The sequence below is a fragment of the Opisthocomus hoazin genome, chromosome 32 (assembly GCF_030867145.1).
Source record: "Opisthocomus hoazin isolate bOpiHoa1 chromosome 32, bOpiHoa1.hap1, whole genome shotgun sequence".
NCBI lineage: Eukaryota > Metazoa > Chordata > Aves > Opisthocomiformes > Opisthocomidae > Opisthocomus > Opisthocomus hoazin.
In genome coordinates this window covers 2,860,228-2,993,877 of record NC_134445.1, presented here as the reverse complement: position 1 = coordinate 2,993,877, position 133,650 = coordinate 2,860,228, and the positions used below count along the sequence as shown (strand labels likewise).

General features: G+C 66.9%; 9 protein-coding genes across 10 annotated transcripts in view; 5 read left to right on the top strand and 4 right to left on the bottom strand.

Moving 5' to 3' along the window:
* Positions 1-14,000, top strand: part of RAPGEF3 (Rap guanine nucleotide exchange factor 3) — a 20,530-nt gene extending 6,530 nt beyond the window's left edge. Inside the window, 26 exon segments of the mRNA XM_075445581.1 lie at positions 1,652-1,705; positions 2,016-2,122; positions 2,283-2,404; positions 2,549-2,723; positions 2,976-3,060; positions 4,057-4,117; positions 4,368-4,444; positions 4,556-4,702; positions 5,572-5,681; positions 5,914-6,002; positions 6,498-6,576; positions 6,815-6,965; positions 7,060-7,142; positions 7,495-7,534; positions 7,638-7,719; positions 7,798-7,944; positions 8,041-8,138; positions 8,342-8,467; positions 8,557-8,738; positions 8,823-8,913; positions 9,441-9,491; positions 9,683-9,770; positions 9,908-9,972; positions 11,170-11,224; positions 11,316-11,387; positions 12,652-14,000. Of these exon segments, the coding sequence (XP_075301696.1) occupies positions 1,652-1,705; positions 2,016-2,122; positions 2,283-2,404; positions 2,549-2,723; positions 2,976-3,060; positions 4,057-4,117; positions 4,368-4,444; positions 4,556-4,702; positions 5,572-5,681; positions 5,914-6,002; positions 6,498-6,576; positions 6,815-6,965; positions 7,060-7,142; positions 7,495-7,534; positions 7,638-7,719; positions 7,798-7,944; positions 8,041-8,138; positions 8,342-8,467; positions 8,557-8,738; positions 8,823-8,913; positions 9,441-9,491; positions 9,683-9,770; positions 9,908-9,972; positions 11,170-11,224; positions 11,316-11,387; positions 12,652-12,770 (2,556 nt within the window). The 3' untranslated portion in view covers positions 12,771-14,000.
* Positions 14,001-17,867: 3,867 nt separating this feature from the next.
* Positions 17,868-26,339, top strand: ENDOU (endonuclease, poly(U) specific). Of its 2 annotated transcripts, XM_075445744.1 has the most exons (10): positions 17,868-17,925; positions 22,443-22,577; positions 22,762-22,797; positions 23,520-23,525; positions 23,618-23,789; positions 23,925-24,124; positions 24,405-24,518; positions 24,599-24,705; positions 25,112-25,254; positions 26,050-26,339. In XM_075445744.1, exons 1-10 carry the CDS (start codon positions 17,868-17,870, stop codon positions 26,162-26,164), a joined length of 1,086 nt encoding a protein of 361 aa, XP_075301859.1. In that variant the 3' UTR covers positions 26,165-26,339. The 2 variants fall into 2 exon arrangements, with proteins under 2 accessions (XP_075301859.1, XP_075301858.1); XM_075445743.1 differs by lacking the exon at positions 23,520-23,525.
* A 16,732-nt stretch (positions 26,340-43,071) lies between these two features.
* On the bottom strand, positions 43,072-44,067 carry NEUROD4 (neuronal differentiation 4). Its single transcript, XM_009941886.2, has one exon. The coding sequence runs from the start codon at positions 44,065-44,067 to the stop codon at positions 43,072-43,074; it is 996 nt and encodes a 331-aa protein (XP_009940188.2).
* Positions 44,068-60,956: 16,889 nt separating this feature from the next.
* Positions 60,957-68,054, bottom strand: TESPA1 (thymocyte expressed, positive selection associated 1). Its single transcript, XM_075445580.1, has 11 exons — positions 67,964-68,054; positions 65,366-65,561; positions 65,228-65,270; positions 64,622-64,671; positions 64,376-64,429; positions 64,056-64,092; positions 63,865-63,972; positions 63,562-63,770; positions 61,587-62,677; positions 61,192-61,261; positions 60,957-61,069 (listed from the first exon to the last, which is right to left on the bottom strand). Exons 2-11 carry the CDS (start codon positions 65,529-65,531, stop codon positions 60,957-60,959), a joined length of 1,941 nt encoding a protein of 646 aa, XP_075301695.1. The 5' UTR covers positions 65,532-65,561; positions 67,964-68,054.
* Positions 68,055-73,305: 5,251 nt separating this feature from the next.
* On the top strand, positions 73,306-81,240 carry PPP1R1A (protein phosphatase 1 regulatory inhibitor subunit 1A). The gene is made up of 7 exons (XM_075445687.1): positions 73,306-73,463; positions 77,376-77,436; positions 78,291-78,328; positions 78,410-78,473; positions 79,067-79,267; positions 79,393-79,484; positions 80,737-81,240. The coding sequence occupies exons 1-6, from the start codon at positions 73,383-73,385 to the stop codon at positions 79,482-79,484; spliced, it is 537 nt and encodes a 178-aa protein (XP_075301802.1). The 5' UTR covers positions 73,306-73,382; the 3' UTR covers positions 80,737-81,240.
* A 356-nt stretch (positions 81,241-81,596) lies between these two features.
* PDE1B (phosphodiesterase 1B) lies at positions 81,597-99,202 on the bottom strand. Its single transcript, XM_075445753.1, has 16 exons — positions 98,830-99,202; positions 98,046-98,184; positions 89,835-89,948; positions 89,560-89,745; positions 88,718-88,784; positions 88,314-88,430; positions 88,081-88,221; positions 87,553-87,653; positions 86,339-86,464; positions 86,143-86,244; positions 85,934-86,054; positions 85,760-85,841; positions 85,526-85,652; positions 85,254-85,390; positions 84,351-84,463; positions 81,597-84,262 (listed from the first exon to the last, which is right to left on the bottom strand). Exons 2-15 carry the CDS (start codon positions 98,174-98,176, stop codon positions 84,366-84,368), a joined length of 1,650 nt encoding a protein of 549 aa, XP_075301868.1. The 5' UTR covers positions 98,177-98,184; positions 98,830-99,202; the 3' UTR covers positions 81,597-84,262; positions 84,351-84,365.
* Positions 99,203-101,741: 2,539 nt separating this feature from the next.
* NCKAP1L (NCK associated protein 1 like) lies at positions 101,742-117,131 on the bottom strand. Its single transcript, XM_075445648.1, has 31 exons — positions 116,500-117,131; positions 116,164-116,274; positions 115,807-115,899; positions 115,639-115,695; positions 115,412-115,554; positions 115,237-115,327; positions 115,011-115,148; positions 114,881-114,929; positions 113,458-113,614; positions 112,567-112,623; positions 112,170-112,266; positions 111,302-111,411; positions 111,038-111,170; positions 110,845-110,926; positions 110,503-110,561; positions 110,153-110,298; positions 109,674-109,806; positions 109,347-109,466; positions 108,264-108,403; positions 107,977-108,108; positions 107,648-107,866; positions 107,413-107,543; positions 107,216-107,313; positions 105,554-105,647; positions 105,342-105,424; positions 105,146-105,226; positions 104,853-104,946; positions 103,741-103,857; positions 103,367-103,476; positions 103,189-103,278; positions 101,742-101,993 (listed from the first exon to the last, which is right to left on the bottom strand). Exons 1-31 carry the CDS (start codon positions 116,599-116,601, stop codon positions 101,868-101,870), a joined length of 3,393 nt encoding a protein of 1,130 aa, XP_075301763.1. The 5' UTR covers positions 116,602-117,131; the 3' UTR covers positions 101,742-101,867.
* An 838-nt stretch (positions 117,132-117,969) lies between these two features.
* On the top strand, positions 117,970-119,548 carry GTSF1 (gametocyte specific factor 1). The gene is made up of 5 exons (XM_075445650.1): positions 117,970-118,140; positions 118,687-118,813; positions 118,897-118,986; positions 119,079-119,154; positions 119,276-119,548. Exons 1-5 carry the CDS (start codon positions 118,048-118,050, stop codon positions 119,424-119,426), a joined length of 537 nt encoding a protein of 178 aa, XP_075301765.1. The 5' UTR covers positions 117,970-118,047; the 3' UTR covers positions 119,427-119,548.
* Positions 119,549-131,240: 11,692 nt separating this feature from the next.
* Positions 131,241-133,650, top strand: part of ITGA5 (integrin subunit alpha 5) — a 21,733-nt gene continuing 19,323 nt past the window's right edge. The window contains 4 exon segments of the mRNA XM_075445579.1: positions 131,241-131,452; positions 132,464-132,591; positions 133,345-133,457; positions 133,636-133,650. The exon segment at positions 133,636-133,650 is cut by the window's right edge and continues 112 nt beyond it. Coding sequence (XP_075301694.1) covers positions 131,241-131,452; positions 132,464-132,591; positions 133,345-133,457; positions 133,636-133,650 — 468 coding nt within the window.

Sequence of the window (133,650 nt, the reverse complement as noted above, 5' to 3'; positions counted from 1 at the left end):
CAGAGGTCCCTTCCAACCCCGACCATTCTGTGATTCTGTGATTCTGTGAAATTCGGGCTGGTTTTCTTCTAATCTGCCTTATTTTAGGCACGTCTCGGTGGAATTTTACCCACTGCTGTTTCCCCGTGCCCAGCACATGCTCGGTGGCTTTCTGCCTCACTGCTCCGTCGTTTCCAGGATCTCCCCTAAAATCTTTTGGAAAAAAAAAAGGCTTCGTATTCGCCGGCTCTTCGGTACCGAGGGAAGCGCGAGGTTACCCATCGCCATAGCCATTCGGCTCCTCCGCCGCCGTGCTCCTCGGGTGCCGGGGAGGTGACGTCCCCGTGTTTCGCTCCAGCTGATTCGGCAGGATTTATCGCATCCGTTTTTCTGGCCGTGCCGTGGTTTGAGACCCGTCCCCCGACTCGTTGCCGGCAGGGAAGGGTTCGAGCACGAGCTCCTCATGGCTCTCCGCCACCCTTGTCCTCCTTGTCCTCTTGCTCCCCATCATCTGCCGTGGCCGTGTGTCCAGTCCTTGGTGTCGTCTGCAAGTTGATCCTCCAGCTCTTCAAGGCTTTCTCAAGCCATTCCCGTAACCCAGTGCATTTGGGATCTTTCTCCGTCCTCTTTGTTCAGACACGGCTCGAAAGCTGGATCAAGAAGAGTGTGGCCAGCAGGTCGAGGGAGGTTCTCCTTCCCCTCTGCTCTGCCCTGGTGAGGCCTCATCTGGAGTACTGTGTCCAGTGCTGGGCTCCCCAGTTCAAGAAAGATGAGGAGCTACTGGAGAGAGTCCAGCGGAGGGCTACGAGGATGAGGAGGGGACTGGAGCATCTCCCCTACGAGGAGAAGCTGAGGGAGCTGGGCTTGTTCAGCCTGGAGAAGAGAAGGCTGAGAGGGGACCTTCGAAATGCCTCTAAATATCTGCAGGGTGGGTGTCAGGAGGACGGGGCCAGACTCTTTCCAGTGGTGCCCAGCGACAGGACAAGGGGCAACGGGCACAAACTGGAGCAGAGGAAGCTCCAGCTGAACCCGAGGAAGAACTTCTTCCCTCTGAGGGTGCCGGAGCCCTGGCCCAGGCTGCCCAGGGAGGCTGTGGAGTCTCCTTCTCTGGAGATATTCAAGACCCGCCTGGACAAGGTCCTGTGCAGCCTGCTCTGGGTGACCCTGCTTGGGCAGGGGGTTGGGCTGGGGGACCCCCAGAGGTCCCTCCAACCCCTACTATTCTGTGATTCTGTGAAAACCCCCGGGCTTCGGACACCTCCCCTCCCCTGGGGCTGCGCCTGCTTCCCGTGGGTCTTCCTGAAGTCGTTCTCCTCCGGTGGCAAGCTCCGTGTCTCAAACACGAGGTCTTCGATCCCTGTGGGCGAAGATTTTATTTTGAACTTCCTTCTTTTATCTCCCAGCGCCCTCATTTGCAGGCGCTTCCCTTTCTGAAGTTAAACGTAACGGCAGGGGGGGTCCTGGGGGGTCCGGTCCCCGGTACGCGTTTGTGTTCGGCACGGACGGGGCAGAGCGAGGGCTTGGCCGTGGTGTTAGGAGGTCGGTGCTGGTGAAGAGCCGAGGCTGAGCTGTGCCTCGGGGGGGACAGGACCCCCCCCCGGGGTGTGTGGGGTGAGGGGGCACATGGGAGACACCCCCCTGGACAACAACCCCCTTCCTTTTGGTTTTCCAGACCCCACTGTTGGACACTGAATCCTCCCTGGACTATGGACACAGCCTTCCCCAGGTGGGTGGGCTGGGAAGACCCACAAGGACGTGGGTTTGGGGAGGTGGGAGATGGAGAAACGCGCCTTGAAGGCTGTGAGGGGTGGGGGGCCGGAGCACCCCCTTGTCGTGGAGTCCTCGGCTCGGCTCTGGGCTGGTCGATCCTGTGGGCTCAGCTGTTCTTGGGGGTTGGTGATGGAGATCCCGGGGTGCTGGGTTGGATCACACCTTAGCAGAGTGTTGGGGGCACGGTTGACCATGCAAGGTCTGGATCTGCCCCCGATGCCCTCCCCGCTTCCCCTGCAAGCCGTATAATCCCCTTCCACCCCCAGGCATCCTCGGAGAAGATCTGGCGAGCCGGGAAGCTCCTCTTCATCCACCTCACCAGCACCCGCCCCGGCCTCATCCGGGACCACAAGCATCACCTACGGCATCACAGGTGGGACCGCCGGCCTCCCTGCCACGCCGCTGCCGGGGACCCCCGCAGCCCTCCGAGGATGGCAGGACTTCTCCTGCCCATCCCAAGCAGGGGTTCCCCTGGGGTGCTGGGCACCTCGGCCCTGATTTGGGGACGGTTCTCACGGCCTCTCCCCTTGCAGGCAGTGCTGCTCCGGGAAGGAGCTGGTGGACTGGCTGCTGAGCGCCGGGCTCGCCGTCCAGACACGCAGCCAGGCCGTCGGCATCTGCCAGGTGCTGGTGGATGGAGGTGTCCTGACACATGGTGAGAGCGGGCGGTGGGGGGGTCTCACAAGGCGAGACTGGGTGCACTGGGAGCTGCTGGGGTCTCCCATGGGTGTACGTGGTACCCCATGGGTCTCCCGTGGGCGCACAGCCGAGCTCCTGGCGTTCTCCCCCCACCCCGCAGTGAAGCAGGAGTGGCATTTCCAGGACAAGGACACCCAGTTTTATCGCTTTGCCGAGCTGGAGCTGAGCCCCGAGCCCGGCGCGGGGCTCCGAGATGCGGAGGAGCTGCTGGAGGCACTGGGCTTCCTGGCCCAGCTGGGTCCCGACGCGCTGCTCGCCATGGCCCTGCGCAAGCCGTGAGTGGCCAGGGGGGTCCCCAGGGGCTGGGGGGGGGGGGACAAGTGGGGCTCCTTTCGACCCCGCTCCGTGGGGGTCTGGAGTGGCAAAGGGGCTGCTGTGGATGGGGCGACCTGAGCATCTCTTCCATGGCCAGGGAGAGAAAGAGGCTGCCTGACCAGGGATTGTGCCGGGGCGGGGGGGGTCTGCACCCCGGGACGTGGTGGGGAGAGGGGGCGTGGACGGCTGCTCACCCCCAGCTCCCCTCCCAGGCCTGCCCAGCGCACAGAGGATGAGCTGGAGCTCATATTTGAGGAGCTGCTCCACATCAAAGCCGTGGCTCATCTCTCCAACTCGGTGAGCGCGGCTGTGCCCCACAGCGTGTGTGTCCCCCCCAACCCGCTCCCGCTCCCCAAATCCTCCTGCGTCCCATCCCTTCCCATCTGCAGTGCTGGGTCCAGTGCTGGGCTCCCCAGGTCAAGAAAGATGAGGAGCTACTGGAGAGAGTCCAGCGCAGGGCTACGAGGATGAGGAGGGGACTGGAACATCTCCCCTATGAGGAGAGGCTGAGGGAGCTGGGCTTGTTCAGCCTGGAGAAGAGAAGGCTGAGAGGGGACCTTCGAAATGCCTCTAAATATCTGCAGGGTGGGTGTCAGGAGGATGGGGCCAGACTCTTTCCAGTGGTGCCCAGCGACAGGACAAGGGGCAACGGGCACAAACTGGAGCAGAGGAAGCTCCAGCTGAACCCGAGGAAGAACTTCTTCCCTCTGAGGGTGACGGAGCCCTGGAACAGGCTGCCCAGGGAGGCTGTGGAGTCTCCTTCTCTGGAGATATTCCAGCCCCGCCTGGACAAGGTCCTGTGCCCCCTGCTCTGGGTGACCCTGCTTGGGCAGGGGGTTGGACTGGGTGACCCACAGAGGGCCCTGCCAACCCCGACCATTCTGTGATTCTGTGATTCTGTCTGGGCATCCTCTCCTGACCCTCTCGTAGAATCATAGAATCATTAAGGGTGGAAAAGACCTCTAAGATCGTCAAGTCCAACCGTCACCTCAGCACCACCAGGCCTGTTCAACCATGTCCCGAAGTGCCACATCTGCCCATTTTTTGAACCCCTCCAGGGATGGGGACCCCACCACTGCCCTGGGCAGCCTGGTCCAAGGCCTGACCGCTCTTTCAGTGAAGACATTTTTCCTAATATCCAATCTAAACCTCCCCTGACACAACTTAAGGCCATTGATGCTCTCTGAGCATCCCTGGGTCCCCTTCCCACCTTGTCCCCTGTGCCCACGCGTGTCCCCTCCTCGCTCAGCTCCAGGCTGGGGTGACCCTAACAGCGGGCACCTCTTGCCGCAGGTCAAGCAGGAGCTGGCATCCGTGCTGATGTTCGAGTCGCACCAGAGAGCAGGCACCGTGCGTGAGTATCGCGTGCCCCAGGAGCTGGGCAGGGCTGGCCGGTCCCTCAGGAAAGTGTCCCCAGCCCGGGGAGGACGCAGGGAGCTGCTGTCATCAGGGTGGATGCTCCTTCTGACTCTTCATGGACCAGGGATGGAGGGGACCGGAGCACTGGCGTTCACGTGGGCTGGGGGCTTAGGGTGGGGGAGCTGAAGAAGGATGCCTGGGGGCTCCCCCTCTTCGGCTGCTGGATGCGGCCGTTTCTCCTGCAGTGTTCAGCCAAGGAGATAAAGGCACATCGTGGTACATCATCTGGAAGGGCTCGGTCAACGTGGTCACCCACGGCAAGGTAGACGCGTCCCTGTGGCAGCGGGGTTCTCCAGACACCTCGTGTCACCAGCCCCCAGCGGGGACCAAGGCTCCCACCCCATCCCTCACCCTTCGTGTCCCCCCTGGCCAGGGCTTGGTGGCCACCCTGCATGAAGGGGATGACTTTGGGCAGCTGGCGCTGGTTAACGACGCGCCCCGCGCGGCCACCATCATTCTGCGGGAGGACAACTGCCACTTCCTCCGCGTGGACAAGCAGGACTTCAACCGCATCCTCAAGGTGGGCAGGGGGCGGGCAGGGTGCTGGGTCCAAGATGGGATGCGCCGTGCTCCGTCCACAGTGGTCCTAGGGCAGGACACTTCTCTGCAGGCCAGTGTAGGGTTTTGGGGTGCAACCAGCCAGCCAGGCATTGCCTGGTTAAGGGCTGACCAGCTGGAGAGGGACTGGGAGTGCTGGGGGACGACAGGGTGACTCTGAGCCAGCAGTGTGCCCTGGGTGCCAAGAAGGCCAAGGGGATCCTGGGGTGCATGAGGAGGAGTGTGGGCAGTAGGTCCAGGGAGGTTCTCCTCCCCCTCTGCTCTGCCCTGGTGAGGCCCCATCTGCAGTGCTGGGTCCAGTGCTGGGCTCCCCAGGTCAAGAAAGATGAAGAGCTACTGGAGAGAGCCCAGCGCAGGGCTACGAGGATGAGGAGGGGACTGGAGCATCTCTCCTACGAGGAGAGGCTGAGGGAGCTGGGCTTGTTCAGCCTGGAGAAGAGAAGGCTGAGAGGGGATGGTCTAAATGCTGCTAAATACCTTAAGGGTGGGTGTCAGGAGGACGGGGCCAGACTCTTTCCAGTGGTGCCCAGCGACAGGACAAGGGGCAACGGGCACAAACTGGAGCAGAGGAAGCTCCAGCTGAACCCGAGGAAGAACTTCTTCCCTCTGAGGGTGACGGAGCCCTGGCCCAGGCTGCCCAGGGAGGCTGTGGAGTCTCCTTCTCTGGAGATATTCCAGCCCCGCCTGGCCGCGGTGCTGTGCCCCCTGCTCTGGGTGACCCTGCTTCAGCAGGAGAGTTGGACTAGATGACCCACAGAGGTCCCTGCCAACCCCTGCCATGCTGGGGTTCTGTGATGGATCTGAGCTGGGCTGATGGTTTTTTCTCCCTAGGACGTGGAGGCCAACACCATGCGCCTGAAGGAGCACGGGAAGGTGGTGCTTGTCCTGCAGAAGAACCTGCAGGGTGGTAGCAACCAGCCAGCCACGGCGCGGAGCAGCAGGTGACAGCAGCCTGTCCCCATCCCTCCTCGCAGCCAGTGCTGCCTGTCCCTCTTCCTCCTCTGATGCTCTCTGGAGGACTCTCCTGGGAGGACCGTGTCTCTGGAGAGGGAATGGGGATGCCAGGCCATGCTGACCAGCTGTGTCAAGTGGCCCGGTGGCCTGGCGTGGTGGCCCTGCCCACAGTTGGGATGCCGCGTCCTTCCCTGATGTGCCCGGTGCTCTGCCCACCAGGTACTTGGTGATGGCCGGGACGCCGGAGAAGATCCTCGAGCATCTGCTGGAGTTCATGAGGCTCGACGCCACGCTCTACGACCCCGTGGGTAGGTGGGGGGGGGGGTCACCCCTTCAGTCTGGGGACCACGTCCCAGAGCCACCCTGAGATGGGCAGGGGGCTGGGGACAGGGCACCGGCCAGAGGACCAGCTGCCTTATTCCCGGTGTTCAACCCCAAAAGCTGCTCTTCTCACCCTAAAATCCCCCATGGGGCCGGGAGAGGGCCCGGAGCATCCTCTCCCTCCTCTCCCGCATCCCTCCACCTCGCTCTGCCTCCGGAGAGGAGCAAAGCCGGTGAGATGGGAACCAGGAGATGTCCCCAGCGGGTAAAGAATCGGAGCTGCCGAGCTGGTGGCATCAGCGGCTGCCTCGGCGCGAGCTCCCGGCCCAGCGCTGCGCTTTCCGTGCTGCCCTTGGATTTTCTTCCATTCCTCGAAGCCCGCGACCTTGCCAGGCGTTTGCGTGGCGTGGAGGAGCGAAAGGTGACCCGCAGGGAGCACGGTCACCGGCGGGGGTGAACGGTGGTGGCCTGGTCTCTTCCAGATACCCTGCTGGGGGATTTTCTGCTGACCTACACCGTGTTCATGCCGACTTCGCAGCTCTGCAGAGCTCTGCTGCACCAGTATCCTTTTTGGGGGGGACTGGGCTGTGTCCTACGCCGTGCACCCCCTGCCAGGGACCCCAGCTTGGTCCCTGTCACCCCGTGGGACCTCGGGGGTTGGCCAGGGGAGCCCCAAATCCCCCAGGCTCGTGGGCACAGGGCGTATTCCCCATCTCCCATCCTGTCCTCCTGGGTTGACGCGTGAGGGGGTCCCTGCCCGCTCCCCACCACCCATGCTGGTGCCCTTGACTGGTCCCAGTTTCCGCGCGGAGCCGTTGGAGGGCTCGGAGCAGGAGAAAGCCACCTACTCCTTGCACAAGCGCCGGAAGATTCTGCGGTTGGTGAGCCAGTGGGTGCTGCTCTACGGGCGGCTGCTGCAGGGCGACCGCAGCACCACGGCTCTGCTGCAGGTACCGGGAGCGGGGCGAGGGGCCTGGGGGTGTCCCCGGAGGGGTGCTGGCTGCCCCCACCCCGTGCTGATCGCTGGGCACCTTCCTCCCGCAGAATCTTGCTGACCTGGCGAGCCAGGACCCCCGGCTGGGTGGGCTGGTCCAGGAGCAAGGGCAGGACCGCCGGCGGCCCCGAGCGTGAGTCCCCCAGGGAGGAGGGATGTCCCCATCCGAAACAGAGCTTGGCTCTGTCCCCCAGTGCTGCTGATGACACCCACGTCCCTGGGTCCTCCACCCCTCGTGCCTGGGGTGCACTTTCCATGGGGCTGAGCTTTCAGCCAGCAAAGGGATGATTGCTACGGCTGGGGGGACGCTGGCAGCCCTCAGGCCACCTTGTCCCCAGCGTGGGGGGGGTGTCAAACACCGCTGGGACATCGTCCAGGATGCTGGGGGGGCTTGGTGGTGGCCTGGGTCCTGGGGGGCTGCAGGACCCGGTTCTGTCTGACCCAGGCTGCAGGGCTCCAGCATCGCCTTTACCCTCTCTCCGCAGCCTGGAGAACGGAGACGGCAGCGTTTCTCCCCAGCCCAAGGTAGGGGTGGCCCCAGGGGGTGGCGAGCTGGGTCACCCTGGGGTGGCAGGAGGGGTGGCCGGTGGGGTGGCACCCTCCCAACTCGCTCCCACCTTGACCGCAGGCTCGGAGCTCGGCGAACTGGCTCGCGAGCCAGGAGGAGGCGATTTTGACCGGCAGCTCTGCCTTGAGAGCCCAGGACAAAGGTACAGCCACGCACGGCGGGGACTGTCCCCTCGCCGGTGACCAAGGACGCTAAAGCCCCTCTCCCCCCCGCCCCGTAGTGCCCTACGAGATCTACAGACCCGACCACTCGTGCCTGGTCACAGTGCTGCCCGTCAACGCCTCGGTGCGGGACGTCCTGCGGTCCCTCGCCCCCCGGCTCGGCCGGGACGGGGAGCACGTCCTGGTGAAGGTGAATTCGGCCGGAGGTGAGCGGGATCGTCGGGGGTGCCACCTCCTGGGGGTTTCTCCCAGGGGACACCGCCATGCCCAGCCGGGATCTGACCCCGTCTCCATCCCCACAGATAAAGTGGGGCTGCAGCCGGACGCCGTGGGGGTGTTCACGGCGCTGGGGCTCAACGAGAGGCTCTTTGCCGTGAGTGTGGAGGAGCTGGGCAGCTTGGTGAGCACGCAGCAGGGGGGTCCTGGGGGTGGGCAGCACCAGGCTGGCCCCCCGAGCGGGGTTTGGGGCTGCAGTGGCTCGGTAGCAGCCCGGGGTTGGGGGTGTCTGTCCCTCCCGGCCCCTCTTCCCTGGGGAAGGGGCTGCTGGGGCCTTCCCTGCTGCTGATGGCAGGAGGGGTTGGGCATCCTCTCTCCTCTGTGCAGACCCCCCACCCTGAGCAGCTGGGCCCCCATGTCAGCTCCTCAGAGACCCTGGACCTCATCAGCTCCAAGGACCTGGCCAGCCACCTCACCGACTACGACTGGAACCTCTTCAAGAGCATCCACCAGGTAAGGCCAGCACCAAGACCGGGGCGGGAGCCACCTCCGGGGTGGCTTTGGGGACCGCCCCCCCTCAGCTACTGCCTCGGGCTTCGCAGGTGGAAATGATCCACTACATCGTCGGGCCGCAGAAGTTTCACGACGTGACCACGGCCAACCTGGAGCGGGTGATGCGACGCTTCAACGAGCTGCAGTACTGGGTGGCCACGGAGCTGTGCCTCTGCCCCGAGGTGGGCAGGCGAGCCCAGCTCCTCCGCAAGTTCATCAAGCTGGCCGCCCAGTGAGTGCCTCGCCACCCACGTCCCCGTCCTGCCAGGGCGGAGCTGGTGGTGGCCTCCTTGCCTGACCCTGTCCTCGCCTGCAGCCTCAAGGAGCAGAAGAACCTGAATTCCTTCTTCGCGGTGATGTTTGGTGTGAGCAACACGGCCGTCAGCCGCCTGGCCAAGACCTGGGAGGTAACTGCCTTCAGGCTGCGGCCGGCCCCGCGAGGTCCCCTGAGGTCTGCAGAGATGGAGCTGGGTCCACTGGGTTGGCCAAGGGTGGCCCGGGGCCTGGGGTCCAGGCAGACCCTGCACCTATCAGCTCTGAGTGAGGGAGCTGTGCATTTCCCCTGGGGCAGGGGAGCAGGATCAGCCCTGGGGTCTGGTTAGACCTGGGCAGGGAGCGCGTATCCCACCAGGCAGGGGAGCAGGATCAGCGCCGGGGTCTGGTGAGACCCAGGCAAGGAGCACGTATCCCACCGGGCAGGGGAGCAGGATCAGCCCCGGGGTCTGGTGAGACCCAGGCAGGGGCCAGAATCCCCCGTACCAGGGTGGCCGCGGGCTCCGAGCCTGTTGCTCCCGAGCACCCGGAGCAGACGGCGTTGCAGAGCCCGCAGAAGTGCGACGGGGCAGGTGGAAAGCGGGAGGTGCTGGGAGAACTGGAGGGTCTCTGGGGGTGGGAGAGCCGGGGTGCCGGCGCCGGTGACCCTCTCTCTGCGCAGCGGCTGCCCCACAAGATCCGGAAGCTGCACTCGGCGCTGGAGCGGATGCTGGTGAGCGCAGCCCTTTCCCGCCCCGCATCCCAATTCCCAGCGGGGTTTAATCCTGCTTCCCAAAAGGTGCAAGGTCACAGGGGGGTTGCAGAGGCGCTGCTCCCCCCTTTTTCCTCCCCTGCACCCAGGGCAGGCAGCAGCCGGGGCCGTGTCCCTGGTGGCCCTGCACTGAGGTCCCGCTCCGTCGCCAGGACCCGTCGTGGAACCACAGGGTCTATCGCCTGGCCGTCGCCAAGCTGAGCCCCCCCATCATCCCCTTCGTGCCCCTCCTCCTCAAAGGTGAGTACCTCGGCGCGGGGGCTTTGCCGGGGGGCGCGGGTGGCAATGGGCTGGGCTGGCGGGGACCCTTTTGGACACGTCCAGCCCTCCCCAGGGGCCAGGCAGCCAAATCTGATCCCTAAATCCACCCCCCCCAGACATGACGTTCATCCACGAGGGCAATCGCACGCTGGCCGAGAACCTCATCAACTTTGAGAAGATGGTGAGTGGGGCGGGTTGGCTCCTCCCGGACCCCCACCCTGGGGGACCTGCTGTCCCCCCGTCCCCTGGGATGCAGATGCAGAGTTTTGTTGAACTTCTTCATCAATGACCTGGATGAAGAGTTAGAGTGCACCCTCAGCCAGTTTGCTGATGACACCAAACTGGGAGGAGTGGTGGACACCCCGGCAGGCTGTGCTGGATCCAGCGAGACCTGGCCAGGCTGGAGAGTTGGGCAGAGAGGAACCTGATGAGGTTCAACCAGGGCAAGGGCAGGGTCCTGCACCTGGGGAGGAACAACCCCAGGCACCAGTACAGGCTGGGGCGGCCCTGCTGGGAGCAGCTCTGCGGAGAGGGACTGGGAGTGCTGGGGGACGACAGGGTGACCATGAGCCAGCAGCGTGCCCTGGGTGCCAAGAAGGCCAATGGGATCCTGGGGTGCATCAAGAGGAGTGTGGGCAGCAGGTCCAGGGAGGTTCTCCTCCCCCTCTGCTCTGCCCTGGGGAGGCCCCATCTGCAGTGCTGGGTCCAGTGCTGGGCTCCCCAGGTCAAGAAAGATGAGGAGCTACTGGAGAGAGCCCAGCGCAGGGCTACGAGGATGAGGAGGGGACTGGAGCATCTCTGCTACGAGGAGAGGCTGAGGGAGCTGGGCTTGTTCAGCCTGGAGAAGAGAAGGCTGCGAGGGGACCTTAGAAATGCCTCTAAATATCTTCAGGGTGGGGGTCAGGAGGACGGGGCCAGACTCTTTCCAGTGGTGCCCAGCGACAGGACAAGGGGCAACGGGCACAAACTGGAGCAGAGGAAGCTCCAGCTGAACCCGAGGAAGAACTTCTTCCCTCTGAGGGTGACGGAGCCCTGGCCCAGGCTGCCCAGGGAGGCTGTGGAGTCTCCTTCTCTGGAGATATTCCAGCCCCGCCTGGCCGCGGTGCTGTGCCCCCTGCTCTGGGTGACCCTGCTTGGGCAGGGGGTTGGGCTGGGTGACCCCCAGAGGTCCCTTCCAACCCCGACCATTCTGGGATTCTGTGATCTCCACGGCATTAGTGCAGCCCCCCCCTCCCAGCAGCCAGGACCCCTGGCCGTCCCCTCACAGGGGGCACGGGGCAGCCGCCCCTGAAGCCGGGGGGGGGGACTGTGTTTTACCAGCCCGGGAGGCAAAGTGGGGGCCAGGTGACAGCCGGTGACCTTTGTGCGTTGCCCACAGCACATGATGGCGAAGACCGTGCGTGTCCTGCAGCGCTGCCGGGGCCAGGCGCACGGTGAGTGCTCCCGGGTGGGGACACAGAGGGGGCCGGGGACCGAGGCTCCTTCGGGGATGGAGCTGAGCTCCTGCTCTCTCTCCGCACCCAGCTCCACTCTCCCCGCTGCGAAATCGCTCCCCGCACCGGCCAGAGGACCCGAAAGCCGTCAGGATCTCCACGTGTACGTCTGGGGCTCACCCATCCGCCCCCCACCCCCGTGCTGGGAGACCCCCCACCCCTCGGGGCCAGCCCAGGGGAGCGCGCACCCACCGTCCCTGGGGAAAGGTCCCGCGGGGATGTCCCGAGGGCATCAGCCTGGCCACAGTGGGTGAAAGCTGGTGCGGGTGCTGCTGGTGCCTCAGGGTACCAAGGGATGGAGGCTGAGCTCCCTCCCCCGAGTGGTGCAAGCCCATAGGTCGCATGCTGGAGGCACCACTCAGCAATTTCTCGTGCTGAAGGGAGTCACGGGGTGCTTCCAGCACATCTGAAGCACTCCAGCTGTTAAGCAACAGGCTGGGGCATCGCTTTGCCCCGTGGAGCGAGGCTGTCCCCACTTGCTCCTGCTCCTTCAGCTCCAGTGGGTTCCTGGAGGTGATGGAGGGGATCCGTGAGCCAAGGGAGAGGGGTGGAGGGGGTCTGTGAGCCAAGGGAGAGGGGATGGAGGGGATCCATGAGCTGAGAGGCGATGGAGGGGGATCCGTGAGCCAAGGGAGAGATGACAGAGGGGATTCGTGAGCCAAGGGAGAGGTGATGGAGGGGGTCTGTGAGCCAAAGGAGATGTGATGAAGGGGATCTGTGAGCCGAGGGAGAGGAGATGGAGGGGATCCATGAGCTGAGAGGCGATGGAGGGGATCTGTGAGCCGAGGGAGAGGGGATGGAGGGGATTCGTGAGCTGAGAGGTGACAGGGGGGGATCCGTGAGCCAAGGGAGAGGGGATGGAGGGGATCCATGAACTGAGAGGCGATGGAGGGGGATCTGTGAGCCAAGGGAGAGGCGATGGAGGGGATCCATGAGCCAAGGGAGAGGGGATGGAGGGGATCCATGAGCTGAGAGGCAATGGAGCGGGATCTGTGAGCCGAGGGAGAGGGCATGGAGGGGATCCATGAGCTGAGAGGCGATGGAGGGGATCCGTGAGCCAAGGGAGAGATGACAGAAGGGATCTGTGAGCAAAGGGAGAGGCGATGGAGGGGATTTCAATGAGCTGAGCAAGAGGCGGTAGAGAGGGATCCACGAGCCAAGCTGGAGGTGACGGAGGGGATCAGTGAGCCGAGCCAGCAGCAGGGGAAGCCGACCAGTGAGTGAGGCGAGAGGCAGCGAAGGAGGATCCGTGACGTGAGCCAGCAGGGATGGAGAGGGTCGGCGAGCTGAGCTGGAGGCGATGGAGGGGGCTCGGAGGGCCCAGCCAGAGGCAGGAGCCCAGCCCTGATCTGGGCTCTTCCCAACAGGCTCGGAGCAGTCCCTGAGCGTGCGGAGCCCCGTCTCCACCTGGGCATACCTACAGCACCTGAAAGCCATCGACAGCCAGAAAGAGCTGCTGCGGCTCTCCCACGACCTGGAGTCCTGACGGGGCCGGAGGGAGCCCGGAGCAGGGATGGGGCAGCCCCCCGGCTCTGCTCCCAGTAGCGCTGGGCACCAGGCTGCGCTGGAGCCAGCCGAGAGCAGCCTTGGCCATGCCACCAGCTGCGGGCACCGGGTCCGGCACCGCGAGGCAGCCGGGAGCCCAGGTGGGCTGCGGGCAGGCGAGGGCCACGGACAGCGGAGTGAGCAATAGAGGTATTTTTGTATGCAAGGCTGCGCTCCCCTTTCTTCCCCATGCAGCAGCCTGCGTTCGCTCCCTGCACCGGCCGGGGGGAGGAAGGAGCCGTGGCTGCCCCCCCCGATGCTGCCCACCCTGGAGGTGCCGGGCTGGAAGATGCCCCTTCCTCCCGGAGGGACTCAGGCCGGAGGAGCAGGGGACACCACGTCTGTCGCCATCGGGGTGCAGACACCCAGGGCTGAGCTCGGGGTCTGGGTCGCGCTGCTGTGCTGCCCCACGGATCCTGGGGGCAGCCCCAGAGGGGACCTGCCCTCCCCTCTGTCCTGTGTGTCCCACGGGAGGTGCTGGCTGCGTCCCCTGTCCCAGCTTCTGGGAGCAGCACGACTCCAGCAGCCACAGGGAAGAAGATCTTGACACCCCTCCCCTGGACTTTTGGGGCTTAAAGCAGCCCATGCTGCCAAACCTTGGGCCTATCGCAGCCTTCTCCGTGCCTCAGTTTCCCCACATGGATGAGGGCAGGAATAGCCACGTACAGCCGAGGTGTGGAGGCGGGACAGCATCCGTCATGGGAGGAAGCTGTGGTGGCCTCCTGATGGAGACGACGATCTGCTCTGGCCGTTCCCAACCCATGACCAGTTGCTGCTGGGCCACGAGCAGGGGTTTTTGGGGAGATGTCTTTGAAGGAGGCAGAGCTGACGGACCCCAGGGGTGGGGACCCCCATCCCTCCCTCCAGAGCATCTCGCTGCGCACAGAGCGGTTTTAGCAATGAACCTTCCCAACGCTCTGAGCAGGCCTGGATGAAGCTGCAAGGGTTCCGGGTGGATCGGGGACCCCTCAAAGCTCCCACGTTTGCAGGGCACCGGCGTGGGGGAGGTTCGCAGCCCCTGGCAGGTCTGTGCCCTGGCTGGAGCCGCCAGCCAAAGCCCCCCCCCAGCCTTGCCCCAAGTGCTGCTGGGCGAGAAGGGACCAGAGCGTTGCTGCATTAAATGCGATTTTTATTTTTGCCATGCAGGCGAACGGGTTGCTTAAAATAAAAGTCCCCATCACACCTAAATAACGTTTCAAGCCGTGTAGGCAGCTACGAGGTGGGATGCAGGTTCCTTGCAGCTCCCAGCACCACGTCCATCCCAGGACCCCCAGGTTGGGGGACGTGGATGGACATGGCTGTGGGGTTCTCTGCAAGGCAGTGGGTGGCTGTGCTCGACGGGGACCGGGTTTGGACACCTGGCATCTCCCGGTTTCCAGCCCCACGCGTGATCTCAGCAGCGTGCGTGTCCAGGCAAGCCAGGGCAAAGCAGGTGATGGTGATCCCCTGGCATCTGGACCCAAATCGGGCAGCCCGGACCTCCCACAGTCCTTTCCCAGGATGTTTGCCCTCAAGGACCAAAGGAGCCTTGAAATGAAAGCACTCGTGTGTGGGGAAGGAAGGGTTAAACCAGAGCTGCACATTTTCCAGATGTTTCTGGGCCTGCAGATTGCCTCCAGTCCCCAGGTTGGCTGGCCAAGTCGGTGGATGTGTCTCAGGGCTTTCCCTTCCCCGGCGGCAGGTGGGATGCTGGGCCAGTTGGCTGGCTTGGCTGGAGAAGTTGGCTCCAGTGGAAAAGTTGACCGTTGTCTGGTTTTCCCGGTGCAGGCTGTGAAGAGCATCCCACTGTGGGGCTCGCGGTGGTCCATGCACCTCCACAACCCACAAACCTGTATCCTCCACAAGCTGTGTTTTCCCCAGGAGCATGAGCACGAAGGTCCAGCCCCACCAGCAATTCCCATGGAGCTGCAGAAGCCCCGTGATGTCCCAAGGGTGAGGGAAAACCTGGAGGAATATTCTGGAAAAGGGAATCCAGGGGGCTGTGGAGAGGATGGCAGGAGGGGCTGGGGATGAAGCTCGGTGTCGGGCAGCCCTGCTCGTAGAAGACACTGGACTGTGTGAAAAGGAGAGGCTGGATTCTTGTGTCCTTGAGCAAGATCATGGGTAAAGCCAGGTTCTGGACGAGGATGTAGCTCAAGGGGTGAGAGCTGATGGCATTGCCGGGCACGGGAGCAAGGGTGGCTGCCCGGAGTCCTGGCTGGCTGCCGCGGGCTCAGCGTGTGGGCAGGTGCCATCTCCTGGGATCTAATGCGAGAGCGACGTGGAGCCAGCCCCGGGGCTCTTGACTCATCACCCTCCTGCAACACCCATCGTGGGTGAGCACCTGGAATGAGGTCACAGGGTTTGGTGACAGCCTGCAACGCTGTCCTTCTGTCACCGGTGACTGGCTCTGGACCATGGCCCAGCACACACCTACCTGCTCTTGCCCCTGGACCTGCAGACCGTGAGACCGGGCGAGGAGAAGCATGTTGTCCCCAGGAGTTCGGAGGGCTTTGGTGCCTGGTGGTCCAGCACTGCTGGAAGGTAGAGGTGGGAACAAGACGTGCTGAACCATGGGGGGTGTGGCTGAGAAACAGGGACAAACATGCTGTTCCCGTGTCTCGGCTGGTGGAGCTGATGCTCCCCGTTAAGCTCGAGGCAAAAGGCATCATCCTCCGTGGTGAGGCTGGGAAAGCAACCTTTGGCAGGAAGAGATGGGCTTCACCTCCATCCTTCTCCGTGGTGGGCAACCAGCTCCCTCACTGAGCACTGTGGGACTCGCTCTGTCTCCAGGCTCCTGCTCTTCCTGGGCATCTCCGAGGAGCAAGACAGATGCACGATGGCTGCAGCCATCCATCCGATGTCCAACCCCGCTGATGTGAGCTACTTGCCCCCAGCAGGCCTTGAGGCACAGCCTGGAGTTGGGGAAAGGTTGGCTTGCGCGTGAGCCGGTTGATGGACTCAAAGAGCCACCTCAGCACAGGGTGACACAAAGATGACAGAATAAACAAGGCTGCTCTCGGGGAGGGCAGGTCAGCAGGGTCACCAGCCCAGGGTGGAAGGTAGGAAATGACTGAGGGGTGACAAAGAAGCCAAACCTGGTCAGTGTTACACCAAATGCTGCTCTCCTGTGCCAGCTAATGCACCCCGGGGGATTAAGGCTGTTGCAATGTGTTGGCAGGACAAATTGCAGGCAGCTACTGCCTGCTCCGCTGATGGAGGGCAGAAATTGCCTCCCCTTGGCTTGGGTGGTGTTTGGAGGTCAGTTATCACCTGCCAAGTTGGAGATGCCCAGGGAGTGATCCCCTCCGTGGTGGGGAGACCCTGTCCTGGACCTGCTGCTTCTGGTGATGGAAGCATTGGGAGCGTGGCTGTCTGGCAGCCACCATGGCAGGCAGCCCAGGAGAGCCCAGGGCAGTTTACAGAAGCTCCAGGAGCCTCCGGCTGGGGACTCTTCCTGACAAACACCTGGCCGAACCAGAGGGACATGGACCACAAGGAACCAGCCAGTATTGGGCCATCCCTGAGTCTGTCGCCGTGCACTGTCCAGGAGGCGGAGAAATGGCTTGATATAAAACATTTGGGCTTTGGGCAAGGCTTGTGATGAGGCTTCCTGAGAAACCACATCACCATGTGAGGTGAAGCGAGAAACCGGCCGGTGGCTGTGATGGACCCTCAGGTGCAGCAACAAGACGTGCCGTTGGGCTCTTCGTTATTTTCCTGGAAAGACAAAGGAAGGGCAATGCTGGTGGACAATACAGCCGTGCTCCCTGATGGATGAGTTGAGGTCAGCCCACGCCAACCCTTGAGGGACGGTGGCTGGGAAGTGATGGGCAGAAGTGTGGAAGAGCTGAACTTCCCCAACACACTCCAGCAGCAAAACAGGTTGAGGAGGTTCCTTCCTGCTCACCCCGGTGCATTGCTCTCCAAACCAGAGTGGGAAAATAACAGTTTTTAAACCAGCCTCCAGAAGGGTGGTGAGTTAGATCTGGATTATTTTCCTGATGCGGCTTTGAGTGCAGCCCTGGGAGCGGCTGAGCTGGGCGGTGGAGGGATGTGGATGGACATCGGCTCCGGGACGATTGCGACGCCGCTTCGAAAACAGGGAGGCTGTGGCACGGTTCAGAGGCAGCGTGAAGATGTGCTTGGAGGCAGGATGGGTGCTGACCTGGGCCATTCTGGTCACCCCCATGCCTTTGGGTGTACCGGTCAGCATCTATGACATGCTCCAGGACTGGGAACCGGTGGGAGCCAGGTCTCCCTCAGGCTGTGGTAGCATGGAAAGCTGTCTCTCCTGCAAGATACACCAAAACACCCACCATCTGGGAACATCTTCCAGTGGGATGCCGTGGAGGCTCCCTGGAGAAGGGCAGCCCCGTGGAGATTGGGGATGGACCAGCCCTGGGCTTGCCCCGGGAGTGAGACCACACTGGGATAGCCCACCAGACCTACTCCCTGAGCAGCCACAATGCTGGAGGAGCTGGCTTGTGGCTGTGTGGTTTCCTTGTGCTGCTGGAGGACCTGGAGTCTTCAACTAGGCTGGTCTGTGTCGTGAGGGGGACAGAGCCTCCAGAGACAGCAGCTGAGGAAGGAGAGAGTGTTACCTCCAATTAACTGGGGAGCAGAATGTTGCCCCCAGTTAGCACCAGTTGCGCAGGAGCATGTGGCACGTCGAGGGACCAAGCTGTGGCACTGATCAACAGCTTGCATCTCTAATATACCTTTTGGGCTCTGGGTGGGCAAAGACCCCACTGAGAAGCTTTCCCCATGCTCCTCAATCGTGCCCAGGGGTCATGTACACCGAGTGGAGCAATACTGGGAGACTGGATTTACCAGCCCTCCTCCCTGGAGGACACAGCCTATAATTAAGCCATGTACATAATGAGTTTTGTCAAAGTTTGGGTGCAGCCTGCCCATGAGGTCCTTGGTGGCATCACGCTCCTCCCTCCCCCCGTACTCCCAGGGGACGCACATATAGCAGGGAGTGCCAGGCAGCACCATCATTCCCAACCTGCTCTCCGGAACGCTCCAAAACGCCCAGCCTGCTGTCTACGGGACCATGAAGACCTGGATCCTACTTGTCGGGGCAGGAATGGCCCTGGGCTGCGTGTCTGGCAGTGAGTAATGGAGCTTTGCTTTGGCAGAGGGGCTAAACCAGCCGGTGCGTCCGATGGGAAGGGGCCAACGATGGGTTGAAAGCAGATGGTGCTGGAGCAGCTGGTTCCTTGCGAGATAGGATCCGGCAGAGCTTCACAGGGGAAAGGGTGAGGGATGTTTTCGTGGTGGAGGGCTTCCTCGAGCTCTGGGGGACTCAGTTTGTGATGAGGTGGTTTGTGCTTCTCTTTGACGGGTTGAGACTTCCCCTGGTCTTTAGCCTCGTCCACCAGTTTCTTCTGGATGCATCTTGCAGTGCTTTCGTTGTGCAAGCCCGCCTTCCCCCGGCTCCTCCACCCTCCCACACTGGGGGAGGACAAAGGGAAATATTTTTCTAGTACCTTATTCTCAGTCCCCCCGTGCCCACTGGAGGTGAGCGGAGGAGCCAGTCGGGCGCAATGGAAAACGCGCCGTGAACTCGGGTGTTTTGCCCTTCGCGACTCCCCTGAGGTCGTTAGGAGAGGAGACAGACTCGGAGAGGTGACCAAGAAGAGCTCGGTCTTCAAGGCAGGTGCAGCAACAAGGAGTGGCTTGTGGGCATCAGGCTCTGGGCGGAGCAGGACCTGGCATGTGACTACGTGCCTCTGTTGCCATCTTCTTGCACAAAAGGTGAACTGTGGTCTATTTGGCAGAAGGGAGCTTCGTCACTCCTGACGCTGCCAGCGGGCTGCAGCTGGTGGTTCAGAAGCAGCTGACTCCCCTCGGGATTAACGGTGAGGAGTTTTGCAAGGCTGGTGCAGAAGAGGAGTTTCTTCTGCTACAAACCAGCCGCTGGGTTGCCTTGAAGGCGGGAGGATTTGCCACGGTCCCGTCTTGTTTCACGCAAGTGCTGAGTTCTTCTTGCTTGGAGGAAGAACTGGGCTTCCTGTTGGCTGGGAAGCTGGGCAGCTTCACTGGTTTGTGTGGTGGCCTGTCCTCGGCACACGCTTCGGAGCAGAGCTGTCAGAGCATCGCCCCAATGGACCCGTCTGAGCTGCGGCTCCTCCACCGTGTGATAACTCCGCTTGTCCTCAGCCAGGCAGGACGGTGGTGGGAGATTTTGCCTGATTATCTCAGAAACAACTTGCACTCAGGGTTTTACGTGGTTTCAGCGGCCAGGAGCATGTAACTAAATATTTGGGGAGCTCCAGCCACCAATAGCTCTTTTGTCACAAGTTGATTTGTCCTCCAAGTGAGCCCTTCTAGAGGCAGGGCTGTCCTTTGGTCTGTGTGTGCACGACACAGCGAGGTCTTGAGTCAGGCCAGGGACTCAGGGACGCTGCTCTGAGAAGAGCCATAGCTCATGTTCACGTGCTAAACCGAGCTGGGAGCCGCTGGGAGGGCTCCGTCATGCCTCGGACATCTCCCCACACCTCGGTGAACGGAGCTGCTCAGGAAACAGCCCCTGTTTGCTCGGTCAAAAGTTTTTTGGCGGAAACAAAAAGGAGTTTTTTCTTGTCCAAAAAGGGATAGACCTGGCTGAAGGGCTAAAAATGAGGAAGAAATATTTATCTGGCTTTGTGCAGCCAGAAAACATCTCCTGGCTGGCCCAGCCACGTGTCGGCTGAGTAGCGGAGCGCGGATGCACTGTGCTGAGCAGTGCTGGCCGTGTCCTCCTGCTCCAGCCACCGTCCCGTGGCTGCAGCGTTGCCAGCTCTCCCAGAAACCCTGCTCTCCCCAAAAGCTCCAGCAGCCCCTCTAAACTTGACCACCATGAGCGGCCGACCGCTCCGCAGCTGTTTGGGTCCATGCCTGGGCGAGGAGGAGCGAACGCCCTCCCGCAGCCGCGTCCCCTGCCCTGGGGAGAAGCCTCGGCACCCTGAGCCCCGCGGGGTTTGGGGTGACGCTGAGCTGACACCTCCGAGGACTCTGCAAGGCTCCTGGCCTCGGCGGAGTCACTGCACGCCCCGGGATCGGAGCTTTGCTGCGACACGCGCTGGCACGGCGTGCCCCGGGACTGGGAACGCCTCGGCAGTGACTGGTGCGTGGATGGTTCCTGCCTTGCACAATTCCTCCGGGACTGCTGCTGGCAAAGGAGCCTGGATGCGTGGCTCAGGCTGGCTCATCCCAACCGCCGCTTTGGGAGCGAGGGCAACGCCGTCCTGGGGACAAGGATCTCGGCTGCCAACCGCATCAGACCTGGCTGTTCTGCTGCGTGGACTGGTGAGACTGGAGTGTCTGGACACCTTCAACATCATAGAACCCAGCATGGCAGGGGTTGGAAGGGACCTCTGTGGGTCCCCCAGCCCAACCCCCTGCCCAAGCAGGGTCACCCAGAGCAGGCTGCACAGCACCGCGGCCAGGCGGGGCTGGAATATCTCCAGAGAAGGAGACTCCACAGCCTCCCTGGGCAGCCTGGGCCAGGGCTCCGTCACCCTCAGAGGGAAGAAGTTCTTCCTCGGGTTCAGCTGGAGCTTCCTCTGCTCCAGTTTGTGCCCATTGCCCCTTGTCCTGTCGCTGGGCACCACTGGGAAGAGTCTGGCCCCATCCTCCTGACCCCCACCCTGCAGATCTTTAGAGGCATTTCGAAGGTCCCCTCTCAGCCTTCTCTTCTCCAGGCTGAACAAGCCCAGCTCCTTCAGCCTCTCCTCGTAGCAGAGATGCTCCAGTCCCCTCCTCATCCTCGTAACCCTGTGCTGGGCTCTCTCCAATAGCTCCTCATCTTTCTTGACCTGGGGAGCCCAGCACTGGACACAGCACTGCAGATGGGGCCTCAGCAGGGCAGAGTAGAGGGGGAGGAGAACCCCCCTGGACCTGCTGGCCACACTCCTCCTAAGGCACCCCAGGAGACCATTGACCTTCTTGGCAGCCAGGGCACGCTGCTGGCTCATGGTCACCCTGTCGTCCCCCAGCACTCCCAGTCCCTCTCCGCAGAGCTGCTCTCCAGCAGGTGCGCCCCAGCCTGTCCTGGTGCCTGGGGTTGTTCCTTCCCAGGTGCAGGACCCTTTGCTCATTCATCGCCCAAACCATGGGTGCCCCTTCCCTCTGCAGCCCTTCCCAGTTCTCCATGCATCACTACTGTCATCGCTACTGTGTCAGGATTTGCCCTGAGGGCATGCTTCACCTTCTGGAGTTCAAGGCAGGCAAATCAGAGGTGTTTAAGATGTAGCATGATGACAGGCTTGCGAGGGAAAGCACCACCCTTTCCTCCAGGGATCGCTTTGCAGGCTGACATCTTGGTCGGGACATGGCTTCTCACCACGTCCTTGGAGATGGTCACCTTCCTGTCTGCAACAAAGGGATGACAAGAAAGCCATGGCCGGGCTGTCTGCTGTCCCATTCCTCCCGTCAGGAGCTGATGGGTGGCACAGAGGACAAGGCGCCTTCCCTAAGCACGCGATCTCTGGGCTGTCTCTTGGTACACACCCAACATCTGAGTCTCTTACATCCCCTCTTTTCTTGACGGCAAGTGTCCCTCGTCCATCTGCGACATGACGCTTGTCCTAGTCAAAGCACAGCTGGAGTTGCCGCGTTATTTTTAGCTGTGTAATAAAGCACATGCTTGACGACACATTTATCCTATAAATAGCTCAGGAAGGAGTTCCCAGTTTTCCCAGCATTGCAGAAAGAGCGATGGTCCGGTTGCAAATAAGGGTTTCTGGAATGTGGCACTTCTCCTTCGGCCCAGAGACGGTGCGACCTGGGGCACTCCTGCTAAGCCTGGCATTAAAAGGGTGAATCAGAAGGAGCAATTAATGGTGGGGAGTCAAGAACGTGTTTCCTGGTGTGAAGTGGCCCTGACGTGGTGGACGTTCGCAGCCGAAGAGGAGTGACCCATGGAGATGGGCATCCCAAGGATTCAGCCACCCCGAAACTCTGACAAAGGATCCCAGACAGCTCCAGGGTCCAGGAGCTTGGTCCTTCGGGCTCTCTGATGAGCTTTGTCCTTTGGGCTCTTCGAGGAGCTCGGTCCTTTGGGCTCTCCCAGGAGCTTGGTCCTTCGAGCTCTCCCAGGAGCTTGGTCCTTTGGGCTCTCCCAGGAGCTTGGTCCTTCGAGCTCTTCCAGGAGCTTGGTCCTTTGGGCTCTCCCAGGAGCTTGGTCTTTCGGGCTCTTCCAGGAGCTCGGTCCTTTGGGCTCTCCCAGGAGCTTGGTCCTTCAGGCTCTCCCAGGAGCTTGGTCCTTCGAGCTCTCCCAGGAGCTTGATCCTTCGAGCTCTTCCAGGAGCTTGGTCCTTCAGGCTCTCCCAGGAGCTTGGTCCTTCGAGCCCTCCCAGGAGCTCGGTCCTTCGAGCTCTCCCAGGAGCTTGGTCCTTTGGGTTCTCCCAGGAGCTTGGTCCTTCGAGCTCTCCCAGGAGCTTGGTCCTTTGGGCTCTCCCAGGAGCTTGGTCCTTCGGGCTCTTTGAGGAGCTTGGTCCTTCGGGCTCTTTGAGGAGCTCGGTCCTTCGGGCTCTCCCAGGAGGGGAGCATGGGCAGAAGGGTGGCTGGTCCTAGGTTGTGGGCTGGATGGAGCAGGGTGGTCAGTCCGTCCTGACGACCACGCTGTTGTTTCTCTCTCCCAAAGACCTGTCCACGGCCTCTGACTCCTGCAGCGGACGCTGCGAGGAGCCCTACAGCAAGGAGGACGAGTGCCACTGCGACGCCGAGTGCGAGAGGTACCACAACTGCTGCGAGGATTACTACCGGCACTGCCAACCCGGTGAGCATCCCCGGGTGACGGGGGGCTTGGGGGGGCTGCCCTCCCCCTGGGACTCCCAGAGCCCAGCCGTGGGGTGCAAAGGGGTTGGTTGCAAGCACGTGTCCACCTGTGTTGATGTGTGGTCCTGGGCAGCCCCCAGCCCGCGTCTCCACCACCCTGACCTCCTTCTTTTGGCTCCGTGCAGGTGGAGAATGGGCCGCGGAGGGACCTCGCACCCGCGGTGAGTAGCTCCGCTTCTGAGCAAGGGCGACTGATAACCCCCCGGCCCGGTTTCACCCCGGTTCCACCCCACGTGCCTCGGGGCAGCCCGGTCCTCTGCTGCCTGTGGTTTTTGGGGGTCGATGGCATCGGGGTGTCGTGTCCGCACCCACACCACCCCGTCACCAGCCGCTCCGAGCCCCGGCGTGTCGTTGCTGAGCAGATGGAGCAGCAAGAGCCCCAGCATCGCCTGCCTGTTTAACGCTTCGTTATCTCCCTTGGCCAGAGCCGGGTGAAGCAGGCAGGCCCAGGGCGACCAGAGCCAGGGGCGAGCTGGCGTTTGCATCCCCTGGTCACCGCACATGGGAGATCAAGAGGGGGCTGATGCCAGCAGATGGGTTGCAAGGAGCGGTGTCGTGCCTGGGAGACAGGGACTGGTGCTTCCCAGCCCACCCAGTGGTTAATGGAAGGCTCCCGTGTCTGCAGCCCTGTGGCCAGCTCTTAGAACCACAGAATGCTTTGGGTTGGAAGGGACCTTCAGAGGTCATCTAGCCCAACCTCCCTGCAGTGAGCAGGGACATCTTCAACTAGATCAGGTTGCTCAGAGCCCCATCCAACCTGGCCATGCCCTCTTGTCCCCGGGGCATGGGGTTGGTGTGGGTTGGGACCCCCTTGCCACCCCTGCACCCCTCCATGCTGAGCACCCAGCTCTTACGGCATCCCAGGATCGTGTCACCCGTGCAGCATCGGGTGCTGCATCACCCTCGCTGCTCCCTGGGCAGCTAATCTGCAACCCTGGGAGCTGCTGCCCGCTCTTGCCAGCCTCCCGCCTCTCCTTGCAGAGGGTTTCTCCAGCAGTCGAGACGCCATCACCGACGAGGAACTCCTGCATGTCTCAGAGGAGCTTTACAAGGCGGACCACAACAAAGCCCAGCCAACCGACATCACCATCAACCCCCAGTACCAGGCCTCCGACGACGAGACGGGCAACCAGGAGGATCGCTCCCCGCAGCCGTGAGTGTGCACCAGCATCTTCAGGAGGTGGCCAGGGGCCACCACGGCAGAGACCGTCCGGCAAGGCAGGGTACAGGGCTGGTTTTGGAGGGGACCTCTGCTTCCCAGCTGAGTGCAGGATCTGCTTTCTTCTAGGCTCTACAAATACGTCAATGAGAAGCTCTTCTCCAAACCCACCTACGCAAGCTTCATCAAACTGCTGGACAACTACCAGAGGGCGACGGGCAGGGAGGAGGAGGTGACGGCGGAGGAGCTGAGGGAGCAGGACAACTTCCTTACGGAGGTGATGAAAACCGAGCTCATGAAGAAACTCTTCGCCTTCCTCCACAAAAAAAGTGAGTGTGGAGCAGAGCAGGGCTGACCTGGGGGAATGGGGGTCCCTGCACCTTGGGGACCCAAAAGGAAAGCCCCAGCTGGGTGGGAGATGACCTGTAGGATGCAGACTGGAGGAGCACAGCAGCAGGCTCTCCAGAGCTGGCAGGACGTGGGAGAACTGAGCAGGGCAAAGCTAAATTGTTCCTGAGGGAGAGAGCTGGGTCAGGGCTGGGGAGAAGCCCCAGCTGTGCTCCCATCCCGGGACGCCGCTCCCACCTCTCCACGTCCCCTTGCTTGCAGACCGCTATGGCTCCGAGCAGGAGTTCGTCGCCGATTTGAAGGAGATGTGGTTCGGCCTCTACTCCAGAGGAGACGGCGAGCAGGACTCCAGTGGCTTCGAGCACGTCTTCTCCGGTAGAGCCCGCACCGGTGGGACGGGGGGTGCCGGGCAGTGCCGGGCTGGGGGCTCACCCCAGGGTCTCGCTTGTGTTTAGGGGAGGTGAAAAAAGGGAAAGTGTCTGGATTTCACAACTGGATTCGCTTCTACCTCCTGGAAAAGAAGGGCATCGTCAACTACTTCAGCCACAACTTCGACGGGCCGGTAAGTGATCCCGTGGGGTCTGCGGCCGGCGGCGCTGCACCAGCCGGCCACATCCCGAATCGGCCGCGTCCCACATGGGGCAAAGCAGAAGCATCAGAGATGCTCAGCCTACCACGTCCCCTCTGCCACCCTGCGTGGACCCTGGGATGGAGGCAGGGTGGGAAGGTCCAGAAAAGGCGATGCAACGGGCAAAAGGGGCTCCCAAATCACAAGCAAGAGATTTGAGATCGGGGGACTCTGTCTGGCCGCCCCTCAGACCAGCTGAAAGCTGCTCTGGATCTGTCCCTGGAGAGGACGTGAGGATGCCCGGCTTCGTATGCAGATGGGCTTTGCTTGAATTCCCTGCCCTGCTGCACCCGGAGCCGAGCGGAGCCGGGGGTCTGATCCCCGAACCCCCTCTCCCCAGTGGGACACCTACCCCGACGTGCTGGGGCTGCAGTTCAGCTGGGACGGCTTTTACAAGGAGGTGGGCTCTGCCTTCATCGGCTCCAGCCCCGAGTTCGAGTTTGGCCTGTACACGTTGTGCTTCATCGCGCGTCCTGGGAGGCTGTAAGTACTGTACCTGTCTGCATCTGTCCGTCCATCTGTCCACCTGTCCACCAGCCGTGGGGCCAGCGGTGCCCTCCTGAGCCCGGGCAGCAGCCGGGTCGGCCCCTGAGCCCAGCTCTGGGGCATCACGGGTGGGAGGGCATCAGGGATGGAGCAGTGCTGGTGTGGGGACACCAAGAGCACCCTGGAGATGGGATTGTGGGGTGAGGGGGTCAGGGATGGAGCAGTGCTGGTGTGGGGACACCGAGAGCACGCTGGGGATGGGATTGTGGGGTGAGGGGGTCAGGGATGGAGCAGAACTGGTGTGGGGATACTGAGAGGATCCTGGAGATGGGATTGTGGGGTTTAGGGATGGAGCAGTGCTGGTGTGGGGGCACCAAGAGCACCCTGGGGATGGGATTGTGGGGCGAGGGGCTCAGGGATGGAGCAGAACTGGTGTGGGGACACCGAGAGCATCCTGGAGATGGGATTGTGGGGTGAGGGCATCAGGGATGGAGCAGCGCTGGTGTGGGGACACCGAGGACATCCTGGAGATGGGATTGTGGGGTGAGGAGGTCAGGGATGGAGCAGAACTGGTGTGGGGATACTGAGAGGATCCTGGAGATGGGATTGTGGGGTTTAGGGATGGAGCAGTGCTGGTGTGGGGACACCGAGAGCACCCTAGGGATGGGATTGTGGGGTGAGGGGGTCAGGGATGGAGCAGAACTGGTGTGGGGACACTGAGAGCACCCCGGCGATGGGATTACAGGGCGTCAGGGATGGAGCAGGGCTATGACACAGGCTGTGTCCCCACAGATGTCACCTGAGCCTGGGTGGCTACAGCCTCAGCATCCAGACCTACACCTGGACCAAGTCCACCTATGGCAACGGCAAGAAATACATCGCCACCGCCTACGTGAGCTCGCCCTGAGGCTGGGAGGAAGGGGGGTGACCACAGCCCCGCTTTGCAGCCCTGGGCTGCCCCACGCCAGGGACCCGCGGCACTGGGCAGGACTGGTCTGGCTCTGGGAGGCGGCCGGCGATGCTGCAGGACCAGTGCAGGGTACTGGAGGGGGCTGGGCAGGGCGGTGGTGCCCGTGCCCTGCGTGGAGGCAGCGATGGGCTGGAGGCAGCAGCCTTGGCACCCCCCAGTCCCATCGAGCGTTGGGTTCCCCAGTCACAGGAGGAGAGCAGGGTGGAGGGGGGGGACTCACGGTGGAAAGCAGCACCCCCGAGCGAAATAAATACCGACCCTGGATGGAGAAGTGTTGAATTCCTCAGTGCAGGAGCTGCTGCTGGCCGTGCAGCCTGCCCTGCGCCCCGTCACAGCTCCCCACCGCTTCTGTGCCAGTGAGGGGGCAGATCCCGGCCCGGGGTGGGTGCTGGGACCCCCCCGGGTGCTGCCGGGGCTGCATCCAGCCCCTGGGGTGTAGCAGGAGGGGCTGCACGCCCTGCTCTTGCCTCAGCCTCCAGCCCCGGAGCTCCCCGTTACGGCTGATGGAAGCGAGGGACGTGGAGCCAAGTGGGTGATGATCCCCCCAACACCTCCAGGAGCCCAGGGTTGGGGGGCTGCAGGGCTGCTCCCCCCCCATTCCCTGCAGGCAGCTGGTCTCACAGCAAGCAGCAAGGTCATGCTTACAGCTCAACACAGCCTGGCTCGATGGGTGCTGGCTCTTTTGGGGGTCCCAGGGGACAGGGGGTGGCTGAGAGCCCCCGGGACTGAGGCACGTTAACAGACAGGACCCTCATCCTCATTTATCTCCACTGCTTCCAGTGAGCAGCCCCTGGTTGCCATGGGTCTGCTGGTGTGGGACGCTGGAGGGGTGAGGAGCCCGGGCAAAGCGAGGTCCTGCCAGCCGGGGCCAGTGCCACCATCTGTGCCACTTAACCCTCCAGGGTGGCACCCAGAACTTGTCCCCTGCCTCCCCTTATCCACCCCTGCGCCCAGCTTCTCCGGCTGCAGCGGGCTCAGCCGCACTCCCTGCTGAGCCCCAGGAGCGGCTCGGGGGTCCTGCCCCGAGGCATTGCCCCGCTTGGGGACCCAGGAGACGGCCGAGCTGCTGGGCCCCGGGGTCTCTGTCCCGGAGGGAGCCTCTCCCTTTGGACCCTCGTGAGGAAATGGGGGTCTGCGGTAGGTGCGTCCTCCGTCCTCACCCAGCTGTGCCCTCCCCGGGGGCCACAGGTCCCCGGAGACCCCCAACCCCGCGCCCAGAGCCGGGGCTGCTCAGGGCTCCAGGTGCTTTTCTCAACCCTGGGGGACAAATCCAGACCCCCACCCCGACTTGGGCAGCAAGCTTGGCGCTGAGACCCCCGGCATGACACCCACCCTAACTCCATTCCCGGACCCCCAGCCTGCTCCGGTGAAATGCCCCCACGCTCGGGGGGCGACGAGGAGCTGTGCCAGCCCCATCGCTGCCCGGTGACGCCAGCCCTACCCGAGAGCTCCCCCGAGGCACTGGGATCCCCCCGATACTCAGCCCCCTCTCCCTCTGACCCCCCAGATTCGGGCAGGAGAGCCACCAGCTCCGGACAGCTGCCTGCCCCCTTCATCCCTGTCCCCCTCCTCATCCCTGCGCCCCCTTCTCATCCCTGCGCCCCCTCCTCATCCCTGCGCCCCCTCCTCATCCCTGCGCCCCCTCCTCATCCCTGCACCCCCTCCTCATCCCTGCGCCCCCTTCTCATCCCTGTCCCCCTCCTCATCCCTGCGCCCCCTTCTCATCCCTGTCCCCCTCCTCATCCCTGCGCCCCCTCCTCATCACTGTGCCCCCTCCTCATCCCTGCACCCCCTCCTCATCCCTGCGCCCCCTTCTCATCCCTGCACCCCCTCCTCATCCCTGCGCCCCCTCCTCATCCCTGCGCCCCCTTCTCATCCCTGCGCCCCCTCCTCATCCCTGCACCCCCTCCTCATCCCTGTACCCCCTTCTCATCCCTGCACCCCCTCCTCATCCCTGCGCCCCCTTCTCATCCCTGCGCCCCCTCCTCATCCCTGCACCCCCTCCTCATCCCTGCGCCCCCTTCTCATCCCTGCATCCCCTCCTCATCCCTGCGCCCCCTCCTCATCCCTGCGCCCCCTCCTCATCCCTGCACCCCCTCCTCATCACTGCGCCCCCTCCTCATCCCTGCACCCCCTCCTCATCCCTGCGCCCCCTCCTCATCCCTGCGCCCCCTCCCCTGCCTGCACCCCCTCCCCTGCCTGCACCCCCTCCCCTGCCTGCACCCCCTGCGCTGGCAGGGCAGGCAGCAGCCCGGGTCCCAGGGTAGCGATGCTGAGCGGCAGCTCCCGGGCAGGGCCGGGGAGATTTGAGCTGCCTGACAGATGGCCGGCTGCAACAGTTCCTGGGGAAGGGGTGGGAGTCCCCGCACCATCTGCCAGGGGTCACAGGTGACCCCCCCCAAACCCCGCCGCGGGGGAGGGAGGCATGCCAGAGCTTGATTTATAGAAATGCACTGGGAAACTGGGGAAGAGGCGGTTCGGGGGGACCCGGGATGGGTGCAGGTCGGCTCCCCGCCATCATCTCTCTTCCCAGCAGCGTGAGCATCGCTCCTCTCCCATGCCCGGGACCCGGGGCACAGCAGGGGCTGATGCAGGAGCCTGGGGGGGGGTAAGCTGTGGGTTCAAGCGCTGTGGGGCAGCTCGGGGCCTTGGCCAAGGCAGCTCGTGGCAGCTGGTAGATGCTCTCACGGCAGGATGGATGTGCCTGGAGCATCTTCATCCCACCTGGCTGTGGGATGAGGATGCTCCAGGCACCTCCATCTTTGCTAGAGCCCGGTCCTGAAGGTTTGTGGTGGAGATACCAAGAGGCAGCGGGTGGTTGCTGCTCGCTGCAGGGCTGCGCTGGCACAGGACCCAGTTCCTCCTCCTGGTTCTGCATCCCTCAGCCCATTCCTATCCCTGCCCGCCTGCCTGCATCGCTGCCAGCCTCCTCGATGCCAAACTTCTCGGTCTAGAAGGACCTCAGTACCCCCAGGCATCGCAGACACAGCAGGACCCCTGCCCACAGGTCCCCTGTGCCCCGCAGTCGCTGCCAGCCCCGCGCCCAGGGCTGGAAGCTGCTTTTCCAGCACCCATTTCTGGGTGAACAGAGACAAAAACCCCGCAGGGAAAGGTCGCCCACCGTGGCGCCGGTTGCTGCCGTGGTGGTGGGCGCAGTGCTGGGGGAGACTGATCAGTGCTTGGAGATGCTCAGGTGATGCTGGTGCTGCTCAGCCCTGCGTCTGCGTCCAGAGGAACCCCTCTGGTTACTGCAAGGCGCAGGGGAGCAGGGAGGGCCAAGGTGGGCACTTTTCTGGGTATCTGCTGGTCTGATGGACCCCCTCCACCTGCATCAGTTGAGGCTGGAGGAGGCTGCCAAGGCCTGGAGACTTCAGGTTCATACCCAGCCGCTCAGGGCAGGCAGAGCAAAGGGAAGGCAGCCGTCAGCGGGGCTCCCCGTACCCCACATTCCCTGCCCGCTGCTGGCTGAGACACCTCAGCATCCCCCGCCGCGTCACCCTCCGCCCCAAGGAGCTCCCCGGGGCCAGCGCGTCCCCTCTGCATCTTTCTGCCCTCGGGTCCAGCTCCCCGGAGAGGTCCCCTTCGACCGAGGGGAGCAGCACGGTGGGACCCTCCGGCCTCCCCCAAAGTGCCGGGAAATCGAACAAAACGAGCAGAGAAGAAAGGGAAGGGCAGGAGAGGAGGGGCAGGCGTCAGCAAGCTGCCTCCAGCCATCTGTTGCCAGCTCGGGGGGGCTCCAGGGCCCCCCCAGCTCTGCGGCTGATGGGGAGAAGGCTCGCTCTCGGGGGGGGGGGGGGACACATGACACTGCACGGTCGCATCCCCCACCTGAGCGCAGCCGTGTCGGGGGGTTTCGGAGGGGGCTGCTGGCCCTCCCTCCGCGGGGCTCGTGGGCTGCCTGGGTGCCTTCGCCGCAGCTGAGCTCGCTGGGAGGCTCGGGGGACCATTGGGTGCATGGAGGGAATATTGGGGTGTCCCCTCTGCTACCCCCAAAACCACCTGGCCAGATGTGCCCCCTCCTTGCACGTGGGAGGGGTGGGTGCAGCGACTGCCTGCGAACCAGGGCCAGGGCTCGGGCTTCGAGCTGGGCCAGCTGGGAAGGAAAAGCTCCGGGCAGCGTCGCTTTGGCCCTGCACTGGAGATGCTCCTGACTTCGACCAGCATTAGGACAGCCGGGTGCTGGGCACAGCTCTGCGGGGGAGGTTTTGAGCCTCCACCAAAAGCAGGGTGGTTTTCCCTGGTTTTTTCCCAAGTTTTCCCTGTTTTTCCCCATGTTTTCCCTGTTTTTTCCCATGCCATGCTGGGCACAGGGAACTGGGAGGTGGAGGAAGGCTTCGCCTTGTGATGCCCGAGCTGCTGGGAGACATCCACAGTGCTGGCAGAGCCAGGCTCCTCCAGGGAGGCTGCTGGAAGCCAGGTGGGACACCCCGAGGAGCATCTCCACCGGCGTGTGCGTGCCCGAGCCATTCCCCCACCCCGGGGCAAGGCGAACCACCCCGGGGGGAGGCAGGCACGGCCCCCCGGGTGTTGAAGGAGGGATGCTGAAAATTCAGGGGCCCCGGCAGGGATGTTCTGTCACCCCGCTGGGTCTCACCTTGTTGTCCCCCTTGGAAGCAGCTGAGCTTGGCGGTGAGATCCCTCCGGGATTTATCCCACCACGGACCAGGCTTTACGACCGCAGCCCTGGGTACCCCCACCAGCTCCTGGCCATTAGAGCTTTTGCAAAGTGAGGATGAAGAGGGTTACAGCTCCATCTGAGCCCCTGTAAGGCAAAGCCCCGCTGCATTATATCCTAATCCGAGAGGCCTTGGGGACCGTGACTCTAAGTGGAGGCTCTCTAATCCGCTCCCGTAAACGATACGGCACTAACTACCCCGATGGGACTCTGGCCACATCTGGTAGGAGAGCCTGCCGGGAGTGCCCAGCTCTACCTTTTGCTAAGAGGATGAGGACGTGGAGGGGAATAAGCTAAACCATTTACGCCGCGGGCACTTCTTTACCCTCTGCCATCAGACGTCTGAGCTGGCAGGATGGGATCTCCAGCTGGATGCACTTCCCCGGCCGGGCTGCTCCTCGCTGGGCTGCTCCCGCAAAATGCCCAGTGTGGATGCGGCCACCTCCCTTCACCGGGGCTCAGCGCTTTCAGGGGGGCAGAAATGCCCCCCCACCAGTGAGCCCCACGCTCTGCCCCATCCCCGGCGCGGCTCAGCACGCCGCCGCGATGCTCAGCTGTACGGTCAGGGAGACGTTGTCCCGCGTATGGGAAACTCCAAGGTGGCTCAGAAACCTTCTGTCCCAGCTCTGAGCACAAGTTAATTGAGAAAATGCCCCAAAACAAGCCAGCCCTTGCATGCATGGGGGGGGTCTGTGAGCAACGGGCTGGAAGGGACCCCCGCGCAGCGTCCCCGTTCTCCCCCAGCCCAACCAGGGACGCAGCGGAGATGGGTCGAGTCCTGCCGCGGTCAGGGCAGGAGGCCAGCCAGGGTTTAGGTACGGTAAATCCTGTTTTTCCAGTGATTCATCCTAATGATGAAAGGGGTGGGGGGACCAGAGCCCGCTCCGAGCCCACCAAGCAGCCAGGGAGGGGGCACGGAGCATCGCTGGCAGCTGGGCTGGGGGTCCGGCCGCAGAGCAGAGGTTAATGAGCGAGCGGCGCTGGGAGCCGCGGCGGCAGCGGCCGTTAGCCCATATGGACACGCGAGCGGCGGCGGGGGGGGGGATCGGCACGTGCCGGCGTCCCGCCCTGCGTTTGGGGTGGCAGACCCCCCCCCCTCTCCCTTGTGCTACCACAAACCACCCGAGACGCGGGGTTAGGCTGTTGATGCCCCGACGCGGAGCTGGTCCCTCCATCCCCCCCGCATCCCTCCCATCCCAGGGATGCTCTCCCTAGGATCAAATAATTACCCCCCCACGGGGAAAACCAGGACCACAACGTGACACCCGGGGGGGCTCCGACACCCCACGGCGCAGAGGGTGGGAGCGCGGCGTGGACCACGTGCCCGTCACGGGCGCTGCTTCCACCCCGGCCGTGGCACGGCGAGCGGGCAGGGGTGCCAGCGCTGCCGGGGTCCGGCCGTTGGAGAGGGAAGCCGAGGTCGCATCCGTTGCCCCCCGAGCTTCGGGTAACGGCCGAGAGCCCGCTGGGCCCCCTCGGCACCTTTCTGCTGCTCCCCGCGGGGACGCCGAGCAGCCAACTGTTCCCCGCAGAGGCTGGCGGGCTGCAGCCCGGGCTAATCCAATCCATCAGAGGGGTAATGAGCTATGAAAGTGCGGATTCAATTAAGGGGGATTGCGACGGAAGGCAGAGCCCGGCGGCAGACGGAGAAAGGAGCCCGCTCCCCTCTGAAAGGGTCCATCTGTGCCGCCGGGTCCCGTCTTTGTGCTCCCTGAAAGAGCCGGAGAGGCACAAAAGCGGCCGATTCCCCGCCGGGCACCGGCGCTGCGCAAGGGTCTGGCGATCCTGGCAGTCCTGGGGGGGGAAACTGAGGCACGGTGCAGTTAAGGGAGCAGCTTACGGCACCTGGGACAGAGTTTGGGGGGGAAAAGTGTGTACCCAGCTCTCTCGATGCTGGTTGCAACCGCGTTTTCGGGTGATTTGATTTAGATTTGTGAGTTTGGTGGGGTTTGTGAGGGGCTGCTTGCCCGGGAGATCTCCTTCCAGCAGCTCCACGCGGCCGCTTGCTCAGGGCCCCATCCGGAGCACGGGGGGGCTGTGGGAGGCAGGGTGAGCCCCCCACTTTGGGTTAGCCCTCGGGGCTGAGCTGGTCCTGATGCCACCCACCTCTTGACGCCCATCCCATCGCCCGAGGGGTCTTCATGCTTTCCTGGCCAGGTGATATCCCAGTGTCCCCTGAGCTTCCCAGTACCTCCAGCGCTGACACCAGCTTGGGCATCTCATGGGCACGTGGCTGAACCCAGCAAGCTTCACCCTTTGCAGAAACCCACAGCGGAGTCACCGCGCGTGGGGAGAGCGAGAATGGGAGCCTCAGGGTTTGCTGGGGTCTGTGCCTCAGTTTCCCCCCCCCGGGAAGGGCTGGGGGAGGTGGCAGTGCCATGGGTGGGTGCTTGAGGGGTAGTCAGCACCTGCCTGCCCTTGGCTCGCATCGCTGGGACTCATCCTGCATCTCCGGGGCTGGAAACACCCCCCGAGGCCTCTTCAGCCAAGAGGCTCCTGCCTGATGACAACTTGGGAGGGGTTGGGCCAGGGACGAGTTTAAAGATGGGATTATTCCTGTACAAATTCTGATTAAACCGTCCCCAAACCCTCCTTCTACAAGATTAAGCCGAGCTCTAATCTCGCCTGAGCAGCAAGACTTCGTCAATAACTCCAAATCTCTCCGCTGTTAGTTTATCTGGTGGGGATTAAGCTGGGAGGTTCCTGAACTTGTATTATAATATTTAAAAAAAAAAAAACAACCCAACCGACCCTGCGTGTGTGTTGGCCAGCGCAGGAGGGCTGCCAGCTCCCGCGTCTCAGCCGGGGATGGGACGGGATGAAGCGCCCGGTGCCACCCAGACGCCGGCGCGGGCTCCGGGGGTCTCCAGGGGTCTGTCCCTGTCCCTGCCCGCGCTGACGGAGCCGGGCAGCCCCGCTCCCATCCCAGCGCCGGCGGCCGGGCTGCCCGTCCCCACAGGCTGATCTGGGGACGTTTCGGGCTGCCAGCCCTTGCCGGGAGCGCAGATCCTCGTGTGTGGGACAGGGACGTGCTCTGCTCTGGGGGCTGGCACAGCTCCGGGATGAGCAGCCGCATCCCCATGAGCTCTGTTGGTGGCCCAGATATTTTCCATCCACTGTGCTGGAGCACCGGGGCTCAGGTCCAGGTGACACCCCAGGAACATCCCTCAGATGTGATCTCACAGAATCCCAGCATGGCAGGGGCTGGAAGGGACCTCTGTGGGTCACCCAGCCCAACCCCCTGCCCAAGCAGGGTCACCCAGAGCAGGGGGCACAGCACCGCGGCCAGGGGGGCTGGAATATCTCCAGAGAAGGAGACTCCACAACCTCCCTGGGCAGCCTGGGCCAGGGCTCCGTCACCCTCAGAGGGAAGAAGTTCTTCCTCGGGTTCAGCTGGAGCTTCCTCTGCTCCAGTTTGTGCCCGTTGCCCCTTGTCCTGTCACTGGGCACCACTGGGAAGAGTCTGGCCCCGTCCTCCTGACCCCCACCCTGCAGATATTTAGAGGCATTTCTCAGGTCCCCTCTCAGCCTTCTCTTCTCCAGGCTGAACCAGCCCAGCTCCCTCAGCCTCTCCTCGTAGGAGAGATGCTCCCGTCCCCTCCTCATCCTCGTAGCCCTCCGCTGGACTCTCTCCAGCAGCTCCTCATTTTTCTTGACCTGGGGAGTCCAGCACTGGACCCAGCACTGCAGATGGGGCCTCCCCAGGGCAGAGCAGAGGGGGAGGAGAACCTCCCTGGCCCTGCTGCCCACACTCCTCCTCATGCTCCCCAGGACCCGATCGGCCTTCTTGGCACCCAGGGCACGCTGCTGGCTCATGGTCACCCTGTCGTCCACCAGGACACCCAGGTCCCTCTCCGCAGAGCTGCTCTCCAGCAGGTCCACCCCAGCCTGTACTGGTGCCTGGGGTTGTTCCTCCCCAGGTGCAGGACCCTGCCCTTGCCCTGGTTGAACCTCATCAGGTTCCTCTCTGCCCAACTCTCCAGCCTGACCAGGTCTCGCTGGATGGCAGCACAGCCTGCCAGTGTATCCACCACTCCTCCCCATCTCAGAGGCTTCCAGACCAGGGCAGACGGTGGGAGAGGGGAAGGAGGTTCAAGTGCTGCATGTGGCATCCTCTGAATGGTCCATGGCTCCATGGTCCTCCCTCACCCTGGCCACCGGTCCCTGCAAGCCCAGCCGAGGGAAGACTCAATTCATGGTGGCATCTGCGTCTCCTTCTCTCTGTGTGGTCTCCAGACTCTGGCTCTGCTCTGGGCACTGAAGAGGGTCTCAGGAAGGACGGGACCCTGTGAGAGGGGCTCTTCGTGCTGCTGGAAGCTGTCACGGGGTTAACGTTGCCCAGGGACCGATGGGTCCATCGGTCAGGGATGTCCTGAGACTCCCCAGGGTCCAGGGGAGGGGGGTGACACCACTCCCAGCTGCACAACAGTCCCCCTTGGTCACCTCAAGCTCCCCTGGGTTCAGCCCAGCCCACCAGCACCAGAGTAAGACCATGAGAGGTCCCAACTATGAGCGGGACCCTTTGCCAGCCGCAGAATCCCTTTGGGTGCCAGGAGGAGATGCAGCACCTTCGGAGCCAGCGCGGTCCCCGGATCCCATGGCAGGGTGGGGATGGGGAAGGCTGGGAGAGCCGGGATGGCCCCGGAGGCGAGGGAAGCTCCGGCGCTGGCCGTGGCTGGACCGAGCAGATGCCGGGGGAGTGTTTCCCCTAATCCCCCGGCCCGGTGCCCGCTGCGTAAACGCTCTGTGCAGCTTTGCAAACAGATTGACCCACGGCTGAGCTGCAAAGAGCTTAGGGGCTCGACGGGGCCGGCGCCGGGATTTGTGCGAATTACCCGTACTGGTGGGAGGCTCCGGAGGGGCCGGCGGGATGGGGAGCCCGGTCCCAGCTCCACCGGGCCGGGAGGGGTGTGGGAAGGGGAACTTGCCCTCCCCTGGGTCCCCTGGCCCAGGCAGGGTGCAGGAGATGCAGCAGGGTGGTGGGACAGCCACGGGTCCCCAGTCAGATGGACGAGGTGCAGCCTTTGGAAGCTCCCAGGGCTTCCCAGCCTGGGATGTGCTGGCTGGGGCACTGCAGCTCAGGCTGGCCAGGCTCTTCTCGCCAGCATCCATCCCCACAGCGCATCCAAGGGGATCCATCTCCTCTGCTGTGACGTTGCCTGGCCCCATGCTCCAAGGACCTGGGTGGCCGGAGCCACGCACACCCCGCTCCGGGGCGTGGTGGGACGCTGGGCGGATGGACTGGAGGATGCTGGATGCTGCAGGGATGTGGACATTCCGTGCACAGGGGTTCCCCAGCTGCACAGCCATGTCCAGGAGCAACAGCTCGGACACATGGAAAGAAGAGACGGGTCCTGAAGGACGAAAACGTGCAAAGGATGCGTTGGTTTGCAACACGCGGCGGGAGCCTGAGGGTCGCAGCTTTGCCCAAGCCCAGTTTAAGCCTCGATGCCTGGTGGGTGCAGACAAGCTGCGTCCTGGCACATCCCAGTTTCCCCAGGATCAAGCACGGTGTCACCACGTCGATCCTCTGGGGACCGTGCGTCACGCCGCTCCTCTCCCGCCATCCCACATTAATCGGCAAGAAAGTTGGTTGCCAAAATCTGATGGCCCCAAGAGGGAAAAGATGATTAACTCAAGAACCAACAGCCTGATATTTCGGCTTAGTGGGAAAATCCTTGTGGTTTCCCAAGCTGGGCACATTAGGAGCTCAGTGGCTCACGGCGTTATCAGATTACAAACAATATCAGAATTACAGCTTTTAAATCTGGGGTTTAAAAAGACTTAGCAATTATACAGCTCTGGGCACTCCCACCCCGCTGTGGAAACCAGGGCGATGTGGACCCAGGACCCTCGGAGTGAAGAGCTGCTCCCAGCTGTGGCTTTTCCATGGACACCACAACCGCTGACCGAGCCGTGAGCCCGGCTGGTGCTGCACAGCCCGACCGCTGCCGTGAGAATGCCCAGTATGGGGTGGGGGGCACAGCACCCCTGCCTTGGGCTCTGCCCCACCTGCCCAGGGAAGAACAGCCTAGGAGATTGTTCCTAGCTGGCTTTTTTAGCTCTGATGGCCATCCTTCACCTTGCATGCTCCACGGCTGGCTTTTTCCTTCCAGTATCCCTAAAAAAGTCCTGGTTTTCAGCCAGCTCCCCCGAGGATGGGGCTGGCTGCTGGGATGCCAGAGAGGGGCTGGAAGAGCTGCTCTGCCATCTGAGGCAACATCCACATGGGCCTGGATGAAGACCCTGGGAGAGTTAAAGCAAAGCTGTAGAGCAGGGTGAGGGAGGGGATTCTGCCCCTTACTCCACTCTCGTGAGACCCCACCTGGAGTCCTACATCCAGCTCTGGAGCCCTCAACATAAGAAGGACATGGATGGAGCAGGTCCAGAAGAGGGCCAGAAGATGTTCTGAGGGCTGGAGCACCTCTCCTCCGAGGACAGGCTGAGGGACCTGGGGCTGTTCAGCCTGGAGAAGAGAAGGCTCCGGGGTGACCTTAGAGCAGCTGCCAGTGCCTGGAGGGGCTACAGGAAGGGTGGAGAGGGGCTTTTCACAAGGGCGTGTAGTGACAGGACAAGGGGGAACGGCTCTAAACTAAAAGAGGGCAGATTGAGATTAGAGATTAGGAAGAAATTCTTCCCCATGGAGGTGGTGAGGCCCTGGCCCATGTTGCCCAGAGAAGCTGTGGTTGCCCCCTCCCTGGCAGGGTTCAAGGCCAGGTTGGATGGAGCTCTGAGCACCCTGGGCTGGTGGAAGATGTCCCTGCTCCTGGCAGGGGGGTTGGAACCTGATGAGCTTTAAGGTCCCTTCCAACCCAAACCATTCTATGAGTCTAGAAGCTCAAGAGGTGTCTGGAGCAGTCTCTGCACGGTGTCCCAAACCAATGCTTACCCAGCAACTGGAGGTGTTGGAGAGGATGGACCATAGGAGGTTCCCAATACCTGTGCCAGCCTCCCTGGTCCTGCTTCCAGGAGAAAGAGGATCCTCCAATCTCAGCTGTGTCTTCACAGGCGAAGGGGAGAGTTTTTAACAAGGACTCGTTTGTTCTAGGTGCTAATTAGTCACTAAGGCTACCTTGCTGCAGCTGATGGACTCGACTGGCAGGGCTCAGCACCCGCTCGTCCCCAGTGGTTCTGTGGGTCCTGCTTAGGGCTGGTGGGAAGCAGTGTTGCCTCCCCACGAGCCCTTCCCAGCACCCAGACCCTGCCTGCCCCGTGCCCCCGGGCTGTGGGACCCCTCCCAGGCACGGAGAGGTGGGTGGTGGGGGGTCATGGGGACCCACCAAGGCGTGGGATGGAGAGGGACCCCCACCTGGGTCACCCATGGGGGAAGAGCGAGCTGCCCCATCGGTGCCCACAGCCTGGGGAACGTGCCATGCAGCGAGCGCGTCAGTTCTCAGCTCCTCCACCCCGCGTCCTGCAGAGACCCGGGGGGGGATTTCAACAAACCCGAGTGCCGGCCAGCAGACCCGCGGACCCCCGAGCTCCTCGAGGACGCCTCACCCTGCACACACAGACCCCCAGAGGGGCATTTCCCTCGCCCCCCCGCGCGTGTGCCGGGGCCCAGCTGCGCACACACGCGGGAGCAGGGCAGCGTTTGCCCCGCGTTGGCACAGCTCCCTGCCCTCTTGGCACGGGCTGGGGCTGCTGGAAGGGGCGATTCCCCTGCTGTCGGGCACACACGCGCCCGGGGGACCTGGCACCGAGCGGGGCTTGGCCACCGGCCAGCGAGCCAAGGGGCTGGGGGGGGCCGGGGGCACAGCTGGACCCCGGGCACCAGCGGGGCAGCCGGCCGCTGTCCTGATCCCACGGCTCCCAGAGCATCGCTGCGGGGGTCACGCTGCCGGCAGGCGTGTGTTCCTGGGTGTGCACACGCGTGTGCGTGCTTGTCCGGCGTGTTACGGGAGGCGTGTGGGGGGGGGGTTGTGTGCACGCTTGCACACGCGTGTGCGGCCGTAGGCATCCGGCACCGAGCGGCGCAGGAGGGCTGCGAGTGTCTGTGTGCCCGCGCAGAGGCTGTGCCCCCGCGTCTGTGCACGCGCCTGGCCCTGCGCGCGTACGTGTGCAAGCGTCGCAGGGTTTCGAATGTGCTTGTGGATATTTGTGTTGTGCAGACGTGATGGGAAGGCTTTCCCCACTTCCACGGGCTGCAATAACCCCCAGCCCACGGCACAGACCGGGGCAGGGCGAGACCCATCCCCAGGTGGGTGCATCCCTGGGTGGGTACATCCCCGGGTCGGTGCATCCCCAGGTAGATGCATCCCTGCGTGGGTGCATCCCTGGGTGGGTGCATCTGTGGGTGGGTACATCCCCGGGTCGGTGCATCCCCAGGTATTTGCATCCCTGAGTAGGTGTATCCCTGGGTAGGTGCACCCCCAGATAGGTGCATCCCTGAGTAGATGCATCCCTGGGTGGGTGCATCCCTGGGTGGGTGCATCCCTGGGTGGGTACATCCCTGGGTGGGTGCATCCCCAGGTATTTGCATCCCTGGGTAGGCGCATCCCTGGTTGGGTGCATCTGTGGGCGGGTGCATCCCCAGGTAGGTGCATCCCTACGTGGGTGCATCCCTGGGTGGGTGCATCCCTGGGTGGGTACATCCCCAGGTAGTTGAATCCCTGGGTGGGTGCATCCCTAGCTGGGTGCATTCCTGGGTTGGTGCATCCCTGGGTGGGTGCATCCCCAGGTAGGTGCATCCCTACACAGGTGCATCCCTGGGTGGGTGCATCCCCGGCTGGGTACATCCCCGGGTCGGTGCATCCCCAGGTAGATACACCCCTGGGTGGGTGCATCCCTGGGTGGGTGCATCCCTGGGTGGGTACATCCCCGGGTGGGTATGTCCCCGGGTCGGTGCATCCCCAGGTAGGTGCATCCCTGGGTCGGTGCATCTGTGTGTGGTGCATCCCCAGGTAGGTGCATCCCTGGGTGGGTGCATCCCCGGGTGGGTACATACCTGGGTCGGTGCATCCCCAGGTAGGTGCATCCCTGAGTAGATGCATCCCCGGGTGGGTGCATCCCTGGGTGGGTGCATCGCCAAGCAGATGCATACCTGGGTGGGTACAGCCCAGGGTAGGTGCATCCCCAGGTGGGTGCATCCCTGGGTGGGTGCATCCCCAGGTAGTTGAATCCCTGGGTGGGTGCATCCCCGGGTGGGTACATACCTGGGTCGGTGCATCCCCAGGTAGGTGCATCCCTGAGTAGATGCATCCCCGGGTGGGTGCATCCCTGGGTGGGTGCATCGCCAAGCAGATGCATACCTGGGTGGGTACAGCCCAGGGTAGGTGCATCCCCAGGTGGGTGCATCCCTGGGTGGGTGCATCCCCAGGTAGTTGAATCCCTGGGTGGGTGCATCCCTGCGTGGGTGCATCCCTGCGTGGGTGCATCCCCAGGTAGCTGAATCCCCAGGTAGGTGCATCCCTAGTTGGGTGCATCCCTGGGTTGGTGCATCTGTGGGTGGGTGCATCCCCAGGTAGGTGCGTCCCCAGCCCATCTCTCTCCCCGAAGCAGCCGCTCCCCACTTGTTTGGGGGACACACGACGTCTCGTCTCCTCGCCAGCCCCCTGCCCACCTCACGCCTGCCCTGCGCCTCAGCCCTGGCCCCGCTCGGGGCCCTTTGCAGCACGGCTGCAGCTGCGGGTCCCCCCAGAGAGCCCCCCGCCCTCGCCCCGCGTGGGGCAGCGGCAGCCGTGTGCCGGGCACAGCTTGCGGGGACGAGGCGCTTCGGCAGCTCCCACCGGGCTCCCGGCAGCAGCCGGCGCGCGGGGCTGGGGGACCGGGAGGCACTGAGGTGTGCGAGGACACGTGGAGCTGGGGGTCCCCACGCGAGGGGCCACGGGGAGCAGGCGCAGAAGCCCTTTTGGGTTTTTAGCACAGATGAGGAATGAGGGCTGATGGGTGCCTTGAGGGCCGGGTCACGCACACCCTCGCCCTCGGCAGGGGCGACGGCTTGGACGGGGTGGAGTCGGGACGCCCGCGGTCCCTGCACGGAGCGGGCAGGATGCGTCCCCACGTCGATGCGTTCCTCGCAAGAGTACGTGCACGCAGGACGGTGCCTCAGCACGTATGTGCGTGGCGTGTCAGCGTGCACGCGTGCAAAGGGTGGCCCACACGTGTCCGTGGGGATCCAGGCGCATCCGTGTAGGTGCACATGTGTGGGGGGGGCAGCACGTGTGGCTGACCACGGGTGTGTTTGCACACGTGTCTATGTGTGTGCGAGCGTGTGCTCGAGGCGTGAACGCCGGGGCCAGGCGGGCTGAGCCCCGGGGCAGAGCCAGCAGCAGCTCTGTGTTGAACGCAGCCACCCAAGCCCCGCAGCCGAGCCCACCACCACCGCCCTGCCCATGGAGATGACCTTCCCAGGGAGGCCCGTGGCTGGTGCTGGTCCCATGGCCAGCACCAGCCACCAGCGGCAGCGCGTGGAGCCCAGCCCCAAGGTCAAGGATCCCAGCTGGACCCCAGCACGGGGGGGGTTCGGGTCCTCTGGTTGCCCCCAGGCAGCCCCTCACCACCACCACCGTGTTGAAGAGCACGGAAACGGAGATGAGAGCGCTGGGGCAATGCTGCTTGAAACAAGACCACAACTTTATTTGAGCTAAAAACCCAATTCTGCTTTCTTTACAAAAGGATAAACATTTGCTCTCAGTACAAAAGGGAAGAAGCCCCAGCACCCGGAGCTCAGGTCAACTCCAAATTCCCAACTCTGTACAAAACACCTCTGCAGAACAGGGAGGTTTGGCCAGCCAGGCTCGCGAGGCCAGTGGGACATCAAAAATAATTGCCTGGATTTTCTTGAGAAACAAAAATAGTTGCATAGCCTTCAAAAGTTATTGCTCATCTAGAAATACAAGGGACAAGCTGGGAGCTGCCGGGCACAATCAGCCTCCGAAAGCCAAGAAATGGCCATGTTAAATATGCAGTTCAACATTAAATATGTAACCCCGTGGTTAAATACTTGGTCTCATCACCAGAAAAGAGACCGTGAGGGCAGGAAATAAAATAAATTAAATAAATAATGGCTAATAAATAATCCTGGAGCAACAGCACTGCAAAAACTACACGTCTCCACAAAGCTATCTCCAACTAAGCGCTTGGAAGTCGACTGGAAAACGAGGAGGTTGTTCAGCATGTTCCACACTGCGCGTAAAATGGAAGGAAATAAATTAGACCCCACACACAGAGTAAGTAATAAATAAACCGGGAAATTAAGACACACTTCTTTTGGCAGGGCGTGTTCAGGGCACAGATCAAGATAAAGAACGCTACGAACCGTAAGAAGACGCGGCCCTGGTCAGGAGCAAAGGTTCAACTCTTCCAGCCAGGGTGTTTGTGCTCTGAAAGATCAACAGTCCCTGAAGGAGGTTTCAGGATCCACGTGCTGCTTCTCATGCTGGATGTAGGTTGCAGGCGAGGCCTGAGGCTCAGGAGAGGACGGGCAGCAAGGTTCAGTGCAGGAGGCACTGGAGGGACCACCACAGAGAAGCTCTGAGCCTTGCTGGAGCATGCCATCCCTGGATGATACAGTGGTAGCAAAGAGAAGGTTCTCCACTGAGTGGGAAGCTTCAGGGAGGAGAAACCTTGTTGGTCTTCTGCAAGTCGTCAAGATCATTCCCATCTCTGCCAGCCCACCTGGCTATGGCTGAACTGGGAAAACCTTGATCCCATTGGAGGGTGTGGAAGAGGAACCAGTCATCCCAAGAGGCAAGAGGGGCTTGTCTCCACCTGACGCGAGACAGAGGTGTGCCCGTGTCCCTCCACCCCAGGGACAGAGGAAAAGGAGCCGTAACATCTTGGCAATGGACGATCCCAAGTGCTGGAGTGCGTTCAGGCAGGAAGTCCTGCAAGGTGAAGCCACCTTCATGAGCATCTCTGGGGGAGAGGGAGCCGGAGGCAACAGCTCAGCTTCCAGCAGTGGCTGATCAGAGTTCGGCTGTCAGGAAGGGTTCACGTGGCTCCTGGCGACAGCTCAGAACTCAACAAGGTGGCACCAGTGCAGACCTGTTGGGAGGGGACGAGAAGGCCAGCTGAACCTTCCACAGTGCTGCCCTGCAGAGATGCTCAGAAGTCTCACACCCCGCAGCGGCGATATCCTCGCTCCAGTTGTGTCCTTTCTAGAAACAGCTCCACGACGCGGCTGAACTTCTCTCTGCGTCAAGAATTTGGGTCTAACTCTGCTTTGCTATTCATTGAAGATGGCGTTGAGCTGAGGCCCGGCCACGTGGTGGGGGTAGGACTCATAGCTCATGTCTATGGGGATCTCGTAGCGGGGCACTGTGTTTTGGAAGTGAGAGGCATGTCCATGTGCTCCAGCCAGGCTGACTGAAGGATAGTGGGCCATGAAGGTGTAGGATTTATCCAGGTCTGGAGATCCGTCTTGCTTCAAGGAGAAGTTCCCGCTGATGCTCAAGGGCGGCGTCAGGGGACCCTCGTAGGGGGGAGTGGTGCAGTCAGAGGGATGGTTTCCAAAAGAAGCATCCACCAAGCTCTTGAAGGTCGGAGGCTTTAAATGGAGCAGATGTGTTTCCATGGTCCCGTAGGGTGGGCTTGGGAGCCCCGGGGACTGGTAGCTGAAGGGGTGGCTGGATATGGCCGATTCACACACCGGGGACTTTTCTTCATGCTTCTCCAGGAACAAGGTCTGCGGTCCCAGCTGCAGACAGCCAGCCACCAGGTTGCTGGTGGGCTGGGACAAGCCCTTGCAGAGCATCTCCACAAAGCTCTTTCCTTCAGGAGTCTGCCCCGTCTCGAGCACCTCAGACAGAGCCCAGATGTAGTTCCTTGCAAGCCTCAGTGTCTCGATCTTGGACAGTTTCTGAGTCTTGGAGTAGCAGGGCATCACCCTCCTCAGGTTGTCAAGAGCATCATTCAGACCATGCATCCGCGTGCGCTCCCGGGCGTTGGCCTTCACCCGCCGGGCCCTGAACCGCTCCAGCCTCGCCTTGGTCATTTTCTTCTTCTTTGGCCCTCTTCTCTTCGGCTTTTCCCCATCATTCTCTTCCTCCTCTTCTTCCTCAATGCTGTCGTGCTCTTCATTCAAGCCAGGCATCAGCCCAAAAGGACCTTGCCTGCCCTCCTCTTCCTTCAGCTCGTCTTTGGAGCTCAGCGTTTCGTCCATCCAGGCATGGGTGCTCACGAGCTCCGCCATCTCTTTGGGCTTGGCAGACGTCTTGGTCATCTCTGATCTCTGCAACAAAGGGACAAGGAGGAGTTAACGAATTCCAGCAGGAGAGTCCCTCAACGTGTTGAGGGCATTAGGAACTGAGCTCAGAATCATCTTCCAGAGCCATCAGCTGCTTTCTGTCCACCAGTGGTACCTACAGAATCCATTTATCCAGCATCTGTCTACCTACAACGATCTCTGGTGAATTTTTGGGGGAGCCACTGAAGCCTCTCCCTGGGGCCCAGCAGCTCATTTCCAAGGCTCAGGGCTTCCAGCAATTCCATTTTTGGGTTATTCCCGCTCACAAGGCCTCCCCTCACGGCTTCAACCCTGATTGTCACGTTGCAGGTTGCAAAAGGGAGCTCGAAAGCAAAGGTCCTCTGCCCAGCTGCCTCTGGAGATGTTCCTGCCTGGGCTCTGCTAACCTGAGCACGTTGGCTTGAACCCTCGTTTCCTAACGAGCGCAGTCACGCCCCACAAACCAGCCTGGGTTTCACGTTAATCAGCCCCCCAGATCCTGTCATCATGCCTGACTCATTTAATAAAGCTTAGCATCTAAGCAGCTTTGCTGAAAGTGTGCTGCCCAAGCCCCGGCTCCGCGGCCCCTGTCCACCCCAGGTGGAAAATCCCACTTTTAATATGCGTGATGGGGCTTGCGGGCAGGATTAGGGTGTTAATTGCTGCGCGCAGCCATCGTATGCCCAGAGGACAATGTGGCCCCAATTAACTCTTCGGCAGAGCGATGGGGGTCTGTCAGATGCTGGGAAATCCAGCGGGTGAAGGACCGTCTTTGGGATGAACGGATGGGTCTGGCCGAGCCAGGGTGGAGCTGGTCCAGATACCTTCTGCCAGCATCCTGCTGGGGTCACAGGGCTGCACCCGCTTTGCGCGGTGAGAGAAGCCCAGAAACGGCTGCGGATCTGCTCCAAACCCCCTCCAGGCTGCAGTCTGGGGGTTACTTTCACTCCACCCTTGGGGACCTGTCCCAGACGCAGCGTCCCTGCCCGCCAGCTCCAGTCCCTTGCTGGTCCTGTGCACCCAGAATCCATCCCACAAGAAAATCGCCAGGTCCGGGGCTCGGTTCAAGAGGGGAGCCCAGCGTCTTCCCCCCTTCCCGGCACTTCGCGGTGCAGTATTCCCATGGAAATGTTTCGGAAGGCTGTCTCTTTGGAAATCCAGTTTGAATTTTGGGGGGTTTTGCTCTTTTTCTCCAGAGTATTGATTTTTTTAAAAAGGAGGGGAAAGTAGACAAAATTGCCTGATGAAGTCGCTTTAGCAGTTTCCCAGTTTCCCAAGTAAGGAGATGGTGGGAACCCCCTGTGAAATGGGAACCTTGTCCAGCCCCTTATTTTGGATACTTTTCATTTTCAAACGTCTCCATCCCACATCATCTGAAAGCACCACAAAGAAACCCATTGCGAGAAAAAAGCCTGCTGTAGCCGGAAAACTTCATTTTCAAGTAGGGATGGTAGGAGGGGGAGATGCTCTCGCTTTGTGTCAGCAGGCACCAAGCTCCCATCCCAAAACAAGTGGGGTCAGTTCCTTCTCCTTTCCTGGAGGACCAGGAGCTTGGTTTCCACCATCCACTTGTTTCCTTCCAATGAACTTGGTTCCCCGAGGAGGAGAGAGCAGGACAAAGACCCTGACCCCGGGACAGGGCCACCCAAAGCCACAGAAACGCAGAGGGCTGGCGAGGAGGACGCAGGAAAGGTGCTGGCACGAGAGCCGGGGTCAAAACGGGCAGCTGGGGCTGGGAATTCATCACGGGGAGGGGCGGGAGGGACAAGACACCCCCAAGCAGACCACAAAAATCAGGATTTACTTGAGATCTCTGCACCGTGCCCTGCCTGGGAACGCAGCAGGACGTGGCCCAGCTGGACGTGGACCCGGTGGGCTCTGGCTGCAGGGCGGATTAAAAGCCCTACAGCTGCTCCATCAGCCCCAGCGCAGCCAGCGGGGCAGCTACGGGGACACCGGTGTCGGCCGAATCCTGACCCCGCAGCTGCCCAGAGCTCCCAGTCCCGGTCATGGTCCCAGTCCCGGTCCCAGTCCCACCTTCAGCCAACTGGGGCAGGGGAGAGGGGATGTGCTGACATTTAAGGGGGGGAATCTGCTGGCGGGCAGCCCTGTGGCACCCACACAGACCTGGAAAATGTGGGGGGGGGGGGGCAGGGGGGATGCTGGTTTCCTCCCTGCTGGGGTCCTGGCCCCGGGCAGGGCTCGCTGGGGAAGGGGCTGCGCTTGCAGATCACCGGGCACCTCGAGCGGGCTCCCCTCCCCGGGCTGCGCCCTCCGGGAGCGGAGAAACAAAAGCCGGGGGCTGGGGCAGCTCCTTCATCTCCCCCATCATCTTCATCACCTCCATCCCCACGGAAAGGCCGGTCCCGACGTGGCCGGCCCCGCTGCCAGCCGGTGCCCGGCTCCGAGGTAGGGCAGACCCCCCCCCAGCGCGGGGGTCCCCGCCCGGCTCCATCCCCGACGGCTGCGGGAGGGGGGGGACACACGGCTGGAGCTCGGTGCTGCCGGCTCCATCCCACCCTTCGCCCTGCACCCCAGGGCGCAGAGTCCCCCTCGACCCCGGGACGGGGTCCCCCGCTGCTCCGCCGTCGGGGCAGAGCCCCCCCGGGGCAACCGGGGGCAGCGAGCGGGCTGGGAGCCCCGTCGGAGGGGTCGACACGTCCCTTGGGGTCCTCCGCACCCCCGGGGGTCCCGGTCCGCCCTTACCTGGGCACCGGAGCGAGTCCCCTGCTGTCACTTGGCCGGGTGCATGGTGGCTTCAGCCCCGGGGGCGCGGGCAGCTCCGGGGGGGGGCTCCAGGGGGGGCACCGGGAGCGGCACCGGGAGCGGGCAGCTCCGCTGTCGGGCGGTTTTGAGAGCTCGGCGCTGCCGGCGGCTCCTTCCCCGGGCGCGGATCCCGCGTGGCTCCTCCCACGGGGGGGGGTGGCCGGGTCCGGCTCCTCCCGCCACCCCACCGGGACCCCCGACGGCAACCCCGAGCATCCCTGGGTGGGTGATCCCGGGAGGGCACCCCCCGGTCGCTGAGCATCCCTGGATGGGTGCTGCTAGACGAGCACCCTCGAGTGGGGTACGCTTGCCAGGGTCCCCTGGGTGGGCACCCTTGGGTAAGCATCCCTAGACCAGCACCCTTGGATGAGCACCCTGGGACAAACACCTTAGGATGGGCATCCCTAGATGGGCACCCTTAGATGAGCACCTCTAGGTGGGCACCCCTGGGTGGGCACCCTTGGGTAAGCATCCCTCTATCAGCACCCTTGGATGAGCATCCTGGGACAAACACCTTAGGATGGGCATCCCTAGATGGGCACCCTTGAAGGAGGACCCTTAGATGGGCACCTCTAGATGGGCACCCCTGCATGGGCACCCCTGCATGGGCACCCTTGGGTGAGCATCCCTCAATCAGTACTCCTGGAGCAGCACCCTTGGAAGAGCACCCTGGGATGAGCACCTGAGGATGGGCATTCCTAGATGAGCACCCTTGAATGAGCACCTCCGGATGGGCACCCCTGGGTGGGCACCCCTGGATGAGCAACCTTGGATGGGCACCCTTGGTTGAGCATCCCTGGACCAGCACCCTTGGATGAGCACCCTGGGATGAACACCTTAGGATGGGCACCTCTGAGCACCCCTAGATGGGCACCTCTGGGTGGGCACCCTTGGGTAAGCATCTCTAGATCAGTATCACTGGACCAGCACCCTTGGATGAGCATCCTGGGATGGGCACCCCCAGATGGGCATCCCTAGATGAACGCCCCTCAATCAGCAACATTGGATGAACACCCTGGGATGGGCATCCCTAGATGGGCAGGTGGATGGGCACCCCTGGGTGAGCACCCCTGGGTGAGTATCCTTGGGTGAGCATCCCTGGACCAGCACCCTTGGATGAGCACCCTAGGGTGAACACCTTAGGATGGGCATCCCTGAGCACCCCTAGATGGGCATCTCTGGGTGGGCACCCTTGGGTAAGCATCTCTAGATCAGTATCACTGGACCAGCACCCTTGGATGAGCATCCCAGGATGGGCACCCCCAGATGGGCATCCCTAGATGAGCACCCCTGATTCAGCAACGTTGGATGACCACCCTGGGACTAACACCTGAGGATGGGCATCCCTAGATGGGCACCCCTGGATGGGCCCCCCTAGATGGGCACCTCTGGATTGGCACCCTGGGATGAACACTTTAAGATGGGCATCCCTAGATGAGCACCACTGGATGGACACTCCTCGATGGGCGCCCCTGAACTGGCACCTCTGGATGGGCACCCCTGGATGGACACCCCTGGATGGACACCCCTGGACGGGCACCCCAGCTCACCCAGCACCGGGACAGACCCTGCCACGCAGCTCCCTCCACGGGGGGAGTCCCCCAGGGGGGGTCCCCATGGGACAGGGCACGGCCATGCGCAATGTGACAGTGACACGGCCGCTGCCGGGGTCTCACACTTGGGCGTCATCCCCAACCACCCCCCTTGGCCGGCGCTGGGGAGGGCCGGGGGGGGCCCAGCCCTGGGGCGACGCTGGCTCCGACCCAGGTGCTGGGGGTGGGCGCGGGGGCCGCGGCTCCCTCCCGGCTGTAATGAGGGGGAGTAATTAATGGCTCTTAGGGCCAGAAGGGGCCCAGCCGAGCTCTCCGCCGCTCAGACAAGGGAAGGGGCCGCAGGCTCCGCAGCCCCCGACCGGCAAGAGGGGGTGATGGAACAAGACCCCCCCCTACAATTAATTAAGGGAGGGGAGTTACGGGTCGCGTCAGGGGAAGGGGCTGCACTGGGACCCTCCGCCGCGGCGAGGCTGGACACGGGGGATGGCGGTGGCACCCCAAAAATTCCCCCCTCTTCCCCCTACGACTCCGGACCCATCGCCGCTTGGGAGCCCCCCCCGCACGCGCCAGCCCGCGGGGACCCCTTTGGAGCGCTGGCGGCCTGGGATTAGAGGGAATCCTAATTAATTCATTAGCGGATTGATGGCTCGCTCGCCAGCGCCGGGCAGCGCAGGCGGGAACAGATTGCGCCCGATAAATCTGCCCGTGGCCACCCCGCCCGCCTCGGCGACGCCTTCGTCCCCTCCCCGACAGATGGTTCCAACAGGTCCCTGCGCCCGCACAAAGGGACCGGTGGGCTCCCGGGGGGGGGGGGGGGGGGGGACACACACCCCCCCAAACCTTCCCCCCCTCAACGGGGCCGGCGTTGACCCCCGGGAGCCTCGGCGCCCGGCCGCGTGCCGCTCGCTGATCCCACTCTGCGGGGGGCTTGGCAGCTTGGGGGGGGGGGGGGGGCCGCTCTGGGACCCCCCCCCCGGGACCCGAGATACTCAACCTTCCCGCTCCCGCCTGCGTCACCGGAGATGGGGGATGGGGGTCTCGGTGGGGGGCTGTGGCTGAGGTGGAGGTGCAGCCCCCCCCCACCCGTCCCATCCCGGCTGGGTGCTGGGGGTCTCGGAGGTGGCTGGGAGGGGAGCGCAGCCCGGCGTTGTCGTCTACCGGCAAACCAGTGCTGCGCTGGTGACCCCCGAACGCCGAGCTGTGCCCACCCCCGGAGCCTCCCGCCCTCCCCGAGACCCCCCCACCGCCACGTGTCCTTTCCTTGTGTCCCCCCTCCTCGCATGTCCCCTGCGTGGCCTTCTCATCCCCTTTCCATCCCTCCCTGGTGTCCTCCACCCCCCATTTAACCCTCCCCTCTCTCAGGGGTCACCCCCCCAGGTCTCCCATCTCCTGCAGGTCCCCCCCATCTCATCCCGTCCCCACCATCACCTTCCCACCACCCCACAGCCCTCCCCAGCTCTCCATTCCCCAGGCACTGGTGGCTCCGGCCACCATCTCATTACCCCGCAGCCATCTCAGCTCAGGGACACGTCCCCATCACCCTGCCACCATCCCCCTTGTGCCAGCTCATCCCGAGCCTCAGTTTCCCTCTCTGCTGCGGGGCCCACGAGGACCAGACTGCACTGTCCCCGTGACGTCTGGAGGAGAGGTGGCAGGTCCTGAGCTTGTCCACGTTACCCCCGTCTGCTGGTCACACACAAGATGTCCCTCACCCTGTGGCCCTTCCCTTGCGCTCTGCAAGGAAATCTCCCTTGAAAGCACCATCCTTCGCAGATGTTCTGCACCCCAGGGCTGCAACCACGGGGGCAAACCACGATCTCAGCAGGGCTGGGGCGATGTGGGGGACTTGAGAGGACCTGGAGAAGGTCCTCCTGATGGCTGCAAGTCTTGCCGAAAGGAGCTAGGTTTGGGGTGCTCCACCTTGATGTTGCTCCACCTCGATGATGCTCCACCCTGGGATGCTCCACCCTGGTGCTCCACACTGGGATGCTCCACCTTGGGATGCTCCACCTTGATGGTGCTCCGCCTCAATGATGGTCCACCCTGGGGTGTACCAACTCCATGATGCTCCACCTCAATGATGCTCCACACAGGGATGCTCCACACAGGGATGCTCCACCTCGATGATGCTCCACCTTGGGATGCTCCACCTTGATGGTGCTCCGCCTCAATGATGCTCCACCCTGGGGTGTACCAACTCCATGATGCTCCACCTCGATGATGCTCCACACAGGGATGCTCCACACAGGGATGCTCCACCTCGATGATGCTCCACCTTGGGATGCTCCACCTTGATGGTGCTCCGCCTCAATGATTCTCCACCCTGGGGTGTACCAACTCCATGATGCTCCACCTCGATGATGCTCCACCCTGGGATTCTCCACCTTGATGATGCTCCACCCTGGGATGCTCCACCCTGGGATGCTCCACCCTGGTGCTCCACCCTGGGATGCTCCACCTTGATGATGCTCCACCCTGGGATGCTCCACCCTGGGATGCTCCACCTTGCTGCTTCACCCTAGGATGCTCCACCTCGATGGTGCTCCACCTCAAAGACGTTCCACCTGGAGAAGGGATGAACCCACCGCCCAGATGCTCCAGGCAGGGCACAAACCTGTGCATACAGGAGCAAAATCTGGGGATGATGAGAAGGGGAGGAAGCTCATCCCACCCCTGTCCCCATGTCCCACGAGTACCCCTGTCCCCCGACCCCCTTGCCAGCCCCTGGCCTCGGAGGGGCCGCAGCCTGGAAGGGGGGGTAACGGCCACAGCAAATATTGTGAACGCCGATTGCCGGCCGCCCACCGCCCCGCGCCCGGGCTGGCATTCCTGGGGCTGCGCGGAAACGCAATTACCGCGTATTAACGGGGTCTCATTTAATCCCGGCAGCTGCGCCCGGGCCAGCTGATTTGCATGACACTGGGGAATGCAATTAAAGAGAAATCAGGGGCTGGGGGGCCCGGCGGGGCGGCGGGGGGCCGGGGGGGGTCGCGGCCAGCGCTCGCTGACCCGTGTTTGTCAATTTGAGCGATGGTGGCACCGGGGAGAGGTGGCGGGGGGGGTGGGGGGATGTCACGGGGGTGGGGGGGGATGTGACAAAGGGGCCCTGTCCCTGGGGTTCCCCAGCAGCTCGGTTTCGGGGGTCTCCCAAGCCCGGTGGCCCAGCCGTGGGGTCCAGTCGGCTGCAGAGGGGGTTTCACCCCCCCGATGGCTGCTGGGGCTGGAGAAGGGACGTGTCAGGGTCTGGGGACACTCAGCCCTGTCCCCAGCCCTCGCTGCAGAGTTCCTCCTGCCCACCGGCCACCTCCTGCCCCCCAAAAACCCCCAGGCGTGGGGCACGGAGGATGGGAGCACCCAGAGTGTCCCGATGCTTCAGGCTGCTCTGGAGATGCGCGGGGATGAGCCCCCCACCCAGCTCCCTGCCTCAGTTTCCCCTGCCCAGCCCAGGGCTGCTGCCCCATCCAGGAGGCTGGGGGGGTCGGGCAGGGGGTGACATGCCGAAGTCCCCAGAGGGACCAGGAGGCACAGATGGGCTCAAGCACCCCCGGCAAGCTGGGAGGGAAGGGCCACAACCCCAGGAGCAAACCCCCAGTTCAGCACGGGAGCCGTTCCCAGCACGGCTGCTGGGCTGGGGACACCCCGGGGCTGGGGACACCCTGGGGCTGGGGGACGCTGGGGACGGTCTCCGTTTAGGGGAGCCAGGACGTCCCCACGGCTCCGCGTGGGACCCCCATTGCCGGAGCCCCCTGGGAAGAACAAGGGTGCGATGCCCAGCACCTTGCCCAGAGAAGGGTTAATTGGGGGGCAAAGGCCCTTTTACCCAGCACTGCTGGGGCAGAAACCCCCCAAGGCTCAGCCCTGAGAGGGGCTTTTCCTCCTGGAGCGGGGCCACACCGAGGGGCTCCTAGTGGGGATGTCCCGGGTGGGCTCAGCACCACGAACCTGGCTGCTGAGGAGCAGGATCCAACCCGCCACGTCCCCTTCCCCCTGCCTCACGCGTGCGTGGGCCAGGCAGGGTCCTGGGGGTCCCCACGCTGAGGGCACCGTCACACCAGGGGTGCAGCCCTGAAGCCAGGGTGCGGGTGCGTGGGACGAGCAGTCGGCGTTGCAGCACCTCAACGAAGGCTCCGAGCTGGGCGTCATTCGGCGGGGGGGACGCTGGGCCACGTCTGCTGGCGGGTCGGGGGCTGCTCGTGGTCTGGGGGTCCTGGTCCAACCCCCCCCCCCATAGCTCCTGGACAGCCCTGCAGGAGGGTCTCCAGCCCAGGGCAGCCCTTGGCCCTCCCAGGCTGCCTGCGAGCAGGACCCTCATCTTCCCCTTGCTTCCTCTGCTTGCTCCAAACCCCCCCAGAACCCTCAGCCCACCCCCCGGCCCCTCCTCTGCGCGCTGTAATTCCAATTATGAGATATTTTCTTATATGACCATTGCAGAGCTTCCCCGAACGGGCCCGGGTGACGAGCCCAGGTCGCTGCAGCGGTGATGGCACCCACAGATCTTGGACCACCGTGTCACCCCGCTTCCCCTGAGGACCACCCCACTGCCTGGAAGGTTGCAGCCCAGTCACACGCGTGTGCAAGGGTGCAGAGCCAGAAGCGGAGCCGAGCGAGCAGCGGCCACGCATCCCCGGGCGGGAGCTGACATCTGCTGGCAAGAAACCTCAGCAGCCGGGAGCCCCGTGGGGTGCCCCGCGTCCCACTCGGGGTGCTCGCCAGGCCCACGTCCCCGCACATCTGGGGAGCAAGACCTCGTCCACGGAGAAGTCCTCGAGCGGGAGGGCTGGTGCAAACCTCTGCGTCCTCCATCGCGGAGGGTCGGAGGCAGCACGGCACTGGGGATGCTGGGCAGACTGGGGGGACCAGGAGATGGGGTACAGCACGGCACTGGGGATGCTGGGCAGATCGGGGGGACCAGGAGATGGGGTACAGCACAGCTCTGGGGATGCTGGGCAGATCGGGGGGACCAGGAGATGGGGTACAGCACGGCACTGGGGATGCTGGGCAGACTGGGGGGACGAGGAGATGGGGTACAGCATGGCACTGGGGATGCTGGGCAGATCGGGGGGACCAGGAGATGGGGTACAGCACGGCACTGGGGATGCTGGGCAGGTCAGGGGGACCAGGAGATGGGGTACAGCACGGCACTGGGGATGCTGGGCAGGTCAGGGGGACCAGGAGATGGGGTACAGCACGGCTCTGGGGATGCTGGGTAGATTTGGGGTGCCAGGACATGGAATATGGCCCATCCCCGGGGTCACAGGACAGATTTGGGGTGCCAACATGGGGTAGAGCACAACCTTGCAGTCGCAGGACAGATTTGGGATGCCAGGACACGGGATACAGTCCATCCCTGGGGTCCCAGGACAGATTTAGGGTCCCAGGACGTGGGGTAGGTCCCAGCCATGGGGTCCCAAGACAGATTTGGGGTGCCAGGACACGGGGTACAGCCCAGCCTCGGGGTCCCAGGACAGATTTGGGGTGCCAGGATATGGGGTAGATCCCATCCCTGAGGTCCCAGGACAGATTTGGGGTGCCAGGACGTGGGGTAGATCCCATCCCTGGGGTCCCAGGACAGATTTGGGGCCCCAGGACGTGGGGTAGGTCCCAGCCATGGGGTCCCAAGACAGATTTGGGGTGCCAGGACACGGGGTACAGCCCATCTCTGGGGTCCCAGGACAGATCTGGGGTGCCAGGATATGGGGCAGGCCACGTTTCACCCCTTCAGCCATCAGGGTGGGGACAAAAAGACCCCGTGCGGGCACCGGCAAGGTGGTCCTGGCCTCTCGGGACCGGGTTCATCCCAGCACAGAGCCCGTTGGGGTCTGCCCGGAGCCAGCTCCGACGCCCCCGGGGGCCGGAGATTTGTCTCGGGTCCCCCTGCCCCTGGCCAGACTCTGCAGGAGGAGGAGGAGGAGGAGGAGGAGGAAGATGCCTTGGCACAGGCGATGACGCTGCTGCCTGGACGGCGACCACGGGCCCCAGATGTTGAGCTGCGGGCACGGCTTTGCCGGGAGCTGCCGTCTCTGCCCGTTTGGCAACCACCTCGCCCAGCTGCCGCCCGCTCTCCTCCGGCTCCGCAGCCGGGGCTCCCGGACCCCCGAGCGTCCCTGGACCGTCCCCCGGGACCGGCGAGGGGCTGCCGCGGCACCTGGTCCAGCCTGGCCCCGACCCAGGCGTGGAGATTTGCCGGCATCCCCAGGGAAGGGCTGCACGGATCTGTGCCGGCTCCGGGAAAGAATCCCTTGGGAAAAGGAGCCCGGGCACCTCTGCGGGCGGCGGGAGCCAGCCCAGGGGTGGCTTCGGCGGAGGAGCAACGGACGGGGACGTTCGCCAGGGTCCGAGCAGCGCGTCCCCAAGGATGCCCGGCCTCCCCGGGGAGAAGGGCTTGCGCTTTGCAGGAACACGAATTTTCTGAGAATTTATGAGTAAATCCATTAATTAGTTTATGAGCTAAAATTAATTAGCAATGCGTCCTCCAAGGGTCGTTAGGTCCGGCTGACGGTAACAGCAGTAAATTGAGTTAACTGAAATAATCGCGGTGACGTCTTCCAGGCAGCTGGGTCGGCTCCGGGCTCAGCACCGCTCCAGGCTCCGGCTTCAAACAGCACGAGGTGGCTGCAGGTGCTCCCGAGGGGACCCGGGGCGAGGGGCGATGTCCTGGGACACCGCGGCCTCTCCGGATGCCACCCGCCTGCTCCTCGGAAGGATGCAGAGCCACGGAGCCCCTGCGAGCTGGGACCACGTCCGTGCCCTGCTCCTCCCTACGGATGCTTCCGATCCGGAAAAAAAAGCTGCCCTGAAGCCTCGGAGCTGTTGGATGGAGGTTGGCCCACAGCTCCAGTCCCTCCCAGTGGTCCCATTCCAGACCCCCTGCCATGCTGGGGTCTGTGATTCTGTGACTCAGGTTTGGTTGAGCTGGAAGCCCCTGAGAGAGAATGCCGAGCATTCTCTCTCAGGGGCTTCCTGCTCAACCAAAAACTGGTCACAGAATCACAGAACCCCAGCATGGCAGGGGGTGGCAGGGACCTCTGGGGATCCCCCACCCAGCCCCCTGCCCAAGCAGGGTCACCCAGAGCAGGGGGCACAGGACATTGTCCATCCAGGGCTGGAATATCTCCAGAGAAGGAGACTCCACAGCCTCCCTGGGCAGCCTGGGCCAGGGCTCCGTCACCCTCAGAGGGAAGAAGTTCTTCCTCGGGTTCAGCTGGAGCTTCCTCTGCTCCAGTTTGTGCCCGTTGCCCCTTGTCCTGTCGCTGGGCACCACTGGAAAGAGTCTGGCCCCGTCCTCCTGACCCCCACCCTGCAGAGATTTAGAGGCATTTCTCAGGTCCCCTCGCAGCCTTCTCTTCTCCAGGCTGAACAAGCCCAGCTCCCTCAGCCTCTCCTCGTAGGAGAGATGCTCCAGTCCCCTCCTCATCCTCGCAGCCCTGCGCTGGACTCTCTCCAGCAGCTCCTCATCTTTCTTGAACTGGGGAGCCCAGCACTGGACCCAGCACTGCAGATGGGGCCTCCCCAGGGCAGAGCAGAGGGGGAGGAGAACCCCCCTGGACCTGCTGCCCACATTCCTCGTGATGCACCCCAGGATCCCATTGGCCTTCTTGGCACCCAGGGCACGCTGCTGGCTCATGGTCACCCTGTCGTCCCCCAGCACTCCCAGTCCCTCTCCCCAGAGCTGCTCTCCAGCAGCTCAGCCCCAGCCTGTACTGGTGCCTGGGGTTGTTCCTCCCCAGGTGCAGGACCCTGCCCTTGCCCTGGTTGAACCTCATCAGGTTCCTCTCTGCCCAGCTCTCCAGCCTGGCCAGGTCTCGCTGGATCCAGCACAGCCTGCCGGGGTGTCCAGCCCTCCTCCCAGTTTGGTGTCATCAGCAAACTGGCTGAGGGTGCACTCTAACTCTTCATCCAGGTCATTGATGAAGAAGTTGAACAAGACTGGGCCCAGTACTGACCGCGGGGGACACCACTGGTTCCAGGCCTCAACTAGGGTCCCTGTTTAAGGTCAATTCTCGAGCTTTCAGGACCACGCTTCGTGCGACGGGCGGAGACGGGCGAGCCCTTCACGCCGGATTGCACCAGCCCAGGAGGGCTCTGTCAGCCGGAGGCTCATTTGAGCTCCACTCCATCCCCAGCAAATCCATCGCTGACACCGCACCAGCCCCCTCGGGGAGCGATGACGATGACGAGGAGCTGTTGGGAAGAACGGGTGCCATCTCCCCGGGGACATCCCGCTCTGCGGAGAAGCGGCAGCGCCGCCGCGTCCCGGCTCTTGGCGTCCCCACCAGGCTCCTTTTCCTGGGAAAAAATAAAAATCAAAAAAAAGGAGAAAAAAAAGCAATCTGGTTTGGGAGCTGAGGTTTCTCTCACCTGCGGTGGGAAGGCGGAGGTGGCCGCTGCAGTTCTCGCTGCATTGATTTCCCCACCCCCGCCGCGTCGCTCGGCCGGCTCGGAGGTGGACGTGGCCACCTGACAGCTCCCGTGCGCTTGCGCCAAGCACCTTTCCCCTGAGAAACAGCGCGGAAAGAGGGAAAAAAAAAAGCTTTATTTACTCAAAAAGCTGCCCAGAAATGCCGGGAGGGAGGCGGTGGTGAGATGTGTGTGGCAGCTGGAGGAAGAGTTGCCAGCCGAGGGGAGGAGGAGGAGGCAGCTCTTCGCGCCTTGACGAGGCATTTGCCTGCTCCAGGTGCTGGGTTTATTCCTAGAAGGAGTTTATTGGGAAAAGTCGTGAATTTAGCACCGGGGAAGAGCTGAGATGAGCTGGTCACGGGCGACCAGGTATTGTCCGTTCACCGGGCAGCAGCGAAGCCGCGAGACTCTTCTCGCTGGTCTCGCAAGCTGGAAACCAGTAAGCGCTGGTTCGGCAGCGTGCCCTGGTCGCACGAGGATTTGGGGGTACAACGGAAAGCTGCACCCCACGGATGGCATCTCCGGATGGCTCCAGGCTTGTCCCGGATGGAGCTGTGTCTCTCCGGAGCATCCCACGACTCCGCAAAGACACGGAGCGTCTCCCTCCCCCGTTCCCGGGAAGATCACCCGCTTCCCACGGAGCTGCCAGCATCATCCTCATCGCCATGGCAACCAGGCATCCCCCCCCCAGCCCCGCCACAGGCAGGTTTTTGGCAGAGCTGGGGGTGTCAGAGCTGCAAACCTGACACCCCGGCCCCCACGGGACCCCCCGTGTGTGGGGAGGGAGCAGGGAGAGCTGCACCCAGCCCCCTGAAAGAGGCACCTGGATGGTGTGACCCCCCCAGCTGCACGCCATGGGGACCACCCCAGTGCCACCAGTGCCCCCGGCTGCCAGCGAGCCCGGGGGGCCCAGAGCTTCATCATCCCGCAGGATTTCGGGTACGGGAGCCACCCAGGGATGAGCCAAGCGGCCGGGGCTGGGAGGGCTCGGGGATGCACGGGATTTTCCGGGTGTGGGAAGACACCCGTGCCCGGGTGCCCACCCAAGGCCAGGGTCAGCCCGGATCACCCCTGCAGCCCCTCCAGCCCCGCTGCCAGCCCCAGGACCACCCAAACCAGCCCCAGCCCCTTCCCATGGCTCCCGACCCTCCGCGTGCCGAACAATTCCCAAGTCCGAACAGCTCGTGTAGCTCCATGACCCCAACCCCACACCACCCCAGCGCGCTCCTGCTCACCCCACAAGCCCCCCACGCCCTCCCACGCCCCACAAGACCCCCCCCCCCCAGCTCACCCCATAGCTCCCTGCTTGCTCCCCAGCCCTATACGCTCCCGGCGTGCCCGTGCCCCCGCCGCAGCCCTTCCCTGCTCATCACGGAGCGGGTTCTCAGCTCCAGCGCTTCATTTCCCACCGCTCGAGGGATAACGGACAGCGGGGGGACGCGCGGGGGCTGGGCGCGATGGAGGGGAGCAGGAAGCCAGCCCGGTGCCGGCCCCCGGCACGGAGCGGGGATGCACAGGGGAGGTGACGGTGGGGATCGTCACGCCGAGCCACGCAGCCTCTGGAACACGGAGGGAGGAAGGCTCGGCTCGGGAAGCGGGGTTCAGAGCTGCGCTGGCCGGGTGGCAGCGGGACAGGGGAGCTGCGGGAGCGTCCTCGTGGTCCGGTCCAGCCCCAGCTCCGACTCGTCTCGGGGACGAGCGGGGCAGAGCATCTCTCGCCGCTTCTGGGGGTGCGGGTCGAGCTCGGAGCACCCACACCGGTCCAAGGGCTTCGCCGGGCTGACGGGAGCCGGTGCTCCGGGGCCACGGGCGCGGGTCGGAGCGCGGGGGGGACCCCGAGATGAGGACGAGCGGTGGCTCTGCAGGGAGAGCCGAGGCTGCCACGAACCACAAAAAAACCTGGATGAATCATCTCCGCGGCACCGCTCGGCAGAGCAGCCCCGTCCGGAGCGTACGGGAGCGTCCAGAAACGCGGTGCCGGCACAGCCCGGCTCGACAGCCCCGCGTCGGCATCGCGCCGCCGGCCGGGGCAGCCGAGCGTGGCGGATCTGACAGCGCGGCCGGGAGGGATTCGCTCGGGTGGTTTCAGATCTTCAGGTTGAAAAATGCAGGAAAAAGGCTTAGGGTGAAACTTTCGGGAAAGCTCTCCGGGCTGGACGCAGGGACGTGCGCCAGGAGATGCTCTGGCAGGCCGGGTCCTGGATTCACAGAATCACAGAATCCCAGCATGGGGGGGCTGGAGGGACCTCTGTGGGTCACCCAGCCCAACCCCCTGCCCAAGCAGGGTCACCCAGAGCAGGCTGCACAGGACATTGTCCATCCAGGGCTGGAATATCTCCAGAGAAGGAGACTCCACAGCCTCCCTGGGCAGCCTGGGCCAGGGCTCCGGCACCCTCACAGGGAAGAAGTTCTTCCTCGGGTTCAGCTGGAGCTTCCTCTGCTCCAGTTTGTGCCCATTGCCCCTTGTCCTGTCACTGGGCACCACTGGAAAGAGTCTGGCCCCGTCCTCCTGACCCCCAACCCTGCAGATACTTAGAGGCATTTCTCAGGTCCCCTCTCAACCTTCTCTTCTCAGGCTGAACAAGCCCAGCTCCCTCAGCCTCTCCTCGTAGGAGAGATGCTCCAGTCCCCTCCTCATCCTCGTAGTCCTCTGCTGGACTCTCTCCAGCAGCTCCTCATCTTTCTGGAACTGGGTCATGGAGCTCCGCTGCGGTGGGCAGCCGGGATGGGGACCACAAGAGCCCAGGAGGGAGAGGGACCATGGTGGCTCCTCCCTGAGGTGACAGAGCCCTGCCCTGGGGTGGCTTCTGACCTGTCCCCATCCCCTGGGTAGGTCTGGACAGGCAGGAGCAGAGCTGGACCCTGAATTTGTGGCCTGAGGCCACTTTGGGGTGAGCCCTGCAGGAAGCTGTTGGGGTGCCCAGCCAGCACCCACCACTCTCCACTTCGGGGCTGTGCCCACACTCGGTGCCCACACGGGGGAAGAACAGCGAGTCGGACAGATGAGGTGGCAGGGAGATGAGGAATGGGCCTGGAGCCGCCAAGCACCCCGATACGGAAACAGAAGGGGGGCTCGGCAGGGGCCGGAGGTGATGGAGAGACCAAAAAAGTCCGGAGCAGCACCCGCTGCTGCAGTCCTACCCCTGGGCTTGCCCCCCAGCTGGCGCACGCGTGTCCGGGGGGGGCACCAGGGGTCCCCAGCCCCACCACGAGCAGGGATGGGGTGGTCCATGGGGTCCGTAGGGCAGGAACCCCCCCCCAGCCTCGGTGGCAGCTCCTCTGTCCCCAAGGAAGACCCGGAGCTGAGCCCCCCAGCTCAGGGCCCTTTGGGGCACCGGGGGAGCTCGTGCTGGGGGTCTCCGGCTCCCACCCCCCGGCAGCTCCCAGGCGCAGACACAGCCACCGGCCGTCCCTTCGGGGAACTTTATTTCCAGCAAACCCCCGTCCTAGTGTCACAGGCGCCGCAGCACGGGCGTTCAGGGTTCAGCCTGGAGAAGAGAAGGCTGCGAGGGGACCTTAGAAATGCCTACAAATATCTGCAGGGTGGGGGTCAGGAGGCCGGGGCCAGACTCTTTCCAGCGGTGCCCAGCGACAGGACAAGGGGCAACGGGCACAAACTGAAGCAGAGGAAGCTCCAGCTGAACCCAAGGAAGAACTTCTTCCCTCTGAGGGTGACGGAGCCCCGGCCCAGGCTGCCCAGGGAGGCTGTGGAGTCTCCTTCTCTGGAGATATTCCAGCCCCGCCTGGCCGCGGTGCTGTGCCCCCTGCTCTGGGTGACCCTGCTTGGGCAGGGGGGTTGGACTGGGTGACCCACAGAGGTCCCTTCCAACCCCTACTATTCTGTGATTCTGTGATTCTGTGACCGGCCGCGGCCGAAGCGCGAGCGACGTCCCCGAGAGCCAGGCAGCGGGGAGGACGTCCCCGGTGCGGCCGCAGAGCCGGCGGGATGGCCGGAGGGGGGACGCACATGGCCCTGGGGGGCGAAAGTCCTGAGTCGAAAGGTGCCAAACACCCACACGTGCACCCACGTGCACCCAGGCGTGTACACGCGGTGCTCAGTCCTGGGCTGGGGATGGTGTCGGTGTCCGAAACGCGGCCGGACGCTCCGTCCAGCACCCAGCCGTGGTTTTTGCCGATGCCGGGGCAAGCCCAGGTCCCTCTGCGGTGGCCTCAGGCCGTCTGCTCGGTGCCACGGAGCCGGGCAGCGGGCGACTGGCCGGGCACCGGCTCCTCCACGAAGCCGCTGCTGTCGGACTGCCCGCTGCCGGCGTGCAGCATGAAGCCTGGAGCAGGGGGACAAGGTGGGGGGGGGGGGGGGGACACGGGGACACGCGGTGGCACCGAGGACCCGCTGGGCTGGTAGCCCCACACCCCCCCGGGAGGGTGCGAGACCCCCGAAACTCACTTCTCCGGATCCCGGCGGAGGGACGGAGCGACCGGACGGCTTCATCATCATCCTCGCTGGCGCTCAGCACCTGCGGGTGGGACGCGGTGGGGCTGGGTGAGGAGCTGCACGGGCTGAGCGTGTCAGCGCACGCGTGTGCAAAGGCACGCGTGTGTGCAAGGGTGCTCGTGCATACGTGTGACCCCCCCTCCCCCCAGCTCCGTTCCAAGCTCCAAATCGTTCAGACCTCAAAAGCCTGAGGATGCTCTGGGGACATTTCCCACTCCAGCTCCTTCCCACCCCACCCCAGCTCGCCCAGCGTCACCCAGCAGCAGAAGGGACCCCCTGGGCTGTGCCCCCCCCAAGCTCCAAGCCCCCCACCCCTCAGCGCCCATCACCGTGGCGTCGCCCCTCACCTCCTCCATCTCGAAGGAGTCCGCTGGGTCTTGCCAGCCAGGGTGGTGGGGCGAGGGGCCCTTCCCGGGGGGCTGCAGCCCCCCTGCATTGCCCTGCCGTGGGCCGGGGTCCCTCGGGGGGTCCCCCCGGTGCCGCCCCCTCCTCCACCGAGCCCGGTGCCCTCCAGCTCTTGGTGTCTCTGAGCCGGGGGAACGTGTCCCAGCGGGGTCCCAGGGGTCACCCGGACAGCACCCACGGGACCCTGCCTTCCTCCTGGGAGAGGTCCCCCAGGAGCCGGAGCCGAAGCCGGAGTCCCCCTCCAACCCCAGCCCCTCTGGGTGCTCAGGGGTGACCCACACATGGCTGCTGTGGGGACCCAGCGTTGGGGACAAGGTGACATTCACCCACGGGGCAGCAGTGGCTGGCTGGTGGTCCTCCGCGCCCACCCGTCCGGCTCCAGCGGGGCACGGAGCATCCCCAGCCCCCCGAGCCAACCCCGCGGGAATGTCACCGCTCCCCCGGCCGTGGGGACAGGACCCCTCCGGGTGTCCCCATGCAGCACCCACCGGTGTCCCCGCCAGCCTTGGGGACGGCTCCCGCTCCCCTCCGCAGCCCGCCGGGACGCCCGCACCACGGTGACAGGGACACGCAGGGACCCCATGCCCCAGCGGTGGGGACAGCGATGCTGAGGGACCCCCCTTCGCTGTCCCCGTGTCCCCATCCCTTCCGCAGCCCTCGAGGACATCGGCCGGGTCGAACCGAAACCTCTCCTCCCACGCCCGCTCCAGCACCTCCTGCACCACCTTCCCCAGGGTGCTGGGCTGGCTGGTGGGCACGGTGGGCGCCCGGCCGGACCCCCGCGGGCTGTCCTCGTCCCTCGGGGACGTGTAGAGGCACATGGTGGACACGGCCTTCTTCAGACGCTCAGCGGGCGAGAGGGTGCCGGGCTGGGCAGGGGCGAGGCGGGCGTCGGGGACGTTGGGGACATCGGGACGAGCCCAGGTGACGCGGGAGGGGGAGATGCGCTGCACGGGGGTCCGCGAGACGTAGGAGTAGAGGCAGAAGAAAGCGTCGGCCGTGGCGGCCAGAGCCTGGACCTGCTGGAAGCGACCTGGGGGGGCCGGGAGGAGATGGGGAAGGGGGGGGTCAGGGAGGCTGTGGGGTGAAGGATGCTCGGTGGGGCTGGGAGATGGGGCAGGGGGCTGCAGCAGAGGCAGGGTGGGCTGGAAGTGTTCCTGCAGAGCGAGTCACGCTCTCCCCAGCTCATGCATGGGGAAACTGAGGCACGGCAGCATCTTTCCCACCATCCCTGGTCAATTAAGAGTGGGGCCAGCAGGGCGAGGGAGGTTCTCCTCCCCCTCTGCTCTGCCCTGGGGAGGCCCCATCTGCAGTGCTGGGTCCAGTGCTGGGCTCCCCAGGTCAAGAAAGATGAGGAGCTACTGGAGAGAGCCCAGCGCAGGGCTGCGAGGATGAGGAGGGGACTGGAGCATCTCTGCTATGAGGAGAGGCTGAGGGAGCTGGGCTTGTTCAGCCTGGAGAAGAGAAGGCTGAGAGGGGACCTTCGAAATGCCTCTAAATATCTGCAGGGTGGGGGCCAGGAGGACGGGGCCAGACTCTTCCCAGTGGTGCCCAGCGACAGGACAAGGGGCAACGGGCACAAACTGGAGCAGAGGAAGCTCCAGCTGAACCCGAGGAAGAACTTCTTCCCTCTGAGGGTGCCGGAGCCCTGGCCCAGGCTGCCCAGGGAGGTTGTGGAGTCTCCTTCTCTGGAGATATTCCAGCCCCGCCTGGACGCGGTGCTGTGCCCCCTGCTCTGGGTGACCCTGCTTGGGCAGGGGGCTGGGCTGGGTGACCCCCAGAGGTCCCTCCAACCCCCCCATGCTGGGGTTCTGTGATCCTGAAGGAGCAAAGCCCAGCCGGCACGGTGGATCCCCCCACTCCCCACATATCAGCGTGTCCCTGGGCGGGGGGCTCGGGACCCCCCCTCTCACTCACTGGCCAGCATCAGGCAGGGGTCCTCCATCTCCACGCGCCGCACCTGGGCCTTGAGGAAGAGCTGGAAGTCGATGCCCTCGGCGCGGGAAGGAGCCGAGAAGAAGCGGGCGGGGATGCGGGCCACGGCCCCCGGCTCGCTCTGCACGAAGCCCAGGTTGTAGAGGGTCTCCTCGGCGTCCGCCTGCCACCACTCCAGGACCTCGGAGATGCTGCGGGGTGGGGGACAAGCTGCAGCTCAGCCCCACGGGGACCGGTGACCGGACACCCCCCCCCTCCCCCCAGAGACCCCTCGCCAGCTCCTACCTGGAGCTGGTCTTAGTGGTGAGGCTGGAGAAGGCACTGGAGAGGGCACTGGAGAGGGCACTGGAGGCCATGCTGTGCCCCAGGTTGAGGTGCTGGTCCCTCAGAGCTCTGTGGCGGGGAGGGGGACGGGGCTGAGCGAAGGGGACGCGCGGGGATGGTGCCCCCAGCCCCCCCGGGACCCCAAACCTCACCTGCCCGTGGCTTTGTCGCTCCCCGGGAGGAGAAGAGCTGGGAAAAGGGAGCAGAGAGGTGACAGGGAGTGGGACGGGGTGTTCTGGGGACAGGTCCCACACTCGCCACCCTGGGAGAAGTCCTTCCCGGTGGCCACAGCCCGGAGCTCAGGGGGCCCCAGACCCCCCCAAAACCCTCCTGGAGAAAAAGCTTCCGACGGTGGCTGTCCCCTCTGGTCTGCTCCTGCCTGTCCCCAGCCTCCGTGGGGCGGCTCTGCCCGGGGGGTGACAGTGACAGGGCAGAGGGGACACCCCACCACGCCCCGGGGGGGGGTGGGTACCTTCAGCTCCCAGGGTCAGGTCGTCCTCGAAGCTGGTCCCGCTGCTCCCACACGCTGCGAGAGAGCAAAGCCTTGCGAGGTGCGGGGACACCCAGAGCCGGGGACAGGTCTCGAGGTCCTCAAAGACCCCCCCTGCCCATCGCCCCGCACCTCGCGTGCAGCCCGTGGGCTGGGGGGGCTTCGGGGAGGCGCAGGGACCACCAGCCTCTGCATCCCGGGAGACCCACGGGGACAAAGCCGACGTACCGAGGGGGCCCGGCAAGCCCAGCTCCTCCGGCGGGACCTCCACCGACGCCCTGCGCCGGAGCAAAACCCCGGTTACAGCCCCCCACCCTGGGGGGCTGGAGGGGGGGTGGGAGACCTGAGCGCGGTGGGACGGGCGGTGGGGACAGGGACACGGATGATGGGGCTCAAGGTGAGAGCGAGGAGCTGGCAGCTGGGCTTGCAGGTGGGTGCCCCACAGTGGGATGCTTGGGGACCCCCAATCCCAGCGACCCGAGATCCCCGGGAGACCCTGGAGACCCCCCAGCTGGGGGGGGGGGGGGCGATGCCAGCACCCTGCTCTCCCAGCCCGGCTGGGGGTTTCCTGGAGGTACCCGGTGATGGCGGGCACGGGTCCAGCACCCCACCCCGGTGGTCCCGGCGTGGGGCAGAGCCACGGCCGGGTGCCACTTGCCCTTGGTGCGTGGGGACAAGCAGAGTGCAGGGAGAGGGGGGACACAGCGTGACCCGCGACGGGTGCCGGCGTTGTCCCACCGCCCTCACCACCCCATGGTGACACCGAAACCCCCGTGGGAATGGCGTGACGGCAGAGGGACCCCCAGGACCACCACCCCCACCCCCCCAGCTCACCCGCACTCCTGCAGCCACGTCTCGATCTTGCTGGAGGGGCTTCCTGGGGAGGGGATGGGGACAGCGACACCCGTGAGGTGACGCAGCGCACGGGGGCCCCCCCACCCTCTCCCTTGAGCACCTCGGGGTCTACCTGACCTTCGAGGAAGACGTCATCCAGGTGGGGTGGCTGCACCTCGGGGATGTCCTGCATGGCGGTGGCCACCTCCTCCTCCACCGCCGTGGTCCTCCAGCACCGGCTCTGCCTGGCCCACGCGCGTCGCCTCTCCCACGAGGATGGGCTGAGCGCCGACGAGCCCTCCATGGCCGCGGTGCCAGGTGGTCAGGGGTCTCCCTGCGGGGGCAGGAGAGCCATGAAGGTGTTTGTGGGGTCTCCTCCACCTCCTGCCCATGGGGAGGGAGCATTGGGTGCTCCATGGGTGGGTGCGGGGGGGGCTCTGGGCATCCCTCCTCGCCCCAGGACACGTTTCCTGAGGCATCTGCAAGTCCCAGCGAGCCGCCGCCACCTCTTGGGGTGACCACGCTGCACACAGTGTCACCTTCCCGGGGTCCCCTTTGGGGTCCTCCGGGCCTGGGGTCAGTGGGTTCCCCTTGGCCAGCGACAAGCGAAGACCCCCAGCTCCAAACCCAGCCCCTGGTCCTTGCTGGGAAGCGCCGCGGCTGCTGTGCCCTCACCCAGGCATTGCCCTGGGTGCCGATGGGCGCCCGCTGTGCCCAGGGGCTGGAGGGGACGGGGACGGAGCTGCCGGAGGGGACGGGGACAGAGCTGCCGGAGGGGACGGGGACGGAGCTGCCGGAGGGGACGGGGACGGAGCTGCCGGAGGGGACGGGGACGGAGCTGCCGGAGGGGACGGGGACGGAGCTGCCGGAGGGGACGGGGACGGAGCTGCCGGAGGGGACGGGGACGGAGCTGCCGGAGGGGATGGGGACGGAGCTGCCGGAGGGGACGGGGACGGAGCTGCCGGAGGGGACGGGGACGGAGCTGCCGGAGGGGATGGGGACGGAGCTGCCGGAGGGGACGGGGACGGAGCTGCCGGAGGGGACGGAAGAGCTGCCGGGGCCGAGATAAGGAGCTCAGAGCTGCACCACGGCCGGGCACGCGCTGGGCAGATGATCCACGTCCCATCTCCAGAGCTTGGACCTTCCTCACCGGGAGGTGATTCCCCACCCCAGCCCCTCCTCATCCTACAGCCCCTGAGCAGAGCAAGGCACCGTGTCCCCAGGGAGTCCCCTGTTCCTGGAGGACCTGAAGGATTCCAGGCTCCCAGCTCCTCCACGGCTCCACGGTACCCACTGGGGACACCTGGTCCCTCATCCTCTGCCCGCCCTGGCACAGGGCCTGGCTGGGGACAAGGACCCCCCAGCACAGGGGACGGGTTTCTAGAGCCTCCCACCTGCTCCAGCCACGCATCCCCACAGCCGAGCACTGCCAGAGCTGGAGCATCCCAGTCCAACCATCACCCGCAGCACCAGCATCCCAGTCCAACCACCACCTGCAGCACCAGCATCCCAGTCCAACCATCACCCACAGCTCCAGCATCCCAGTCCGGCCATCACCCACAGCTCCAGCATCCCAGTCTGGCCATCACCCACAGTTCCAGCATCCCAGTCCGGCCATCACCCACAGTTCCAGCATCCCAGTTCGGCCATCACCCACAGCTCCAGCATCCCAGTCTGGCCATCACCCACAGTTCCAGCATCCCAGTCCGGCCATCACCCACAGCTCCAGCATCCCAGTCTGGCCATCACCCACAGTTCCAGCATCCCAGTCCAGCCATCACCCACAGTTCCAGCATCCCAGTCCGGCCATCACCCACAGTTCCAGCATCCCAGTCCGGCCATCACCCACAGTTCCAGCATCCCAGTCCAACCACCACCCGCAGCACCAGCATCCCAGTCCGGCCATCGCCCACCGTGCTGGTGGGAAGGGAAAGGCTTTGCACCCCAGGCCGGCACGGTTCATCCCACACCCCGCGGCACCGAAAAGTCCCCGGGGGAGGGAGGCCACCTTGTCACCATTTCCCCGTTTCACCTCTTGCCGGGCAGGGTGCGGGACGGGGTGAAGCCCCTCGCAGCACCCGGCAGCACCCGCCTGGGCCACCCCGGACCCCCGTGATGCTCGGAGCTGGGACGTCACCTCCGGGCACCGGGCTGGAGGTCACGGGGGGGGGCAGGGAGCAGCGGCCTCGTAGCTGAGCTCCTCGTTGAGGCCACATCCAGCCCACCCAGGGCACGTGGCCGGGGGCTGTCCCCGTCCCAGCCCCTCGGGAGTGGCTGGGACCACCCTGTGTGGGCCTGATCGGCCCCCGGCCCCCCCGGGCTGCCCCGGCTTGGGGGGCAAAGGGGCTTTGCAGAGCCCAGCGAGGGGCTGCGGCACACGGGGCCGTGGCTGAGGGGACCAACCCAGGGCTCCTTTGTCCTGCCACATCCCGGAGCATCCCACCCGCGTCCCCTGCCGCCCCCAGCTCCGGCCCCCCCGGTCCCCACTCCAATCCCCGTCCCCTCGCTGCCACGAAGGAGTTTTCCACCTGCTCTGGGTCCGGGAATCGTCTCTCCCGGGTGCCCGGAGCCCCCATCGCCCCCATGGCCCCATCTCCTCCCGCCCCCAAACCCGGGTCCATCTACCTCCCACCCTTCCGCCCTCCATCCCTGCAGCCCCCAGGCCCCCTTGCAACCCCTCAAGGGGGCAACACCCCCCACCCACCCAACTCTGCTCCGCGGGGCTCCGGGACTCACCGGCGCGGGGGGCAAGCCGGGCAGCCCCGCCGAGCGCTGCCTATCGCGGGCGAGGGGCCATCACCCGCCGCCCCACCGCCGCGCCCGGCGCCTGGCGTCAGCGAGGAGGGAGGAAACTCATCTGTTTTGAAAAGGAAATTAAAAAAATCAACAGCGAAACCTCAAACGTTGACCCACATCCGCTACCGCGGCGGGAAAAACTTCACGAGCTGCCGACGTGGGCGAGGGGGGCTAATAATAGCCCGGGTGCCAGTCACAGAGTCACCGAACCCCAGCATGGCCGGGTTGGAGGGACCTCTGGGGGTCACCCAGCCCAGCCCCTGTCCAAGCAGGGTCACCCAGAGCAGGCTGCACAGCACCGCGGCCAGGCGGGGCTGGAATATCTCCAGAGAAGGAGACTCCACAGCCTCCCTGGGCAGCCTGGGCCAGGGCTCCGGCACCCTCAGGGGGAAGAAGTTCTTCCTCGGGTTCAGCTGGAGCTTCCTCTGCTCCAGTTTGTGCCCGTTGCCCCTTGTCCTGTCACTGGGCACCACTGGAAAGAGTCTGGCCCCGTCCTCCTGACCCCCACCCTGCAGATATTTAGAGGCATTTATAAGGTCCCCTTGCAGCCTTCTCTTCTCCAGGCTGAACAAGTCCAGCTCCCTCAGCCTCTCCTCGTAGCAGAGATGCTCCAGTCCCCTCCTCATCCTCGTAGCCCTCCGCTGGACTCTCTCCAGTAGCTCCTCATCTTTCTTGAACTGGGGAGCCCAGCACTGGACCCAGCACTGCAGATGGGGCCTCCCCAGGGCAGAGCAGAGGGGGAGGAGAACCTCCCTCGCCCTGCTGCCCACACTCCTCCTCATGCACCCCAGGATCCCGTTGGCCTTCTGGGCACCCAGGGCACGCTGCTGGCTCATGGTCACCCTGTCGTCCCCCAGCACTCCCAGTCCCTCTCCGCAGAGCTGCTCTCCAGCAGGGCCGCCCCAGCCTGTCCTGGTGCCTGGGGTTGTTCCTCCCCAGGTGCAGGACCCTGCCCTTGCCCTGGTTGAACCTCACCAGGTTCCTCTCTGCCCAGTTCTCCAGCCTGGCCAGGTCTCGCTGGATCCAGCACAGCCTGCCGGGGTGTCCACCACTCCTCCCAGTTTGGTGTCATCAGCAAACTGGCTGAGGGTGCACTCTAACTCTTCATCCAGGTCATTGATGAAGAAGTTCAAGTCGAGCTGCCCAGGTGGCCCTTGCCACGGCCGAGAGGGCACCCATCTTCTGGAGGGGTGCCCTGCACCTGCCCTGCTCCGAGGGCAGCCGTGACACCCCAACGGGGGGTCCCGAGGTGTCCTCGGTGGGCACCGCTGAGTCCCCGAACAGCGCGAGGTGCTGGGTGGGCTCTGCACGGGGGGATGAGGAGGAGGAGGGTGCTTTGCTTCGCACCTCGCAGCGCCCAGCACCCTCCCGGATGAGGACCCCGGAGCCTGGCACATGGTCCCCAGCTGCTCATGCCACCGCGCTGGCCAGGCGAGCCCCGCGTGGCCCCGATAAGGGGACCCAACGCGGCTCCGCCGGGCTGGGGGGCTCTCGGGGCGACGGGCGAAGCCGACCCGGCTCAGAGGGCGGCGGAGGGGTGGTGAGGTGGTTGTCCCCATGGGTCACTGGCCAAGCACGGATGGCATCTCCAGTTCCACCCTCCAACATGTCCAGTTCCACCCTCCACCATCTCCAGCATCTCCAGTCCCACCCTCCAGCATCTCCAGTCCCACTCTCCAGTATCTCCAGTCCCACCCTCCAACATCTCCAGTCCCACTCTCCATTTCCAGTCCCACTCTCCAGCATCTCCAGTCCCACTCTCCAGCATCTCCACCATCTCCAGTCCCACTCTCCACCATCTCCACCATCTCCAGTCCCACTCTCCAGCATCTCCAGTCCCACCCTCCAGCATCTCCAGCCCCACCCTCCAGAACCTCCAGTCCCACCCTCCACCATCTCCAGTCCCACTCTCCAGCATCTCCAGTCCCACCCTCCAACATCTCCAGCATCTCCAGTCCCACCCTCCAGCATCTCCAGTCCCACTCTCCAGTATCTCCAGTCCCACCCTCCAGCATCTCCAGTCCCACTCTCCAGTATCTCCAGTCCCACCCTCCAGCATCTCCAGTCCCACTCTCCATCTCCAGTCCCACTCTCCAGCATCTCCAGTCCCACTCTCCACCATCTCCACCATCTCCAGTCCCACTCTCCACCATCTCCAGTCCCACTCTCCACCATCTCCACCATCTCCAGTCCCACCCTCCCACAAAACATCTCCCCCCCCCCCCATCTCCCAAGCGTTGCCGGGGCAGCAGCGGGCCCGTGGTCCATCTGCCATCTCCCCCCATTATTCCCCCCCCCAACGCCTTCGCTGGGGGGGGCTGCGGGGCTCTGAAGATGCTTTTCCCACCCCCCCGGCCCCCCCAAGATGTGTTCCCCCCCACAGAAGCAGCCCCCCCCCTCCCCGGGGTGCTGAGCCTGCATCGAAGCCGGGAAGGGTTTGCCTGTAAAATCCCGGCCAGGAGCAGAACGGCGCGGGAGGTGGGGGGGACACAGGGATGGGGACCCCCCCGTCACTCACCGGCACTGGGGGGGCCCTGAGGAGGGGCGAGGGGAACCCCATCCAGGGAGCAGGGACCCCAAAAGCCAGAGCAGCCGAAGCTGCTGTGCCCCTCGGCGCGGAGGAGGGGGTCGGCAGCCGCACGGAGCATCGCTGCGGGGGGGGGGGGGGGGGTCCAGGATTAAACCCCGGGGGGGGCCGGGGCGGGGGGGGGTGGGCCGGGCCGGGGGGGGGGGCCGTGGCAGCACGAAGCAGCTCTTCAGCGAGGGCTTTTTCCATCAATAATTCACGGCGGCTGCGTCGCGTCGGAGCGGGACGCGGGGAGCCCTCGGGATGGGGGGGGCCGGTGGGGGGGGGGCATGCGGGGCTTTGGGGGGGTCCCGCTGCCTTTTCACCCCCTGGGCCATGCTGGGGAGCCCCCCCACACACACTCTGCCAGCATCCTAGGGCAGCATCCCCTTCCATGCTGCCCCGGGACCCCCACGGGAACCCCCAGGACCCTCTCCGTGCCCGGGGGGGGGGCACAGCCGGGGCACCCAGGGGATCGGGAAGCCCCCCACCCCCACCCCTGCCCCCCCCCACCTGACCTAGTTAGCGAATCCCGGCAGCAGCCGCCCGGGCCTCCCGCCCGCATGAATAAGTGATGGGACACGCACTTATGGCTGCCCCCCCCCGCCCCCCCCCCCCCGCTCCCCCGGGGCTCTCCCCTCCCTGCCCCAAGGCCTGCGGAGGGGGGGGGGGGCATGGGGTGCGGGGGTGCATCGCGCCTGGGGGGTGCGGGAGGTGGAGGGGGGGTGGGCACGCTGCAGACCCCCACCCCGTGCCCCCTCCCCCCCCGGGGGATGCTTGTCCCCCCCACCCTGCCCTGAAATCTGTCACCCTCTTTTTTTTTTCGGGTGTCCCCGGCAGCTCGCTGCTTGCGGGGTGACCCCTGGGGTGGGGGGCCCAGGCGCCAGCGGCCACCCCGTCCCTCTGTCTGTCCGTCCGTCCTGGCCACCCGCACGTGTGTGTGTGTCCCCCCCCCGGGGGCCAGCAGACCCAAACCACCGCCACCCCGCCGGGACCCCCCCGTGGTCTGGGACCCCCCCCTCCTGGGACGCAGCCACCACCGCACCGAGACCCGCCCCCCCCACCCTATCCTGCAGTGAACGGCCTCGCTAGGACAGACGGACAGACGGACGAGGGGCGCAGGGCTGGGGGGGGGCAGGGGGGGACACAGTCCCCAAGAGCCACTGGCCGTGTCCCCAAGCCCGCGCGCTGCCTGCACCCACCGGTGACCCCCCCCACCCCCCCCCACCCCGTGGGTGCCGTCCCCATCCTCGTCACCCCCCCGGGGGGGTCTCTGCCCCGTCACGCGTCCGTCTGTCCCGGCGTCCGTCGACCCGCGGCTGTCTGTCTGTCACCGCGGCCCGCTGCCCTGCGTCCCGGTGTCTGTCAGTCCGGGCGGGTGGCCGTCTGTCTGGCCCTGCGTCGGCGTGGCGTCCGTCTGTCTGTCCCGGCGTCCCTTTGTCCGTGGGTCTCTGCGCCCCGATGTGTGTCCCGGGGTCTGTCCCGCTGGGCTCTGTCTGTCCCGGGGACTGTCCGTGTGTCCGTCCCTGCGTCCTGGAGTCTGTCTGTGTGTCCGTCCTTGTGTCCATGTGTCTGTCCCTGTGTCCCTGGGCCTGTCCGTGTGTCCGTCCTTGCATTGATCTGTCTGTCCTTGTGTCCGTGTGTCCAGCCTTGTGTCCGTGTGTCCGTCCCTGTGTCCCGAGGCCTGGCTGTGTGTCCATCCATGTGTCCAGCCTTGTGTCGGTGTGTCCGTCCCTGCGTCCTGGAGTCTGTCTGTGTGTCCGGCCTTGTGTCCGTGTGTCCGTCTGTGCGTCCTGGAGTCTGTCTGTGTGTCTGTCCTTGTGTCCGTGTGGCTGTCCCTGTGTCCCAGGGCCTGTCCGTGTGTCCGTCCTTGCATTGATCTGTCTGTCCTTGTGTCCATGTGTCCATCCTTGTGTCCTGGGGTCTGTCTGTGTGTCTGTCCTTGTGTCTGTGTGTCTGTCCTTGTGTCCCAGGGCCTGTCCGTGTGTCCGTCCCTGCGTCCTGGAGTCTGTCTCTGTGTCCATCCATGTGTCCATATGTCTGTGCCTGTGTCCCGGGGCCTGTCTGTGTGTCCGGCCTTGGGTCTGTGTGTCCGTCCCTGCGTCCTGGAGTCTGTCCTTGCATGCCTGTGTCTGTCCCTGTGTCCCAGGGCCCATCCGTGTGTCCGTCCTTGCATTGATCTGTCTGTCCCTGTGTCCTGAGGTCTGTCCGTGTGTCTGTCCTTGTGTCCGTGTGTCTGTCCCCGTGTCCATGTGTCCATCCGTGTGTCCGTCCCTGTGTCCGTGTGTCCGTCCCTGTGTACTCAGATCTGTCCGTGTGTCCGTGCGTCTGTCCTTGTGTCCTGGGATCTGTCCCTGTGTCCCAGGGCCCATCCGTGTGTCCGTCTGTGTGCTCGCATGTCTGTCCCTGTGTCCCTGTGTCCGTCCTTGTGTCCGCATGCCTGTCCCAGTGTCCGTGTGCTGTCTGTGTGTCTGGCCTTGCGTCCCTATGTCTGTCCCTGTGTCTGTGTGTCTGTCCCTCTGTCCCTGTGTCCATCCCGGTGTCCGTCCGTGTGTCCGTCCTTGCGTCTGCCTGTCCGTCCCCGTGTCCCTGCCTCCGTCCCTCTGTCCCGGCGCACGGTCCCAGAGCCCACCCCTCTGTCCCGGCGGGGTCCGTCCTTGCCTCCCCGCGGGCGGGGATCGGGCCCGGGGCGGGGCCAGCGATGGGCGTGGCAGGGGCGTGGCAGGGGCGTGGCAGGGGCGGGGCGGCCCGGGCAGGGCCGGAGCCGCCGGAGCCGCCGGAGCCGCGCCCGCCATGGAGCCCAACAGCCCCCGCAAGATCCAGTTCACGGTGCCGCTGCTGGAGCCGCACCTCGACCCGGAGGCGGCCGAGCAGGTGGGGGGGCTCCGGGCACAGGGGGGGGCACCGGGCACCGGGGGGGGGGGGGGAACACCCGGCACCGGGGGGGGCACTGGGTACGGGGGGAGGGGGATACCAGGCACCGGGGGGGGACACCGGGCACGGGAGGGGACACCGGGCACGGGAGGGGACACACCAGGCACCGGGGAGGGGACACCTGGCAACTGGGGGGGGACAGCCGGCACCGGGGGGGGACACCAGGCACGGGGGGGACACACTGGGCACAGGGGGGGACACACACCGGGCACGGGGGGGGACACCTGGCATCGAGGGGGGGACACCCGGCACCGGGGGGGGCACTGAGTACGCGGGGGGGATACCAGGCACCGGGGGGGGACACCGGGCATGGAGGGGGGGGGACACAGGGCACGGGAGGGGACACACCAGGCACCGGGGAGGGGACACCTGGCAACTGGGGGGGGACACCGGGCACGGGGGGGGGACACCGGGTACCGGGGGGGGGGGGATACTGGGCACCGCGGAGGGAGACATCGGGCACAGGGGGGGCAAACCGGGCACCGGGGGTGGTGACGGACACCGAGAGGGGGGGGGGGACACACCTAGGCTGCACGGCTGGGGGGGGAGCAGGGGGGTCCTGCCCGGACACGGGGCGGCTGCGGGCACGGGAAGGGCACGGGGAGTGGGGGGGGGGGCGGCGACACCGAGCAGCCCCGGTGCGACCACCCTGAGGGGGGAGGGGACGGGAGGGTGACACGGGGACAGCTGCAGCGTGGGAGGACGCACCCGTGCGCTGCCCCACCCCCACCCCCCGGTATTGGGGACCCCCCCCCAGTGCCCCCCCCCCCCCGCAGAGCAGCCCCCGCCGCACCCCAAGCCCCTCCGCAGGGACCGGGGTGGCCGTGCCAGGGCCATGTGCTGGCTCAGCACCACGACGCCGGGGCATCCCGGGGGCGGGGGGGGTGTAGGGTTACGGGCCACCCCCCCCACACCCCGACGCCCCCTCTGGGGCCCCCCAGCTCCCTCCAGCCCTTGCTCAACCCCTGCTCCCGCTGGAGGGGATCCCAGAATAGCAGCGGGGACGGGGTGGCCTGGCCGGGGGACGCGGCAGAGCTGCCCCAGGGCAGCCGGGGACCCCCTCTCCCTGCCCCCTTCGCCCCCCCCCGCCCCCCCCCCCAGAGGCTGTAGGGGACAAGAAGGGTCTTGGGTGGCCCACCCGGCCACGCCGCGGTCCCCACCGTCCCCAGGCGTGGGAAGATCTTGCGAGGGTTTGGGGCCACCGACGAGGAGTCGGGGAGGGGGCTCCAGCCGGGGGTCGCAGCCGCCCCCGCCCCAAGCTGGGGGTCCCCGGGGTGGCTCCCGGCCGAGGAGCCCCCGAGTGCCAGCGGCGCGGGGGCGAGCGGGGGGGGGCCACGCAGCATCTGGGGCCTGCGCACGGCTCACGCGCAGCGCGGCCGCCCCAGAGCGAGGGGAGAGCTGGGGGGGGGGGGGGTGCCAGGCGGGACCCCCGGCACCCACCTCGGCTGCGGAGGGGAGCAGGAGGGGCGCCCGCATCCCACCTCCCGTCACAGCCGGGCTCGGGGGGGCTCGGGGGTAACCCAGCCCCGGGGAGCCCCCTGCCCGTCCCTGCCTCAGTTTCCCCTCCCGGAGGGGCTGGGACCCCCAGCTGGGCGGCGGTTGGCGGCGCGGCGGGGGTCCGAAGGCCAGCCCCGTGCGGTGGCAGCAGGTGACGGTGCTGATGTCCCCCTCCCTGGCTTCAGCAGCTCCTCGGTTTTGGGGGGGTCCCTGCGGGGAGAGACCCGCTGTGGGTGCCCCCCGCCGGGGGTCCGCGCTGGTGTCCCCGCGTCCCGCAGGGTTGTCCCCCGCGCCTGTCCAGCCCCACCCTCCGAAAGGACCTTGTCCCCACGGACCTTCTCATGTCCCCTGTGTCACCACGGGTCCCCCAGCTCCTTGACCCCCGTCTGCCCCGGCTCTCCTGGGTGCCACCCATGGGTGCCAGGCCCTTGTCCTGCGTCTCCGCCCGGGTCCCCGAGCCCACCCGGAGCACAGCGTTGTCCCCAGGGCTGGCGGGGACAGTCAGAGGGTGTCGGCTGCGTCACCCATCCCGGTCCCGTCGGCCATCCCGTGGGCACCCCGGCTCGGCCCGGGCGCGGAGGGGGCAGCTCCCATGGGTGCTGGGGCCGGGGCCGGGTGGCCGCGGAGCTGCTCCATCGGCGGCGGAGACGGAGCTAAAAATAGCGGCGGCCGGAGAGCGAGCGCCGGGCCGAGGGAGGGAGGGAGGGAGGAGGATGGAGAGAGGGATGGAGAGGAGGATGGAGGGTGATGGAGGGAGGGAGGGAGGGAGGGAGGGAGGGATGGAGGGAGGGATGGAGAAACAGATGGAGAGGGATGGAGAGAGGGATGGAGGGGGTTGGAGAGAGGGATGGAGGGGGATGGATAGAGGGAGGGATGGAGAGGGGGATGGAGAGGGATGGAGAAAGGGATGGAGAGAGGGATGGAGGGAGGGATGGAGGGAGGAATGGAGGGGGATGGAGAGAGGGATGGAGAAAGGGATGGAGAAAGGGATGGAGGGGGATGGAGAAAGGGATGGAGGGGGATGGAGAAAGGGATGGAGAGAGGGATGGAGGGAGGGATGGAGAAAGGGATGGAGAGGGATGGAGGGAGGGATGGAGAGGGGGATAGAGGGGGATGGAGAGAGGCGTGGAGAGAGGGATAGAGGGGGTTGGAGAGAGAGATGGAGGGGGATGGAGAGAGGGTTGGAGAGAGGGATGGAGGGGGTTGGAGAGAGGGATGGAGGGAGGGATGGAGAGAGGGACGGAGAGGGATGGAGGGACGGAGGGAGGACCAGAGCATCCCTCCCCAGGGCGTCGAGGCGGGAGCCACGCGGACACCGGGGTCCCGTGCCGGGTCCGGAGCGGGGAGCGGAGCACAGCTGGGGGTGCTCGGCTCCACGCGGGTGACCTTGAGCGGGTGCCAGCAGTGTCACCGGTGTCACCGGCGCAGCCGGCCCCGCGTCCGGGAGGGGAGCAGCCCGGGGGTGGCTCTGGCTTCCCCGCGCTCCAGCACCAGGGGCTGAGAGGCCGGATCCGACCCTGGGGGGACCCCGGCCCACCCCAGCCCCATCGCCGGGTGCCGGGGGGAGGCGGTGGGACCCCGACCCCGGAGCGCGGGGGGGGGTGGGGGCGGCGGGGAGGGGGCGATTCCCGGCTCCCCCTAAATCGCCGTTTAAAATCCAGCCGGCGGGTTGCTATGGCAACGGGGCTGACACGGGGAAGATGCGCTGGGGGGGGGTCGAGGGGGGGCTGGGGCCGGGGGAGGTGCGGAGGGGGCTTCCTCCGCCCGCCCAGCCGCTCGCCCGCCTCATTAGCATCTCATCAGCATCTCATTAGGCATCCCGCCTCATTAGGGAATCCTCGCTGGGAAATTCGTTGCGGGAAGAGCTCCGTTAGTGGGTCAGCGGGGAAAGGGGGCGCGGGAGCGGCCGCGGGGCGCGGCGTCACCGCTGCCACCGCTGCCACCAGCCACGGCCACCCAACCCCCCGACGGGGCCACCAAACCCCCCCTGAAGGCACCCAGAGGGGGGACGTGGGGCGGGAGCAGCCCCGGGATGCTCCGGGTGACCTTGGGCAAGGACACTGTGCCCGCGGAGGAAGGGCAGGGCCCTGGCGGTGTCCCCAGGCCGATGTCCCCAGGCCGGGGTCCCCTCACCGATGTCCCCAACCGCTTCCCGGAGCTGGGGTGTAATTAGCTCCCGGCTGTCGTTAGGGCTGGCCGGGAGATGTTAATTGAGAAGACAGCACCCTCCGTCCCCATGAGGCCACCACCGCCCCGGGGACGGGGACATCGGGGGGTGCTCCGGGTGGGCGCGGTGGGGTTCGGGGTGCAGCCGCGGGTCCTGACTCTCTCCTGTGTCCCCCTCCCCTCTCCCAGATCCGGAGGCGCCGGCCGACTCCTGCCAACCTGGTGCTGAGCAGCGATCAGTCGTCCCCAGGTGGGTCCTCGCACGTGTCACCCTGTCACCCGGGCTCCAGCCTTCGCAGGGACCCCCACACCGGGGTGCTCAGGGACCCCCACACCAGGGTGCTCAGGGACCCCCGTCCGTGATGCTCGGGGCCACAAGCACCCTGGCTGCAGCGGGACCCATCCTGTGCCCCGAGGCAGCAGCACGCCGTGTCCCCAACCCTGGCACTGTCCCCATGTCCCACCCAGCCCGGCTCAGCGCCAGCGCTCCCCGCTCCAGGATCCGGCCCCGCGTCCCGCTCAGCCCCATCCATCTCCGGGAGCAGCAGCTGCCCGTGACACCGTACTGGGGACACTGGGGACACCGGCACAGGGCCACCTCCTCTGGCACGGGGAGCGGGGGACACCAGCTGTGACATTTAAGAGCTCCTCGGCCACTGGCCCAGCCCGGCATGTGGCCTTTGGGGACAGGGTTTGACCCGGCTGGTGGCTGCGTCACGGCCTCCCTGCCCCCCCCTCCAGCTGGGTGGCTTCGTCGGTCCCCCGCTTGGGGGACAGCCCGGTGGCTGGGGGACCCTGTCCCCAAGTGCCACCTCCAGACTCAGCACCCACTCGGGGCAGCAGCTCCGGATAAACCAGCTCCATGAGGCTGAGCATCGTCCCTGGGGGGGTCAGGATGCGACCCTAGTGTGGGGACGGGATGCTGGTTCCCATGGCAACGCGGGGGGGGGGTGATGGCAATGCTGGGGGGAGCGGGACCCACGGCCACGCACCCATGGGTGACGGAGGGAGTTGGTGGGGCCGGGTTGACGTTTGGGGGTGCAGGATGGAGCCCCACGCCCTGCGCCCACCGCTGACCTCTGGTCCTTCCCCCCCCCCCCCCAGAGATCGACGAGGACCGGCTGCCCAACCCCCTGCTGAAGGTAGGTCCTGCTGCCGTGGGGGGGTCCCCAGCCCCCGGGGGTGCCCCCCCCAGCCCCCCACTCACACCCCGTCCCTCGCAGTCGGGCCTGGCCATGTCACCCAGGCAGAGGAAGAAGGTTTCCCGCACCACCCCGACCATGAAAGGTATTTGGGGGGGACAAGTTTGGGGGGTACTGGGACACTGTATGGGGGTGCTGGGGGGCACTGGAACACTGTACTGGGGCACTGGGAGGGTGTACTGGGGCACTGGGGGTTACTGGGACACTGTACTGGGCCACTGGGAGTTACTGGGAAACTGTATGGGGGCACGGGGGTCATACTGGGACACGGGAGAACTGTACTGGGTCACTGGGAGGGTGCTGGGACACTGTACTGGGGCACTGGGGGTTACTGGGACACTGTACTGGGGCACTGGGAGTTAGTGGGAAACTGTATGGGAGCACGGGGTCATACTGGGACATGGGAGAACTGTACTGGGTCACTGGGAGGGTATGGGGGGGGGGGACAAGGAGGGGGGACAGCCCCCCAGTGCCGCAGGGGACCCACGGGTGGGGGTGCCACCACCTTTGGAGCCGCTTGGCCGTGTCCAGCCCCAGGGACACCAAAAGCCACCCGAGGGGCTGGGAGGCCACCCAAGCTCGCCGGACCTCCCCGGTGTCACCGGGAGCGTGGGGACGGTCACCGCTGCCCCCCACGTGTCCCCCCCCACCCCCCCAGCACCGCTCCCTGCCCGGCAGAGCTGCAGATGATGGTGGAGCATCACCTGTGCAAGCAGGCGCAGGGCGAGGAGGAGGAGGAGGAGGAGGAAGAAGCAGCCGCCATCGCCGGGCAGGAGCGTGGCCCCGGCCACTGCCACCACGGTGACACCGAGCACAGCCACAGCCCCGGTGGCACCTGCCCGCTGGCCACGCACGAGGGTGGCCCTGGACCTGGCGAGCGTGAGTGCCACCCCCCCACCCCCACCCCCATCCCCTTCACCCTGACCCCCTCCCTGAGCCGGGGGGAGTTGGGGGGCTGGGACGGCTTGGGGGTGCGCTCACCCCCCACCCCACGGCACCCGCAGGGACCCACGGGGACGGGCGGCAGAGCCTGGCCCAGGGCACCCATATAGCACCGAAGGACGGCGCCGGCCAGGGCGCTGCCAGCACCCAGTAGGTACGGACTGGGACGCTGCGGGGGCGGACTGGGGCGCTGGGGGGTACTGGGACACTGTACTGGGACGCTGCAGGGGCGGACTGGGGCGCTGGGGGGTACTGGGACACTGTACTGGGACGCTGCAGGGGAGGACTGGGGCGCTGGGGGGTACTGGGACACTGTACTGGGACACTGCGGGGGTGGACTGGGGCACTGGGGGGTACTGGGACACTGTACTGGGACGCTGCGGGGGCGGACTGGGGCGCTGGGGGGTACTGGGACACTGTACTGGGACGCTGCGGGGGCAGACTGGGGTGCTGGGGGGTACTGGGACACTGTACTGGGGCACTGGGAGGGTGTACTGGGGCGCTGGGGGTTACTGGGACGCTGTGCTGGGGCACTGGGGGGTACTGGGACACTGTATGGGGGTGCTGGGCATTACTGGGACACTGTACTGGGGCACTGGGAGGGTGTACTGGGGCACTGGGAGTTACTGGGGTACTGTACTGGGCCACTGGGGAGTACTGGGAAACTGTACGGGGGCCCAGGGGATGTACTGGGACACAGGAGAACTGTACTGGGTCACTGGGAGGGTACTGGGACACTGGGGGTTACTGGGATGCTGTGCTAGGGCACTGGGGGGTTTTGGGGGGTACTGGAACACTGTAAGGGTGCACTGGGGGGTGCTGGGCCACTGGAGGGTTGTACTGGGGCGCTGGGGGTTACTGGGCACTGTACTGGGGCAGTAGGGAGGTACTGGGGGGGTACTGGGGCACTGGGGGGGTACTGGGACACTGAGGGGGTACTGGGGCACTGGGGGGGGTAGTGAGACACTGTACTGGGGAACTGTACTAGGGGACTGGGAGGGTACTGGGACACTAGTGGGAGTACTGAGAAACTGGAGGGTTACTGGGACACGGCAGGGTACAGGGACACTGTACTGGGGCTGTACTGAGGAGCTGTACTGGGACACTCGGGGGGTACTGGGGCACTCGGGGGGGCGGTACTGGGATACTCTGCTGGGGCACTGGGATGGTGTTGAGGCACTGGGAGATACTGGGACACCACACTGGGGCACTGGGAGGGGTACTGGGACACCAGGGCTTGGTGACCCCGGGGCCGTGGCTGTGGCATTGCTGGGGCAGGGGATGGAGCCGTGTCCCCACCCGGGGGGGGACTGGGGCAGTGGGGGGGCACTGGGGCGGTACTGGGGGGGTACTGGGGGGGCACTGGGGTCCCCGTGCCCCCCCCAGCGCGGCTCCCCCCACCCCAGGTGCCAGCGAGGCTGGAGCAGGCGGACGTCGCTTCATTGATGATTTTTTTTTTTTTAAATCTGCTCATTTTCTAAGATTCTGACGGTGTCCCCCCCCGGGGGGGGGGGGGCTCTGGGGACGATGGCCAGCCGGGCTGCCCCCCCCATCCCCTCACCCCCCCCCCTCCCCGCTCCCCAGGGCAGGTGACACTGGGGACACGGAGCAGCACCCCTCGAGCACGGCTCGTGGGCCCCCCCCTCCTCACTGCCAGCCCCGGGGTGTCCCCAGGGCCACCCCGCTGTCACCACCCACCCCCCCCCTCAGGGCTGGGGGGGCACACACGGAGCTGCACCCCCCCCCCCCCCCTTCCTTGGGGTTTGTGTGCACGCTTGCACACGCATGGGGGGAGCGTGTGGGCACGCGTGGGGGGGGGAGCCGGGCGTTTGCCCCCCCAGCTGCACGCACACGCGTGTGCGCGCACGGACACGGGGGGGGGGGGGCCGCACTTTGCACATGTGATTCGCATGCACACCCATGTGCACGCACAGAGCACGCGTGCACACGCCTGGGTGGGCGCGGGACCCCCCCCCCCCCCGCCTCAGCCGGTATTAAAGGGATCCCTGCTCCCACCGCCGCCTCCTCGCCTTCGCACTGGGGGGGGCCGGGACCCCCCTGGGGTGCTGGGAGGGGGCAGCACCCACCTCCAGGCTTCAACCCCCTCCTCGGGGCCCGATCCAGCCGTGTCACCCCCTCCCCGCCACCCCCAGGCCCAGCCGCTGCCCCCCCCCGGGGCGGGGGGGACACCCAGGCACCCTGGACCCCCACCCCACGCCGGAGTCACCCAGCTCGGGGCGAGGGTGCTCGAGCCAGGCTGGTGGTGGTGTACGGTTTATTAATTGCTCGTTAGCGGCAGCGCTTCGTCTCACATGCGTGGGTGGGCGCGGGGGGGGCTGCCAGCAGTGACCGGGGCGGGGGGGACACGGACACGGGGAGGGGGGGACGTGGCGTGTGACCGCAGGGTAGGAAAGTACAAACACAGACGGGTGCTGGGCGCTGGGCGATGGACACGGCGGGGAGGGCGGCCGGAGCCGGGGCGCCGGAGCGGGGGGAGGCCGGAGCGGGGCGGGGGGGCTCGAGGCACGATGGAGCCGGGATGCTGGAGCTGGGATGCCGGAGCGGGAGGAGGCTCGAGGCACACCGGAGCCGGGACGCCGGAGGATGGTCGAGGCTCGCTGGGATGCCGGAGGATGCTCAAAGCACGCCAGATCCGGGATGCCAGAGGATCCCGGAGGCTCACCGGGATGCCAGAGGATGCTTGAGGCTTGCTGGATCCGGGATGCTGGAGGATGCTCAAAGCATGCCGGAGCCGGGATGCCAGAGGATGCTGGAAGCTCGCTGGGATGCCGGAGGATGCTCAAGGCTCACCGGAGCTGGGATGCTGGAGGATGCTTGAGGCTCACCGGGATGCCAGAGGATGCTCAAGGCTGGCCAGATCCGGGATGCCGGAGGATGCTCGGGGCATGCCAGGATGCCAGAGGATGCCAGAGGATGCCTGAGGGCCACCGGGATGCTGGAGGATGCTCGAGGCTCGCCAGGATACTGGAGGATGCTCAAAGCATGCCGGAGCCGGGATGCCGGAGGATGCTGGAAGCTTGCTGGGATGCCAGAGGATGCTCAAGGCTCACCGGAGCTGGGATGCCGGAGGATGCTCAAAGCATGCCGGAGCCGAGATGCCAGAGGATGCTGGAGGCTCACCGGGATCCCAGAGGATGCTCAAGGCTTGCTGGAGCCGGGATGCTGGAGGATGCTCAGGGCATGCCGCAGCCGGGATGCCAGAGGATGCTGGAGGCTCACCGGAGCCAGGATGCTCAGGGCTCACCGGAGCCAGGGTGCCAGAGGATGCTGGAGGCCCACTGGGATGCCGGAGGATGCTCGAGGTTGGCCAGATCCGGGATGCCGGAGGATGCTTGAGGCTTGCTGGATCCGGGATGCTGGAGGATGCTCAAAGCATGCCGGAGCCGGGATGCCAGAGGATGCGGAAAGCTCGCTGGGATGCCAGAGGATGCTCAAGGCTCACCGGAGCTGGGATGCCAGAGGATGCTTGAGGCTCACCAGGATGCCGGAGGATGCTCAAAGCTGGCCAGATCCGGGATGCCGGAGGATGCTCGGGGCATGCCAGGATGCCAGAGGATGCCAGAGGATGCCTGAGGGCCACCGGGATGCTGGAGGATGCTCGAGGCTCGCCAGGATACTGGAGGATGCTCAAAGCATGACGAAGCCAGGATGCCAGAGGATGCCGGAGGCTCACTGGGATCCCAGAGGATGCTCGAGGCTTGCCGGAGCCGGGATGCTGGAGGATGCTCGGGGCATGACGGAGCCAGGGTGCCAGAGGATGCTGGAGGCTCACCGGAGCCAGGGTGCTCCGGGCTCACCGGAGCCAGGCTGCCAGAGGATGCTCGAGGGCCACCGGGATGCCGGAGGCTGCCAGAGGATGCTCGAGGTTGGCCAGATTCGGGATGCCAGAGGATGCTCGGGGCATGCTGGAGCCGGGATGCCAGAAGCTCGCTGGGATGCCGGAGGATGCTCAAGGCACACCGGAACCAGGATGCCGGAGGATGCTTGAGGGCCATCGGGATCCCAGAGGATGCTCAGGGCGTGCCGGAGCCGGGGTGCCGGAGGATCCCGGAGGCTCACCGGGATCCCAGAGGATGCTCGGGGCGTGCCGGAGCCGGGGTGCCGGAGGATGCTGGAGGCTGGCCGGAGCCGCAGGAACAGCAGGGCTGGAGGAAGCGGGGGGGCCCTGTGGGCGTGCCGGAGCCAGGAGGTGCTGGAGGGACCCTTGGAGCTGGCGGACGCCGGCACCGGGGAGACGCTGGAGCCAGGGGCTGGCACTGCCACTTCAGGGCCCAATCCTGCCGGCCCCCCCACCTCCCACCGCGCCGCGTGGGGCAGGACCCCAGAGGAGGGCCCTGGGGACGTGTCCCCAGCGCCGGGTGACACAGACACGTATCCCGGGCCAGGGATGCTCGAGGCAGGTGGGGCGGGATGGGGATGGCGCAGGGGGGGACATTGGGGGCCACCCATCGCGGCGTCACCGGGCAGACCCGGCCCAGAGGGGACCGCAGCGGCCCTTGGCGTGACAGCGGACGCGACACAGCTCCTCCATCCCTCGGTCCCCTGCTGTCCCCAGTGCCACCGTCACCGTCCCCAGCGCCCGGCTCGGCGGCGGGGCGTGAAGAAGCGTTCTTTTTAAAAAAAGCCACGAGGACAAAAACCGGGTGGGGAGCGGGGAGCCGGGCAGCCGCTGGCGGGGTGGCAGGGAGAGGGTCGGCGTCACCGACTCGGTGGCCGGCTCGGTGGCCGGCTTGGCACAGGCCGCCGGAGCTGGCCGGGCTGGGGGGGGGCTGCCGGGGGTCCCGGCCCCGGGGCTGCTCCCGGAGCGGAGGTCGGCACCGATCCTTCCACGGCTCCTGCCCTGCAAATGGTGCTGGACTCGATGGCGTCGAAGACTTTGGGCGAGACGGTGTCACTCGGCCGGATGAGGACCTGCCATCGCATGGGGGGAGGGGGAGATGGTCACAGCAATGCCACCAACACCCCCCCCCAAGGTTGATCCCCCCCTCCCCGCGCCCACCTCGCTCCCCCGGTGCTACTCCACGTCCCCGTTCTGCTTGTGCCGGCCGGGGGCCGCGGGCGGCTGCTCCTCGCCGGGTGACAGCTCCTCGATGGACGCCTGGTTGGTGACACCTGTGGCGGGACACGGGGCTGGGGGGCCGCTCCAGCCCCCCACGGCAGCCGAGACCCCCCAGCTCATGTCCCTCCCCGCTCCTGGGGTCACACGGCACCCAAGACCCCCTAAGCTCGTGTCCCTCCCCGCTCCTGGGGTCACACAGCGCCCGAGACCCCCCAGCTCGTGTCCCTCCCCGCTCCTGGGGTCACACAGCACCCAAGACCCCCCAAGCTTGTGTCCCTCCCCGCTCCTGGGGTCACACAGCACCCAAGACCCCCCAGCTCGTGTCCCTCCCTGCTCCTGGGGTCACACGGCGCCCAAGACCCCCCAAGCTCGTGTCCCTCCCCGCTCCTGGGGTCACACAGCACCCAAGACCCCCCAAGCTCGTGTCCCTCCCTGCTCCTGGGGTCACACGGCGCCCGAGACCCCCCAAGCTCGTGTCCCTCCTGGCTCCTGGGGTCACACAGCGCCTGAGACCCCCCAGCTCGTGTCGCTCCCCGCTCCTGGGGTCACACAGCACCCAAGACCCCCCAAGCTCATGTCCCTCCCTGCTCCTGGGGTCACACGGCGCCCGAGACCCCCCCAGCTCGTGTCCCTCCCTGCTCCTGGGGTCACACAGCACCCAAGACCCCCCAAGCTCGTGTCGCTCCCGGCTCCTGGGGTCACCTGCCCCACAAGTCTGAGGGCCACTCACCCCGGGCTTGGGCCACCTCCCCACCCAGAGATGCTCGGCAGAGAGCAGCGTGTCCCCGGCTGGTCCCTGTCCCCTCCCCGGTGGCCGTGGTGGCTTCGGTGGCCGTCACCTACCGCTGGCCGCCCGCTCCTTCCACTTCTGCTTGTTCTCCTGGATGTACTTGGCCCAGGTGGAGCGGAAGCCGGCCAGGTCGGCTTTGATGTCCCCCAGCTCCAGGTGCTCATCCAGGGACGGCTGCCGCCACTGCGAGCTGCGGGGACAGGGACAGCTGGGAGCGGGGCAGAGCCACCACCGCCACCTCCTCCCCGGTCCCCCCCCACCCTCAGGCTGAGCCCCACCACCTCCTCCCAGGAAGGGGAAACTGAGGCAGGACGGCGCGGCCGACCTGGCCTGGGGGCTGGCCGCCGGGTTGCCCTTGGCTTTGGTGCCGTCCTCGGCCAGGGGCAGCACCATCTTCTCGGCCACGTCGGTCAGCACCGAGAAGGTGGGCTCCACGATGAAGTCGATGAAGCCTGCGGTGAGGAAGGGACGGGGAGTCGATGGGGACACCCCCGTCCCACCCACGGAGGGGACGAGGTGGGGATGGGGACCACCAGCCCCCCCCCCCCCACCCACTCACCGATCTGGGACTGGGCCACCAGCGTGGACGTGCGGTCGCAGAGGGGCGAGAAGGGCAGCCCCAGCTCAGCCTCCTTGTCCCCCTGGCAAGGTGAAGGGAGATGGGTCCCCAAGGCGTGGGGACATGTCCCCAGTGTCCCCCCCCTGCCCGTCCCCGGCGCCGTGGGGGTCCTACCTGCCTGAAGAACTCCTCCATCAGGGCTTTGGTCCAGCGGCTGTGCACCAGCCACTGCTTGGTGGGGTGGCTGATGTCGGCCGCGTGCAGCAGCAGCGACAGCACCTTGGACTTATCAATCCTGGGGGGGGGAAGGGACCCCAACGCTGAGGTTTGTCCCCAAAACCGCGTGTGTGTCCCCCCAGACCCAGGTAGGCACCCGCCCTCACCTCTCCAGCTGCTGCAGGGACGTCTTCATGGACTTGACCTGCTGGAAGTGGCAGGACATGTCGGTGGCCAGGACCATCTCGATCACCAGCGCCCGCAGCTCCCTGCGCCCCGGGGAGGGGGGGGGGAGGGGGAAATGGCGTCAGGCCCCCGCGTCCCGGCCGGGGACAGCCCCGGGGACAGGGACAGGGACCTTACACGAACTCGTCCTTGGTGAGGTTGACGAAGATGTTCATCTCGTCGTCCTGCATCATGCGGAAGACGGCGCTGATGTGGTGGTTCTCCAGCACCGAGCGGTCGTTGTAGAGGATGGCGCAGTCCGACCTGGGGACAGAGGGGACAGTGGGGACCCGGCGTGGCGGCGGGCAGGCTGAGCCCCCCCGCCCTGGGCAGAGGGATGTCCCCAAGGTGCCAGCGCAGGTGGATCCCAGCCGTATCGGTGGCCCTGGGTGTCCCCAAGGTGCCAGCACATCTGTACCATGGCTGTATCAGTGGCACTGAGTGTCCCCAAGGTGCCAGCATGGCTGTATCCTGGCCATATCAATGGCACCGAGTGTCCCCAAGGTGCCAGCACATCTGTACTATGGCTGTATCAGTGGCACTGAGTGTTCCCAAGGTGCCAGCACACCTGTATCCTGGCCATATCAATGGCACCGAGTGTCCCCAAGGTGCCAGCACATCTGCACCACGGCCATATCGGTGGCCCTGGGTGTCCCCAAGGTGCCAGCACATCTGCATCATGGCCGTATCAATGGCACCAAGTGTCCCCAAGGTGCCAGCACATCTGTACCATGGCCGTGTCAATGGTACCAAGTGCCCCCAAGGTGCCAGCATGGCTGTATCCCAGCCATATCGGTGACCCTGGGTGTCCCCAGGGTGCCAGCACATCTGTATTCCAGCTGTATAGGTGACCCCATGTGTCCTGGGTGTCCACACCGTGCCACTCCGCCCTTTCCATGCCCCACAGCGTCCCCCGTGTCCCCACAACTGGTCCCCAGCCCCGTCTGCTCTGCCTGTGCCATGCCAGCCCACCTGCACAGTGCCACGTCACCCGTGAAGCCATGCCATCTGCACCACACCATGCCACCCATGCCACGCCATGCCATGTCACCCATGCCATGCCATGCCACCTGCACCATGCCATGTCACCCGTGCCATGCCACCTGCACCATGCCATGTCACCTGTGCCATGCCAAGCCATGCCATCTGCACCACACCATGCCACCCATGCCATGCCATGCCACCCATACCATGCCAAGCCATGCCATGTCACCTGCACCGTGCCGTGCCACCCGTGCCGTGCCATGCCACCCGTGCCGTGCCGTGCCATGTCACCCATACCATGCCAAGCCATGCCACGTCACCTGCACCATGCCGTGCCACCCACGTCGTGCCATGCCACCAGCCCTCACTTGGTCTGGATGTGGAAGCTGTTGGTGGTGCCCGTGTGCTCGTAGTCGTGGATGGCGGCGGCGAAGATGATGGCCAGGACCTCGATCTCCGTCAGGTAGTGCTGGGGGGACGCGGGCGTCAGGGGGACGGGGACGGGCACCGGGTGCTCCGGTGCCACCCCGCGAGGGGCCCGGGGCCGAACGGGTGCGGGGTGCTCTGGGGGGGGGGGGGGGGGGGTTTGCACGGCCACGTGTGACTACACCCACACACGGCCACGTGTGTGACACCCGTGACAGCCCCGCGGGGACGACGGGGCGCACACGTGTCACCCCGCACGCGCCCACCTGTCCCCCCAAGCCGGGGGGTCACCCGGTCCCCCCCCCCCATCATCTGGCAACGTCTCCACGGCAACAGCGCAGCCGCTGAGTGGCACCATCTCCATGGCAACAAGCATCCCCTGGACCAGCTGGACCGGATGCGGCCCGGGACCCCCGTGGGTGCCCCGTGGCCCCCCGGTGGGCCCCCCCGTGGGCCCCCCCGCCCCGTACCAGCATGCCGGTGCGGAGCAGGAAGCAGTGGACGGTCTGGGTGACGTCGGCCGCGTGGACCTGGTTGTGGTAGGGGTTCCGGTACTTTCCGTAGCCGGCCTCCAGCGCGTCCAGCAGCGTGGTCAGGAAGACGGCGGGGATCTGTGGCGAGGGGCACGCGCGCTCACGGGTGAAGCCACGCGGGCAAAGCCCCCGGCACCCGGCCCCGGGGGCACCCGCGGGCACGGCCGCACCTTGAAGCGGCTGTTGAGGTTGTGTCGGGTGAAGAGCTCGAAGACGATGGTCCTCAGCGAGTGGTCCTCCGTCACCCGGTTCAGCGCGAAGACGTCGAAGCACCACAGGTCGAGGCTCTGCGAGGGGGGGGGACGCGGGGGCATCACCCCAAGCCCGATGCCCGCCGACCCCCAGCCGTGCCAGGCAGCCCCCAGCAGCACCCAGTGACGCCCAGTGAAGCCAGATGATGCCCACCCACGCCCAGCAGCACTGGGTGCCACCCCCTCCCCCCCCCATGGCACCCCGGTTGTATCCCCCGGAGCCAGCGGTGCGGATGGGGCAGCCGTGCCCGGGCGCTGCCAGGCTGGGGCAGCACCCCTTGGGGGGTGGGGGGTTTCGGGGTGCCCCCCACGCCCCACGGTACCTTCAGGCAGTTGAGGACGGAGGTGGAGTAGCTGGGCCCCACGGCCGTGTACGTCCGGCGAAACATCCTGCGGGGGGGGGGGGGGGGAGTCAGGGCTGATGTGGGTGCTGGGGGACAGAGCTGGGTGCTGGGGGACCCCCCCCCCCGGGTGCTTGGAGACCCCCCTGGGTGCTCAAGGACAAACCTTGGGTGCTGGGGAACAAACCCCGGGGCAGGAGACAGAGCTGGGTGCTCAGGGATTCAGCCGGGTGCTGGGGACAAACCTGGCTGCCAGGGGACAGGCTTGGGTGCTGGGGGACAGACCCTGGTACGTGGGGACCCAGGTGAGTCACAGGGGCAGTCCAGGTGCTTGAGAACCCGCCTGGGTGCTGGGGACAACCCTTGGGTGCTTGAGGACCCAACTGGGTGTTGGAGACAGCTCCTGGGTGCTGAGGACAACCCCAGGTGCTTGGGGACCTGCCTGGGTGCTTGAGGACAGCCCCTGGGTGCTTGAGGACCCACCTGGGTGCTGGGGACAACTCCGGGTGTTTGGGGACCCTCTGGGTGTTGGGGACAGCCTCTGGGTGCTGGGGACCTGCCTGGGTGCTTGAGAACAGCCCCTGGGTGCTTGAGGACCCACCTGGGTGCTGGGGACAACCCCAGGTCTTTGGGGACCCCCTGGGTGCTGGGGACACCCCCTGGGTGCTAGGGACAGACCCTTGAGTGCTTGAGGACCCACCTGGGTGTCAACCTGGGCGCAGGGGACAACCGGGGACCGCACTCCCACCGCCCATTCCCACCCCGGCTGAGCCCCCCCGACCCCCCAACCCCCCCTGGGGAGGGGGGTCCCACCCAGCACCCACCTCTCCACGAAGATGCCAGCCTGGACGGCGTGAACGATGCTCCGGAACTTGGGCTTCTCCTCCGCCCGGCGCCCCTTGGCCCGCGCCTGTTGGGTGAAGGTGGCCGCCAGCCAGTCCCGCACCTCGGAGGGCACCGCCGCGTCCGAGCCCATCTCCCGCAGCTCGTCCTCCGTGTCCAGCATCTGCCTGCGCGACGGCGACCGGGGAGACGGGTGGCACCCAGGGGAGGTGGGCGCGGGTCCCCGCCACCCCCGGGGGGCACCCACCCCCCGCACCTCGTCTCGTCGATGTAGACGGCCTCCAGCAGCGAGGCCGCGTACTCCAGGTTCCTCTTCAGCTCCTCCACGTTCAGCTCGCCCGTCTCCAGCTGCTTCACCATGTACCGCAGCCTGCGGGCAGCGGCACCCTGAGCCCCCACCCCGGCGCTGGGTGCCCCCACCCCGACACGCGTGGCCCGTGGGTACCCGCGTGCCCCGTGTCGCTGCGGGGCGGTGGGCACGCGGCAAGGGGAGACGCGGGGCGATGGCGGCAGCCAGGGGAGGGTCGGGGTGGGAGGGCGGCTGCGGCGTGGATGGGGGGGGGGGGTGCGGGGGGCACCCAGCACCCCGGGGCCGGAGCGCATCCTGCATCTGGTACCCAGCACCCAGAGCGCATCCCACAGCCTGCGCCCGGACAGCAGCCTGCACCCAAAAGCCTGCACCCTGCACCTAGAGAGCATCCTGCACCCAAAATCCATCAGCCTGCACCCAAAACCCAGCACCCTGCACCCAAAACCCAGCACCCTGCACCCAGAGAGCATCCTGCACCCAAAATCCGTCAGCCTGCACCCAAAACCCAGCACCCTGCACCCAAAACCCAGCACCCTGCACCTAGAGAGCAGCCTGCACCCAAAACCCAGCACCCTGTACCCAAAACCCAGCACCCTGCACCCAAAACCCAGCACCCTGCACCCAAAACCCAGCAGCCTGCACCCAAAACCCTGCACCCTGCACCCAGAGAGCATCCTGCACCCAAAACCCAGCAGCCTGCACCCAAAACCCAGCACCCTGCACCCAGAGAGCAGCCTGCACCCAAAACCCAGCACCCTGCACCCAAAACCCAGCAGCCTGCACCCAAAACCCAGCAGCCTGCACCCAAAACCCTGCACCCTGCACCCAGAGAGCATCCTGCACCCAAAACCCAGCAGCCTGCACCCAAAACCCAGCACCCTGCACCCAGAGAGCATCCTGCACCCAAAATCCGTCAGCCTGCACCCAAAACCCTTCAGCCCGCACCCAGAGAGCACCTTGCACCCAGTACCCAGCACCCAGAGCGCATCCCACACCCAGCACCTGGACCCCAGCCTGCACCCAGAGCTCATCCTGCACCCAAAATCCGTCAGCCTGCACCCAAAACCCAGCACCCTGCACCCAGAGAGCATCCTGCACCCAAAACCCAGCACCCTGCACCCAAAACCCAGCACCCTGCACCCAGAGAGCACCCTGCACCCGGTCCCCAGCACCCAGAGCGCATCCCACACCCTGCACCCGGACCCCAGCCTGCACCCAGAGCTCATCCTGCACCCAAAACCCATCAGCCTGCACCCAAAACCCTTCAGCCTGCACCCACACAGCACCCAGAGCACATCCCACACCCAGCACCCTGCACCTAGAGCACATCCTGCACCCAAAACCCGTCAGCCTGCACCCAAAAAACCATCAGCCTGCACCCAGAGAGCACCCTGCACCCAGCACCCTCCACCAAACACCCTGCACCCAGAGCTCATCCCACACCCAGCACCCTGTGTCCCGAGCGCGTCCTGCACCTGGTACCCAGCACCCTGCACCGAGAGCTCATCCTGCACCCAAAACCCTTCAGTCTGCGCCCACACAGCACCCAGAGTTCATCCTGCACCCAGCACCCTGCACCCAACACACTGCAGCCAGGGCTCAGCACCCAGAGATCAGCACCCAGCACCCAGAGCTTATCCTGCACCCAGAGCTCAGCACCCAGAGATCAGCACCCAGCACCTAGAGCTTATTCTGCACCAGAGATCAGCACCCAGAGCTCAGCACCCAGCACTGGGGACGCCAGGGGACTGGGCAGGGGTGCAGGCGGGGGGGGCAATGGGTGTCCCTCCCCACGCCGGAGAAGCCCAAAAGGCCGCAGGGCTCCCTGCGTCCCCCCGAGCCCGGGGGTCTCCCCGTCCCCAGCCCGGAGGGTGGCTGTCCCCCCCCCCCCCCCCCGTGTCACCCTCCCACGAGCGCCCGTGCTCCCCGTCTGGCGCAGGGGACCGGGTGACCCCGGGGACAAAGTCCCTGCCAGCCCACGGGGTCAGGGGACAGGGACAAACCGGGCAGGGCAGAGGGGAGCCGGGGGTGGGGGACCCCGTGGCGGGGTGGCTTTGCACCCTGGGGACCCACACACCCACCCCCCCGTCGTGCCTCAGTTTCCCCCTCCCGAAGCGTCGCCCGCTCTGGGTGCTGAGGGGGGGTGCTGAGGGGGTCACCAGCTCTGCCATGGGGGGGGGGGGGGATGACAGCGGCGGCACCCACGGGTGCCCCAGCAGCGTGGGGACGCGGGGACGCAGCGAGGGGAGCCCAGGGGGTGAGTGGCTTGCGACACCCACTCGGGACACGGGGACACCCCGGCGGGGGGGGGGGGGGTGACAAGCCCTGGCAGGGAGAGTGGCCAGACCCGCACACGCGTGTGCAGGCACACATACGTGCCTGAAAGCACGCAGGCAGTGCGTGAACACACACGTGAGGCGTGTGCAGAGGCACGCACGCACACCCCCCTCACCCCACCAGCGCACACACGTGTGCAAACGTGCACGCCGTGCACACGTATGGCACCACGTGTGTCCAGGTGTGACAACACGCACACACACACGTGCCCACACACACATGTGCCCACACACACACGTGCCCACACACACATGCTTGCACACACGTGTCCACACACATGTGCCCACACACATGTGCCCTCACACAGACATGTGCTCACACACATGTCCACACACGTGCCCACACACACATGTGCCCACACACATGTGCCCACACACACATGCTCACACACACACGTGCTCACACACACACATGTGCCCACATACACACGTGCCCACACACAACGCGTGCTCACACACACATGTGCTCACACACACACGTGCCCACACAAAACGCGTGCTCACACATACATGTGCTCACACACACGTGTGCCCACACACATGCTCACACACACATGTGCCCACACACATGCTCACACACACATGTGCCCACATACACATGTGCTCACACACACACGTGCTCACACACACGTGTGCTCACACACACGCGTGCTCACACACATACATGTGCTCACACACATACATGTGCTCACACACACACGCGTGCTCACACACACACACGTGCTCACACACACACGTGTGCTCACACACACGCGTGCACACCTTTCACCAACGCACGCGGCACACGCGTGGCACGCTCCGCCGCGGGGCGAGCCCTCCCCGTCTGACACACGCCTGAACACGCGTGTGCGCGCAGCCGGCCGGCCCCCGGCCATCTGTCTGTGTGTGTCCGTGTGTCTGGCGGGGTGGGGGGCGCGGGGGCGGCGATGGGGGGGGGGGGGGGGATCCCATCTGGCCGCCCGGGAAGCGCAGCCCCCGCAGCCGTGTCTCCCGCCTTGCTCGCGCGCCCGCTGGCACCGGGCTCCGCCACCCCCCCCCCGGGCTGGGACAAGGGACCGGGGGGGGGGACACACACAAGGTGCCAGCCCCCACGGTGGGCCTCGCTGTCGCTGCCAGTGGCACCCACCAGGTCCCTATCGGGACCCACCGGGTCCCCATCGCTGCCACCAGCACCCAGCAGCTCCCCACCAGTACCCACCTGGTCCCTGTCACTGCCCAGCTGGCACCCACTGGGTCCTCACTGGTCCCCAACAGCATCTGCTTGGCACCCAGCGGGTCCCCGTCGATGCCACCAGCACCCACCAGGTCCCCATTAATACCCCCTGTGTCCCCATCACTGCCCAGCTGGCACCCAGTGGGTCCTCACTGGTCCCCATTAGTGGCCACTTGGCACCCAACGGGTCCCCATCGCTGCCACCAGCACCCAGTGGGTCCCCATCGGTGCCCACCTGGCACCCACCAGGTCCCCATCACTGCCACCAGCACCTCATGGGTACCCACTGGGTGCCCATCACCGCGTCCCCCCAGCCAAGGTGACGGTGACAGCGGCCAGCGAGCGAGGGAGGGGGACCGGGGGGGTCGGGGGGGGGACACGGCCGTCATGGTCAAAGCCAGCGCGAAGCTCCCGCGCCCGGTGGGTGGCGGGGGAATGGGACCTTGGGGAGGGTGGCTGTCACCTTCCCGCGCCCGGCCACCCATCCTTGGGGACACCCACGCCTGGGGACCCTCACCCTCAGGGACGCCAGTCCCCAGGGACACCCACCCCTGGGGACATCCATATCTGAGGACCCTCACCCTCAGTGACACCCACCCCTGGGGACACTGATCCTCAGGGACACCCACCCCAGGACACCCTCACCCTTAGGGACACCCACCCCTGGGACCCCCACCCTCAGGGACACCCACCCCTGGGGACACTGATCCTCGGGGACACCCACCCCTGGAGACACCCACCCCAGTACACCCTCACCCTTAGGGACACCCACCCCTGGGACCCCCACCCTCAGGGACACCCACCCCTGGGGACCTCCATCCTCAGGGACACCCACCCCTGGAGACACCCACCCCTGGGACCCCCACCCTCAGGGACACCCACCCCTGGGGACACCGATCCTCGGGGACACCCACCCCTGGAGACACCCACCCCAGGGGACCCTCACCCTCAGGGACACCCACCCCTGGGGACCCCCCTCAGGACCGACCCCGCAGCCCCACGCGCACCCATGGGTGCTGTTCCCCCTCCAGCTCCCTCCCACAGGGTCCCCCCACCCTGGGGGGGGGGGGGGGGGACCCTGCACCCTGGGGTCACCTCACTGCCCCCCCCTCCCGGTCACCCCAGCTGGGGACTGTCCCCAGGCCGGGGTCCCGCTGTCCCCTCGGTGCTGGCGGGGGGGGGCGCGGGCAGGGACCCCGCAGCGGGGGCGGCCGCGGGGGGGGGGGGGGGGGGGGGAGAGAGCGCAGCGCAGCCCACGCGCTCGCACGCCCACGCGTGTCCCCGCTCAGGTGCGCCAGGAACACGCGTGTGCACACGTGCAGGCACCCCAGGTCCTGCATGCACCTCTGCACACGCGTGTGCACACGCACCCCAGCTCCCACAAGCACCTCTGCACACGTGCAGGCACCCCAGCTGCTGTACAGACCCCTGCACACGCGTGTGCACACACGCAGGCACCCCAGCTCCCGCACAGACCCCTGCACACGCGTGTGCACACGTGCAGGCATCCCAGCTCCCGCACAGACCTCTGCACACGCGTGTGCACATGCACCCCAGCTCCCACACGCATCTCTGCACACGCACAGGCACCCCAGCTGCTGTACAGACTCCTGCACACGCGTGTGCACACACGCAGGCACCCCAGCTCCCTCACAGACCCCTGCACACGCGTGTGCACACACGCAGGCACCCCAGCTCCCTCACAGACCCCTGCACACGCGTGTGCACACACTCACAGGCACCCCAGCTCCCGCACAGACCCCTGCACACGCGTGTGCACACACTCACAGACACCCCAGCTCCCGCACAGACCCCTGCACATGCGTGTGCACACACTCACAGCCACCCGAGCTCCTGGATGCACCTCTGCACACGCATGTGCACACATGCAGGCATCCCAGCTCCCGCACAGACCTCTGCACACGCGTGTGCACACGCACCCCAGCTCCCACACGCATCTCTGCACACGCGCAGGCACCCCAGCTCCTGCACAGACCCCTGCACACGCGTGTGCACACACACAGGCACCCCAGCTGCTGTATAGACCTCTGCACACGCATGTGCACACGCACCCCAGCTACCACAAGCACCTCTGCACACTCACAGGCACCCCAGCTCCTGCACAGACCTCTGCACACGCGTGTGCACACATGCACAGGCACCCTGGCTCCCGCACAGACCCCTGCACACACATGTGCACACACAGGCACCCCAGCTGCTGTACAGACCCCTGCACACGCGTGTGCACACACGCAGGCACCCCAGCTCCTGCACAGACCCCTGCACACGCGTGTGCACACACGCAGGCACCCCAGCTCCCTCACAGACCCCTGCACACGCGTGTGCACACACGCACAGGCACCCCAGCTCCCGCACAGACCCCTGCACACACGTGTGCACACACTCACAGGCACCCCAGCTCCCGCACAGACCTCTGCACACGCGTGTGCACACGCACCCCAGCTACCACACGCATCTCTGCACACGCGCAGGCACCCCAGCTCCTGCACAGACCCCTGCACACGCGTGTGCACACACGCAGGCACCCCAGCTCCCTCACAGACCCCTGCACACGCGTGTGCACACACTCACAGACACCCCAGCTCCCGCACAGACCTCTGCACACGCGTGTGCACACACTCACAGGCACCCCAGCTCCCGCACAGACCCCTGCACACGCGTGTGCACACACGCACAGGCACCCCAGCTCCCGCACAGACCCCTGCACACACGTGTGCACACACTCACAGGCACCCCAGCTCCCGCACAGACCTCTGCACACGCGTGTGCACACACTCACAGGCACCCCAGCTCCCGCACAGACCCCTGCACACGCGTGTGCACACACGCAGGCACCCCAGCTCCCGCACAGACCCCTGCACACGCGCGTGCACGCTCCCACCCGGCGCTTGCACGCCCACGGCACCGTGCGCAGCCGCTCGCACGCTCACGCTTGCACGCACCCCCCCCTCACGCCCCGGCCTCGCGTGAAACACGCTCAGCCGGCGAGCGTGCAACACGGGCACGCGGCTGCCGGCCCCGTGCCCTCCCTTGCACGCGCGTCCCCGCGCGCCTTCGTCGCCCGCCACGTGCGGGCCGGCCCCGCGCACGCGTGCACCCGCGGCATCGCACGCCCCTCGCACGCCCACGCCGCCGCACGAGGACCCGCACGTGCCCGGGGTTCGCACGCGCGCACGTGAGCCCACGCGTGGGCGAGGGGGGGGCACCCCCTGGGGTCACCCAGAGCCCCCCCCCCCCCCCACGCGAGGAGGGGGTGCGGGGTGGCACCCTGGGGTGTCGGAGGGTGTCACCCCTCCTCGGGGCCGGCCGGCACCCACTCTGCCCCCCCCCCCCCCAGATTTGGGGGGACCCCAGCCCTCCGCCCACCCCGCGGTGCCCCCTGGGGAGAGGAGGTGTTGGGGGCCCCCCACCCAGCACCCCCAGAGCGGCCCCGTCAGACCCACCCCAGGCTGATGGGTGTCCCCAGCCCGAGGGGGTCCCGGTGCTCCCACCCCGATGGGGGTCCCCAGGGTGACTGGGGGGGCCTGCATGGGATGGGGGGTCCCTGGGGGGCAGTGGGCTCTGGGGGGACCCTGCGGGCAGCTGGAGGTCCCAGGGGGTCCCGCCTGGAGGGGGGGGGGGGCGGGGCGCAGGATGGGGGGCACCGGGGGACTCAGGGGAGGAGGGGGGGGGCGTCTCCAAATGGGGGTGTCGGGGGGGTTGGTGGGGTGCGATGCTCAGGTGGGCTCCGGGGTCCTGCTTCGGGGGGGGGGGGGTCCCAGTTTGGGGGTGGCGGGTCTTGGTTTCAGGGGCTTCCCGGTTTAGGGGGGGGGTCCGATCTGGGGGGGTCCCGGTTTCAGAGTGAGGGGATCCCAGTTTGGGGGGGATCCCTGTTTAGGAGGGATCCCGATTTCAGACTGAGAGGGTCCCTGTTTGGGGGGGGGTCCCAGTTTAGGTGGTGGTGCCCCAGTTTAGGGGTGCAGGGTCCCAGTTTTGGGGGTGGGCCCGGTTTGGGGGGGGAACTCCCGGTGTGGGGGTGCAGAGTCCCGGTTTAGGGGTGCAGAGTCCCGGTTTGGGGGGTGGGTCCCGGTGTGCGGGTGCAGAGTCCCAGTTTAGGGGGGTCTCCCGGTGTGGGGGTGCAGAGTCCCGGTTTAGGGGTGCAGAGTTACGGTTTTGGGGGGGTTTGCCGGTGTGGGGGTGCAGAGTCCCAGTTTTGGGGGGTCTCCCGGTGTGGGGGTGCAGAGTCCCGGTTTAGGGGTGCAGAGTTACGGTTTTGGGGGGGTTTGCCGGTGTGGGGGTGCAGAGTCCCAGTTTTGGGGGGTCTCCCGGTGTGGGGGTGCAGAGTCCCGGTTTAGGGGTGCAGAGTTACGGTTTTGGGGGGGTTTCCCGGTGTGGGGGTGCAGAGTCCCAGTTTAGGGGGGTCTCCCGGTGTGGGGGTGCAGAGTCCCGGTTTTGGGGGGGGTCTCCCGGTGTGGGGGTGCAGAGTTCCGGCTCGGGGGGGGGGTCTCCCGGTGTGGGGGTGCAGAGTCCCGGTTTTGGGGGCGTCTCCCGGCTCGGAGGTGCAGAGCCCGGCTCGGGGGGGTCTCCCGGTTTGGGGGGGTCACTCACAGCGCCCGGAGCTTGACCCAGATCTTCTTGCTGGGGGCGGACTTGATCTCCAGCGGGGAGGGGCAGCCGCCGGCCGGCTCCAGCGCCTCACGGCCCGGCTCCAGCCCCGGGAGGCTCCGCGGCGGCTCCATGGCCCCCCCTGCGCCGGGGGGGGGACAGCGCTCAGCCCCGGCACCGGCAGCGGGGCCCCCCCCCACCGTACACCCCCCCCACCCCGGTACCCGGCGGCTGCGCAGGCAGCACCGACCCGGGCGGCGGAGCTAAGATGGCATCCCCGGTACCGGGGGTGGGAGCAGCGGGATGGGGGGCACCGGGGCTGGGGGGAGCGGGGGGGGAGGAGAACCGGGGGGGGGGAGAACCGGGGGGGGGAGAACCGGGGGGGGAGGAGAACCGGGGCGGGGGGGCGCACCGGGGATCGGGAGAATCGGGGAGGGGGAGAACCGGGAATGCGGGAATACCGGGGATAGGGAGAACCGGGGATGGGGAGAGCACCGGAGATGGGGGGAGCACCGGAGATGGGGGGCACCGGCGATGGAGAGAACCGGGGATGCGGGAACACCGGGGATGGGCAGAACCGGGGATAGTGGGGGTACCGGGATGAGGGACACCGGCGATGGGGAGAACCGGGGATGGGGGGCACCGGTGATGGGGGGCACCGGCGATGGGGGGCACCGGCGATGGGGGGCACCGAGGACCGGGGGCACCGGGGATGGAGGGAAGGGGGTACCGGGGAGGGGAGCACTGGCGTGCGGCGGGGAGGACCGGGGATGCTGCGCGCTCCTACCCGGGAATGCTCGGCCGGGAAGCGCCGGTGCTGCCGGTACCGCCGTGCTCCGGTGCTGCCGCGTCCCGGTGCTGCCGCGTCCCGGTACCGCCGTGTCCCGGTGCCGCCGTGTCCCGGTGCCGCCGTGTCCCGGTGCCGCCGTGTCCCGGTACCGCCGCGTCCCGGTACCGCCGTGTCCCGGTGCCGCCGTGTCCCGGTGCTGCCGTGTCCCGGTACCGCCGTGTCCCGGTGCCGCCGTGTCCCGGTGCCGCCGTGTCCCGGTGCCGCCGTGTCCCGGTACCGCCGGTACCGCCGGGCCCCGGCCCCCCGCTGCCGGCTCTGCCTCCGCCGCCCGGGGCTCGCCGCAACTTTCCCCGAGCCGGCACCGGCGGGAGGGCGGGGAGGGGCGGGGGGAGCCGGGGGCGGGGGCCGGGAACCGGGGGCCCGCCCAGCCCCGGTGGGGGGGCGGCGAGGGGCCCGGGACCCCCGGGGAGCGGGGGGAGATGGCCCGGGACTTCCCAGGGGGTGGGAGGCGGCCAGGACCCCCGGAGGAGCTATGGGAGGGTCCCCCAGTACCCCTATGGAGGGGGGGAGCGGACCCCAGGACCCCCATGGGGCTATGGGGGTTGTACCCCAAGACCTCTGGGAGGGGGGGACCCCAGGACCCATAGGGGTTGTACCCCAAGACCCCTGTGGGGGGGGTGCCGCAGGACCTCTGTGGAGCTACAGGGGTTGTACTCCAGGACCCCTACTGGGGGGGGGACCCCAGGACCCCCATGGGGCTACAGGGGTTGCACCCCAAGACCTCTGGGAGGGGACCCCCAGGACCCATAGGGGTTGTACCCCAAGACCCCTATGGGGCTGCAGGGGTTGTACCCCAAGACCTCGGGGGGGGAAACCCCAGGACCCCTATGGGGGGGTGCCCCAGGCCCCCGTGGGGTTATGGGGTGTGCAGGTGCCCCGGGACCCCCACAGGGTTATGGGGGGGTGTCACTGGGTTTGGCAGCACAGGAAGGGGCCGGACCCCCAGCCCGGTTCCCCCCCCGGAGGGGCTGCGTCCCCCCCACGCGCCACGCAGGGGGTCTGCTCCCAGCACCCTGCCCAGGGCGAGGGGCACCGCGACCCCCCCAGCTCCCCCAGCCCCGCTCCCCGCAGAGACCCGCCGCGTTCGTCACACCCCACTGCGGCCGGTGACAGCGGGGACCGTCCCCTCCCGCAACGGAAGCCCCCCGACTTATTGTAGGACCTACCTAAACCCGGGGGGGCTGCTGGGCCTCTTGCCTATTAGGGCATTGCCCCCCTGAGTTGGGGGGGTGTATGGGGGGAGTTAGGAGCAGCCTGAACTCGAGGGGACCCCGTCCCCTGGGCTCACGGACACCCCACGGCCCCCAGCACCCCCTGCCCCACACCTTGCCCCCCACCCTGCGAACCCCCCCGTCCTGCCCGTATCCCACCGGGAAGCCTCAGGGTGCCGGGCTGGAGCTGAGGGCCCAGGGGGGGCTCTGGGAGCCGGGGGAGGGGGGATATGGGGGTCACAGCGATCTGGGGGGGCACGGCAGCACCCACGCTGCCTCCCGCGGCACGCGCTGAGCCGCAGCCCCCGGGAATATTAATAAGGCTTTACATAACGACGTAGGTGTGCACAGCACCCACCGGCGGCACTGGCACTGGGGGGGGGCCAGGTGAGGACCCCCACCCCTCCCGGGCTCCCACTGCTGAGCCCCCAGTTTGGCCCAGCATCTCCAGCGTCACTGGCCACCAGGCCAGGTCACCTCCCGCCCGTGGGTGCTGCCAGGGGTGCGTCCGTTCAGCCCCCAAACAGGGGGCTGCGCCCCCTCCCGTGGGGGTCCTCTGCTTGGGGGTGGGGTGTAGGGGGCACCCACGGGACCCCCGCCTGGGTGCCAGGGTCGGCAGGGTGGGCCGCGAGCCACACAGCCTGGGAGCTCCTGGGGTCCCCAAACTTTTCGGGGGGGCGGGGGGGCTCAATGCCAGGCTGGGGGATGAGACTTGAAGAAAGGGGGGGACCCCACGGCGCGGAGCAGAGGGGGGGCTCGGGGGTGCGTGGGGGGCTGCGGGAGAGGCGCGCGAGACAAAGGCGAGGAGCCTCGGCAGCTCGTTACCGCTTAATATCGTGATTGATGAGCGCCAAAATAGACCTGTGCAGCAATCTGGAATAATCAGCAGGTTCTGGGCGTTAATCCGGGGGGAGTTCGGCGGGGGGGGGGGCAGCGGGGGAGCCCAGTCCGCTCCGGAGCAATTCCCCCCCCCCCGGATGAATTAATAAAGCAATTAGCGTCGGGCGAGGCGGCCGCGCGGCCAAGCGAGCGTCGCGCTTGGGTTCGGCTGCACGCTCGGCCTCCGCCAGCTCCGCTGCCAGCGGGCCCTGCCAAGGGGGGGTCTCAGCTGGGGGGGGGTCTCTCGGTGGGGGCTCTCTGGGGGGGGGGGGCTGGCGGTCACGGCGGCCGCCGTCCTTCCCGCCCGGCACGGCCGGTGACTCAGCCCGGAGCAGCGGGCGTGAGCGGAATGGCGACGGCCGCCACGCCGCCTCTTCCCTTGGCCCCGTTCATTTTCCCCCCCAAGATGCTGCACGGGAGAAAAAGAAACACCCGGAGGGGGGGGAACGGGAAGCAGGGGGGGGGGGGAACCTGCCTGGAGACACCCCCGGCCGGGCGGGCGAAGGGAAACTGAGGCACGAGGCCGGCCGGGATCAGCGCCGGCTTCAGTTAAAGCCGGTAAATCCTGCCAGCAGCTCCAGCCCCGCTGTGTCCAGCCCCCCCCCAGCACCCCCAGACTCCCCCAGACCCCCACGGGAGACCCGCAGGGGTCGTTTCCACCGGAGACGCGGGGGGCTGGGTGCCCACCCCGGGGTGCTGGGGCAGAGCCGGCCCCAAATCTTCCCCGGGTGCCCCCCCGCCGCGAGTCGGACGCGGGCGTCGAGGGGCAAAGCGGTTTTAGTGAAGGCGGCGATGGCTGGGGATGGGGACAGCTGGGGACACCGCGGTGGCATCGGGCGGTCGAGGGAGGACGCGGGGGGTCCCGGCCTGGGGTGGGAGCCGGGCTCAGTGCGGGGGGGCCCTGCTGAGGAGGTTCTCCCGGCACACCTCCCGGTAGGCGTTGCGGAGCAGGACGTAGGGGAAGCAGGTCTCCAGCATGTCCACCGTCAGGAAGGACGACTCGGCCACGACCTGAGGGCGAGGGGACGCCCGCGGCCCTCAGCACCCCCCCCCTGCCTCAGTTTCCCCCCGGTGCCTGGTAGGGGAGCCGGCCCCCAGCCCCTCTCCGGCAGCGCTGGGGGCTCCCTCCCTGGATGGCTCCCGTTCCCCAGCTCCAGATTGAAATATTTGCATTTAAATTGCTTTGCAGCGAGGGCGAGCGCTCCCTGAATACCAATCCCCCCCCCACCCCCGGCTCGGCCGGCCCAGCCGCTCCCCGGGGGGCTCGGAGCCGGATCCGGCCCCCCCAGACCCACCCAGAGCTGGGCGAGGGCTGAGCACCCAGTGCCGGCTGCGGGCTGGGGGCTGGCGCAGCCTGGGCAGAGCTGGAGCCCGGCAGAGACGCGGAGATGGGACCTGCCCACCCAGGAGCACCCTGCAGCCCACCCAGGAGCACCCACGGCCCACCCAGGAGCACCCCGCAGCCCACCCAGGGGCATCCCGAGGCCCCAGACCCAACCTGAGCACCCAGTGCTGGCTGTGGTCTGGGGCTGCAGCAGCCTGGGCAGAGCTGGAGCCCGGCAGAGATGGGACGTGCCCACCCAGGAGCACCCTGCAGCCCACCCAGGAGTACCTGCAGCCCACCCAGGGGCACCCATAGCCCACCAGGAGTACCTGCAGCCCACCCAGGGGCACCCATAGCCCACCCAGGAGTACCTGCAGCCCACCCAGGGGCACGCACAGCCCACCTAGGAGTATCTGCAGACCACCCAGGGGCACCCACAGCCCACCCAGGAGCACCCACTGCCCACCCAGGGCCACCCGCAGCCCACCCAGGGGCATCATGAGGCCCCAGACCCAACCTGAGCACCCAGTGCTGGCTGTGGTCTGGGGCTGGAGCAGCCTGGGCAGAGCTGGAGCCCGGCAGAGATGGGACGTGCCCACCCAGGAGCACCCTGCAGCCCACCCAGGGGCACCCACAGCCCACCCAGGAGTACCCCACAGCCCACCCAGGAGTACCTGCAGCCCACCCAGGAGCACCCCGAGGCCCCAGACCCAACCTGAGCACCCAGTGCTGGCTGCGGTCTGGGGGCTGGAGCAGCCTGGGCAGAGCTGGAGCCCAGCAGAGATGCGGAGATGGGATGTGCCCACCCAGGACCACCCCGCAGCCCACCCAGGAGCACCCACAGCCCACCCAGGGGCACCCCGAGGCCCTGCCGTCGCTCACCAGCTGCATCAGCAGGGAGATGGAGTCGCGGTTCCGGGCACGCAGCTTGTCCGTCTCCTGGCCCAGCTGCAGGAGGCTGACGGAGGCGAGCTGCGGGACGGATCCTGCTCAGCGCTGGGCACGGTGCCCACCCCGGGAGGGTGCCCACCCCCCACCCGCGGCCCCCGGGCGCTCTCACCAGCAGGAACTCCTTGAGGTGGGTCTCGATGTTCTTGTTGTGGACGGTGAAGAGGGCGGCCGAGACGTGGATGATGGCCTTGGCCAGGCAGTGGATGTTGTTGTTGTAGCCTGGGGACAGCGGCAGGTTGGGGACAGCGGCAGGTTGGGGACAGCAGCAGGTTGGGGACAGCACAGGGTCTCTGCCGTGCCCACCTCCCTTGGTGCAGTTATGGGCCACCAGCCCTCCCAGTCCCGGGGTCCTGCCGTCCCCACAGACCCTCCGCTGTGGTTCTGGGGCACCGATGACTTTGGGGGTCCCAGCACACACAAGGTGTGACACCGGGGTGACGGGGACACGGGGACAAAGCTGCCGGGGCCGCGGCCAAGCCTCACCGTCCATCTCGGTGTTGTAGACGGAGGCCGGGTCGGAGGCCAGCAGGGGCAGGGACACGGCCACGAAGACCAGGAGCAGGCAGGCCACCTTGTACTCCTCCTCCGGGGACGAGCCGTCTGCCAGCGAGGGAGGTGACACTGAACGGGGGGCCAAGAGGGGACCCCGGGGGACCCAGGGAGGTGGCATGGGGTGGGGGAAGGTGAGCGGCGCTGGGGGTCCGTGGCAGGGTCATGGATCTCGGGGACAGTGAGGTGGCACGGGGGGGGGGGGGGGGAAGGTGAGCGGCACTGGGGGTCCGTGGCAGGGTCCTGGGGGTCCGTGGCAGGGTCCTGGGGGTCCGTGGCAGGGTCACGGATCTCGGGGACAGCAAGGTGGCACGGGCTGGGGGAAGGTGAGCGGTGCTAGGGGTCTGTGGCAGGGTCTTGGGGGTCCGTGGCAGGGTCACGGATCTTGGGGACAGCAAGCTGGCACGGGGGGGGGGGGAAGGTGAGCAGTGCTGGGTGTCCGTGGCAGGGTCCTGGGGGTCCGTGGCAGGGTCACAGATCTCGGGGACAGCGAGGTGGCACGGGGGGGGGGGGAAGGTGAGCGGTTCTGGGGGTCCATGGCAGGGTCCTGGGGGTCCGTGGAAGGGTCACAGATCTCGGGGACAGCGAGGTGGCACAGGGTGGGGGGAAGGTGAGCGGTGCTGGGGGTCCGTGGCAGGGTCTTGGGGGTCTGTGGCAGGGTCACAGATCTCGGGGACAGCGAGGTGGCACGGGGGGGGGAAGGTGAGCGGTGCTGGGGGTCCGTGGCAGGGTCTTGGGGGTCTGTGGCAGGGTCACAGATCTCGGGGACAGCGAGGTGGCACGGGCTGGGGGAAGGTGAGCGGCGCTGGGGGTCCATGGCAGGGTCCTGGGGGTCCGTGGCAGGGTCACAGATCTCGGGGACAGCGAGGTGGCACGGGGGGGGGGGGAAGGTGAGGGGCGCTGGGGGTCCGTGGCAGGGTCACGGATCTCAGGGACAGTGAGGTGGCATGGGGGGGGGGGGAAGGTGAGCGGTTCTGGGGGTCCGTGGCAGGGTCCTGGGGGTCGGTGGCAGGGTCACGGATCTCGGGGACAGCCCCCCGTGGTACCCGTCTTGCTGCCAGCGAGGACGTTCACCAGCGCGGGGTCGATCTCACAAGGGATGCCCGCGGCTGAAGCCAGCTCGAAGATGCTCAGGGTGACCTGGGGGGGGGACGGGGACGCGCAGGATCAGGGTTGGGGACACGGGGGACCATGCAACGCCACGCGGTGCCACGCGATGCCACGCGGTGCCACCCAACGCAGCGGGGACAGGACGGCAGCGACCAGCCCTGCTCGGGGACAGCGGTCCCGAGCGCTCGGAGGTGCCACCCTGTCCCCGTCCCCCCCCCTCTGCGCCCACCTGGATGTCGGTGTCGGGGGTGACAACGTCCGTCAGACGCTCGATGGGGCCCATCAGGAAGGGGCAGTGGTGGGAGAAGACCTGCAGGGAGAAGGTGGGTGCTCGTGGTGCTCCTGCTGACCCCCCCCAACAGGCTGTGGGGCCTGTGGGTGGGGGTCCCATGGGGTGGGGGGCCCGTGGGGTGGGGGGCACCCACCTCCCGCAGGCCCTGCTGGGCCATGGCGCGGAAGCTCAGGATCTCCCCGATGATGGTCATGCGCTTCAGGACGTTTTCGGCCGCTGCGGGAGAAGAGCGGTCAGCGGGGACACGTATGTGCGTGCACACGCATGTCTGTGCATACACACGTGTGTGCCGGCCCCAGGATCCCCCCCCCATGTCCCCGGTGCCCCCCACCCCCCCAGACTCACAGGTCAGCCGGGGCAGCAGAGCCGCCATCTGCTCGGGCTTGCAGGAGCTGGAGCGCAGCTGGACCAGCGTGTCCATGTTCTCGTTGACCAGTTTCTGCGGGGACGGGGGGCTCGTGGCACTGGGGGACAGGCCGGGGAGGGGGGGGGGCACCCCCCAGACCCCCTGCCCCCCCGCCACGCCAGCCAGCAAGTCCAGGGGGGCTGGGATGGGGCCCGGGGTGGCCTGGCCCTGCCTGCCCGGTCACACCGTGCTCCAGAACCTGGTCCCAGTAGCCCGACTCTGGTCCCAGTAGCCCCACCCTGGTCCCAGTAGCCCGACCCTGGTCCCAGTAGCCCGACCCTGGTCCCAGCAGCCCAAGCCTGGTCCCAGTAGCCCGACCCTGGTCCCAGTAGCCCGACCCTGGTCCCAGTAGCCTAAGCCTGGTCCCAGTAACCCAACCCTGGTCCCAGTAGCCCGACCCTGGTCCCAGTAGCCCCACCCTGGTCCCAGTAGCCCGACTCAGGTCCCAGGAGCCCGACCCTGGTCCCAGTAGCCCGACCCTGGTCCCAGCAGCCTGACCCAGGTCCCAGTAGCCCGACCCTGGTCCCAGCAGCCCAAGCCTGGTCCCAGTAACCCGACCCTGGACCCAGTAGCCAGACCCAGGTCCCAGTAGCCCGACTCTGGTCCCAGTAGCCCGACCCTGGTCTCAGTAACCCGACCCTGGTCCCAGTAGCCCGACCCTGGTCCCAGTAGCCTGACCCAGGTCCCAGAGCCCGACCCTGGTCCCAGTAGCCCGACCCTGGTCCCAGTAGCCCAAGCCTGGTCCCAGTAGCCCGACCCTGGTCCCAGTAACCCAACACTGGTCCCAGTAACCCGACACTGGTCCCAGTAGCCCGACCCTGGTCCCAGTAACCCAACCCTGGTCCCAGTAGCCCGACCCTGGTCCCAGTAGCCTGACCTAGGTCCCAGTAGCCCAAGCCTGGTCCCAGTAGCCCGACCCTGGTCCCAGTAACCCAACACTGGTCCCAGTAGCCCAACCCTGGACCCAGTAGCCCGACCCAGGTCCCAGTAGCCCGACCCTGGTCCCAGGAGCCCGACCCTGGTCCCAGTAGCCCGACCCAGGTCCCAGAGCCCGATTCTGGTCCCAGTAGCCCAACCCTGGTCCCAGTAGCCCGACCCTGGTCCCAGTAGCCCGACCCTGGTCCCAGTAGCCCAACCCTGGTCCCAGTAGCCCAACCCTGGACCCAGTAGCCAGACCCAGGTCCCAGTAGCCCGACTCTGGTCCCAGTAGCCCGACCCTGGTCCCAGTAACCCAACCCTGGTCCCAGTAGCCCGACCCTGGTCCCAGTAACCCAACACTGGTCCCAGTAGCCCGACCCTGGTCCCAGGAGCCCGACCCAGGTCCCAGAGCCTGACCCTGGTCCCAGTAGCCCGACCCTGTTCCCAGTAGCCCAAGCCTGGTCCCAGTAACCCGACCCAGGTCCCAGTAGCCCAAGCCTGGTCCCAGTAGCCCGACCCTGGTCCTAGTAACCCGACCCTGGTCCCAGTAGCCCAACCCTGGTCCCAGTAGCCTGACCCTGGTCCCAGTAGCCCAAGCCTGGTCCCAGCAGCCCAACCCTGGTCCCAGTAGCCCGACCCTGGTCCCAGTCCCCCCAGTCCCAGTCTGGGTCCCCCAGCCCCACCTTCAGCTCGGTGACCTGGGAGCCCACGTGCCACATGAGGTTGTCGCTGAGGAACTTCATGCCGTAGGGCCCGATGAGCTCGGCCAGCGCCCGCATCTCTGCGAGCAGGCGGGGGGGGAGACAAGGACGGGGACATCAGCGGGGTCGGCGAGGTGACGCTCCCCCCCGCCCCGTAGCGTCCCCGCGGGTCCCCTCACCCGAGACGTCGGAGAACTCGGCGGCGCTGAAGTGGGGCTGGCCCTCGCGGGGCACCGTGGCGAAAGCCTGCAGGGCAGGGGCCAGGACGATGGCCCCCGCGCTGGCCTGCCGCAGCAGGGCCTCCAGGTACCTGCGGACACCGAGCCGCTGCCACCGCCGCGGAGCCACGACCCGTGGCACGGCCACCCACCTCCCGCCAGGGACGGAGGGTGCCGGTCCCGGCGTGGCACCCACCAGTTGGTGTAGATGGTGGTGAGCGTCTGCTCGCCGGCGGCGTCGCGGGGCTGCGTCTGCTGCAGGAGGACGCCGCAGATGACGCGTCCCGTGTCCAAGCCCACGAATTGTCCCAGCGACTGGATGAAGGTCACGTAGGCGCTCAGTCCCACCAGCACCTCCGAGGGCCTGGCCACCTCCTGCGTGGCCTGGCTGTAGCCCGCCATGGCCACGATGGCTCTGCGGGGACGGGAGAGGGGTGTCCGGAGAGCGGTGGCCGAGTGGCCCCCTCCCCGGCGGCACCCACAGCCCGCCCTTGCCGTGTCCCACGTCCCCGGCGCGGTCCCTACTTGGTGAAGCGTGTCTCCAGGTGGCAGCTGAGGTACTCGGCCGGTGTCACCGTGTGCTCGAAGACGGTGAAGTTGGGCACGTGGTTGAGGCTCAGGGACAGCTCGGCCAGCGTCAGGTGCAGCTTGTCCATGCTGGGGTGGGGGGGACAGGGGACGTTAGCCACACCGTGACCCCGTGGGGGACAACCCCACGGTCACGCCATGCCCCCGTGGCACACCCGACGTCTGGTGGCCACCGCACCCTGCCAGCCCCCTGGCCACCCTCGCCAGCCCCGCGTGGCTCTCACTTGGTGGTCAGGGTCCGGTCCTTCCTCTGGCTCTCGGCCCCCGGCTTGTCCCGCTCGGGCTCCCCCTTCTTGGCCGGCAGCTTCAGGGTCTTCTTGTTGCGGGCTTTGCTGACGGTGGAGGCGCAGTGCTTGGGCAGCAGCTGCCGGCCACGGGCAGCGGGTTACCACGAGCCGTGGCACCGAGGACACCCCATCCAGGGCCTCCAGGACCAGAGGTCACCATCCCCAAGGCTGAACTGGAGGGACACCCTGCCAGGTATTCCCCACCATGGCCTCTGCTGTCCCGAGGCTTGGGAGAACATGGAGGCCAAGGAGGCCATGGAGGTCCCAGGGAACAAAGAGGCCACGGAGACCAGGATAGCCCAAAGGCCACTGAGACACCAAAGGCTACAGAGACCCCAGAGGCCACAGAAGCCATAAAGACATCAAAGGCTACATAGATCCTGAAGGTGATGGAGACCTCAAAGGTCATGGAGACCTCAGAGACCCTGGAGACCCTGGAAGCCACAAAGGCCACAGAGACCCTGAAGGCCACAGAAGACATGAAGACACCAAAGGCTACAGAGATCCTGATGGTGATGGAGACCTCAAAGGTCATGGAGACCTCAGAGACCCTGGAGAATCTGGAAGCCACAAAGGCCACAGAGACCCTGGAGGCCACAGAAGCCATCAAGACACCACAGGCTACAGAGATCCTGATGGTGATGGAGACCTCAAAGGTCATGGAGACCTCGGAGGCTCTGGAGACCCTGGAAGCCACAAAGGCCACAGAGACCCTGGAGGCCACAGAAGCCATCAAGACACCAGAGGCTACAGAGATCCTGATGGTGATGGAGACCTCAAAGGTCATGGAGACCTCAGAGGCTCTGGAGACCCTGGAAGCCACAAAGGCCACAGAGACCCTGGAGGCCACAGAAGCCATCAAGACACCACAGGCTACAGAGATCCTGAAGGTGATGGAGACCTCAGAGGCCCTGGAGACCTCAGAGGCCCTGGAAACCCCAAAGACCACAGAGATCCTGAAGGTCACGGAGACCCCAAAGGCCACAGAGACCTCAGAGGCCCTGGAGACATGACCCTCACCTGCTCGCTCAGGTTGTGCTGCTCAGCGCAGGCATCCATGACGCAGGTGCTGGCCTGCCGGGCCATCTCCTCCAGGAACTTGTTGCACAGCCCCAGCGCTATGGCCTTCAGGTGGGGATACTGCGAGGGGAAAAGCCACGGCACCATCACAGCACCTGGCACGTGGGTCACGGCCACGTCTGCGTGATGCCACCAGCTGCCCCGAAGCCACGGGGCTGCCATTGTCCCCTACCCACATGTTCCTGGTCCAGCCCCTCCACCGCCGGCCGGGCAGCAGCCAGCCCCAGTGCCCGTGGCCCCCGTGGCTCCCCGGGCAGCAGGACCCACCTCCTCCGGGCACATGGGGTGGACGCAGCGGGAGAAGTGGCTGCAGAGCAGGGGGAAGGCGATGCTGTAGCGCAGCATCGACGGCTCCTCCATTGTCGCCAGAAACATCTTCTCCACGGGGCGAGGGTAGAAACTGCAGGATTGGGGGCAGAGGGGCAGAAGAAGGGGGCAGAGGGGCAGAAGAAGGGGGCAGGGAGGGCAGGAGAGGGGATTTGTCTTTCTGGACACCCTTTTCCCGTGCCAGATGCATCCTGTCCCTGTCCCCGTGTCCATGTGTGTGTCACCTAACCTTACCCAACATCTCCCATGGGGTGAGATGTCCCCCATGGCCACCTCCATCCCTTCCCGCACCCATCTCCCGGCACATGTGGGCACCTTTCCACGCGTGCTGGGGTGCAGGACGTGGCTTGAAGACCCCCAGCCGGGGTGACCCCCCATGACTGCGGGGAAACCGAGGCAGAGCGGGTGCCTGCGCTCACCACAGGTCGGAGAGGTCAGAGGCCTCGGCCAGCAGCTCCTCCAGGGAGTCGAGCAGTTTGGTGTGGAAGACGATGAGGTTCATGACGCGCCCCACGTCGGGGTTGGAGCCCAGCGGCAGCGAGGCCTTGGCCACGCTGGTGTAGGCCTGGGGGGACAGCGGGCAGGGGAAGAGGACGAGGACAAGGACAGGGATGGGGACAGCAATAAGGAAGGGGATGGGGAGAGAGGAAGGGGATTGGCACAGGGACAGGAACAAGGACAGAGATTGGGAGGGGGGCTGGGACAAGGAGAGGGACAGGGACAAGGACGGGGAGAAGGATTGGGACAGGGACAGGGACAGGGACAGCACCTGCAGCCGGAACCAGTCCAGGCGGAGCGGGGTGAAATCAAACTGCTCCTTGTCGTCAGCTGCGGGGAAACGGGAACGCGGGGAGACGTGTGGAGAGGAGGATCAGTCTGGGGGTGCTAATCGGGGGGTACTGGTCCTGGGGGTGCCAGTCTGGTGGGTGCCAGTCCGGGGTGGCAGTGCCCACCCCCACGGGACCCCCGGGAGCTGCCACCTCCCCATTGTCCCACAGGCCCAGGCCTGGGTGCCCAGCATGGTCCAGGGCTGCTGCAGGGCTCCCGGGGCAGCGGGGACACCGGTCCCCGGGCAGTGGCAGGGACACGCCGGGGGGCACACGGTCCGTACCTCCCTTGACAGAGAGAGCCGAGAGGGAGCTGACGAAGGACGACAGGATGATGGACTCCTCCTCAGGGCACACGGAGAGGTTCTGCGGGGCCAGGGATAGGGACAGGATGAGGGCCAGCCAGGATAGGGCACGGGTGACAGGGACAGCCCCAAGAGGGGGGACAGCCCAGCCCCTGCCCGCGCCCCGCGGTACCTGGATGACGTCGCTGAGGACCAGGGCGTCGAAGCGGGCCAGGTACTGGACGTGGTAGCGTTGCAGCACCCCGACCTGCCGCCGTACCAGGCTCCGCAGCTGCTCCATGAGAAAGAGCAGCTCCGCGACGTGGCTGCCGCCGGAGCCGCCGGTCAGCGCCCGTGCCCGCCGAACCGCCCACGGCACCGCGGCGTTGCCCCACCACGAGACCACCCCCATGGGCACGGATCCCCCCCCCTGCCCGGTACCGGTGCCCGTGCCTACCTGTCAGCGAAGTCCTCGGGCGTCTTGGTCTTGGTGACGTGCTCGGCGTGCCGCGCCAGCCAGCTGACCTCGTCCCGGCAGAAGGAGAGCGCCATGAAGACGAAGAGGGCCTGGGCAGAGCGTGGGTCAGAGGGCACCAGGCAAGGGCTGCTGCCCCCAGGCACTGCTGCTGGGTTGGCACTGAAGGCCCTGGGCACTGTCACCACACGGCACCGGGCTGGCAGCGGCAGTAACCCCCCCACTGACCCCACCAGCACCCACTTCACACCCCCAGGCACATGCAGAGCCCCGGCACCCAGCCCCACGCACCCCCTGCACCCCAAACCCTGCACCCACGCACCCTCTGCACCGCATACCCAGCACGCATGCACCCCCTGCATCCCAAACCCTGCACCCCAAACCCTGCACCCACGCATCCCCTGCACACATGCATCCCAAACCCTGCACCCATGCACCCCATACTCTGCACCTATACATCCCATGCATCCCAAACCCTGCACCCATGCACCCCATACTCTGCACCTATACATCCCATGCATCCCAAACCCTGCACCCATGCACCCCAAACCCTGCAACCCTGCACCCCAAACCCTGCACCCCAAACCCTGCACCCATGCACCCCATACCCTGCACCTATGCACCCCTTGCACCCCAAACCCTGCACCCACGCATCCCCTGCACACATGCATCCCAAACCCTGCACCCCAAACCCTGCACCCATGCATCCCAAACCCTGCACCCATGCACCCCCTGCACCCCAAACCCTGCACCCACGCACCCCCTGCACCCCACACCCTGCACCCACACACCCCGTGCCCCCCAACCCCTGCACCCCTGGCTCCCAATGTCCCGTTCCCCGCGCACCCACCTTGGGGCCCAGCAGCCCGGGCTGGTCCTCCAGCAGAGCCTCCAGCTCCCGCACGGCCCCGCGCAGGTACGCCCGCCGGCCCCGGTGCAGGGACCCGCTGCAGGGGGTCAGGGTGGGGGTCAGGGCCATCCAACCACCCCCCCCCAGCCACCCCACTCACCCAGTGGGGACAGCGCAGGCACCACGTGGCAATGGTGGGGGTGGTGGCACGGGGCCGGTGTGGACCCAGTCGAGGCACCTCAGTCCCCACCCAGGGTTCCCTGGGACCCCCCCAGCTCTCTGAGAGTCATGGCACCCCCAGGACCCTCCAACCCTTTGGGACCTCCTGGGACCTCCCAGCTCCCCAGGACCCCCGGGACCCTCCCCAGCCCCGCTGTCCCCCCGTCGGGTCCCCAACCTGTGAGACACGGCGTGTTCCTTGCACTCCTTGAGATCAGCCACCCGCTTCCCGTACCTGCGAGAGAGCCACGGCCGGGCAGCGCCAGGCACAGCACCCGGCACAGCACCCGGCACAGCACCCCACAGAGCCCCCCGCACAGCCCCCGGCACCCAGCGCAACCCCCTGGCACCCTGTGAGGTCCCCCGGCACCCAGCAGAGCTGCTGGCAGAGCCCCCCACCCCCGGCACCCAACACAACCCCTCAGCACCCTATGAAGTCTCGCAGCACCCAGCAGAACTGCTGGCAGAGCCCCCCACCCCCGGCACCCAACACAACCCCCCAGCACCCTGCGAAGTCTCCTGGCACCCAGAGACTTCTGGCAGAGCCCCCCACCCCTGGCACCCATCACAACCCCTCAGCACCCTGCGAAGTCTCCTGGCACCCAGCAGAACTGCTGGCAGAGCCCCCCACCCCTGGCACCCATCACAACCCCCCAGCACCCTGTGAAGTGTCCCAGCACCCAGCAGAGCTGCTGGCAGAGCCCCCTACCCCTGGCACCCGACACAAACCCCCAGCACCCTTCAAAGTCACCCAGCAGAACTGCTGGCAGAGCCCCCCACCCCTGGCACCCATCACAACCCCTCAGCACCCTGCGAAGTCTCCTGGCACCCAGCAGAACTGCTGGCAGAGCCCCCCACCCCTGGCACCCATCACAACCCCCCAGCACCCTGCGAAGTCTCCTGGCACCCAGCAGAACTGCTGGCAGAGCCCCCCACCCCTGGCACCCAACACAACCCCCCAGCACCCTGTGAAGTGTCCCAGCACCCAGCAAAGATCCTGGCAGAGCCCCCCAGCCCCACGCCACCCCCCTGGCACCCTCCACGGCCCCGGCGCTGGCACGGCCGATACCCTTTGAGGCTGCCGAGCAGCTCCTCGGTGACCTTGTGGACCTGGAGGGCTTCGTCGCGGAGGAGGGTGACGAAGAGCGAGCCCTGCAGCGCCAGCCGCCACAACTCCAGGCACTGCGGGGACGAGCTCAGCGCCGCCGGGCACACCAGGAACCCCACTGCGGGCACAGCCGTCAGGCGGGCAGGGGCTGTCGGCACCGCAGCGGGCACCGGGACAGCCCAAAACCGGGTGCCCGAGTGGGGCTGGGGACCCGGAGCCCGTGTGGGGCTGGGGACCCTGAGCCTGCGTGGGGTTGGGGACCCTGAGCCTGCGTGGGGCTGGGGACCCGGAACCTCTGTGCAGTTGGGGAACCGGAGCCTGCGTGGGGCTGGGGACCCGGAGCCCGCGTGGGGCTGGGGACCCGGAGCCCGTGTGGGGCTTGGGAACCGGAGCCTGCGTGGGGCTGGGGACCCGGAGCCCGTGTGGGGCTTGGGAACCAGAGCCTGCGTGGGGCTGGGGACCCGGAGCCAGCGTGGGGCTGGGGACCCGGAGCCTGCGTGGGGCTGGGGACCCGGAGCCCGTGCGGGGCTGGGGACCCGGAGCCTGCGTGGGGCTGGGGACCCGGAGCCTGCATGGGACTGGGGACCCGGAACCCATGCGGGGCTGGGGACCCGGAGCCACCGTGGAGCTGGGGACCCGGAGCCCGTGCGGGGCTGGGGACCCTGAGCCTGCGTGGGGCTGGGGACCCAGAACCTGCGTGCAGCTGGGGAACCGGAGCCCGTGTGGGGCTGGGGACCTGGAGCCTGCATGGGGCTGGGGACCCGGAGCCTGTGTGGGGCTGGGGACCCTGAGCCAGCGTGGGACTGGGGACCCAGAGCCTGCGTGGGGCTGGGGACCCGGAGCCCACGTGCGGTTGGGGACCCGGAGCCTGCATGGGGCTGGGGACCCGGAGCCAGCGTGGGACTGGGGACCCAGAGCCCATGCGGGGCTGGGGACCCGGAGCCTGCATGGGGCTGGGGACCTGGAGCCTGCGTGGGGCTGGGGACCCGGAGCCCGTGTGGGGCTGGGGACCCGGAGCCCGCGTGGGGCTGGGGACCTGGAGCCTGCGTGGGGCTGGGGACCCGGAGCCCATGTGGGGCTGGGGACCCGGAGCCAGCGTGGGACTGGGGACCCGGAGCCAGCGTGGGGCTGGGGACCCGGAGCCAGCGTGGGACTGGGGACCCGGAGCCAGCGTGGGGCTGGGGACCCGGAGCCAGCGTGGGACTGGGGACCCGGAGCCCATGCGGGGCTGGGGACCCGGAGCCCGCGTGGGGCTGGGGACCTGGAGCCTGCGTGGGGCTGGGGACCCAGAGCCCACGTGCGGTTGGGGACCCGGAGCCCATGTGGGGCTGAGGACCCTGAGCCTGCGTGGGGCTGGGGACCCGCGGGCACCCCAAGGACTCACTGAGGATCCAGCGCTCCATCACCTCCAGGGACAGGTACTCGCAGGCCATCTGGGGACACAGGTGTCACCGCGTCACCGTCCTCAGCCCTCCCGCAGCCTGGCCCGGTCCCCGTGGCGCGGTGGCACTCACGGTGTCGGAGCTGGCGGGGCTGAGCATGGTGCCGGAGGTGCTGAGCAGGCTGAGGAGCTGGTCGCTGCGCCACTGCTCGGCCCCTTGGTTCCTCCGGGCGAAGAGGAAATGGAGGGACAGGAGGGCACTGGTGACAGACTGGGGCACAGGGGGGACATCACGGGGAGGGCGTGGGATGGATTGGGGCAGGATGTGACCCCGCTGGCTGCGGGGAGCCCCGTCCCACCTTGGTGTGGGGCCCAAATTCCTCCGTCAGCTTCTTGAGGGGGTGGTCGTATTCCAGCACCATCTGTCCCAGGCGGGCGAAGCTGGGGTCACTGCGAGGACGGTGGCACGGGGGTTGGGGACAGTCCTCGGGGCCAGCCGCAGTGGGGACAGTCCGTGGGGACAGCCCGACCCACCTGGTGCCGTGGCTCATCTCGTGGGCGCAGTGGTACATGCCGATGAGCACCCGGCGGTCCTCGGTGCGGGCCAGCAGCAGGACGAGGGACACGTAGGTGACAACCAGGTCCAGGTAGCTCTTGGTGAAGTCGTAGTTGACGTGCTGGGGAGGGGACAGCCGTGAGAGCGTGGGCACGGCCGTGGCACCCCCAAAGTACCCCTCCAGGACCCCCCGTGCCCCACTCACGATGTCAAAGAAGCACTGGCTGGCATCAATGGTGTTCAGCAGCTCGTAGACGTGGTCCTAGCAGGGAGGGGACAGGGGCCGTGTCACTGCTGTCCCCCCTCACGGTCTGAAATGATGGCACTGCCCCCCCAAACCCCGCTCTGCCCCCCACCGCGCGCTCCAGCTCACCCTGAACTCCAGGACGTCCAGGAAGGAGTGGTAAAAGGGTGCCAGCACCCGGGCGATGTCCCCCTTGTCCTTGTGCACCGGCCCCAGGTGTTGCTGCAAAGGGACAGAGGGGACACTCAGGGTCAGGTGACACAGGGCAGGGGGCCCGAGGGAGGGGGACGGAGGGGAAGCCAGGTGGTGGTGACACAAAGCGAGGTGACACACGGTGGACAGTGTGGACACTGGACAATGGGACAACCCAGGGTGGGGCTGGTGAGGACACTGGGGATGGGGTGACACAGGGCGGGGGGCAGAGGGGACACCCCCGTAGGGCTGACCCGGGGTGGGGGGGACAGAGGGGATGCCCCGGTGCCTCACCGTGCTGCTCCGCACGTCCAGGTGAGGAAACTTCTTGTTGATGAACTTGATGGAGGGCTCCATGGCCTTCTCGCCGAGGAAGGGCGGCCGCGTCTTGGGGTCGGAGCAGGTCTGCGGGGACCCCCCCAGCATCAGAACCCCCCCCCAGCACCCCCTCCTGGGCTCAGCCCCCCCATCAGACCCCCCCATCCCCCAGCAATCCCCCCACCCCCTGTTTCTTCACGACCCAGGACCCAGGCTCTTCCCCAACAGATGGGGTGGGGTACCCCGGTGTCCTGCAGCCCAACCTTCCCCCCCCGAGGGGACCCAGGCATCTGGGCCCCACCCCGCACCCACCTTCTTGATGTTGTAGATGCGGATGAGGACCCCCCGTCCCCGGTCGTTGAGGATCGTCAGCTTCTCGGCGAACTTGTTCTGGTAGACAGAGGGCAGTGACATGGTGGCGACGTGCCGGGGGTGGGGGTCACCCCGTGTCCCCCACGGCCCCTGATCGGTCCCACGGCCCCAGCACCCAACTTCCCCTTCCCCGGCTTCCTGGGCTGGGCCCCAAGCTGGGGCCACCGCCACGTGACATCACCGCCACCACCCCGTGACACCGCCAGTGCCTGATGCCATGGCTGCGTGACACCGCTGCCACGGAGGTCCGGCCGTGGCCGTGCCACGCCGGTTGTGGCCCGGTGACACCGGCTGTGGCCCGGTGACACCGCTGGCTACAGCCACCCAGCACCAGTCCCAGCCATGCTATACTGGCCAGGACCCTATAGTGCCAGCCATCACCGCGTGACGCTGCCCACAGCCACGTAACGCTGGCCAGGGCCATACAGCAGCAGCCAGGGCCCTACGGCAGCACCCAAGGCCCTACAACACCAACCATGACCCATCTAACAGCAACCAGGCCCATACAGCACTGTGTGAGGCCCTATAACGGCACCCACGGTCCGTATAAGACCATCCAGGCCCATATACCACCGCCCAGCCCCATATACCACTCCCTCAACCCATATAACGCTGCTCAGAGCCCATATAACGCTGCCTAGGCCCACACAGCACTGCCCAGGGCTCATATAGCATGGCCCACGGTCCATATAACATCACCTGGGCCCACACAGCACTGCTCAGGGCTCATATAGCATGGTCCACGGTCCATATAACATCACCTGGGCCCATGCAGCACTGCCCAGGGCTCATATAGCACCACCCATGGCCCATATAACATTGCCTGGGCCCATATATCACCACCTGGGGCCCTTATCGCACAGCCCAGGGCAAATATAACATTGCCTGGCCTCGTATAGCGTCTCCTGGGGCACAGGTAGCACTGCCTGGGCTCACACAGCAGCACCAGGAGCCCATATAACACCACCTGGGCCCATATAGCATGGCCCTGGGACCTATATAACACTGCCTGGGGCCCACAGAACACCACCTGGGGCCCACATAACACAGCCTGGGGCCCATATAGCACCGTCAGGGCCCATATAGCATCACCTGGGCCCACATAACATGGTCTGGGCCTATATAGCACGGCCTGGGGCCCATATAACACGGCCTAGGCCCACATAACACAGCCTGGACCCATATAGCACGGCCCGGGGCCCATATAACTTTGCCTGGGCCTATATAGCATGGCCTGGGGCCCATATAGCACCATCAGGGCGCACATAACACGGCCTAGGCCCATATAGCACGGCCTGGGGCCCACATAACACTGCCTGGGCCTATACAGCACGGCCTGGGGCCCACCGGCCCCTGCCCGGGCCCACCCAGCCGCGCCGCGGGCGCCCCGTGGCGGCCTGGCCCGGCCCGGCCCCCGTTGCCGTGGCGCCGCGGCGCGCGCGCGGGGCCCGTTGGGAGTCGGTTGCGCCGGGCAGAGGGGGCCCCACCATGGATCCCGGAGCGCTCGTCCCGTGTCCCTACGACAAAAGCCACCTGATCCGGGCCTGCCGGCTGCCCTACCACCTCGTCAAGTGCCAGCAGGTGAGCGGGGCCGGGGCTGGCGTCTGCTGCGGGCCGGGGCCTACTGGGGGCCGGGGTCGGGGCCTACGAGGGGTCGGGGCCTACTGGGGGCCGGAGATGGGGCCTACGCGGGCCTGGAGTCTGCTGAGGGCCGGGCCTGGGGTCTGCTGGGGACGGAGGTTGGGGTCTGCAGGGGGCTGGGGTCTGCTGGGGACCGAGGTTGGGGTCTGCAGGGGGTTGGGGTCTGCTGAGGGCTGGGCCTGGGGTCTGCTGGGGAGCGAGATTGGGGCTTACTGGGGGCTGAGGCTGGGGCCTACAGGAGCCTGGCGTCTGCTGGGGAGTGAGGTGGGGGCCTGCTGGGGGCCAGGGTTGTGGCCTAGAGGGGCCTGGGGCCTGCTGGGAGCCGAGTTTGGGGCCTACTGGGGGCTGAGGTTGGGGCCTTTGGGGGTCTGGCGTCTGCTGGGGCCGAGGCCTGCGGGGGCCGGGGGCCGGGCAGCCCCGAGGCAGAGGCTCCCCGCCAACCCAGCGCCTCTCCCCTCTCGTCGCCCCCCACCTCCCCCCCCCCAGAACAACCCGCGGGTGGCCCGCACGCTGGCCGTCTGCCCCTTCAACGCCAGCCACAGGGTGCCCCAGGCCCAGCTGCAGAGCCACGTCGCCTCCTGCCCCAGCAAGCGCCAGCTCAGCCTCTCCCACGGTACAGGGTGCCCCCCACCACCCCCACCCACCGGCCACGCTCGGCTGGGCTCGCTCTACAACTTGTCCCCTCTGTCCCCGCAGAGAAGGACGCGTCCCTCGGCAACAAGATGAAGCAACCGGAGGTCCCCGCGCTCTGGCAGGGTCCCCCGTGCCAGGAGGACTGGGAGGCCGGTGAGTGTCCCCGGGGTGCCAAGCAGCGCTCCCCACCCTCCTCGCCGCGTCGCCCCGAGGCTGGCACGTCCCCACCTCGTCGCTCTTTGCAGAGGTGGAGGACATGGAGGAGCCCCTGCCGTTCATCCTCAGCGTCAACAGGAATGATCTGCTCCTCCCCTGTGACAAGTAGGAGCCCGCAGGGCTGGGGACATCCCCTCCCTGGGTACCCCCATTTAGGGGGGGGGGGTGTCCCCCAGGGTGCTGCCCACACCGACCCCCCCCGGGCCTGTCTTGCCCCCCCCCCCAGCTCTGCCCCAGCAGAATCCACAAGCTCGAGGCGAGGCGGGGGAGCTGCGGAACCCCCTGCCGCGGATGCGCAGTGGCAGGCGGGCGAGGAACCGCGGGAGGAACCGTGGACGGTGGTGGCAAGACCGAGGCGGCGCCAGTTCCTCCCCTAGGATGGGGGTCCCGGGGGGGGCAGGGCCCCGTCGATGGCTGCTGCGGGGCGGAATCGTGCCCGCCGATTTTAAACGCCCGTTACGGGTCGTACCCGCGGATTTTAAACGTTTGTCACAAATAACGCTGCCTGCGTGCGTCTGCCGTGTCCCGTCGGCTGGCGGGGACGAAGGGACCCTGCGGGCTGGGGACCGGGCCACCCCCACGGGGTGGGTGCTGGGGCCACCCCGGCAATGGGGACCCAGGGGACGGTGTGAGCTGGGGACGGGGCCACCCAAGGGATGGGGACCCAGGGGACGGTGTGAGCTGGGGACGGGGCCACCCCAGGGATGGGGACCCAGGGCACAGGGCCACCCTGCGAATGGGGACCCAGGGGACAGGGCCACCGCGGCAATGGGGACCCAGGGGATGATGTGAGCTGGGGACGGGGCCACCCCAGGGATGGGGACCCAGGGGATGGTGTGAGCTGGGGACAGGGCCACCCCAGGGATGGGGACCCAGGGCACAGGGCCACCCCAGGGATGGGGACCCAGGGGACAGGGCCACCCTGGGAATGGGGACCCAGGGGACGATGTGAGCTGGGGACCGGGCCACCCCAGGGGTGGGGACCCAGGGGACAGGGCCACCCCGGCAATGGGGACCCAGGGGATGGTGTGAGCTTGGGACAGGGCCACCCTGGGGATCAGGACCCAGGGCACAGGGCCACTCTGGGAATGGGGACCCAGGGTATGGTGTGGGCTGGGGACAGGGCCACCCTGGGGATGGGGACCCAGGGGACAGTGTGAGCTTGGGACAGGGCCACCCTGGGGATGGGGACCCAGGGGACGGTGTGAGCTGGGGACGGGGCCACCCCAGGGATGGGGACCCAGGGGACGGTGTGAGCTGGGGATGGGGCCACCCCAGGGATGGGGACCCAGGGCACAGGGCCACCCTGGGAATGGGGACCCAGGGGACAGGGCCACCGTGGCAATGGGGACCCAGGGGATGATGTGAGCTGGGGACAGGGCCACCCCAGGGATGGGGACCCAGGGGACGGTGTGAGCTGGGGACAGGGCCACCCCAGGGATGGGGACCCAGGGCACAGGGCCACCCCAGGGATGGGGACCCAGGGGACAGGGCCACCCTGGGAATGGGGACCCAGGGGACGATGTGAGCTGGGGACCGGGCCACCCCAGGGGTGGGGACCCAGGGGACAGGGCCACCCTGGCAATGGGGACCCAGGGTATGGTGTGGGCTGGGGACAGGGCCACCCTGGGGATGGGGACCCAGGGGACAGTGTGAGCTTGGGACAGGGCCACCCTGGGGATGGGGACCCAGGGGACGGTGTGAGCTGGGGACGGGGCCACCCCAGGGATGGGGACCCAGGGGACGGTGTGAGCTGGGGATGGGGCCACCCCAGGGATGGGGACCCAGGGCACAGGGCCACCCTGGGAATGGGGACCCAGGGGACAGGGCCACCGTGGCAATGGGGACCCAGGGGATGATGTGAGCTGGGGACAGGGCCACCCCAGGGATGGGGACCCAGGGGACGGTGTGAGCTGGGGACAGGGCCACCCCAGGGATGGGGACCCAGGGCACAGGGCCACCCCAGGGATGGGGACCCAGGGGACAGGGCCACCCTGGGAATGGGGACCCAGGGGACGATGTGAGCTGGGGACCGGGCCACCCCAGGGGTGGGGACCCAGGGGACAGGGCCACCCTGGGAATGGGGACCCAGGGGACGATGTGAGCTGGGGACCGGGCCACCCCAGGGGTGGGGACCCAGGGGACAGGGCCACCCTGGCAATGGGGACCCAGGGGACAGTGTGAGCTTGGGACAGGGCCACCCTGGGGATGGGGACCCAGGGGACGGTGTGAGCTGGGGATGGGGCCACCCCAGGGATGGGGACCCAGGGCACAGGGCCACCCTGGGAATGGGGACCCAGGGGACAGGGCCACCGTGGCAATGGGGACCCAGGGGATGATGTGAGCTGGGGACAGGGCCACCCCAGGGATGGGGACCCAGGGGACGGTGTGAGCTGGGGACAGGGCCACCCCAGGGATGGGGACCCAGGGCACAGGGCCACCCTGGGAATGGGGACCCAGGGGACAGGGCCACCCTGGCAATGGGGACCCAGGGGATGGTGTGAGCTTGGGACAGGGCCACCCTGGGGATCAGGACCCAGGGCACAGGGCCACTCTGGGAATGGGGACCCAGGGTATGGTGTGGGCTGGGGACAGGGCCACCCTGGGGATGGGGACCCAGGGGACAGTGTGAGCTTGGGACAGGGCCACCCTGGGGATGGGGACCCAGGGGACGGTGTGAGCTGGGGACGGGGCCACCCCAGGGATGGGGACCCAGGGGACCCCCGGTCCCACTTCCACTGCACTCCCACATGCTCCTCACTGGTCCCATCCCTTTGGCACAGATGGGGGGGGGGGGGGGGCACACACAACAATGCAGGGGGAGAAGGGGACAACAGCTCCAGTGCACAGCGGGCTGTCACCTCCTGGGCCTGTCTGTGTCCCCATAACCCCCTCAGTGCGTCCCCGTAACCGCCTGGGCCAGCCCGTGTCCCTGTCACCCCCCCCCAGTGTCCCCCCCCATAGCCCTCCAGGCCAGCCCATGTCCTTGTGACCCCCCCATAGCCCCCCAGTGTGTCCCCATAACCCCCTGGGCCAGCCCATGTCCCTGTGACACCCCCAGTGTCCCCCATAACCCTCCAGGCCAGCCCATGTCCTTGTGACCCCTCCCAGTGTCCCCCCATAACCCCCTGGGCCAGCCCATGTCCCTGTGACCCTCCCAGTGTCCCCCCCATACCCTCCCAGTGTCCCCCCCATAACCCTCTGGGCCAGCCCATGTCCCTGTCACCCCCCCAGTGTGTCCCCATCACCCCAATGCTCACCCATGCCCTTGTACCCCCCCGGTGTGTCCCTGTATCCCCCCCAGTGTCACCCCGCAGCCCCCTGCCTGTGCTCCGTCCCCCCCCAGCACGTCCCCGCCCCCCCAGTGCCCCGCTGCCCCCCTCACCCCGTCCCCAACCCCCCCTAAGCTCGGGTGCTGGGGGGCACAGTGACGAGGAGGACGATGGGGACCACCCAGCGTGACCGCACCGGCTCAAGGTCACCCCAAACCCCCCTGTCCCGGCACTGGGGGGCTGCTGCCTGCGCCCCCCCCCCCCCCCCCCCAGGGCATCAGACCCCCCCTCCCCCACCAAACGGGGCGTTTCCAGGTGGGCGCTGCCCAGATTTTGGGCTCAGACGGGGCTATTTTGGTGCCTCTTGCACAACGCGGGCGCCTCGTGCTCGGGCTGCGTCCCCGGGGGGGGTCGGGCCGCGGGTTCCCCACCCGGGGAGGGGCGAGGGGGGGGGGGGGCAGCTGAGGAAGCCTCAACCCCCCCTCCCTCCCTCCCCGCCCCGTGCATTGCTCCAAAAAATGTGTCACCCCGTGTCCCCCCCCCACCAGCCTGGCAGCGACGCGCACCCGTCACACCCAGACAGCGCCCAGCGCCGTGCCGGGAGGGGATCCCCTCTGCCCCCCCCCCCAATTCCTTCTCCCCTTCTCCTTCCAGCGAGGCATTTCGGGGGGGTCCCTGCAGAACCCCCCACCACAGACCTCAGAGGACGCCACGGATTTGGGGCAGAACACGTGGAAATGTGTCACGCCGCCTGCCCCGCCTGAGCTCCCAGCCCCCCGGGCGGGCGACGGGGACCCCGCGGGGCTGAATTTGGGGGGAAAACCTGCTTTTTTTCGCCTTTTTCCAGCGGTTCACAGCGAGGTCAGATCCAGCTCTTTCCCCGGGCGGCGGGGGGGAGCGCACGGGTGGGGTTGTGCCGGTCTCGGGCAGCGGAGGAACGCTCTGGTGTTGCAATTAATTCCCCCCTTGCGGTGCCAGAAACGCAGCTGCCGGGCGGTTTTTACGCGACTCCGAACTCCGGTGAGCGTCCGTCCGTCCGGCGGGAGCCGCGTGTCCTGGGCTCGGCCCAGCTCGGAGCCGCTTTTCCCTCCGTCTCCGCTCCGGAGGCCGAACGCCGTCCGTCTCGCCGTGACGGCCGCTCCCTCCGCGGCCTTCAACCTGCCAAGCGTCCCCCGCCTGCCGCGACGCGCGCCAAGCCCGGTTGGTGCCTTCGCTGGGGGGGTTGGAACACGCGGCCACTCCGGTTCCTCTCAACAAAACGCTTTTCCCCGGCCGCAAATCCCAGCATGGGGGGGTTGGAGGGACCCCTGGGGATCCCCCACCCAACCCCCTGCCCAAGCAGGGTCACCCAGAGCAGGGGGCACAGCACCGCGGCCAGGGGGGCTGGAATATCTCCAGAGAAGGAGACTCCACAGCCTCCCTGGGCAGCCTGGGCCAGGGCTCCGTCACCCTCAGAGAGAAGAAGTTCTTCCTCGGGTTCAGCTGGAGCTTCCTCTGCTCCAGTTTGTGCCCGTTGCCCCTTGTCCTGTCGCTGGGCACCACTGGGAAGAGTCTGGCCCCGTCCTCCTGACCCCCACCCTGCAGATATTTAGAGGCATTTCAAAGGTCCCCTCTCAGCCTTCTCTTCTCCAGGCTGAACAAGCCCAGCTCCCTCAGCCTCTCCTCGTAGCAGAGATGCTCCAGTCCCCTCCTCATCCTCGCAGCCCTGCACTGGACTCTCTCCAGCAGCTCCTCATCTTTCTTGAGCTGGGGAGCCCAGCACTGGACCCAGCACTGCAGATGGGATGGACCCAGCACTGCAGATGGGGCCTCCCCAGGGCAGAGCAGAGGGGGAGGAGAACCTCCCTTGCCCTGCTGCCCACACTCCTCCTCATGCACCCCAGGATCCCGTTGGCCTTCTTGGCACCCAGGGCACGCTGCTGGCTCATGGTCACCCTGTCGTCCCCCAGCACTCCCAGTCCCTCTCCACAGAGCTGCTCTCCAGCAGGGCCGCCCCAGCCTGTCCTGGTGCCTGGGGTTGTTCCTCCCCAGGTGCAGGACCCTGCCCTTGCCCTGGTTGAACCTCATCAGGTTCCTCTGTGCCCAGCTCTCCAGCCTGGCCAGGTCTCGCTGGATCCAGCACAGCCTGCCAGGGTGTCCACCCCTCCTCCCAGTTTGGTGTCATCAGCAAACTGGCTGAGGGTGCACTCTAACTCTTCATCCAGGTCATTGATGAAGAAGTTGAACAAGACTGGGCCCAGTACTGACCCCTGGGGACACCACTGGTTCCAGGCCTCCAACCAGACTCAGCGCCGCTGATGCCAACCCTCTGAGCTCTGCCGCTCAGCCAGTTCTCCATCCACCTCACCAACCACTCCTCCAGCCCACACTTCCTGCGCTCCCCTGGGAGGATGTTCTGGGAGACCATGTCAAAAGCCTCGCTGAAGTCGAGGTGGACACCATCCACAGCTGTCCCCTCATCTACCCACCCGGTCACGCCATCGTAGGAAGCTCTCAGGTTGGTCAGGTGTGATTTCCCCATGGTGAATCCGTGCTGACTGCTCCTGATCACCTTCTTTTCCTCCACTTGCTTGGTGATGACCTCCAGGATGAGCTTCTCCATCACCTTTTCCCGGGATGGAGGTGAGGCTGCCCAGCCCGTAGTTCCCTGGGTCCTCCTTCTCGCCCCTTTTGGGCAGTGACAAATCCCATCCCCGCGCGGAGCCGGCGCTCCCACCACGGCCCGGACAACGCGACCATTTCCCCGCTCTGCCCACGGCTGGAAAACCGTCGGAATTCCCTCCCCGGAAGGGTTAAGGAGGAATTTCTCCGGCTCCGTCGCCTCCGCTTGCTGGAAAAGCGTCGGGGGCCGCTTCTTCGCCTGACGTCCGTCCCCCGTGGTTCCCAGCGCGGTTCCGAGCGTGCCAGCAGCGGCCTCGCAGCACTCGCCGGGAGATTTTCCCCCTCGGAGGGTGGATCCGGCCGGCGAGCTTGGCGGGCTGCCGTGTGTTTCCCTCCGGATTCCCAGCCGGATGGGAATCGCCGGGCGTTTCCCCCCCCCCCTCCCTTCGCTTTTCCACCTATTTTTGGTGGCCTTTGGCTCTCGGCGGGCGCGGAGACCCCCAGGGGGGACCCCCCCTCCTCGGTGCGAGCCGGCGGGGATTTTTCCTCGAGGGAGAGCCGGGGCGGGTTTATGGGTGACGGCGCGGACGCGTGTGTCACCTTCGGCGTCCCCTGCAGCGTCCAGCTCCCGGCTCCCCCCCCCCCCCCCAATCCCGCCGCGCTCGCCACTTCTCCACCCGCCATTTTTTGGGGCGATTTTAGGTCTTTTTGACCTCGCCCCACGCGCTTTCACCGCTTCTCCCCGCTCCGTCCCGGGCGGCGACGGCATCTCCCGCTGCGCCCACCCTCGCGTGGTTTCTGGGGACCCCGGCTGAGACCCCCCCCCCATCCGGCGCGGGCAGCGGTGCCCACGCGGAGCCCCGGCTCTGCCCGAGCAGCCGCACCCACCCCACGTCCCCCGTGTCACTCCCGGGCCAAAAATCCCCTCGTCTCATCCCACGCCGTTCCCCTGCCCGTGATTCAGCGCCCCGGCATCGCTCGCCGGCCGGGCTGCTGCTGGGCGGGGGGGGGGGGGGGGGGGAAGAAATAAATATTTTAAAAACCCCCATTTACCGTCAAACTGCACCTAAAAGTGGCAGGAAAAGGAAGAGGGCGAGCGGCAAATGGCAGCCGGGGTGCTTTGAAGTCACTGGGGTGGGAGCTGCAGCTGGGGGGGGGGGTTGGAGAAGCCCCCCTCCTCTCCTCGGCGTGCCCCCCCCCCCCCCAGCAGCACCCCAATGCCCCGCCAAGTCCTTTTTTTGGGGGTGGTTTTACACCTTTTTGTGATTGAGCTCGGCAGGGATTGCTCCTTCCCGCCCCGGTTCGGCTCCGGGGCCAGATCCTGCCCCGGCGCGGGCACCCCCAGGCCTGGCCCCCGCTCCCAGGGCGGGAAAAATAGGCGAAAAACCACGAAATGCCCCAAAACGGCGGGGCTGGGGGCTGGGCAGCGGCCGACCCCCCCCGGCTTCGCCGCACGAGCACCGAAATCGCCGTTTCTGGCCTCGAAACGCCCCACAAGTGGCTCCGGGGTGCAGCGGCCGCGTTACGGGGGGGTTTACCCCATATCGGGGGGCAAAAAGAGGGTGGGAGCTTGGGGGGGGGGGGGGGGGGGGGGCCCTGTGCCCCCTTCCCCGGGAGGGGGGGGTGACCCAAACTGGGGTGGCCGTGACAGGGGTCAGCGGTGCCACCGGCACACGCGTGTCGGCCGCAGCGGTGCCGCCGTGTCCCCCGGCCGTGTCCCCGGCTGTGTCGGGGGGGGCGTGGGGCCCCCCCCACCTTGGCTAAGGGCCCCCCCCCCCCACCCCCCCGGGGCTGGCTGGGTGCCCGGCTCCCCAACGCCGGCAGCCGCCAGCGCCTTTTTGGGAAGCAGCCGGCGCGCGGGGCCGCGTCCGCACCCGTCCCCGGGCTCCCCGCCAGCAGCGGGGCCCCGGGCCAACCCCCCCCCCCACCCCGGGGAAACTGAGGCCGGGCACCCAGGGGTGGGGGGGGGGGGTCCCATCGGTGGGGGGGGTCTCATTGGTAGGGGTCCCACCCGTGCCCCCCCACGCATCCCCCCACCCGCTGCCACCCGCCGCCAGCCCTCGGCACCCATCGGTGTTGTCCCAGCGTCACCCCCGCAGCCCCCCAACCCGTGGGGGGGCCGGGCCCCCCCCCGCAGCCCCACCCGGGGGTGACGTGGCCCCGCCGCCAGCCCAGGCTATGTAGGGGCTGGCGGTGGCGGGGAGCCAGGCCCGGGGCCCCCCCCGAAGCCCCCGCCGTGACTCAGGGACGCTCCCCGGCACCGGCCAAACTCGGCCGGGAGCAGCAGAGCCCTGACCCCGGGGGGGGGGACCGGGGGATGGGGGGGACACGGGGTGGCCCAGGGGTGGGATCCGTGGGGATGGGGGGGGTCGTGGGGTGTCCTGGGGGTGGGATCCGTGGGGATGGGGGGGACACAGGGTGGCCCAGGAGTGGGATCCGTGGGGATGGGGGGGGTCGTGGGGTGTCCTGGGGGTGGGATCCGTGGGGATGGGGATGGGGGGGACATGGGGTGGCCCAGGGGTGGGATCCGTGGGGATGGGGGGGACACAGGGTGGCCCAGGGGTGGGATCTGTGGGGATGGGGGGGACATGGGGTGGCCCAGGGGTGGGATCCGTGGGGATGGGGGGGGACATGGGGTGACCCAGGGGTGGGATCCGTGGGGATGGGGGGGACATGGGGTGGCCCAGGGGTGAGATCCATGGGGATGGGGATGGGGGGGACATGGGGTGACCCAGGGGTGGGATCCATGGGGATGGGGGGGACATGGGGTGACCCAGGGGTGGGATCCGTGGGGATGGGGGGGGTCGTGGGTTGTCCTGGGGGTGGGACCTGTGGGGATGGGGATGGGGGGACACAGGGTGGCCCAGGGATGGGATCCGTGGGGATGGGGGGGGTCGTGGGGTGTCCTGGGGGTGGGATCCGTGGGGATGGGGATGGGGATGGGGGGGACATGGGGTGACCCAGGGGTGGGATCCATGGGGATGGGGGGGACATGGGGTGACCCAGGGGTGGGATCCGTGGGGATGGGGGGGGTCGTGGGGTGTCCTGGGGGTGGGATCCGTGGGGATGGGGATGGGGGGGACATGGGGTGGCCCAGGGGTGGGATCCGTGGGGATGGAGGGGACGCAGGGTGGCCTGGGGGTGGGATCTGGGGGGGGGAGGACACAGGGGTGACCCGGGGGTGGAATCCGTGGGGATGGGGATGGGGGGGACGTGGGGTCACTGGGGGGTGGGGTCCGTGGGGACAGCACCCGTGGGAGCAGGGGTGGCCCCGAGTCTGGCTGGACGGGGACAGAGCGTGGGGGAAACTGAGTCACGAGTGGGGCAGCCTGGGGCCGCGGGCAGCGCTCGCACGGGGACACGGATGGTGTCAGGGCACACGCGTGTGCACAGGGGGTGGTGTCAGGTCACGTGTGTTTGCACAGGGGGTGGTGTCAGGGGACACGCATGTGCACAGGGCTCGATGTCAGGGGGCACGCATGTGCACAGGGTCGGTGTCAGGGCACACGTGTGTGCACGGGGATGGTGTCAGGGGACACACGTGTGCACAGGGGATGGTGTCAGGGCACACGTGTGCACAGGGGATGGTGTCAGGGCACACGTGTGTGCACGGGGATGGTGTCAGGGCACACGCGCGTGCACAGGGTCGGTGTCAGGGCACATGCGTGTTCACAGGGTTGGTGTCAGGGCACACGCGTGTGCACAGGGTCGGTGTCAGGGCACACGCGTGTGCCCGAGGGCGCTGCCCGCGCGGGCGGGCGTGCGAGGCCGTGCGAGGGCAGGAAGGGCCCCGGCGCCAGCGCATTGTTCGCCGCTCGCCCGTCACTTCCCCCCCCCCCCCCCCCCGGCCGCGGAAACGTCCCCATTGTCCCCCCCGGGGGGGCCCCCGCACCCCCACGCGTGTCCCAGCCCCCACGCTTCCCCCCACCCCCACGCAGGGGGGGCAGCGGCGCAGCCCCCAGAGCAGGGTGCTGGGCAGAGAACCCAGGCCTAGGGAGGGGGGAGCCCCCAAACACCTGGGCCCCCCCCCCCCCGAGCCCCCCGAGCCCCCCGAGCCCCCCGAGCCCCCGGCCCAGCTGCAGCAGCCGCCATTGCATCAGCGGCGCAGGAATGCGGCCGGCGCGGGCGTGCGAGGCCCTCGGCCCCCTCGCACGCCCCCGACCCCCGCCTCGCACAGGGGGGGCCAGCTAGGGTGGGGGGGGGTCCCCCCGCCACCCAAGGGGGTCCCCTTGACCCACCCAGGGGGTCCCACCCTTAGCATGCAGACGCCGAGCGCGCGTGGCGGGGGTGCGGCGAGCACGCGGCGTTCGCACGCTCGCGTGGCGGGAGGTGGGGGGGGCCCTTGGGGGGGGGGGGGGCTTGCACACGCGTGGGCAGGGAGAGCCTTGCACGCTCGCGTGGGGACAGCAGAGGTGATGGGGGGGGGGGGGCACGGCCGCCCCTCGCACGCGGAGCCAGCACCGGGGCAGGGGTGTGGGGTGCTGGGGTGCCCCCCCCCCCGCCGTGTCCCCTCGTGTGTCCCCCGTGGGGGGTCCAGGACCCCCCTCCCCCGCCGCGTGGGAACGGCTCCAGCTCCGGCTCCGTTTCCGCTGTTTCCTTCCGGGAAGCGGCAGCCGGAGCCGGCCCCCCCCCCCCCCCCGCCCCCGCCGTGTCCCCTTCCTTGTCACCGCTGTCCCCAGCCCCTCGGCCCTGCCCCGCTCCTGTCCCCCTCTGTCCCACCCCTGCCCCTCCTCCCCAGTGCCCCCCCCGTGGCCCCCAGTGTCCCCCCCTGTCCCCCAGTGCACCCCCCATGTCTCCCAGTGCCCCCCCCCCCCCGGCCCCCAGTGTCCCCCCGTGGCCCCTCGTGCCTGTCCCACCCGGGCCCCCCCCCCAGTGTCCCAGTGTCCTCTCAGTGTCCTCAGTGTCCTGTGTCCCCACATCCCCCCCCAGTGTCCCAGTTCCCCCCCTCCCCGCAGTGTCCCAGTACCCCCAGTGTCCTGTGTCCCAGTGTCCCCTCGGTGTCCCAGTACACCCAGTGTCCTCAGTGTCCTGTGTCGCCTCATCCCTCCCCAGTGTCCCAGTCCCCCCAGTGTCCCGTTGTCACCCAGGCCCGCGTCTTCCCTGGTCTCTCGGTGTCCCCCGCAGTGTCCCGTTCCCCCAGGGGTGTCCCCCATTGTCCCAGTTCCTGGTGTCCCAGTCCTTCCCAGTGTCCCAGTCCCCCTCCAGTGTCCTGGTGCCCAGTGTCGCTGTTCCCAGTGTCCCAGTCTCCTCCGGTGTCCCCATCCCTGGTGTCCGGGTCCTACCAGTGTCTTTGTTCCCAGTGTCACAGTCCTTCCCAGTGTCCCGGTCCCCTCGGGTGTCCCCATTCCTGATGTCCTGGTCCCACCAGTGTCCCACCAGTGTCTTTGTTCCCAGTGTCCCAGTTCCCCTTGGGTATCCTCGTCCCTGGTGTCCCTGTTCCCAGTGTCCTGGTGCCCCTCAAGTGATCTGGTCCCCAGTATCCAGTGTCCTTTGTGTCCCTCAGGTGTCCCCATCCCCAATGTCCCAGTGCCCCCGGGGTGTCGCAGTGCCCCTCGGATGTCCCAGTCCCTGATGTCCCAGTGCCCCCGGAGTGTCCCAGTGCCCCTTGTGTGTCCCCATCCCTGATGTCCCAGTGCCCCCAGGATGTCCCAGTGCCGCCGAGGTGGCCCAGTCCCTGCTGTCCCAGTGCCCCTCGGGTGTCCCAGTGCCTCTCGCGTGTTCCAGTCTGCTGTCCCAGTGTCCCTGGGGTGTCCCAGTGCTCTTTAGGTACCCCAGTCCCTGCTGTCCCAGTGCCCCCGAGGTGTCCCAGTGCCCCCCGCGTGTCCCCATCCCTGCTGTCCCAGTGTCCCTGCTGTCCCAGTGCCCCCGAGGTGTCCCAGTGTCCCCGGGGTGTCCCCATCTCTGCTGTCCCAGTGCCACTGGGGTGTCCCAGTGTCCCTGGGGTGTCCCCATCCCTGATGTCCCAGTGCCCCCGGGGTGTCCCAGTGCCCCTCGCGTGTCCCCATCCCTGCTGTCCCAGTGTCCCCGGGGTGTCCCAGTCCCTGCTGTCCCAGTGCCCCTCGGGTGTCCCAGTGCCCCTGGGATGTCCCAGTGCCCCCGGCGTGCCCCGGTCCCCGCCGTCCCGGCGCCCCCCCCGCGCTCTCCGGGCCCCCCGCCCGCCGCGGTGCCGCTGCCGGTGCCGGTGCCGGTGCCCGGCGGGGCTCTGGCTCCTCCCCGGTGAGTCACGGCGGGGCGGGGCGGGCCGGGCCCCCCCCGGGCACTTTCCGAGGGGACTCGGGAGCGGGAGGCAGCGCCGAGCCCGGGCAGCCCCGCTCCGCCATGGCCCCGGCCGCGGCCCCCCCGCGCCGCCCCCGGCCCCGCTCCCGGCCCCGCTCCCGGTACCGGTCGGTGCTGCCGCTGCTGCTGCCGCTGCTGCTGCCGCCGCCCGCCGCTGCCTTCAACCTGGAGGCGGCGGGGCCCGTCGCCTTCCGCGGGGCCCCCGGGTCCCTCTTCGGCTTCGCCCTGGACTTTTACCTGCCCCGGCCCCGCAGGTACCGGGAGCGGCCCCGGGATGGGGCCGGACACCGGGAGCGGCCTCGGGAACCGGGCGGGGGACGGGGAGCGGGCACCGAGGTGGGGGGGGGGGGGGGGGGGACGGGGAGGGGAGCGGCCACCGGGAGCGGGACGGAGCCCGGGCGGGAGCGGGACCGGGCTGGGGACCGGGAGCGGGATCGGGACCGGGACCGGGACCGGGAGCGGGATGGGGAGCGGGAGCGGGGCGGTGGGTAACGGGACCGGGTAACGGGACCGGGGAACTGGGCGGGGGAACGGGAACTGGAAACGGGACCGGGAAAGGGAAAAAGGAAACTGGAACCGGGACGGGGAGAACGGGAACGGGGACCGCGGCGGGAACCGGGAACGGGGTGAGGTAACGGGAACCGGGAGCGGGGCGGCCCCGGGGGTCTGGACGGGGCTGAGGGCACCGGGCGGGGGCTGAGCCCCGGTCCCGGCTCCGGCCCCCCCCGCCCCGGCCCCCTCCGGGGGTCCCGGGGCCCCGTTGCCCCCGACCGGAGCGTTTCCTGTAACCGGAGCCGGGAGCTGCCCTCGGGGGGTCGGGGGGGACCCGGGCGTCCGGGCACGGCCCTTGCCCGCCCCCCCCCCGCCCACGCGTGACCCGCACCCGGGGGGGACCCAGGCGTCCGGGGGCAAACTGCGGGGCACCCCCGGCGTGTCCCCCCTACTCAGGACCGGGGGGTGGGTGCCCGCACCCCCCATGGTGGGTGGCCCCCCCCCCCCCCCCCGGCGCTTCCTCCCCCCCCGGAGCCGGAAGGGGTCACCCAGGCCCGGCCCCGTGGGCTGAGTCAGAGGGGCCCGTGGGACCCGCGGGACGGGGGGGGCACGACAAAAAGCGGGGGGGGGGGGGGGTGTCCCCCCCACAGGACACCGCCACGCCAGGGCCCCCGGGTCCCCTCCATCCCCGGGGGGTGACGGCCACGGTGTCCCCACGGGGACAGCCCCCCCCCCCCATGGGAGCATCCCACTCACCTACCCCCCCCACCCAGCGTCGGCATCCTGGTGGGTGCCCCCAAGGCCAACACGAGCCAGGCCAATGTCACCCAGGGGGGGGCCGTCTACCACTGCCCCTGGCCCCCCGGCGATGACTGCACCCCCATCGAGTTCGACCACATCGGTACGGGGACGGGGACACGGGTGGGGATGGGACCCCCCCAGCATGGGGACAGCGTGGGGACACGGGTGGGGGACAGGGATGTGGGTGGGAACAGGACCCCCTGGACATGGGGACACGGGTGAGAGAGGGGGACACGGGTGGGGATGGGACCCCCTGGGCATGGGGACGGCGTGGGGACACGGGTGGGGGACAAAGACAAGGACACGGGTGGGGATGGGACCCCCCCCAGCATGGGGACAGCATGGGGACATGGGTGGGGATGTGGAGCCCCCCCTGGGCATGGGGACAGCACGGGGACATGGGTGGGGGACGAGGACACGGGTGGGGATGGGACCCCCCAGGTATGGAGATGGGGTCACGGGTGGCGGATGAGGAGGGGGACAGGGGTGGGGACAGGACCCCCTGGGTATGGCCACAGGGTGGGGACATGGGTGGGGGACAGGGATGGGGACACGGGTGGGGACGACCCCCCAGGCATGGGGACAAGGGTGGGCGTGGCCGAGGACGGGGACATGACCCCCAGCCCCCCGTGGGCACCTCCAGCAGCCCCCCCAGCCCAGCCCCACGTCATCGCCCCCCCCCCCCGGCCGTGCCCCCCCGGCCCCCCCCATGGCCTTGGCACCGCAGCCGGGCTCCTGCCCCGCCTGGTTAATGATAAACCCGGGGGGAGCAGCGGGTGCCGGGCGGGGGTCCCACGGGTGCTGCGGCAGTGGGTGCCGGCCCCTGACCCCTGCCCCCCCCCACCCCCCCCAGGGACCCGCACCCACGACTTCGGGGGCAACAGCACGGAGACCCCCGACCCCGTCGAGTTCAAGTCCCTGCAGTGGTTCGGGGCCACGGTGCGGGCCCACAACGCCTCCATCTTGGTATGGGGGGGGCGCGGGGGGGGGGCACGGGGGGCGTGGGGGTGGGGGGGGGGGGGCACCGGGGGAGGGAGCAGGGGCCATGGAGGGAGCAGGGGGCAGAGGGGGCAGGGGTCCATCCATCTGCGGACCTCCTGTGCTGCCCCCCCCCCACGGCCCCCCCCGTTGCCCCCCCCCCCAGGCCTGCGCCCCGCTG

Excerpts from the sequence above, each read along its gene's own strand:
- ENDOU (XM_075445744.1), top strand. The coding sequence starts at position 17,868 with ATGAAGACCTGGATCCTACTTGTCGGGGCAGGAATGGCCCTGGGCTGC. Across the intron at positions 22,578-22,761 it reads CTACCGGCACTGCCAACCCG|GTGGAGAATGGGCCGCGGAG; the intron begins GTGAGCATCCCC and ends GGCTCCGTGCAG. Across the intron at positions 24,519-24,598 it reads CTTCGAGCACGTCTTCTCCG|GGGAGGTGAAAAAAGGGAAA; the intron begins GTAGAGCCCGCA and ends GCTTGTGTTTAG.
- NEUROD4 (XM_009941886.2), bottom strand. The coding sequence starts at position 44,067 with ATGACCAAGACGTCTGCCAAGCCCAAAGAGATGGCGGAGCTCGTGAGC.
- TESPA1 (XM_075445580.1), bottom strand. The coding sequence starts at position 65,531 with ATGGAGGGCTCGTCGGCGCTCAGCCCATCCTCGTGGGAGAGGCGACGC. Across the intron at positions 61,262-61,586 it reads ACTCCTTCGAGATGGAGGAG|GTGCTGAGCGCCAGCGAGGA; the intron begins GTGAGGGGCGAC and ends TCCCACCCGCAG. Across the intron at positions 61,070-61,191 it reads CTCCGCCGGGATCCGGAGAA|GCTTCATGCTGCACGCCGGC; the intron begins GTGAGTTTCGGG and ends CCCCTGCTCCAG.
- PPP1R1A (XM_075445687.1), top strand. The coding sequence starts at position 73,383 with ATGGAGCCCAACAGCCCCCGCAAGATCCAGTTCACGGTGCCGCTGCTG. Across the intron at positions 78,474-79,066 it reads CACCACCCCGACCATGAAAG|AGCTGCAGATGATGGTGGAG; the intron begins GTATTTGGGGGG and ends CCTGCCCGGCAG. Across the intron at positions 79,268-79,392 it reads TGGCCCTGGACCTGGCGAGC|GGACCCACGGGGACGGGCGG; the intron begins GTGAGTGCCACC and ends CGGCACCCGCAG.
- PDE1B (XM_075445753.1), bottom strand. The coding sequence starts at position 98,176 with ATGGAGCCGCCGCGGAGCCTCCCGGGGCTGGAGCCGGGCCGTGAGGCG. Across the intron at positions 89,949-98,045 it reads TGGGTCAAGCTCCGGGCGCT|GCTGCGGTACATGGTGAAGC; the intron begins GTGAGTGACCCC and ends CGCTGCCCGCAG. Across the intron at positions 85,391-85,525 it reads GCGGCCAGCCCCCAGGCCAG|CTCGCAGTGGCGGCAGCCGT; the intron begins GTCGGCCGCGCC and ends CTGTCCCCGCAG.
- NCKAP1L (XM_075445648.1), bottom strand. The coding sequence starts at position 116,601 with ATGTCACTGCCCTCTGTCTACCAGAACAAGTTCGCCGAGAAGCTGACG. Across the intron at positions 115,328-115,411 it reads GAGATGAGCCACGGCACCAG|TGACCCCAGCTTCGCCCGCC; the intron begins GTGGGTCGGGCT and ends CCGTCCTCGCAG. Across the intron at positions 104,947-105,145 it reads CCCCCGACACCGACATCCAG|GTCACCCTGAGCATCTTCGA; the intron begins GTGGGCGCAGAG and ends TCCCCCCCCCAG.
- GTSF1 (XM_075445650.1), top strand. The coding sequence starts at position 118,048 with ATGGATCCCGGAGCGCTCGTCCCGTGTCCCTACGACAAAAGCCACCTG. Across the intron at positions 118,141-118,686 it reads ACCTCGTCAAGTGCCAGCAG|AACAACCCGCGGGTGGCCCG; the intron begins GTGAGCGGGGCC and ends CCCCCCCCCCAG. Across the intron at positions 119,155-119,275 it reads CTGCTCCTCCCCTGTGACAA|CTCTGCCCCAGCAGAATCCA; the intron begins GTAGGAGCCCGC and ends CCCCCCCCCCAG.